This window comes from Cetorhinus maximus, unplaced genomic scaffold, assembly GCF_964194155.1.
Source record: "Cetorhinus maximus unplaced genomic scaffold, sCetMax3.hap1.1 HAP1_SCAFFOLD_418, whole genome shotgun sequence".
In the NCBI taxonomy this organism is placed as follows: domain Eukaryota; kingdom Metazoa; phylum Chordata; class Chondrichthyes; order Lamniformes; family Cetorhinidae; genus Cetorhinus; species Cetorhinus maximus.
The window spans coordinates 29235-173413 of NW_027596364.1; the positions used below are offsets into that span (position 1 = coordinate 29235).

At 47.0% G+C, this 144179-nt stretch overlaps 1 protein-coding gene and 1 long non-coding RNA gene across 2 annotated transcripts in view; both read left to right on the forward strand.

The window, feature by feature from the left end:
* Positions 1-30345: 30345 nt before the first annotated feature.
* On the forward strand, positions 30346-111338 carry LOC144673649 (cell adhesion molecule CEACAM7-like). The gene is made up of 4 exons (XM_078535380.1): positions 30346-30610; positions 36424-36729; positions 50690-50953; positions 111226-111338. Exons 1-4 carry the CDS (start codon positions 30550-30552, stop codon positions 111336-111338), a joined length of 744 nt encoding a protein of 247 aa, XP_078391506.1. The 5' UTR covers positions 30346-30549.
* A 23400-nt stretch (positions 111339-134738) lies between these two features.
* The window catches only part of LOC144673648 (uncharacterized), a 21380-nt gene continuing 11939 nt past the window's right edge, over positions 134739-144179 (forward strand). Inside the window, exon 1 of the long non-coding RNA XR_013574400.1 lies at positions 134739-134840. This is a non-coding gene — a long non-coding RNA (uncharacterized LOC144673648). The remainder of the gene's footprint in view (positions 134841-144179) is intronic.

Consider the following 144179-nt stretch of genomic DNA (forward strand, 5'->3'; position numbering starts at 1 on the left):
CTCCTGACTCCCCAAAGCCTGTCCACCATCGACAAGGCACAAGCCAGGAGTGAGATGGAGTACTCCCCACTTGCCTGGATGAGTGAAACTCCAACACTCAGCCCTCCCGGTTGAGTCCAAAGCACTGCAGAGATCCACGTTTGGCGCTGGCTTGATAGCAGAAGTTGCCAGAAAGATGACATATTCAGATATCTGTCCACCTTTGGGCTGCACTCCAGATTTTTTTGTCAGGGTTTACTCCCTTAGCTAAAATGAAAGGAAAATACTGCAGATGCTGAGAATCTGAAATAAAAACAGAAAACGCTGGACAACCTCAGCAGATCTGGCAGCACCTGTGGAGACCAAAACAGAGTTTATATTTCGAGCTCTGAAGAAGAGTCATAGGGACTCGAAACGTTAACTCTTTCCCTCTCCACAGACGCTGCCAGGCTTGCTGAGTTTTTCCAGAATTTTCTGTTTGTATTTACTCCCTTAGCATCCACAAGCAGTGGAGCTATTCGCCTGTAGCTGGGAGTGAGTTCCTGCATTGCCAGAGGGTGTGTCCAAATGCTGTTGGCTCTGCATCATTGGACTGTCATCAGTGGAAATTAATGTCTCTCCTTGATTCTTCAAAACCCATACTTCAAATTGTTGAAGAACCAAGACAAGACTTAATGTTTCCATCTCAATTGTGGAGTATTTCTATTGATATGTATTAAGTTTTCTTGGGAAGTAACTGACTGGATGCTCTATACCAGTAACACTGTCTTGTAGCAACACTGTTCCTACACTTTCGTCACTGCCATCAATAGCTATTTATAATGGTTTATCGACATTTGGAGCAGCCAAAATGGGTTCATTTATTAACATGTACTTTAACCGCTCAAAGGTGGTCTGACAAGACTCTGTCCAGTTAAATTTTATACTTTTCTTCAACAAGTTTGTTAATGGAGTGAGTACCGTGCTGAAATTTGGGACATGCTTCTGGAAGAATCCACACATTCCAAGGAAGCGTAGTACTTCAAGTTTTGATGTAGGAGCAGGGAAGTCCATTATTAGTTGAACTTTAGTTTCTCTGGGCAACATTCACCCTTGTCCCAAATAAGTGACTTGGCTTTGGCAAACTCACTTTTCACCAAATTTTTCACTGATCCAGCTTTTTGTAGTCTATCATACAGTGCACTTAGATATTCCACATATTCTTCCCAAGAGTTACTGTAGACCAATAGATCACCAATGTATGCAACACAGCTGAGTAATCCAAAAGTTACGTAGTTTGTCAATCTTTGAAAGGGGGCTGGTGCATTCTTCATTCAAATGGCACAACCTTACATTGGTACAAGTCCGAGAGCAGAGATTTCTTTAGTCTGATTTGTTATTGGAACTGGTGAATAACCTTTTTGGCAAATTGGATAGCTAACAAAGTCTGAATTTCCAACTCTATCAATGCAATCCTCAGGTTGGAGAATTGGAGAAGATTCCAGTTTTATTACAGTATTAAATTTCCTGTAATCAATGCAGAATCTTCAGATCCATCATGTTTTGGCACCAGTATGACTGGAGAAGGCCAGCTGGTTTGTCTTGGTATCATTGTCCATAATAAATTGAATCTGCTCCCTGGTTTCAGCCTGCTTCCCTCGATTGAGTCAGAAAGAATGTTGTTTGATAATGCACCTGTGAAACACTTTGACATCTTTTTCTCTGTCTTGTTCTCTTTCTTTCTCTTTCTGTTCACCCCACCTCTCACCAATCTGAATGTCTCACTGAGGACTCAGGAAGATGAACCTACCCCCTGGGGTGATAGTGAAGTCTGGGGGATTGCTGGCGTCAATCTCTTTGAGACCATAGATGCTGTTGTTAAGCATATCTTAGGGGTATTATGATACCCATGGTGGGCAGTGTAGAGGGAGCTTTACTCTGTATCAAACCCATGCCGTACCTGCCCTGTGACTGTTTGATGGGAACAGTGTAGAGGGAGCTTTACACTGTATCTAACCCCGTGCTGTACCTGTCCTGGGTGTGTTTGATGGGAACAGTGTAGAGGGAGCTTTACTCTGTATCTAACCCCGTGCTGTACCTGTCCTGGGTGTGTTTGATGGGGACAGTGTAGAGGGAGCTTTACTCTGTATCTAACCCCGTGCTGTACCTGTCCAGGGAGTGTTTGACGGGGACAGTGTAGAGAGAGCTTTACTCTGTATCTAACCCCGTGCTGTACCTGTCCAGGGAGTGTTTGATGGGGACAGTGTAGAGGGGGCTTTACGCTGAATCTAACCCCGTGCAGTACCTGTCCTGGGAGTGTTTGATGGGGACAGTGTAGAGGGGGCTTTACTCTGAATCTAACCCCATGCTGTACCTGCCCTGGGAATATTTGATGGAGGTAGTGTAGAAGGCGATTTGCCCTGTATCTGACACTGTGCTTTACCTGTCCTGGGAGTGTTTGATGTGGACAGTGTAAAGGGAGCTTTACTCTGTATCTAACCCCGTGCTGTACCTGTCCTGGGAGTGTTTCATGTGGACAGTGTAGAGTGAGCTTTACTCTGTATCTAACCCCGTGCTGTACCAGGCCTTGGTGTGTTGGATGGGAACAGTGTGGAGAGAGCTTTAATCTGTATCTAGCCCCGTGCTAAACCTGTCCTGGGAGTGTTTGATGGGGACAGTGTAGAGGGAGCTTTACTCTGTATCTAACCCCGTGTTAAACCTGTCCTGGGAGTGTTTGATGGGGACAGAGTAGAGAGAGCTTTACTCTGTGTCTAACCCCGTGCTGCACCTGCCCTGGGAGTGTTTGATGGGGACAGTGTAGAGGGAGCTTTATTCTGTATCTAACCCTGTGCTGTACTTGTCCTGGGAGTGTTTGATGGGGACAGTGTAGAGGGAGCATTACTCTGTATCTAACCCCGTGCTGTACCTGTCCTGGGAGTGTTTGGTGGGGACAGTGTAGAGGGAGCTTTACTCTGTATCTAACCCCGTGCTGTACCCGTCCTGGGAGTGTTTGATGGGACAGTGTAGAGGGAGCTTTACTCTGTATCTAACCCCGTTCTGTACCTGTCCTGGGAATGTTTGGTGGGACAGTGTAGAGGGAGCTTTACTCTGTATCTAACCCCGTGCTGTACCTGTCCTGGGAGTGTTTGATGGGGACAGTGTAGAGGGAGCTTTACTCTGTATCTAACCCCGTGCTGTACCTGTCCTGGGAGTGTTTGGTGGGGACAGTGTAGAGGGAGCTTTACTCTGTATCTAACCCCGTACTGTACCTGCCGTGGGAGTGTTTATGGGGGCAATGCAGAGGGATCTTTATTCTGTATTTGACTCTATGCTGTACCTGTCCTGGAAGTTTTTGATAGGGACAGTGTAGGGGGACCTTTACTCTGTATCTAACTCTGTGCTGTACCTGCCCTTGTACGTTTGATAGGGACAATGTCAAGCAAGCTTTATTCTGTATTTAAGTCCATGCTGTACGTATCCTGGAAGGGTTTGATGGGGACAGTGTAGAGGGAGCTTTACTCTGTATCTAACCCCGTGCTGTACCTGTCCTGGGAGTGTTTGATGGGGACACTATAATGGGAGATTTACACAAGTGCCAGCCAATGATCATCACCAACAAGAGAGAATCCAATTATTTCCCCTTGACATTCAATGGCATTACCATCACTGAATCCCCCACTATCAACATCCTGAGGGTTACCATTGACCAGAAACTGAACTGGACTAGCCATATAAATACTGGCTGCAAGAGCAGGTCAGATGCTAGGAATGCTGCAGCGAGTAACTCACCTCCTGACTCCCCAAAGCCTGTCCACCATCTACAAGGCACAAGTCAGGAGTGTGATGGAATACTCCCCACTTGCCTGGATGAGTGCAGCTCCCACAACACTCAAGAAGCTCAACACCATCCAGGACAAAGCAGCCCCGCTTGATTGGCACCACATCCACAAACATTCACTCCCTCCACCACCGACACACAGTAGCAGCAGTGTGTGTACCATCGACAAGATGCACTGCAGGAATTCACCAAGGCTCCTTAGACAGCACCTTCCAAACCCATAACAACTACCATCTAGAAGGACAAGGGCAGCAGGTAGATGGGAACACCATCACCTGGAAGTTCCCCTCCAAGTCACTCACTATCATATATCACCGTTCCTTCACTGATGCTGGGCCAAAATCCTGGAACTCCCTTCCTAACAGCACTGTGGGTGTACCTACACCACATGGACTGCAGCGGTTCAAGAAGGCAGCTCACCACCACCTTCTCAAGGGGCAATTAGGGATGGGCAATAAATACTGGCCCAGGCAGAAAAGCCTACGTCCCAGGAATGAATAAAAAAAAAGTCAGTATCTAACCCCGTGCTGTACCTGTCCTGGGAGTATTTGATGGGGACAGTGTAGGGGGAGCTTTATTCTGTATCTAACCCGGTGCTGTACCTGTCCTGGGAGTGTTTGATGGGGACAGTGTAGAAGGAGCTTTATTCTGTATCTAACCTGGTGCTGTACCTGTCATGGGAGTGTTTGACGGGGACAGTGTAGGGGGAGCTTTACTCTGTATCTAACCCCGTGCTGTACCTGTCCTGGGAGTGTTTGATGGGGTCAGTGTAGAGGGAGCTTTACTCTGTATCTAACCCCGTGCTGTACCTGTCCTGGGAGTGTTTGATGGGGACAGTGTAGAGGGAGCTTTACTCTGTATCTAACCCTGTGCTGTACCTGTCCTGGGAGTGTTTGATGGGGACAGTGTAGAGGGAGCTTTATTCTGTATCTAACCCGGTGCTGCACCTGTCCTGGGAGTGTTTGATGGGGACAGTGTAGGGGGAGCTTTACTCTGTATCTAACCCCGTGCTGTACCTGTCCTGGGAGTGTTTGATGGGGACAGTGTAGAGGGAGCTTTACTCCGTATCTAACCCCGTGCTGTACCTGTCCTGGGAGTGTTTGATGTGGACAGTGTAAAGGGAGCTTTACTCTGTATCTAACCCCGTGCTGTACCTGTCCTGGGAGTGTTTCATGTGGACAGTGTAGAGTGAGCTTTACTCTGTATCTAACCCCGTGCTGTACCAGGCCTTGGTGTGTTGGATGGGAACAGTGTGGAGAGAGCTTTAATCTGTATCTAGCCCCGTGCTAAACCTGTCCTGGGAGTGTTTGATGGGGACAGTGTAGAGGGAGCTTTACTCTGTATCTAACCCCGTGTTAAACCTGTCCTGGGAGTGTTTGATGGGGACAGAGTAGAGAGAGCTTTACTCTGTGTCTAACCCCGTGCTGCACCTGCCCTGGGAGTGTTTGATGGGGACAGTGTAGAGGGAGCTTTATTCTGTATCTAACCCTGTGCTGTACTTGTCCTGGGAGTGTTTGATGGGGACAGTGTAGAGGGAGCTTTACTCTGTATCTAACCCCGTGCTGTACCTGTCCTGGGAGTGTTTGGTGGGGACAGTGTAGAGGGAGCTTTACTCTGTATCTAACCCCGTGCTGTACCCGTCCTGGGAGTGTTTGATGGGACAGTGTAGAGGGAGCTTTACTCTGTATCTAACCCCGTTCTGTTCCTGTCCTGGGAATGTTTGGTGGGACAGTGTAGAGGGAGCTTTACTCTGTATCTAACCCCGTACTGTACCTGTCCTGGGAATGTTTGGTGGGACAGTGTAGAGGGAGCTTTACTCTGTATCTAACCCCGTGCTGTACCTGTCCTGGGAGTGTTTGATGTGGACAGTGTAAAGGGAGCTTTACTCTGTATCTAACCCCGTGCTGTACCTGTCCTGGGAGTGTTTGATGGGGACAGTGTGGAGGGAGCTTTACTCTGTATCTAACCCTGTGCTGTACCTGTCCTGAGAGTGTTTGATGGATAGTGTAGAGGGGTATTTACCCTATATCTGACACTGTGCTTTATCTGGTCCTGGGAATGTTTGATGTGGACAGTCTAAAGGAAGCTTTGACCTGTATCTTACCCTATGTTGTACCTGTCCTTGGAGTGTTTGATGTGACAGGGTATTAAGAGGTTTACTCTGCATCTAACCCTGTGCTGTACCTGCCTTGGGATGTTTGATGGCGACATGGTTGTGGAGGCTTTATTCTCATAGGGTTATAGAGTTATAGAGTTTTATAGTATGGAAAGAGGGCCTTTGGCCCGTGATGTTGGCTCTGGTGGTCAATCTCCTATTACTCTAATCTCATTTTCCAGCATTTGGCCCATAGCCTTGTATGCTATTGCATTTCAAGTGTTCATCTGAGGGTTCCCGCCTCAACCACCCTTTCCGGCTGTGAATTCCACATACCCCCTCATCATCTGGGTGAAAAAGTTTTTCCACCAATCCCCTCTTAACCTTCTGCCCCTTACCTGAAACCTATGCTCCCTGGTTATTGACCCCTCCTCTAAGGGGAAAGTTTCTTCCTGTCTACCCTATCGATGCTACTCCTAATTTTGTATATATATCAGGTCCCCCCTCAGCCTTCTCTGCTCTAAGGAAAACAACCCTAGCCTCTCCAGTCTCTCTTCATAGCTGAAACACTCCAGCCCAGGCAACATCCTGGTGAATCTCCTCTGCATCCTCTCAGTGCAATCATATCCTTCCTATAATGTGACAACCAGAACTGCACACAGTACTCCAGCTGTGGCCTAACTAACGTTTTCTACAGCTGTGTCATAACCTTCATGCTCTTGTATTCAACGCCTCAACTAATAAAGGCAAGTATCCCATATGCCTTCTTAACCACCCTATCTACCTGTGCTGTTGCCTTCAGGGATCTATTGACATGTACACCAAGGTCCCACTGATCCTCTGTACTTCTTTGGGTCCTACCATTCATAGTGTATCCCCTTGCCGTGTTAGTCCTCCCAAAATGCATCACCTCAAACTTTTCAGTATTAAATCCCATCTGCTCTGACCATCTTACCAGCCCATCTATATTGCCCAGTAAACTAAGGCTTTCCTCCTCGCTATTTAACACACCACCAATTTTCGTGTCATCTGTGAACTTACTGATCATACCTCCTACATTCATGTCTAGATTATTAATGTACATTACAATATCAATCGAGGCATAGATTACAAAAGTAGGGAGGTCATGTTGGAGTTGTATAGAACCTTGGTGAGGCCACAGCTGGAGTACTGTGTGTAGTTCTGGTCGCCACATTATAGGAAGGATGTGATTGCACTGGAGGGGGTGCAGAGGAGATTCACCAGGATGTTGCCTGGGATGAAACATTTAAGTTATGAAGAGAGGTTGGATAGACTTGGGTTGTTTTTGTTGGAGCAGAGACTGAGGGGCGACCTGATTGAGGTGTACAAGATTATGAGGGGCATGGACAGGGTGGATAGGGAGCAGCTGTTCCCCTTAGTTGAAGGGTCAGTCACGAGGGGACACACATTCAAGGTGAGGGGCAGGAGGTTTAGGGGGGATGTGAGGAAAAACTTTTTTACCCAGAGGGTGGTGACGGTCTGGAATGCGCTGCCTGGGAGGGTGGTGGAGGCGGGTTGCCTCACATCCTTTATAAAGTACCTGGATGAGCACTTGGCACATCATAACATTCAAGGCTATGGGCCAAGTGCTGGTAAATGGGATTAGGTAGGTAGGTCAGGTGTTTCTCATGTGTCGGTGCAGACTCGATGGGCTGAAGGGCCTCTTCTCTGTGATTACAAACAGTGGGGGATCCAGCACTGAACCCTGTGGTACACCACTGGACATAGGCTTCTGGCATAAAAACAACCTTCGACAATCACCCTCTGCCTCGTACCACTCAGCCAATTTTGGATCCAATTTGCCAAATTGCACTAGATCCCATGGGCTCTTACCTTCTTGACCATATCTTCCAAGCGAGACCTTGTCAAAAGCCTTACTGAAGTCCATGTAGACGACATCAACTACACTACCCTCATCTACACACCTAGTCACCTCGTTGAAAATTCAATCAAATTAGTTAGACATGATCTCCCCCTGACAAAGCCATGCTGACTATCCCTGATTAATCCCTGCCTCTCCAAGTGGAGATTAATCCTGTCCCTCAGGATTTTTTTCAAAAGTTTCCCTACCACTTATGTTAGATTCACTGGCCTGTAGTTCCCTGGCTTATCCCAACCACCCTTCTTGAATAATGGCATCACATTTGCTGTCCTCCAGTCCTCTGGCACCTCTCCTGTGGCCAGAGAGGATTTGAAAATTAGTGTCAGAGCCCCTGCAATCTCCTCCCTTGCCTCCCACAGCAGTCTGCGACACATCTCATCTGGGACCGGGATTTATCTACTTTTAAGCCGCTAAAACCGCTAATACCTCCTCCCTCTCAATGCTAATTTGTTCCAGTATATCACAGACCCCTTCCCTGATTTCTATACCTACATTGTCCTTCTCTATAGTGACTACAGATGAAAAGTACTCAGTTAAAACCTCACCTACATCCTCCGGCTCCATGCACAGATTGCCCCTTTGGTCCCTAATGGGCCCTACTCTTTGCCTGGCTATCCTCTTGCCCCTAATATACTTTTAAGACACCTTTGGATTTTCCTTTATTTTACCCACCAGTGTTTTCTCATACCCACTCTTTGCTCTCCTAATTTCTTTTTTAAATAACCCCCTGCACTTTCTATACTTCTCTAGGGCTTCCACTCTTTTGAGCCCTTGCTATCTACCATAAGCTTCCCTTTTTCCCTTATCCAATCCTGTACATTCCTTGACACTGAGGGTTCTCTGGACTTGATGGTCCAATCCTTCACCTTTACAGGAACGTGTTGACCCTGAACTCTCACTATTTCCTTTTTGAATGACTCATACTGCTCTGATGTAGATTTTCCTGCAAGTAGATTCCACTTTGGCCACTTTGGTCTTATCATATTAAAATCAGCCTAACCCCAATTCAGAACCTTTATTCCCGGTCCATATTTGTCCTTTTCCATAACTACCTTAAATCTCACTGAGCTATGGTCAATATCACTGAAATGCTCCCCCACTGACACTTCTACCACTTGCCTGGCTTTGTCTCCTAAAATTAGGTCCAGCACCATCCCCTCTCTTGTCGGACTTTCTACATGATGGCTTAAAAAGCTCCCCTGGATACATTTTAAGCCTTTCACACTTTGTCTATCCCAGTTAATATTGGGGAAGTTGAAATCCCCCACTATTATTACCCTATTTTTACATTTCTCTGAGACTTGCCTACATGTCTGCTCCTCTATCACCCCCTGACTGTTTGGGGGCCTATAGTACACTCCCAGCAAAGTGAACGCCCCCTTTTTGTTTTTAAGTTCTACCCATATGCCCTCATTTGAGGAATCTTCTAAGATATCATCCCTCTTTAAGCAGTAATTGACTCCTTGATCAATACTGCGACCCCACCTCCTCTTTTACACCCCCCATCCCCCTGTCACGCCTGAAGATTCTATACCCCGAAATATTGAGCTGCCAGTCCTGCCCCTCTCTCAACCATGTCTCTGTGATAGCAATGACATCATATCCCCATGTGTTAATCAACACCCTCAACTCATCTGCCTTCCTCACAAGGCTCCTTGCATTAAAATGGATGCCATCCAGCCTTGCCATGCTCCTTTGTGCCTTAATTTGATTATATACGCTCTACCTTCCAGATTGACTCAGTTTATCTTCTATGCTTGTCTGTGTATCACTTTCTACTATACCTCCACTCCGTATCCCATCCTGCTGCCAAATTAGTTTCAAACCCCACCAACAGTACTAGCAAACCACCCCCCACCCCCAGAAGGGGGTTGGTCCCATTCCGGTTCAGGTGCAACCCATTGGTCTTGTGCAGGTTCCACCTTCCCCAGAAATGGACCCAGTGATCCAGAAATCTAAAGCCCTCCCTCCTGCACCATCTCTTCAGCCACGCATTCACTCTCTCTATACTCCTATTTCTATACTCACTAGCATGTGGCACCAGGAGTAACCCAGAGATTACAACCTTTGAGGACCTGCTTTTCAATCTGCTACCGAGTTCCCTAAGTTCTTGTTACAGGACCTCATCCCTCTTTCTGCCTATGTCATTGGTACCAATGGGAACCATCATCTCTGCCTGTTCACCCTCCCCCTTCAGAATGCCTGTTAGGAAATAGAGATAGCTTAAGTAAGTTCTATTGGTATTTGTAGGCGTTAGGAATGAGTTTTAGCTTTAAAGTTTAAGTCTGATTTGTATTTCTTACCTGTGTGTTAAGAAAGGTCAGTGGAGTTTTAGCTTCACTTTAAGAGGCTGCTTGCATTTCGAATGAGACGTTTACGACCCCTATAAAGTGAAAGTAGGAAGAACAGTGCTGTTGCCTAGCAACAGGAGGCCAGATAGGCAGGTTCCTCCCACAGACACACACACACACACACACAGAAGGAAAAAACAGCAGTTTGTTTTGGAAACTCAAAACAAGAACAGAATTACCTGGAAAAACTCAGCAGGCCTGGCAGCATCGGTGGAGAAGAAAAGAGTTGACGTTTCGAGTAGACCTGCTGAGTTTTTCCAGGTATTTCTGTTTTTGTTTTGGATTTCCAGCATCCGCAGTTTTTTGTTTTTATCTCATTGTTTTGGAAGCTGTTTGACTTCAGTTGGTTTGAAGGCAGCTGTGAAGCAGAAGCAGCCTGAAAAGGGACAGATAGCACGTCCCAAGTTAAGAAAAACCCCATAAGTCCAGGGGAGTGGAAGAAGAGCTTCTAGTTAAAGGATGGACAGGAACCCGGGAAAAGGGTTAACATTTCGAGTCCTCATGACCCATGAGACTCGAAACGTCAACTCTTTTCTTCTCCGCCGATGCTGCCAGACCTGCTGAGTTTTTCCAGGTAATTCTGTTTTTGTTTTGGATTTCCAGCATTCGCAGTAGTTTTTAGTTTTTACCCGGGAACAGGTCCTGTTCAGTGAAGTTAAAAGTGAGGGGCAGAGAGAAATGTTGCAAGTTTCAGATTTAAAGTGAGAACAGCTTGCAAGAAGCAAGAAGATTCAAAGAGACAACTGAAGGTCTGTAATTCTTTGCCATGAGCATGTGAGGCAGTGGTGTATTGTTAAGGCTGTCAGTGAGAGAGAGTGCATGGGAGACAGCTTGAATGCATGTGGTGACCCAGGGAAGAGGAACATCAGAAAGAGAATTTGAAACCCTGGAGGTGAAGCCTTGTGGAAGGTGTCTGAGTGAAAACGTCAGTTTGGGAGAGGATTCCAAGGTGAGATCCTGGAGAATGGAGATTGGAAACCCTCGTGTGAAGGACGGAATTCATTGAGACTGGTTGGCTCTCAGTGTGACAAGCGTCTGGGGAGAGTTGGGAAGAGAGCCATAGCATCTGGCATCTTGTCACTTGGTTTCAAAGTGTGAGGTGCCTAACCACAAGGTTCCTATTGGTTTTTATGGACTGTGTACTTACTGTGAACATTGAAGTATAAGATAGCTTTTGTATACATCTATAAAGATATAGCTGTGGGTGAAGGAGCATTGTAATATAATTCATCTTTTCTTGTTGAGTAAATGTTTTATTATTTTGTTTAAAGTTCATCATCTGATGTGGAGGTACAGAGGGATCTGGGTGGCCTTGTACACCAGTCAGTGAAAGTAAACAGGCAGGTGCAGCAAGCAGTTAGGAAGGCAAATGGTATGTTGGCCTTCATTGCGAGAGAATTTGAGCTCAGAAGTAGGGATATCTTACTGCAGTTATACAGGGCCTTGGTGAGACCACACCTGGAGTATTGTCTGCAGTTTTGGTCTCCCTACCTAAGAAAGGATATACTTGTCATAGAGGGAGTGCAGCGAAGGTTCACTAGGCTGATACCGGGGATGGAAGGACTGTTGTATGAGGAGAGATTGGTTTGACTAGACCTGTATTCACTGGAGTTTGGAAGAATGAGAGGGGATCTGATTGAAATGTATAAAATTCTAACAGGGCTAGACAGACTGGTGCAGGGAGGATGTTTCCCCTGGTTGGGGAGTCTAGAACCAGGGGCCACAGTCTCAGGATACGGGGCAGGCCATTTAGGACTGAGATGAGGAAAAGTTTCTTCATTCACAGGGTGGTGAACCTGTGGAATTCTCTACCACAGAAGCTGTGGAGGCCAAGTCACTGAGTATATTCAAGAAAGAAATTGATAATTTTTTGGATATTAGGGGCATCAAGGGATGTGGAGAGAAAGCGGGAATATGGCATTGAGAGAGAGGATCAGCCATAATCATATAGAATGGAGGAGCAGGCTCAAAGGGCCGAATGGCCTACTCCTGCTCCTAGTTTCTATGTTTCTATGGCTCCTATGCCTCTGTTCAGTAGCTACTCTCCACGTAACTAGCTTAATTGAGAGGGACATCATGGCAGGAGAGCTCAGACCCGTGATATGCTCCTCCTGCAGGATGTGGGAAATGAGGGATGCTTCCAGCATCCCTGTTGACCATGTGTGCAGAAGGTGTGTCCAAATGCAGCTTCTGGCTAACCGGATTTCGGAGCTGGAGTTGCGGGTGGACTCATTGTGGAGCATCCGTGATGCTGAGCAAGTCGTGGATAGCACGTTTAGCGACGCGGGCACACCGCAGGTGAAGATTACACAGGCAGAAAGGGAATGGGTGACCATCAGGAACAGTAAAAGACTCAGGAAGGTAGTGCAGGAGTCCCCTGTGGTCATCCCCCTCTCTAACAGATATACCACTTTGGATACTGTTGGGGGGGGAATGGCCTCTCAGGGGAAAGCAGCAACAGCCAAGTTCACGGCACCGTGGGTGGCTCTGCTGCTCAGAGGGACAGGAGGAAAACAAGTGGCAGGGCTATAGTGATAGGGGATTCAATAGTTAGGGGCACAGACAGACGCTTCTGTGGCTGCAAATGTGAATCAAGGATGGGATGTAGCCTCCCTGGTGCCAGGATCCAGGATGTCACGGAGCGGCTGCAGGACATTCTGGGGAGGGAAGGTAAACAGCCAGTGGCCGTGGGACACATTGGTACGAATGACATAGGGAAACTAAGGGATGAGGACCTGCAAGCTCAGTACAGGATGTTAGGAGATAAATTAAAATGCAGGACCTCAAACGTAGTAATCTCAGGATTACTCCCAGTTCCACGTGCTAGCGAGAGCAGGAATAAGAGGATAGATGTAGATCCAGGAGGAACACTGTGAGATATTGGACGGGATAGTCATAAAGAGAGAGGAAGTACTCGAAGGGTTGAAATCCTTGAAAGTTGATAAGTCACCAGGGCCAGATGGATTGTTTCTGAGTCTGCTGAAGGAAGTCAGGGAGGAGATAGCAGATGCTCTGAGGATGATTTTCCAATCTTCACTAGATACAGGGGAGGTACCGGAGGACTGGAGAAATGCAAACGTAGTTCCATTGTTTAAAAAGGGATCAAAGAAAATGCCAAACAATTATAGGCCAGTTAGTCTTACATCGGTGGTGAGCAAATTAGTAGAATCAATCCTGAGAGATAGGATTAACTGTCATGTGGAAAGGCATGGACTAGTCAGGGATGGTCAGCATGGATTTGTTAAAGGAAGGTCTTGCCTCACAAATTTGATTGAATTCTTTGAGGAAGTGACAAGAAGGGTTGATGAAGGTAGTGCAGTGGATGTTGTGTACATGGATTTTAGCAAGGCATTTGACAAGGTCCCACATGGCAGATTGGTCAGGAAAGTAAAAGCCCATGGGATTCAGGGTAATGTGGCAAACTGGATAAAAGGTTGGCTTTGTAACAGGAAACAAAGGGTAATGGTCGATGGATGCCCTTGCCAATGGAAAGCTGTCTCAAGTGGTGTTCCACAGGGCTCGGTGTTGGGACCCTTGCTGTTTGTGTTATATATTAACGATTTGGATGTGAACGTGGGGGGCACGATTGGGAAATTTGCAGATGGCACAAAGATTGGCCGAGTAGTGGATAGTATAGAGGATAGCCATAATCTCCAAAACGATATAGATGGGTTGGTGGAGTGGGCGGTAAAGTGGCAGATGGATTTTAACATAGAGAATTGTGAGGTCATACAATTAGGGAGGTCGAACAGTTACAGGGATTACACAATAAATGGCAATATACTAAGAGGGGTAGATGAAGTGAGAGATCTTGGTGTACAAGTACACAGGTCCCTGAAGGCAGCAGTTCAAGTAGACAAGGTTGTAAAGAAGGCATATGGAATGCTCTCCTTCATTGGCAGAGGTATAGAATATAAAAGTAAGAATATAATGTTGGAATTGTATAAAACACTGGTGAGGCCACAACTGGAGTATTGTGTGCAGTTCTGGTCACCACATTACAGGAAGGACGTAATAGCTCTGGAGAGAGTGCAGAGGAGGGTTACAAGAATGTTGCCAGGGTTAGAAAAGTGTAGCTACGAGGAGAGATTGGATAGGTTGGGGTTATTTTCCTTAGAACAAAGAAGGCTGAGAGGTGACTTGATTGAGGTGTACAAAATTATGAGGGGAATAGATAGAGTGGACAGGATCAAATTGTTTCCCTTGGTGGAGAATTCTAGAACCAGGGGACATAGATTCAAGATAAGTGGCAGAAGGAGTAGGGGGGACATGAGGAAGAACTTTTTTATGCAGAGGGTAGTGGGTGTCTGGAATTCGCTGCCCAAGTTGGTGGTAGAGGCACAAACTCTAAACTCTTTTAAAAAGTACCTGGATCTGTACCGTAAGTGCTGTAAGCTGCAGGGCTATGGGCCGGGTGCAGGAAGGTGGGATTAGAAAGGGCACCTGGGTGTCCTCGGGCTGGCATGGACAAGATGGGCCGAATGGCTGCCTCCTGTACTGTAACTTTTCTATGGTTCTATGGTATCTAAACAAACAAAAATAAAAGTTAGGATCTATCAAGCTGGGTTCCGCTCTGGGATCAGGCTTGTCCAGGAGTAACCTCAACTTGGACCATAACAATGCTCTGCAGCTGTTCAGTGACATCCTTCATCCTGGTCCCAGGGAGGCAACATGCTATCGTGGAGTCACGTCTGCAGCTGCAGAAATGTCTGTCTGTCCCCCTCACGATTGAATCTCCTACCACTATTGCTCTTCCTCTCTTTGTCCTCCCGCCTTGTGCAGGTGGGCTCTGGCTGCACACCCCAGAGGTACCACCTCTCATTGTTTTCCAACATAGAAAAACTATATAAGACACTCGTTAGACCTCAGCAAACACCCCCAGGACAGGTACAGCACGGGGTTAGATATAGAGTAAATCTCAGAGAAATTTCTCCTCATCTCTGTCTTAAATGGTGACCTCTTACTCAGATATTATGCCCTCTAGTCCTAGATTCTCCCACAACCACTCAGCATCCATCCTGTCAAGACCCCTAAGAATTTTATATGTTTCAAAAAGGCTGCCTCTCATTCTTCTAAACTCCAATGTGTACAGGCCCAACCTACTCAACCTCCCTTCATAAGAAAATCCCTCCATACCCGGGATCAACCTAGTGAACCTTCTCTGGACTGCCTCCAATGCCAGTATATCTTTCCTTAGATAAAGGGACCAAAACTGTTCACAGTATTCTAGGTGTGGTCTAACTAGTACCTTGTATAGTTTTACCAAGACTTTCCTATTTTTATACTCCATTCCCTTTGAAATAAAGGCCCGTTCCATTTGCCTTCCCTATTACCTGTTGAATTTGTATGTTAGCTTTTTATGATTCATACACGGGACCCCCAAATCCCTCAGTGCTGCAGCTTTCTGCAGTCTTTCTCCATTAAAATGATATTCTTCTGTTCTTCTTGCCAAAGTACATAACCTCACATTTCCCCACATTATATTCCATCTGCCAAGTTTTTGCCCACTCACTTAACCTGTCTATATCCCTCTGTAGACTCTTTGTGTCATCCTCACCGCTTGCCTTCCCACCTATTTTTTGTGCCATCCACAAACTTGGCGATAGTACATTCACTTCCCTCATCCAAATCGTTAATATATATTGTAAACAATTGTGGTCCCAGCACTGATTCCTGTGGCACTCCACTAGTTACAGGTAGCCACCCTGAAAATGACCCCCTTATCCCAACTCTCTGTCTTCTATTAGTTAGCCAATCCTCTATCCATGCTAATATACTACCCCCAACACCATGGGCTTATTAAGTAGCCTTATGTGTGGTACCTCATTGAATGCCTTTTGGAAATCCAAATACATTACATCTACTGGTTCCCCTTTATCTATCCTGCTTGTTACTTCCTCAAAGATTTCTAATAAACTTGTCAGGCATGATTTCCCCTTCATGAAGCCATGCTGACTCTGCTTGATTATATTATGCATTTCTAAATGCTCTGCTCTTAAATCCTTCATAATAGACTCTAACATTTTCCCAATGACAGATGTTAAGCTAACTGGCCTATAGTTACCTGTTTTTTTGTCTAACCTCCTTTTTTGAATAAGGGTGTTACTTTGGCAGTTTTGCAATCCTCTGGGACTTTCCCAGAATCTAAGGATTCTTGGAAGATTACTACCAGTGCATCCACTATCTCTGTAGTTACTTCCTTTAATATCCTAGGATGCAACCCAGGGGACTTATCGGCCTGTAGCCCCGTTAGTTTCCCAAGTACTTTTTCTTTAGTGATAGTTATTTATTTCCTCCCCACCTTTTGCCGCTTGATTATTTAGTATTTTTGGAAAGTTATTAGTGTCTTCTACCGTGAAGACTGATGCAAAGTATTTATTTAACTCCTCTGCCATTTCCTGGTTCCCAATTATTATTTCCCCAGCCTCATTCTGTAAGGGGCCTATGTTCACTTTGACCTCTCTCTTCCTTTTTATATATTTAAAGGAGCTCTTACTGTCCTTTTTTATATTACTTGTTAGTTTACCCTCAAAGTTTATTTTCTCCCTCTTTATTGCTCTTCTGATCATCTTTTATTAGGTTTTAAAACTTTCCCAAGCCTCTGGCTTACCCCTAATCTTTGCCACACTGTATGTTTTTGTTTTGATACTGTCCTTACCTTCCTGAGTGAACCATGGTTGGTTTATCCCCTTCCTAGAATCCAGCCAGCAAAGCTCACATCCCATGAATTAATAAAAAAAATCTATCTGTTTGTCCCTTGTTTGTCTGTGTGTGTGTGTGCTGGGGGAATTCTTTAGGAAGAGATGGATAGTTATACTTCCCGATTATAATTGTGTGTTAACTGGTACAGGCAACTTGTTTAGAGAAGTTGTGTTTCAAAATGAATGAATCATTCAGAGTTTTTTGAAAGAAGCCTGGTCAGAGTCTCTTTTCTTCTTGGTACTAGAGAAATAGGTAAACAATTGGCCATCCCAGTGAGAAACTTAAACATTTAAATTAATTATATGGCCTGCGGAGTAGTGGGGCTGAATAATTCGCACACTCCTTCCATCCTGTTAGTGACATTATATTTAGATGTATTTAAATGATTCCTCCAGCTAGCTACAAGGCCAATCTCAGAATCACCACTCAATGCCCAGATTCCTTCAATAAACAGCAAGATTATTAGATTATTATAAAACCAGACTTGTCAAATCTGCCTTGTCAGATGGGCATTAGTCGGCGAGCACTGCAATGTCAGAGGGTCAGTACTGAGGGAGTGCTGTACTGTCAGAGGGTCAGTACTGAGGAAGTGCCGCACTGTCAGAGGGTCAGTACTGAGGGAGTGGTGCACTGTCAGAGGGTCAATACTGAGGGAGTGCTGCACTGTCAGAGGGTCAGTACTGAGGGAGTGCTGCACTGTCAGAGGTTCAGTACTGAGGGAGTGCTGTACTGTTAGAGGGTCAGTACTGAGGGATTGCTGCACTGTCAGAGGTTCAGTAATGAGGGTGTGCTGCACTGTCAGAGGTTCAGTACTGAGGAAATGCTGTACTGTCAGAGGTTCAGTACTGAGGGAGTGCCGCACTGTTGGAGGGTCAGTACTGAGGGAGTGCCGCACTGTCAGAGGGTCAGTACTGAGGGAGCGCTGCACTGTCAGAGGGACAGTACTGAGGGAGTGCTGCATTGTCAGAGGGTCAGTACTGAGGGAGTGCCGCACTGTCAGAGGGTCAGTACTGAGGGAGTGCCGCACTGTCAGAGAGTCAGTACTGAGGGAGTGCCGCAATGTCAGAGGGTCAGTACTGAGGGAGTGCCGCACTGTCAGAGGGTCAGTACTGAAGGAGTGCAGCACTGTCGGAGGGTCTGTACTGAGGGAGTGCAGCACTGTCGGAGCGTCAGTACTGAAGGAGTGCTGCACTGTCAGAGGGTCAGTACTGAGGGAGTGCTGCACTGTCAGAAGGTCAGTACTGAGGGAGTGCTGCACTTTCTGAGGGTCAGTACTGAGGGAGTGCCGCACTGTCAGAGGGTCAGTATTGAGGGAGCACTGCACTGTCAGAGGGTCAGTACCGAGGGAGTGCCGCACTATCAGAGGGTGAGTACTGAGGGAGCACTGCACTGTCAGAGGGTCAGTACCGAGGGAGTGCTGCACTGTCAAGAGGGTCAGTACTGAGGGAGTGCTGCACTGCCCGAGGGTCAGTGCTGAGGGAGTGCTGTACTGTCAGAGGGTCAGTACTGAGGGAGTGCTGCACTGTCAGAGGGTCAGTACTGAGGGAGTGCTGCACTGTCAAGAGGGTCAGTACTGAGGGAGTGCTGCACTGTCAAGAGGGTCAGTACTGAGGGAGTGCTGCACTGCCCGAGGGTCAGTGCTGAGGGAGTGCTGTACTGTCAGAGAGTCAGTACTGAGGGAGTGCTGCACTGTCAGAGGGTCAGTACTGAGGGAGTGCTGCACTGTCGGAGGGTCAGTACTGAGGGAGTGCTGCACTGTCAGAGGGTCAGTACTGAGGGAGTGCTGCACTGTCAAAGGGTCAGTACTGAGTGAGTGCTGCACTGTCAGAGGGTCAGTACTGAGGGAGTGCTGCACTGTCAGAGGGTCAGTATTGAGGGAGCACTGCACTGTCAGAGGGTCAGTACCGAGGGAGTGCTGCACTATCAGAGAGTCAGTACTGAGGGAGTGCTGCACTGTCAGAGGGTCAGTACTGAGGGAGCGCTGCATTGTTGGAGGGTCAGTACTGAGGGAGTGCCGCACAGTCAGAGGGTCAGTACTGAGGGAGTGCTGCACTGTCGGTGGGTCAGTACTGAGGGAGTGCTGCAACTGTCGGAGGGTCAGTACTGAGGAAGTGCTGCACTGTCAGAGGTCAGTACTGAGGGAGTGCTGCACTGTCAGAGGGTTAGTACTGAGGGAGTGCTGCACTGTCAGAGGGTCAGTACTGATGGAGCGCTGCACTGTCAGAGGGTCAGTACTGAGGGAGTGCGGCACTGTCAGAGGGTCAGTACTGATGGAGCGCTGCACTGTCAGATGGTCAGTACTGAGGGATTGCCGCACTGTCAGAAGGTCAGTACTGAGGGAGCGCTGCACTGTCAGAGGGTCAGTACTGAGGGAGTGCCGCACTGTCAGAGGGTCAGTACTGAGGGAGTGCTGCACTGTCAGAGGGTCAGTACTGAGGGAGTGCGGCACTGTCAGAGGGTCAGTACTGAGGGAGTGCCGCACTGTCAGAGGATCAGTACTGAGAGAGTGCTGCACAATTGGAGGATTTACTTGTATATTCGCTCATGAGTGTGGGTGTCACTGGCTAGGTCAGCATTTATTGCCCATCCCCAATTGCTCTTGAGAAGATGTTGGGGAGCCCTTTCGTAAACAACTGCAGTCCATGTGGTGTAGGTACACCCACAGTGATGTTAGGAATGGAGTTCCAGGATTTTGACCCAGTGACAGTGAAGGAACGGTGATACATTTCCAAGTCAGAATGGTGCGTGACTTGGAGGGGAACTTCCAGGTGGTGGTGTTCCCATCTATCTGCTGCCCTTGTCCTTCTAGATGGTAGCGGTGTGGATTTGGAAGGTGCTGTCGAAAGAGCCTTGGTGAATTCCTGCAGTGCATCTTGTAGATGGTACACACACTGCTGCTACTGTGCGTCGGTGGTGGAGGGAGTGAATGTTTGTGGATGTGGTGCCAATCAAGCGGGGCTGCTTTGTCCTGGACGATGTCGAGCTTTTTGAGTGTTGTGGGAGCTGCACTCATCCAGGCAAGTGGGGAGTATTCCATCACACTCCTGACTTGTGCCTTGTAGATGGTGGACAGGCTTTGGGGAGTCAGGAGATGAGTTACTCACTGCAGGATTCCCAGCCTCTGACCAGCTCTTGTAGCCACAGTATTTATATGGCTGGTCCAGTTCAGTTTCTGGTCAATGGTTGCAATTCTTTTTGAGTAATCACTCTGCATGGCAATCACCTTGTTAAAGATAATTGCTAGTTAAACAGGTGATGGGCATTGATTATCATATCTAAACAGAATAAAAAGATACAGCTGGAGTGCTTTGTGTGGAAGTTACTTGGATGTTAGTAGCTGTCTTGAATGTAAGCCAGCTTCGACTAAAGGAGCTGAGCTATTCCTCCACTATAATCACTTATTGTGAGAAACCTGGTAGCAGGGGATGAGCTTTCACCTCTGGTGATTGATTTGTGTGTATGGTGTGTTTTGGTCAATCCTTGGGGAAAGGATTGCCACTGCTGCTGGTAATTGAAGTTATGGAGTGGTGGAAGGATGGTGCAAAATCTCAAGCTTTGACTGGCCACCAGTTACTTTGAGTCTGAACCTTATCAGCAGTGGAAGGTTGGAATTGTGATGTGGGCCAGGGTTACTTTCATAACCTGGAGGAAGCAGGTATGGCATTGGTGTTATTACCAGCCCAAAGTAAGATGAGTAAGTATTTTAAGAGTGGAAAGTGGATGATTTGGATTGTGAAGAGGGATTGGACCTTTCACAATTTTTGGATGAGTTATTATTGTAAGTGTATGAAGCTTAAACAATCTTTGATAGGTTTTGGAAATCAGATGATCAGCCCATGGAAGAATATCTCATGGATTTTGATAAATTGAACAGGAGACTACAGAGATTTGAACTTCTGGAATCTGTATTGGTGTTTAAATTACTGGGCTATTCTTGCATTTCCCATGTTGATAGTCTTTTAGCACTAATGGGTTTAATTCTGGGGGAAAGAATATCTCCAATCAAATGCTGCCTTAAAAGGAAATTCTGGGAAAACAGTTGTTCTCAGCCACATTGCAGCAAATGTGAATAACTTTGCTGTGCAGCAGCAGGTAGAGGATTCAATGGTGGCTGGATTTTGACGTTGACCAAATGTTAGACAAAGATTCCAATACAAAGACTGGGTTAATGATGGGAGGTCTGAAAATGGTCGTAACTCTCACTAATTTGAGAGTGAAAAGCGCATCCTGGATGATGACTGTAGGTATTTAAATCCAAACAATGCAAGGGGTGGGGGGGGATGGTTAATCAATGTTTTTGGTGTGATTCCTGGTATCATTGTGATAAACTGCCCACAGTGAAGAAAGAGACCAAACGCAGACTGGGTGACCGATTTGTGGAACACCTTCGGTCTGTCCGCAAGCATGACCCAGACCTCCCTGTCGCTTGCCATTTCAACACTCCACCCTGCTCTCATACCCACATGTCTGTCCTTGGCCTGCTGCATTGTTCCAGTGAAGCCCAATGCAAACTGGAGGAACAGCACAATATACACACGCTTCCATTTTCTGTGATCAAAGCAGCTATGATGATAGGAAAGTTTTTGAGGAGGACACGAGACTGCAAAGGATATGGGTAGGTTAAGTGAGTGGGCAAAAATTTGGCAGATGGATTATAATGTGGGGAAAATGTGAATTTGGGCACTCTTGCAGAAAGAATGATAAGCAGCATATTATTTAAATAGGGAGAGATTGCAAGAAGCTGAGGTACAGAGGAATCTGGGTGTCCTGGTCCATGAATCTCAGTCTGTTGGTGCAGCAAGTGATTAGGAAAGCAAACAGAATGTTTATTGCAAGGGGAATGGAATATAAAAGTAGGGAAGTTTTGCTACAGTTGTATCTGGTGTTTGAGACCATATCTGGAATACTATGCACAATTTTGGTCTCCTGTTTTATTAAAAGGATATTATTGCATTGAAAGCGGTCCAGGGAAGGTTCACTTGGTCCCTTGAATGAGGAGGTTATCCTGTGAGGAAAGGTTAGACAGGCTGGGCATGTAACCATTGGAGTTTGGAAGAATGAAAGCTGATCTTAATGAAACATCACATCATTGAATTGTTATGGTGCAGCAGGCCATTCGGCCCAGCGTGACTGCACCAGCTCTCTGAGCATTATGACTTGGTGCTCATTCTCCTGCCTTTTCCTTGTACCTGTGGACATTTATTTCCATACAAACCATCTAATTCCCTTTTGAAAGCCTCCGTTGAACCTGCCTGCACCACACTTCAGGCAGTGCGTTCCAAACTCTAGCTAATTGCTGTGTGAAAGCTTTTTTTCACACATCGCATTTGCTTATTTGGCAAATCACTTTAAACCTGTGCCCTCTTGTTCCCGATCCTTTTACGAGCAGGAACAGTTTCTCCTATCTACTCTATCCAGCTCCCTCATAATTTTGAACACTCATAACTTAGTTTCTTATCCCTGGAACCATTCTTGCAAACCTCTTCTGCACTGTCTCTCCAATGCATTCACATCCTTTCTGTAGTGTGGCACCCAGAACTGTACACAATACTCCAGCTGAGATCTAACTAGTGTCTTTATATAAGCTCAGCATAACCTCCCTACTCTATGCCCCCATTAATAAAGCCCAGGACACTATATGCTTTATTAACTGCTCTCTCCACCTGTCCTGCCACCTTCAATGATCTATGTTCACATACACCCAATTTCTGCTCCTGCGCCCCCTTCAAAATTTCACCCCTTATTTTATATTGTCTCCATGTTCTTCCTACCAAAATGCATCACCTCACACTTCTCTGCATTGAACTTCATCTGCCACCTATCTGCCCACTCCACCAACTTGTCTATTTCCTCTTGAAGTTCCACACCATCCTCCTTGCAGTTCACAACACTCCCAACTTCGTATCATCCACAGAGTTTGAAATTGTCCCCTGAACACCAAGATCTAGATCATTAATATATATCAGGAAAAGCAAGGGTCCCAATACCGACCCCTGGGGAACTCCACTACAAACCTTCCTCCAGCCTGAAATATACCCATTATCCATCACTGTTTCCTATCCCTCAGCCAATGTTGTATCCACGTTGATAATGTCCCTTTTATTCCATGAGCAATAATTTTGCTCACAAGTTGGTTGTGTGGCACTGTATCGAATGCCTTTTGAAAGTCTCTGTACACCACATCAACAATATTACTTATTGACATTTTCTGTTAACTCTTCAAAAAAAACTCCAGCAAATTAGTTAAACATGATGTCCCTGTTAGAAATCCATGCTGGCTCTTCCTTATCAACCCATATTTTTCCATGCGACTGCTAATTCTATCCTGAATAATTTGTTTCTAGAATCTTGCCCACTGCTGAAGTTAAACTAGAAAATGCTGGAAAAACTCCGGTCTAACAGCACCTGTGGAAAGAGACAGTTAACGCTTTGAGTCCATATGACTCTTCTTCAGAAAGAGAAGTAAAAATGTGGTGAAATTGATACTGTTTAAGGGGGGGTGGAGCAGGTGAAGCTGGATAGAAGGCCAGCAATAGGTGGAGGCAAAAGAGAGATTGACAAAGATGTCATGGACAAAGGGGTGTTAATAGTAGTGATACTGGCTAAAGGAGGTGCTGATGGCATTAAGGTCAAAGTAGAATGTGATAATAGCAGGACAAGGGTAAGCACTCTGGAAAGAACAACATGAACTAGTGACAGATGGTCCTAGTGGGTGGGGGTGTGGAGGGGTTGGTGGTCGGGAAAAAAGATTGAAAATAGGATAGAAGGTGGGGATAAAACCATGAATAAAATTAAGTGGATGAAAAAATTAAATGGAAATTGAAAAAATGGGTGAGGATAGAGGAGAGACTTCCTGGTCTGAAGTTGTTGAACTCAAATGTTAAGTCCAGAAGGCTGTAAAGTGCCTAGTCGGAAGATGAGGTGCTGTTCCTCCAATTTGCGTTGAGCTTCACTGGAACATTGCAGCAGGCCAAGGACGGACATGTGGGTATGAGAGCAGGGTGGTGTGTTGAAATGGCAAGCGACAGGGAGGTCTGGGTCGTGCCTGGGGACAGACCGAGGGTGTTCAGCAAAGCGGTCACCCAGTCTGCGTTTCCTCCTCTCCAATGTAGAGGAGACTGCATTCGCTGGTCCCAATGCAGTAGAGCAAATTGAAGGTGGTGCAACTGAAATGCTGCTTCACCTGAGAAGTGTTTAGCCCTTGGATGGTGAGGAGAGAGGAAGTAAAGGGGCAGGTGTTGCACCTTCTGTGTTTGCATGGGAAGGTGCCGTGGGAAGGGGAATGAGGTATTGGGGGGGTGATGGAGGAGTGGACCAGGGTGTCCCGGGGGGAACAGTCCCTATGGAATGCCAACTGGGTGGGTGGGGTGCAGGTGAAGGGAAGAACACAAGGGTGTAGTGTTTACAATTTTCCAGTCCTCTGGCACCTCTCCTGAGTCAAGGGAAGACAGATTATGGCCAGTGCCCCAGTAATTTCCACTTTTTTTTTCCCTTCAATATCCTTGGATGCATCTCATCCAGTCCAGGTGCCTTGTCAACTTTAAGTACCGACAGTCTATTCAACACTTCCTTCTTATCAATTTTGAACCCTTCTAGTAACAGTTTCCTCGTCTGTCACCATGGCCTGGGTAGCATCTACTTCCTTGGTAAAGATAGATGCAAAGTTTTTAACACCTCAGCTGTGTCCCCAGCCTCCATGTGCAAATCCCTTTTTATTTGGACCTTAATTGGCCCTAATCCTGCTTTTCCCACCTTTTCACTATTTGTGTGCTGATAGACTTTGGAATTCCCTTTCTGTTGGCTCCTGGGTGGTGGGGGGGGTGGGAATTTGATGAGGTGGATGCTGAAGGGCTGTTTCCCCTTATGGAGAGACTGGAACTAGGGGACACAGTTTAAAATTAAGAGGTCTCCCATTTTAAGAGAGATGAGAATTCTTTTTTTCCCTTGAGGCCTGAGTCTGTGGAACTCTTTTTCCCCAGAGAGCTGCGGAGGTTGGGTCACTATGTTTGTAAGGCTGAGTTAGATAGGGTCCTGAATGACAAAGGGAGTATTTGAGGAAGGAAAGTGGAGTTGAGGCCACAATCGGATTGGCTATGGTTTTGAATGGCAGCGCAGATTCCTGTATGGCCTAATCCTCCTCATTCGGATGTATGTTTCATATCTCTAAAGGCAAGTAGTAACAATGAAATTCCCTTGAGATATTCAAGCCAGTGAGCTCTAATCAGTGTTTAAGGTTTAATGGCATCTTTCCAAAGCTCTTAAGACTGGGTAGTATGAAGATGATTTAATCTGCATTACTCCTCAACTACATTGCCTCCTGGAATACTTGTCTTGGAATTTGAACCCTGATCAGAGTGAACCTCCTGGTTAAGCAATTCCTGACTGAATTAACCATTTGAGGTAATTTTTCTTAAGGGCATTGCCTCTGGGAATCGAGTAGTCAAGTCCATGATGCTTAAAAGACATTGATACCCATTTTGGTTTTGGGTAGGTACACAATCTTCTAGAACCCAACCAAATGGTTATTTGATAATGGGTATTAGGATCAATGGAGCTGGTTCAGCCTAGGGCTAGGGCTTCCCAACTAGTTGACAGGTGTGACATGTCTTGCAGAATTCAACCACATCTTCATACAATTCTGGCCAATAAATGTGCTTCATTATTTTTAACTTGAGTCTGTTTTATTCCCAAATGCCATTGGAATCTCATGAGCAATTCTTAAAATTTCCCTGCAATAACCAGGGACAACAGTTTGATGGACTATGTCCTCTCCTCACCCACTGGCCTCCTGAGGAGGTCTCCACTTCCTCATCAATGTATCACCCTTTTTTTAGGTAATAACATTCATGGAACCTCTTTGATTCTTCCTCAGAATATGCCGATCCCCACAAACCAGCTTCTGTCTGCTGGTCCTTCCCCGGAATATGCCGATCCCTGTAAACCAGCTTCTGTCTGCTGGTCCTTCCCCGGAATACGCCGATCCCTGTAAACCAGCTTCTGACTGCTGGTCCTTCCCCGGAATACGCCGATCCCCACAAACCAGCTTCTGTCTGCTGGTCCTTCCCCGGAATACGCCGATCCCTGTAAACCAGCTTCTGTCTGCTGGTCCTTCCCCGGAATACGCCGATCCCTGTAAACCAGCTTCTGTCTGCTGGGCTTCCATCAATCAAGGAAGTTAAGCTAAATAATTCAGCCTCACTATTTTCAGGTTCTCTAATCTCATTCAAATTATCAAAAAAGTTCTAGTCAGCAAAGATCTGATTTTATCCTCCCAGTCAATTGATTCCGCTTATGAACTTGGGCTCAAGTTGCCACACCAATCCAGGATGCTCCTCCTGCAAAAATCACTTTGCCTCAACCCAACTGGCTCTCTTGAATTTTTTGGAATTGCTAATGTTCTTAAACCTTCCAAATCTTTACACGGTATAAAATCTACCCCTTCAATAGGTAAACTGGGAACAATTCCCACAGTAACATCTGTTTACTAAGTCACTTTGTTCCTTTTGTATAAAGTTAATTTACAGCTTCATAACTCCCATTAATACTTTTTCTTTCTTTGAACCAGCTGGAAGACAGATTGGATCATCAGCCACTGTAAATGACTGAACGGCCCCAGTATCTCCAATATTAATTGGTTTACTTGCTTTGTTGGAGTGAGGGAAAATTCCTTAGACACAAAACCTCTCTATTTCCAGTAACCTGACTCACTGGATCAGTATCCCGGGAAGAATTCCCTTAACTATCCTGAGGCATATCCACCGCTCTAGCAGGTTCTAAGGGAACACTTTACAAATTATCCTATTGCTGCTTGTTTTATTGCCTGTTTCCTTTGCTGGTACAGTATTTCCCAAAGACTCCTTAGACACCCGTATTATTGCCACTAATTTAAATTTCAGCATCCAATCATTTACTTTTACAAACTGGTTTTTTATCCTCTTGACTTGTGTGGAGCAATTATTATATTTTCATATTTCGTACTGAATGTTAAAAGTTTTGCCTATCTACTTGAGTAGAGTCTGGTTCTTTAATAAACCCAATTTTGTTTATTGAAGTAACCTGGGCATTTTAGTGGTGAAGCACATTTGGCTGTACAGCTAGCTGGAAACATCATTGAAATATATGTTATAACCTGGGCATCATTTAAATATATGTTGTAACCTGGGCATTTTAGTGGTGAAGCACACTTTGGCTGTACAGCTAGCTGGAAACATCATTGAAATATATGTTGTGACCCATGGAGTAGTGGAACTAGAGACGGACAGTGCACGACAACCATCTTGGGGTATTTAACCTAAGATGAAAACACATATAATTGGGAAAGGATGAGAGAGTAAAATGCAACAACCATGTTTCTTCTGCATTAGAGTAAAGTTTACATTAGCATTCCTTTAATTCTCCTTTATATGTTTCTCTCTTCTTTTAATATATAAATTCTATTGTTCCATATGTCTTTGCAGTTTCAACTCCCTCATAATATTGGCAGCATGAAAAGTTTTTATATTGTCAGCAACTTTTGTGAGGAGGGAAATAAACATTCATTAGCCTTGCTGATCTGGCTAATTGTAAACTAAGATCCCTTTGAAACCCACATCTCTTCACGTATCTAAAAATACAAATTCCCTTCACACCTATGCCAGCATCCATGATTACTCATTAGCATGTCGAGCACCGAGCTATTTATGATTTCAAACTTGCAGTCTACCTGACTACAAATGTAATTAAATCACTCAGGCCCAACTATACTTACCCCCATAAGCCTACTTCACAATAAACCAGAAAAACATTAGGAAAGTGATTATACTTTCATTAGAAGTTAAGAGCATGCAATTAATGCCTTTGCTTGTATTTGCAGCATAGATTGTTGAACATTGCAGCTATTTGAAGTGAGCTGGTTCCCTTTAAAATCCTGGAGTTGAATTTAATCCAGGTAATTGCACTTTGCTGGACAGTTTCCTTTCTCTTAATTGATCTGTCTCCCAGAAATTGGGGTTCTCCAAGGTTTTCTCTGATGCATGGGCACTACCTCTTGGGTTGGATTTTTATACTGTACAGAGAGGCCCTTTCTTAACTTGAGAGATTCCTTACTGCTCCCTTCAGTTTTTTCAGATGACTTCTGTGCCTGGCTTGGCAAAACCAGTTCTTAAAAACCACCTATCAGTGCCCAAATAGGAATTCAATTAACATGTCTTGCAGTCAGAGAACAAGTAATCACATTTGATCTGTCATCTTTGAAATTTTTGACCCACTTCAAGGTCGTAGGAACCAACAGGAGATGAGTTTATTTAGTTCTCCATGTTGGGGGGTGAGTGCATGCCTGGTTGTTTGCGTGTCTGTTGGGTGCATCTGGCACTGGTTAGCAGTTCCTGTTGTCTACTGTTGATTAAAATTCAGCACTTTGCATTTTTAACCTCTTCCTTAATGGGTTTTGATGATTGTAGGTTCCTCTGAAATGCCTCCTTCCCTTCCTTTTTGCTTTTGCACCTTGGGAGGTGGCCTTGCATTTTAAAACAGTTTGCTGTCCGTTTTGTGAAGTACCAAATTTCTAGTCAGTTTTTTAAAAAAAATTCAAAAAGAGGCTTTTTTGACACTTTTTCAGTTGCCTTTCACTGAGTGGGAACAAATTCTCCCTGACCCCTTGTGATTTTGAATATTTCAATCAAATCTCCTCTCAGCTGCTTTTTCTCATGGAAAACAGTCCTAACTTCTCCAATCTATGTTCTGAATTTGCTCATTCTTGGAACCATTCTTGTCAATCTTTTCTGCACTCTCTCCAATGCCGTCACATCCTTCCTACATTGTGATGACCAGAACTGGATGCAGTACTCCAGCTGAGGCTGAACCAGTGTCTTATACAAATACAACTTGTTCTTGTAGACTATGCCCCTATTAATAAAGCCTAAGATACTGCCTGCTTCATTAACTGCTCTCTCAGCCTGTCCTGCTGCCTTTAATGACTTATGCACATATTTTGTGATGTGGCTGATATGTGCCAGGCAGACCAAATCCAAAGGGAAACTGGGCCACGATATCGCAACAGTTTTGGAATTTGTATTTATTATGAGGAGATTTGTGCACTAAATTTAAAGTAGAGTCCACTAATTTTAGAGATTTTAAAAATGAAATTAAAACATTATAAGAATTCAAATACAGACACAAGATTACAGTTATTCGATTACAACGAATCCCAACATTCCTAATTAACCTGACTCCAACTACACACTCCTTTAAGGCAACAGTCCAAAATAGGTTTGAAATTCAAATAAGCAATCCAGCAAGGTTATCACAAGCACCCACTGACAGTGGAATTCCAAAGGCTCAAAACAACTTTAGTTACTGGACACTGCAGAGTTCTGCAAAATTCTGCTCGAGGCTTCCTCCATGTCTGTTCCACATGATGTACCTTTCAAGATTTTACATGCCACACCCCTACATAGCCTTCCATATTTCTCTCTCTCTTTTAATGTGTAAAATCCTATTGTACATGTCTTCAGAAATGTAATTTTCCCATAATATAAAAATCTTTCATGTTGTCAATATAGCTTCTTTCCTTTTGAGGAAAAATAATCCTAATAACCTTGCCCTATTTACCTTGTCAGTTGTAAACATCCTTTTGAAAATCGAACAACTCCCCATTTATTGCACCCTTTTTTAAAATTCATTCATGGGATGTGGATTTCACTGGCTGGGCCAGCATTTATTGCTCTGTAGAATCCTCATCATCGCTTGTCCATCTTCATTTCAAAAGTCTGCTTTACACCTAAATCTTTGTAATTTCAACCTTGCAGTGTATCTGACTCTAATTCAATTAAATCGGTCACACAGACACCAACCATGAGCCTCTGCCCCTGATCCCCCTTTAGAATTGGACCTTTATTTTATAATGTCTCCATGTTCTTCCTACCAAAATGAACCAGTTCACAATTCTCCAAAATGAAATCCATCTGCCAAACTCTGCCAATTCCACCAATTTGTCTTTGCCCTTTTTGAAATTCTACAACGTCCTCCTCCACAGTTCAAGAAGCTTCCAAGTTTCAAATCATCCGCAAACTTTGAAATTGTATCCTGTACACCAAGTTCTCGGTCATTAATAAATATCAGGAAAAGCAAGGGTCCCAACACTGACCTCTGACCTCTGGAGAATTCCACTACAAAGCTTCTCCCTGCATGAAAAACATCCATTAACCATTGCTCTCTGCTTGCTAGCATTCAGCCAATTCTGTGTCCAGGCTGCCACTATCCCTCTCTCTCATGGGAAGGCTGTGGAGGCCAGGTCATTGAGTGTATTTAAGACTGAGATAGATAGGTTCTTGATTGGTAAGGGGATCAAAGGTTACGGGGAGAAGGCGGGAGAATGGGGTTGAGAAACTTATCAGTCATGATTGAATGGTGGAGCAGACTCGATGGGCCGAATGGCCTAATTTCTGCTCCTATGTCTTATGTGACCATCTCTCTCTGGGCTCTGTGAATGATCCACATTGTTTCTCTCTCTGTAGGTCCTGATGCTAATTGCAGTATCTCCCTGTCTGGATATCGGCAAGTTGAGTGTCAGCTCCAGCAGAATTCTGCCAATGGAATAAGATGATTGGGTCTTGAGCTGTCGTCTCTGACAATATATCATCCCTCCAACCAGTGCCTGTTTCTCAAGATTACTGTTGATGTGTTTTTTGATCTTAGTTGAATATACTGGATAATCTGGAGTGAAATGAAGATTCATTTTTTCTTTGCGTTTCTCACAACACAGAATCACCTGAGTGAGTCACCAGGTAAAACTGATTCATCTGTGTGTATTTAAAGCTAGTATTGGAGGAGGCTCTCTACTAAAAAGCATCAGGAAATAAAAGCCAAGCTGTAAGGCTTGGTGAAAAGTATTCAGTGGATTATACAAGGGATGAATGCAGGTGACTGTAGACAGTGTTGTATTCAGCTGCAATGGTCATGAGACACAGTCCTATATGGGGATATTAGGATAGGTGGCCAGGAGGGTTTAAATGGTCTCTTAGAGAGAAGTTTAGGGAGTGAATTCCAGAGCTTGGGGGCTGAGGCAGCTGAAGGAATAGCCTCTGATTGTGGAGTGGTTAAAATCAGGAATGGATAAGAGAATAGATTGGAGGATCACAGTTCTCCTGGAGGTGTACAGGTGGAGGAGCTTAGAGATAGGCAGAGGTAAGGGAATGAAGGGATTTGAACACTGGATTGGATGTTGAATTTAAGGCGTTGGTGGATCTGCGATCCAGTGTAGGTCAGCAACTCGGCGAGACTTGGTGTGGGCCAGGATATGAACAGCAGCGTTGTGTATGAGGTCAAGCTTGGAAGATGGAAGGCCAACTGGAGTGTTCTTCCATCCTGGTGGGCACAGTGTACTACAACAAGGGTTTTTCTATTTATTTGATTGGGGGATGTGGGCTTCGCTGGCTGGGCTAGCATTTATTGCCCATCCTTAATTCCCCTTGAAAGTGGTGGTGAGCTGCCTTCTTTAACTGCATCAGTCTACATGGTGTAGGTGCACCCACAGTGCTGTTTGGGAGAGTTCCCGGATTTTGACCCAGTGACAGTGAAGGAATGGCAATATGTTTCCAAGGCCTGAATTTAATGCTTGGTGTGCACATCAAGTTGGCAGGAGTGGAAGCAGATGTGAATTCGTTCCTGGTCACGTAGCAAACGTAACTTGGCTGGATGAGGTTCTCAATGGTTGGTCGGGGGCAGTGGATGTGGAGTGCTGGGTCCAATGGTGACCCGGCAGGTGCTTTGAAACCAGGAGGCAGCTCCCTGAAGGCTGCCAGGGGAGAATCTTTGCATCCGGTCTGGTGATTGGAACAATGGCCTCACCAGAGGCTGGAAACATCAGGCGGGAAGGCAAGTTGTGTGGGCATTCAGCCCCCGTTTCTCAGATGAGTTACCTCACGGTCCTTGTGGAGGAGGTTGGTGTTAGGCGGGACACTCTAATACCAGGGATGGCTGGAGGAGCCACAGCACCTGACCAAAAAAGCAATGGAGGAGGTGGCAGCAGAGGTCAGCAGTCGTGACGTTGTGTGGCGCACATGGGTGCAGTGCCGCAAAAGGTTAAACAGTCTGCTTCGCTCAGCAAGTGTGAGTACCATGTTGGCATGGATCAGTGTGGTGAAGTGTCAAGGGCTGGCCATACCCTGCCCCCTGCCCTGTTAGAGTGCCAACTGTCACTAACAGGTCAAGGGGGTGAGTCCTGGCCACTTGGTCTGAGTGCCTCACGGGTTGAGGACCATGACTCTGATGTGCCCTGCAAGGTGCCCTGGGATGGGGTTTGCCAGGCTGCAGTGGGGCTGCAGGTAGAGAGTGGACAAATTGATACTCCTTTGCCCTTTCGGGAGAAGAGAAGCCATAACGCCAGCCAATGAACTAAAACAGGCAGAGCCCCCCCAAACCACCTCATTCTGAGGAGGCACGAGATGGACACCTTGGAGCTGGAGAGTCGCCACCCACCTCAGCCAGCCAGTCCTAGAGAGGCAGGGGTCTCTGACGAAGGGAAGAGTGCAGTGCACAGAGGTGAGAGTGGCAGATTGTGCAAACATTCTTGGGTAGTCACTTCATTGATGGGAGCCTCAAACCTGAGTCCCCATTGACCATTGAAAGATAATGGCATCATGCTGCTGACCTCCATCGTCTCACCAGGGCACCTGGCATACAGTGTGATGACTTTAAACTAATGACATGACATTGTTCTCCCCTAGAATAGCCAGCTCGCCCACGAACACAGGACTCCTTCACCAGAGGCTTCAACTGCACCTGCATCACACCTGCTCTCTGAACCAGGCACCAGTGCACATACCAGCACCTGAGTGGGCTAGAATGTCAGTGCATAGCCGTGAGGGCACTTCCTACCTGCTTGAGGTGCAGGCAGAGTGTGCCCAGGGTGCCGGCAGTCAGAGGACTGCTGGGGATCTGGCCGATGCTAAGTCGAAGGCAGATGAGCCCCTGGAGTCGTCCATTAGGCGACAGATGCTGGATGCCCAGGACGATCTGACAGAGGAGGGTATGCACCATGGCGTTTCTTGGTGTAGTCCCTGCAGAGCATGAGCACTGTGTTGACCCTCGTGGCCGAGCGCACTGGCTCCTCCATTGAGCGAGTGGCAACTCTGATGGAGAGGGAGCTCCAGGGACCGAATCGGGGGCTCCTGGGGTTGTGCTCAAACCCGCAAGCCCTCATGCAGGCAATGACCTCAGGTGGTCAGTGCCAGTGTGGGAGATGCACGGGGCACCCAGTATCCCAGCAAGCAGGGGCATCCAGAGGCACCTCACAGCACACGTGCTGCTTGTTATCTCCGTAGGCTCCTCAGCACTCAATGACAGTAGCTCCTCTGCCCTTCCACCAGTATCCGTGGCTTCTGATAAGGCTGCAATGACCATTAACACCATATATTATCTTCATTCGATTAGTGCCATCATGATATAAATTTTGCTTTTAACTTAAGGGCCTGAGTATGTTTCACTTGTTTTGTAGGTGCAGGGCATGCCAGTATCTCATGCTGGATGTGAGTGGCTCCAAACTTTATTGCACAGGCACTGAGTGGACTTTGGGTTCCAAGGAAGGGTCATTTTAAACATCCAGGATGGAAGCGGCAGCCCTAACATGAGGTGAAGCAGATCTTTGGTAGCCTAGCTGAAGGAGTGTTGGATCAAGGTGTTCCTACCTCTTGAAGAATCCAAAGGACTGCCTAAAAGTCCTTACTAGGCTCCTCTTACTCACCGCCGGATTCATCTTCTGTGGAGCTACCTCAAGGTCCTCTTCCTCCAGTGGGTTCTATCTTGCCAGTGCCAGATTGTGGAGAGCACGGCATGTAACCACCATTAGTGACACCCACTCTGGAGGGTATTGTACTGCTCCCCCTGAACGGTTCAGGCATCAGAAGTGCAGAGGACTGGTGGTGGTGATGGAGAGAAACCTTGTGGAGGCATGACTCCTAATATAACACTGCTCTGACTTTGTTCACGAGTGGCGGAGAGGCATCATGAGCAACCTTTTCAAGGGATAGCCCTTGTCACCCAGCAGCCATCCATCCAATTGGGCTGGAGCAGTGAACAGCCTTGGCACCTGCGAGTGCCTGAGGATGTAAGTGTCATCGGAGCTGCCTGGGTACCTTGCACAGACTCGCAGGACCAGCATCTTGTGGTCACACACTATCTGCACGTTCATGTAGTGGAAGCCCTTCCTGTTGACAAAGGCACCTGCTGATCCGTTGGCCCCTTGATGGCCACACATGCAGTCGATTGTACCCTGGAAGCAGGGGGAACCCAGCAATCACTGCAAAGCTTCTAGCTCACTCAGCCTGGCTGGCCTCGTCTGTACAGAAATGAATGAATGTCAATACCTGTCTGAAGAGCGTCTGTCACCAGCTTGATGCAACTGTGGACGGCTGATTGGGACATGCCACACAGATCCCCCACTGAGCCCTGGAAAGAGGCAGAAGCAGAGAAGTTGAGAGCCCCTGTGAATCTCAGAACCACTAGCATAGGGTGTCCACCCACAGTCAGAGCTGATCTCTGGCCCAATCATATGACAAACAGAGGTCACTGTCTCCTGGAGTGGCGGAGCCTTCTTCGGCATTGCAGCTACCTCAATATGTCCGAGGTGCATTGCTGCCTGTAAACCCTGGCAGCAGGATAGAGGCTTCTTCTGCCTTGGACACTTTGGTGGTCCTGCAGCCCTTGTCCCACAGGTCCCTCCCCTGGAAGCTGTGTTTGGACACCTGGCCTCTTTCCCTTCTCTTGAGGAGGGAGGGGAAAGATGTGCTGTTAGCGGAGAGCCCAATCTCTGTTATCAGGGTAACAGAAGGCTGATACCCGGAAGTGTCCACATGGTCAAAATCCTCCAGGGGCCTTGGGGATCGAGTCCTGAAATGAAGCCTAGAAATGCTCAGAATGAAGCTCAGAAAAGAGATGAAGCTTTCCAGTTCAAATAAGCAACCAGCAGCAAACTATCTCCTAAACTGCTCACATGATAATGCTGACCCTTTTTTATCCCACCATCGCATGAGTTTTCGCTGTGGGCTGCATGTTTTGCCCATGCAACGAGTGCAAAATCACGCAGACAACAAAATCCAAATCAATTGCTTTTTTAATGGCCTTTAATTGTTGGTAGGCGCAGCTCCGACACCCACACACCCACTGACCTGAAGATCACTCGTGTGCAGGATGACGTCTGGATGCTCACCCGATTTTCATCTCTCACTATTTCACGTCTGTTCTGGGTCATGTGTGCACCTGTCCACGAGATGTGAAGTTCTTGCCCAAATCAGGATGGTGAGTGACTTGGAGGGAACTTGCGGGTCATGGCGTTTCCTTGCATCTGCTGCCCTCGTCCTTCTAGATGGTAGTGGTCGTGGGTTTGGAAGGTGCTGTCTAAGGAGCCTTGGTGAATTCCTGCAGTGCATCTTGTCGATGGTACACACACTGCTGCTACTGTGTGTCGGTGGTGGAGGGAGTGAATGTTTGTGGATGGGGTGCCAATCAAGTGGGGCTGCTTTGTCCTGGACGGTGTTAAGCTTGTGTGTTGTTGGAGCTACACTCATCCAGGCAAGTGGGGAGTATTCCATCACACTCCTGACTTGTGTCTTGTCGATGGTGGATAGGCTTTGGGGAGTCAGGAGGTGAGTTACTTGTCACAGGATTCCTAGCCTCTGACCTGCTCTTGTAGCCACAGTATTTGTATGGCTAGTCCAGTTCAGTTTCTGGTCAATGGTAACCCCCAGGATGTTGATAGTGGGGGATTCAGTGATGGTAAAGACATTGTACGGGCAATGGTTGGATTCTCTTGTGTGGCAAGAATGACCATCTCCAACAAGTGTCAGCCAATAAGATAAAAGCAAAAAACTGCGGATGCTGGAAATCCAAAACAAAATCAAAAATACCTGGAAAAACTCAGCAGGTCTGGCAGCATCTGTGGAGAGGAGCACAGTTAACGTTTCGAGTCCGAATGAACCTTCAACAGAACTGTTGAACTGGCACAATTTTGAGCTGAATGGCCTCCAACTGTGCCATAGTGACTCCTGACTCAAACCCCAACAGCCAGTGTTTCCATCACTGCGTGTTTCCAGTTTCCACTAGCAGGGCAGACCCACCAGAAATGGCTGCCCAAGGGCATAGCCTGAGGGAGTGACCCTGGCAATCCTGACCATTGCCTCTAGACCCAATGATATTTGATGGAATCGGGTCAAACAAGGGCTTCATTCATCCACTTTTTATTTATTTTGTAGGTGTCATCAGGGACAGGAATCGGTATTCCAAGCTCCTGTATTCTCTAATTGCTCATATAATTTAATTGTTGTCATATCTTCAAATGGAATTCTTTTATATTAAATCCCATTCTGGAATCTTTTACCAACAATGATCATGTGTTGCTAATCCATGTATGGTTCTGTCAGAACAAGTGTTTATCTAGTGTAGATAGTGATGGGGACTCAGTAAGGATCCGGTGCCATCCCAGTAACAGCTCCTGAGACGTGTCCAGTCTGTACTGCTGATTAACAATGACCCTGGGCCCAGTAATCTCATCCACTGTTGTTTCTGCAATGATTCCATATAATGTACTTTCCTTCTGTTTCAGAGCCGATCAAGATGATGGTTATTGTAGGAAATAATGTTAGATTCAGTGGACCAAACGATCCTTCGCAATATCCAACGGTATCTTGGGTTTTCTCTAACCATCACAATGCAAATATAGTAAACTATTTAATAGCTGGAGGTGCTCCCCGAGGTGAAGCCACCCCTGCATACCAAGACCGAATTCTCTCTTATGCAGCTGCTCAGACCTTTGTGCTACTTGAAGTTAAGGAAGCTGATACTGGGATCTACAATTTAATTGTGACTGATAGCAATATCACCTTAAAACATGTGGAACTCTCAGTTTTCAGTAAGTACAGTAAATCTGCCTATTTGATTATTTGTTGAGTAAGATCTGCCCCTTTACCTCTCCTGTCCTGAAGTAGTTTGCTATACAGGGATATAATACCAACAGAGAGGTATCATAGAAACATAGAAACTAGGAGCAGGAGTAGGCCATTTGGCCCTTCGAGCCTGCTCCGCCATTCATTATGATCATGGCTGATCATCCAACTCAATAGCCTGCTCCCACTTTCTCCCCATATCCTTTGATCCCTTTCACCCCAAGAGCTATATCTAACTCCTTCTTGAAAACAAACATACAAAGTTTTGCCCTCAACTACTTTGTGGCAGCGAATTCCACAGGCTCACCATTCTCTGAAGAAATTTCTCCTCATCTTAGTCCTAAACGGTCTACCCCGTATCCTCAGACTGTGACCCCTGGTTCTGGACTCCCCCACCATCGGGAACATCCTTCCTGCATCTACCCTATCTAGTCCTGTTAGAATTTTATAGGTTTCTATGAGATCCCCCCCCCCTCCTCATTCTTCTGAACTCCAGTGAATATAATCTGAACCAACTTAATCTCTCCTATGTCTGTCCCACCATCCCAGGAATCAGTCTGGTAAACCTTCGCTGCACTCCCTTTATAGCAAGTACATCCTTCCTCAGATAAGAAGACCAAAACTGTGCACAATATTCCAGGTGTGGTCTCATCAAGGCCCTGTACAATTGCAGCAAGACATCCCTGTTCCTGTACTCAAATCCTCTGGCTATGAAGGCCAACATAGCATTTGCCTTCTTTACCGCCTGCTGCACCTGCATGCTTACCTTCAGCGACTGGTGTACAAGGACACCCAGGGTTGCACATTCCCCTCTCTCAATTTATAGCCATTCAGATAATAACCTGCCTTTCTGTTTTTGCTACCAAAGTAGATAACCTCACATTTATCCACATTATACTGCATCTGCCATGCATTTCCCCACTCACTCAGTTTGTCCAAATCACACGGAAGCATCTCTGCATCCTCCTCACAGCTCACCCACCCAGCTTTGTGTCATCTGCAAATTTGGAGATATTACATTTAGTTCCCTCATCTAAATCATTAATATACATTGTGAATAACTGGGGTCCCAGCACCAATCACTGCGGTACCCCACTAGTCACTGCCTGCCATTCGGAAAAAGACCCGTTTATTCCTACTCTGTTTCCTGTCTGCCAACCAGTTTTCTATCCATCTCAATACACTACCCCCAGTCCCATGCGCTTTAATTTTACACGCCAATCTCTTATGTCGGACTTTGTCGAAAGCCTTCTGAAAGTCCAAATAAACCACATCCACTGGTTCCCCCTCATCAACTCTACTAGTTACAACATCGAAAAATTCCAGTAGATTTGTCAAGCATGATTTCCCTTTCATAAATCCATGTTGACTCTATCCGATTCTGCCACTGTTTTCTAAGTGCTCAGCTATTAAACCTTTTATAATGGACTCTAGAATTTTCCCCACTACTGACGTCAGGCTGACTGGTCTATAATTCCCTGTTTTCTTTCTACCTACCCTACCCACACCCCCCCAAACACACACACACACACACCCGCCCCCCCCCCTCTTTTTTTTAAAAATAGTTTGGTTACGTTTCCTACAGATTGGAGGGTAGTTAATGTTCCAGAGTCTATAGAATCTCGGAAGATGACCACCAATGCATCCACTATTTCTAGGGCCACTTCTGTAAGTACTCTGGGATGTACATTATCAGGTCCTGGGGATTTATCGGCCTTCAATCCCATCAATTTCCCCAACACCATTTCCCTACTAATACTGATTTCTTTCAGTTCCTCCCTCTCACTAAACCCTGTGTTCCCCAACATTTCTGGTATGTTATTAGTGTCCTCCTTTGTGAAGATTTAGTTTGAATGTATTTAGTTAGTCAGCCATTTCTTTGTTCCCCATTATAAATTCCCCTGTTTCTGACTGTAAGGGACCTACGTTTCTCTTCACCAATCTTTTTCTCTTCACATACCTATAGAAACTTTTACAGTCAGTTTTTATGTTCCCTGCAAGCTCACTCTCGTACTCTATTTTCCCCTTCTTAATCAATCCCTTGGTCCTCCTTTGCTGAATTCCAAACTGCTCCCAACCTTCAGGTCTGTTGTTTTTTCTGGCCAATTTGTATGCCTCTTCCTTGCATCTAATACTATCCCTAATTTCCCTTGTAAGCCATGGTTTGGCCACCTTTCCTGTTTTACTTTTGTGCCAGACAGGAATAAACAATTGTTGCAGTTCATCATGCGCTCTTTGAATGTTTGCCATTGCCTATCCACTGTCATCCCTTTAAGTAACGTTTCCCAATCCATCATAGCCAACTCGCACCTCATACCATCGTAGTTTCCTTTAGTAAGATTCAGGACCCTAGTCTCAGAATCAACGACGTCACTCTCCATCCTGATGAAGAATTCTATCATATTATGGTCGCTCATCCCCAAGGGGCCTCGCACAACTAGATTGCCAATTATTCCTTTCTCATTACACAATACCCAGCCTAGGATTGCCTGTTCTCTGTTGGTTCCTCAACGTATTGGTCCTGAAAAACATCCTGTATACACTCCAGGAATTCCTCCTCTAGGGTATTGTTACTAATTTGATTTGCCCAATCTATATGCAGATTAAAGTCACCCATAATTACGGATGTTCCTTTATTGCATGTGTCTCTAATTTCCTGTTTAATGCCATTCCCAGCATCACCACTACAGTTTGGGGGTCTATATACAATCCCCACTAATGTTTTTTACCCCTTAGTGTTTCTCAGCTCTACCCATACAGATTCCACATCATCGGAGCTAGTATCTTCCCTCACTATTGTTAATTTCCTCTTTAACCAGCAATGCAACTCCACCGCCTTTTCCTTCACCTGTCTCCACAAATACCCCCTCCACTGTCTCTAAATTGTCAGATTTCATATCCAGCATCCAGTTCTGGATGAGCAGAAATTTCCTCCAATTAAATATTGGGAAGACTAAAGCCTCATCAGTCCTCCTCATAAACTCTGCTCCTTCACCACCCGCTCCATCCCTCTCCCCCGGCAACTCTGAGGCTGAACCAGCCGGATCACAAAGTGTCATACCTGACCCTGAGATGAGCTTTCAATCACACATCTGCACCATCACCATCGCCTACTTCCTAGGTGAGATCACCTGACTCTGTCCTTGTCTCAGCTCATCTGCTGCTGGAACCCTCATTTATGCCTTTGTTACCTCCAGGCACAACTATACTGATACACTCCTTGTCGGCGTCCCACATCCTATCTCTCCATAAACTTGAGATCATTCGAAGCTCTGCTGTCCATATCCTAACTCGTGCCATTTCTCATTTACCCATCACCACCCTCTCCTTTGATTCTAAAATGCTTATCCTTATTTTCAAATCCCTCCATGACTCTGCCCCCCTCCCTATCTCTCTCATCTCCTCCAGCCCTTCATCCCTCCAAGATAACTACACTCCTCTAATTCTGGCCTCTTGAGCATTGCTGATTTTAATCACTTCACCATTGGTGGCCGTGCCTTCAGCTGCCTGGGCTGTAAGCTCTGGAATTTCCTCCATACACCTCTTCACATCTCCGTCCCTTTCCTCCTTTTAAGACATTCCTTGTAACCTTGCTCTTTAAGCAAACTGTCGGTCATCTAATCTAATTTCCATTAATGTAGGTCACTGTCATATTTTGTTTTATGTCTGTGTCAAATGTCTTAGGATGTTTCATTACGTTTAAAGATGCTATATAAGTACAGTTGTTATTGTATACTGAGTATTGGCAGGCAGTTCATCATAGGGACCATCATTTCCCAGCAAAGACACATGATAGCCATCAGTTGTAGCAATCGTTAGTTTTTTATCTCTAAACATAGGGTATTGAGGAAAATTGCAGATTTTCATGTCCCCTGTACTGCAGGATTTTTTCGTGGGTTTATTAAATGATTAAAACATAGAATTACAATTGACCAATTCACCATCAATTCCTTTAAGTTCAAGCAAGACTTTCTCTCTATAAGGTAAGAGAGGACTATCAGATGGTAAGTTAAAGGGAAAATCCTTATTGACAGTGTTATGATCCTGGCCCAGCCCGCCAAGGTTTTGGTGTGATTTAGTGAGGGATCAATGGTTTGTTTAAAGTAGACAAAGTTTGAGATTCAAGACTTTTGCTACAGAAAAATCAATAAGATTCTACAGTTTTTGAACAAACAAAAATAAACTCTACAAGGTCAGAAAGGTATAGATTAAACAAACAATTTTCAGTCTTATACTCTACCATTGAGGTACATGTGAATTAACGGGCAAACAGTGGTCAAACACACCACACTACAATAAAAGACACATGTGACAAAGACACCAATGCCCTTCAGGGAAGGAAATCTGCTGTCCTTACCTGGTCTGGCCGACATGTAATTGACTCAGAAATGGCCCTAGCAAGCCACTCCGTTGTAACAAACTGCTACAAAGTTACAAAAAAAGGAATGAAACTGGACAGTTCACCGAGCATTGCCCTAGGCACCGAGAACGACAATGGCAAACTGAGCCTATCGACCCTGCAAAGTCCTCCTTAAAAACAGCGGGGTGCTAGTGCCAAAATTGGGAGAGCTGCCTAATAGACTAGTCAAGCAACAGCCTGACATAGTCATCCTCGTGGAATCATACCTTACAGACAATGTTCCAGACACCACCATCCCTGGGTTTGTCCTGTTCCATGGGCAGGACAGACCAAGCAGAGGTGATAGCACAGTAGTACACAGTCAGGTGGGAGTTGCCCTGGGAGACCTCCGCATCAATTCTGGACCTCATGAAGTCTCATAGCATCAGGTCAAACATGGACAAGGAAACCTCCTGCTGATTAGCACATACCACCCCCACTCAACTGATGAATCAGTGCTTCTCCATGTTGAACATCACTTGGGAGGAAGCACTGAGAGTGGCAAGGATGCAGAATGTACTCTGGGTGGGGGACTTCAATGTCTAGCACCAAGAGTGCTTCAGTGGCACCACTACTGACCGAGCTGACCAAGTCCTAAAGGACATAGCTGCTAGACTGGGGCTGCGGCAGGTGATTAGGGAACCAACAAGAGACCTCATCCTCATCCTTTGCCTGCTGCAAATGCATCTGTCCACGACAGTAGCAGTCGGAGTGACCACCTTGTGGAGATGAAGTCCCACCTTCACATTGAGGATCCCCTCCATCATGTTGTGTTTGGCACTACCACCGTGCTAAATGGGATAGATTTCAAACAGATCTAGCAACTCCAGACTGGGCATCCATGAGGTGCTGTAGGCCATCAGTAGCAGCAGAATTGTACTCGAACACAATCTGTAACCTCATGGCCCGGCATATCCCCCACTCTACCATTACCATCAAGCCAGGGGATCAACCCTGGTTCAATGAAGAGTGCAGGAGGGCATGCCAGGAGCAGCACCAGGCATACCTAAAAATGAGGTACAAACCTGGTGAAGCTATAACCCAGGACTACTTGCGTGCCAAATAGCATAAGCAGCAAGTGATAGACAGACAGAGCTAAGCGATCCCACAACCAATGGATCAGATCTAAGCTCTGCAGTCCTGCCACAACCAGTCATGAATGGTGGAGGATGATTAAACATCTCACTGGAGAAAGAGGCTCCACAAATATCCCCCTCCTCAATGATGGAGGAGCCCAGCACGTTAGTGCAAAAGATACGGCTGAGGCATTTGTTACAATCTTCAGCCAGAAGTGCCAAGTGGATGATCCATCTCGGCCTCCTCTGGAGGTCCCCAGCATCACAGATGCCAGTCTTCAGCCAATTCGATTCACTCCACATGATATCAAGAAACGGCTAAAGGCACTGGATACTGCAAAGGTTATGGGCCCTGGCAATAGCACTGAAAACATGTGCTCCAGAACTGGCCGTGCCCCTAGCCAAACTAGCCAAGTGACATCTGCAACACTGGCATCTATCCGAATATGTGGAAAATTGCCCAGGTATGTCCTGTATACGAGAAGCAGGGCAAATCCAACCCGGCCAATTATCACCCCATCAATCTACTCTCCATCATCAGTAAAGTAATGGAAGGGATTATCAACAGTGCTATCAAGCGGCACTTGCTTAGCAATAACCTGCTCACTGAGGCCCAGTTTGGGTTCTGCCAGGGCCACTCAGCTCCTGACTCCATTACAGCGTTCACAGAATCGCAGAGTGCAGAAGAGGCCCTTCAGCCCATCGAGTCTGCACCGACACATGAGAAACACCTGACCTACCTACCTACATACCTAATCTCATTTACCAGCACTTGGCACGTCATAACATTCAGGGTATGGGCCAAGTGCTCATCCAGGTACTTTTTTTAAAGGATGTGAGGCAACCCGCCTCCACCACTCTCCCAGGCAACACGTTCCAGACCGTCACCACCCTCTGGGTAAAAATGTTGTTCCTCACATCCTTCCCCCCCCCACCCTAAACCTCCTGCCCCTCACCTTGAAATTATGTCCCCTTGTGACTGACCCTTCAACTAAGGGAAACAGCTGCTCCCTATCCACCCTGTCCATGCCCTTCAATCTTGTACACCTCAATCAGGTCGCCCCTCAGTCTTCTCTGCTCCAATGAAAATAACCCAAGTCTATCCAACCTCTCTTCATAACTTAAATGTTTCATCCCAGGCAACATCCTGGTGAATCTCCTCTGCACCCCCTCCAGTGCAATCACATCCTTCCTATAATGTGGCGACCAGAACTGCACACAGTACTCCAGCTGTGGCCTCACCAAGGTTCTATACAACTCCCACATAACCTCCCTACTTTTCTAATCTATGCCTCGATTGATAAAGGCAAGTGTCCTATATGCCTTTTTCACCACCCCACTAACATGCCCCTCCACCTTCAGAGATCTATGGACACACACGCCAAGGCCCCTTTATTCCTCAGAACTTCCTAGTGTCATGCTGTTCATTGAATACTTTCTTGTCAAATTACTCCTTCCAAAGTGTATCACCTCACACTTTTCAGGGTTAAATTCCATCTGCCACTTATCTGCCCATTTGACCATCCCGTCTATATCTTCCTGTAGCCCAAGACACTCAAGCTCACTGTTAACCACCCGGCCAATCTTTGTGTCATCCGCAAACTTACTAATCCTACCCCCCACATAGCCATCTATGTTGTTTATATGAATGACAAATAATAGGGGACTGAGCACAGATCCCTGTGGTACGCCACTGGACACTGGCTTCCAGTCACAAAAGCATCCTTCTGTCATAACCCTCTGCCTCCGACAACTAAGCCAATTTTGAATCCACCTTATCAAATTACCCTGTGTCCCATGTGCATTTGCCTTCTTTATAAGTCTCCCATGTGGGAACTTGTCAAAGGCTTTGCTGAAACCCATATAAACTACATCAACAGCACTACCCTCATCTACAGACCTGGTCACCTCCTCAAAAAATTCAATCAAATTTGTTAGGTATGACCTCCCTCTGACAAAGCCATGCTGACTATCCCTGATCAAACCTTGCCTCTCCAAGTGGAGATAGAAACTCTCCTTCAGAATTTTCTCCAATAGTTTCCCTACCACTGACGTGAGACTCACTGGCCTGTGGTTCCCTGGCTTATCTCTACAACCCTTCTTAAATAGCGGAACCACATTAGCTGTTCTCCAGTCCTCTGGCATCTCCCCTGTGGCCAGAGAGGAATTAAAAATTTGGGTCTGAGCACCTGCAATCTCCTCCCTTGCCTCCCTCAGCAGTCTGGGACACAAATCATCCAGACCTGGAGATTTGTCCACTTTTAAGCCTGCCAATACCTCCAATATCTTGTCACTCCCTATATCCATTTGCTTAAGAACCTCACAGTCTCTCTACCCATTTTGATACCTTCATCCTCATTCTCTTGGTTGAAGACAGATGTGAAGTATTCATTCAACACTCTAGCGAAGTCCTCTGGCTCCATAGATTGCCCCCTTGGTCCCTTATAGGCCTTACTCTTTCCCTGGTTGTGGTCACTACCACTATAATGCTACCCCACCACCACCACCACCTCAGCAACCTGCCCGGCTGGATTCCCCAGAATTAGGTCCAGCACTGCGCTGTCCCTTGTTGGACTCATACATATTGACCTTAAAAAGTTCTCGTGTACACATTTCAAGAAATCCACTCCATCCAAGCCCTTAACACTATGTCTATCCCAATTAATGTTGGGAAAGTTGAAATCACCTAATATAATTACCCTATTGTTATTGTTTTTACACACCTCCACAAATTGTGCACATATTTGCTCCTCAGTTTCCCACTGACTATATGGGGGCCTATAATAAACACCTAACAATGTGGCTGCCCCTTTTTTATTCCTAAGCTCTATCCACAAAGCTTCATTCGATGCCCCCTCCAACATATCATCTCTCCTTACTGCAGTAACTGACTCCTTAACTAATAATGCAACACCTCCTCCTCTTTTACCCCCTCCCCTGTCTCACCTGAAGATTCTATATCCCAGAATGTTGAGCTGCCAATCCTGCCCCTCCCTCAACCACATCTCTGTGATGGCTACTATACCACAATTCCACGTGTTAATCCTCACCCTTAACTCATCTGTTTTACCTGTACTACTCCTGGCATTAAAGTAGAGGCCATCCAACCTTGCCTTACTCCCTTAAAACTTAATGCAGCTGTACTCCCTCTGACTTGATTGTTTTACTGTATTATGATGTGTCCCTATTCTGCTAACATTCTGTGTCCCCGCCCCCTGCCGAATTAGTTTAAACTCCTCCCAACAGCACTAGCAAACCCGCCCGCAAGCATGTTAGTCCCGCTCTGGTTCAGATGTAGACTGTCCCACTTGTACAGGTACCACCTTCCCCAGAAACAGTCCCAGTGATCCAGGAATCTAAAACCCTCCCTCCTGCACCAACGTATTCATCTGCGCTATTCTCCTATTTCTGAGCTCGCTGGCACGTGGCACTGGGAGTAATCCAGAGATTACAACCCGAGAGGTTTTGCTTTTCAGTCTACTGCCTAACTCCCTGAATTCTTGATGCAAGACCTCATCCCTCTTTCTACCTATGTCATTGATACCAACATGTACCATGACCTCTGCCTTATCACCCTCCCCCTTCACCTTAGAACACATGGGATTGGGGATAATCTACTGGCATGAATTAAGAATTGGTTAATGGACATAAAACAGAGTAGGAATTAATGGGTCATTCTCAGATTGGCAGACTGTGACTAGTCAAGGGTTAGTGCTTGCATCCCAGGTATTCACAATTTATAGCAATGATTTAGATGTGGGGACCAATGTAATTTTTCCAGGTTTGCTAATTGCACAAAATTAGGTGGGAATGAGAATTGTGAGGAGAAGACAAAGAGGCTTCAGGAGGATTTAGATACTCTAATTGAATGGGCAATGTTCTGAGATGGTCCTTCTATCTTTGACTCTAGTTGTGATACTTGGTTAGTAGACAGACTGTAGGCTGTAGAGTAGGCATGCTGCTCCTAGGCATGGTATTCCAACCTCTGTCTTGAGAGAGAGTGTAACACATGACTGACTGATGTCAATGTCACATTCGTCATCTACATCATAGCATATCCCATTTGTTAACCCTTTATACTACAGGCAAGAACATGGAAAATGGAATATAATGTGGGAAAGTGTGAAGCTATCCACTTTGGTAGGAAAAGCAGAAATGCGAGTATTTCTTAAATGGTGAGAGGTTGGGAAGTGTTGATGTCCAAAGGGACCTGGGTGTCCTTGTTCATAAGTCACTGAAGCTAACATGCAGGTACAGGAATTAGGAAGGTAAATGGTATGTTAGCCTTTATTGCAAGAGGATTTGAGTAGAGGAGTAAAGAAGTCTTGCTGCAATTGTATAGATTCTTGGTAAGACTTCACCTGGAGTAATGTGTAGAGTTTTGCTCTCCTTAACAAAGTAAGGATATACTAACTGCCATTGAGGGAGTGCAATGAAGGTTCACCAGACTGATCCCTGGATTGGGGAGACATTGGGGAGGCTGGGCTGATATTCTCTAGACTTTAGAAGAATAAAGGTGATCTCATTGAAACACAAATTCTTACTTTCTCAACAGGGTAGATGCAGAAATGATGTTTCCCCAGGTTGTAGGGGTGTGTGGGGGTGAGGTGCTGGAACCAGGGGACACCATCTCAGAATAAGAGGTAGGCATTTAGGACTGAAATGAGGAGGAATTTCTTCATTTAGAGGGTGGTGAACTCTTGGAATTCTCTACCCCATAGTGCTATGGAATATGGGGATAGTGTGGGAAATGGCTTTGAGGTAGAAGATCAGCTATCATCTAATGGTGGAGCAGGCTTGAGGGGCCTACTCACACTCCTAACTCCTTTGTTCCGATGTTTCTATGTTTACATGGATTGTGAAATGGCTGCAGGAAGCCATTAAACTTAAAATGGCTTCCTTGATAACTCACAATCCACTTATTCTAATACAAAATACGACAGATACTGGTAATCTGAAATAAAAGCAGAAAATGCCGGAAATACTCTGCAGCATCTGTGGAGAGAGAAACAGAGTTCACCTTTCAAATCTATGACCTTTTATCAGAATCATTGGAATGTTTCTTTCCAGAGTGATTGTTGAGAGATGAGGCATTGCTGAAGATGGAAGCAGTCTGCCCAGCCCTGTGCACAGTGTCAGCATTAATCACCCACAGGTTCAAACCAGCCCAGGGACCCAGCAGCACCCAGCCATTTCGGAGTGAGATTGCTGGTTTGTGTCCCCTGAGCCATCTTTATTGAGACTCACTGACTGTGCTTGAGTCCATACACCTCATTATCCTCCAATGTTCAGCTTCAGTCCCAGGTTGTGGATGTGGGAGGGATTGTAGAATAACTGGTTAATAGTTATGGTAATGAGATAATGATGTGTATCATGGTGTAACAGTGACATCAGCAGCCATGTGCAAGAGACTAAGAGAAGATGGAACAGTCTGTACAAGAGAGAGATGTACTTACCTGGAAGTTTAGGACGTATTATAGTGTAAATAAAGGAATTTGGAAGTAACCTACCAGAGTTAGACCCAAGTCACTCATATGTAGTGAGAAAACTTCCCAATCCAGAACTGGTCACAAGTTACCCAAAGAGGCATCCAAATAGCATTTAAAGAGGAAACCAAATCACAAACCATGGCAGCAGCAATGGTGACACCAATCTAACAACAGTTTGGTGCCATTGACGGAACACCCATGGGGAGAAGACTTCTTCAAAGGAAGAATCAGAGGACTTACCTTAGTGAGAGGCACACTGAGAATTGAGAGCGGTGTCAGTACCAGTTGAGCAGTCACTGCTCCTTCTGCAGCCTCGAGTTTGCAAACCTTGAAGGTCCACAAAGAGGCCAGCGTTGGGAGTTGTGGAAAAAGACACTCCTGAGGTATGGAGCAGAATCAGGCTTGCATGCAAAAGAGCAGAAACACCAGGTTAGTACGTTCCTGTAGGCAGTGGGCTTTGCTGGTGATGATGTCCTCCTGAGACAGGAGGTAGAAGAGATATATGCAGATTTGGAAACCAACTTGAAAGCATTTGATGAATACTTCAGCTCAAAATCAAACCTGGTAATTGAGTGAGCACAATTCAATGAGAGATCCCAGAGGCCAGTGGAATCCATTGAATTGTTCCTTACAGACCTGGATAAACTAGCCAGTTATTGAAAGATAAACTTATTTGTGTTCACATTGTTGTCAGCGTCTACGATGAAAAGCTGTCAGATCTTTTGCAGTCAAAAGATGACCTAACACTCGAACAAATGGTTCAATACGTTAGACAGGCCAAATTTAGGGAGCAAAATCAGGTCTTAATCTGTGGAAATACCAAAGCTTCGGATGAACTTGTTAGTGGTTTGGGCCCGAAGGTGGCAGCCCCGCCCAATCAAAAGCCCCTCAAAAGAGAAAGCGGCAAACCCTGCAGCAGCCATTTGAAAGTGCCCCACACTGTGGGCAGAATCTTCTGGCTGGCGTGTGGGTGGCGGAGCCCGGACACCAGCACTTCAAACGTCACCACGCGGCATCGTGATATGTCAGTCGGCTGGTGCGCTATGCAGCGGGACGCACGCCCGCCATTCATTAAAGGCATCGTTAAGGCCCTTAACTTGTCAATCATCGAGGATCTCGTGGGGCCCGTGCGAACTTCGGCTCGGACCACAGGCCCAACGGGCAGGCGGGTAGGAGATTGTTTTTACAAACCTCATCCACTGGCGGTTTTAAAACGTTTACTAAAGTTTTTGTTCATTTGATTAACATGTCCCATCCTGTGTGATATTTTCACATGAGGGGGACATGTTAATGAATGTTTAATTGTTCTGTTTGTAATATTTGCCAGCCTTTCGGTGCACTCCGAGGCAGCGCTTTCGCGCGCATGCTCTCTGACAGTGGGGGAATCCCCCCCCCCCCCGCCTGCACAGGGAGCGCATAGCGCTTCCCGTCGGGTGGCAGGGCCCGTTTCGGCGACAGCGATTGACTGCCCGCCCGCCCGCCCATCAAGGGCACAATCCTGCCCGATGTCGCTAAAAAGCAGCAAAGAAGGCAGGACTGCCCAGCAGGGGGCGCAGTGTTTCCATTGCAGAAAGGACATTTCAAGCAGTTCTGTAAATCCAAGTGTGCAATTCAAGGAGGAAGGCGGGAGAATGGGCAGAATTGTATGTTCTCCCCTGGGAAAGGGGTGGGTGGGTGTTGGGAGACAGGGTTTGTCAGCGGGGTGAGCGTTACATTTGTCAGATGGACTTCCTGTTGGATTCCCGACCTCTCCGCGATTATGCCCTGGGATGGGCGAGGCCCTCTACCCTCTGCCCTTGCCCCAATTGAGGCTTTAAGTGGCCAATTCTTGACGATTTAAGGGCTGCTTTCTGCCCAGTCTCAATTTTCAGGCTAGCAGGGGAAGTTCAGCAGCAAGGCAATTGCCTCCCCCTCCCCGCCTTCCTGGCCACTTGACTGACACCCCAAACCCCCTAAGTCCATCTCCCCAGTCCTCACCTACCACCCCACCCTGAGACCACCAAAACGTACTTGTCCCTCGAATCCTGGGACTTGGGCTGTGGGGACTGCACGCAGTCCCAGTCCTGTTCAGATTAGCCTGCAGCTCCCTGAGGCGGGACTTCCTGAGGTGACAGTCCTGTCTGAAGCCAGTGAATGCTCTATGGGGTGTGAAATGGCACCGGGGGGGACTGTTCAGATGGTGGGAAGGGAAACCCCTTTCTGAAGACTTCAGCAATGTTAGTAACAGGTCCGAAAGCATGGATTAGAGATCAAAAGTCTGAAGGCACAGTTATTAAACAAGCAAACCAACCCTTCCCTATCTCATTCCAACTCCACCTGGTACATTCAGGAGAAACTGAAAAGTGATAAAACCACTGGAGGCTGCAAGAACTAATGAGTTTGAATATCACAAGCCCTGGGAATATGAAATGAAGACTACATCAGTTAGCTGCAGAATGGTGACCCAGTCAGCAAACGATGAGGGACAAGAACAAGGTCAGGGAAAGCATTGCATAGACTGAACGTGGGAAGCTCAGACCTGCAGGGAAGATGCTGCTAATAGAAAAAGTTTAAGAAAAGGGTTTGAGATTGCTATTAAGAAAGTTGAGATTATACCTGAGGAGATGTAAAATAACGGGTTAATAGTTATGGTAATGAAGTAGTAATGTATGTGATGGTGTAATAGTGACATCAGCAGTCATGTGCAGGAAACTGAAGAGAAGATGGAACTGTCTGCACAAGAGAGAGATGTACTTGCCTAGAATGGACTGCTGTATAAATAAAGGTGTTTTTGAAGAAAGCTACTGGGATTAGACCCAAGTCACTCCTAAGTAGTAGGGGACTTCCCCAATCCAGAACAGGCCACATGTGAACTGAAGAGAAATCAAACTAGTATTTAAAGTGGAAACCAAACCACCAACAAGCCATGTGAGTTACCCATTCTCCTCATAATATTAAAATCAGCTGTTCCATCTCTCCCTAGATGATCTTCTCAGGCCCCACATATCCAGTAATTCCAACAGGGAAAACAGTGTTATCGCGTTGACCTGCACCGTGTCAACTAAAGTCCAGTCTATCACGTGGTTTGCAGCAGGAATCAAATTTCTGGATAAGCGCTTTAGCTTGATCGATAATAACAGAACTTTGATCATTAATATGGCACAACAGTCAGATTCCGGCACCTACACCTGCTTGGTGGAAAATCCCTTTGCAAGAGCCAGCAGCTTCTTCCAATTGACGATCAAAAGTGAGTGTGTCCAGGTTTCTTATTAGTGTGGAAGGTAGAGGTTTCTTGCAATGCACAGCAATGTGTTTTTAAATCAGGATTGGGGAAGTGTGAATGCTTTCTGCAAAGTTCAGTCTAACTGAGCATAAAGCCTGTCTGGTGACCAGTAGGAGACTAGAGCCAGAATTTGATGCTGATCGGTGGGTGAAACCTCATCCAAGGGAAATGACAGGACTCCCACCTCCGGATGAGGCTTCCGTTATTAAATAAAAGAAAAATCTATAGATAGCATTTTTTATCATGTGTATGTTCAGGTGACTGATTGTGATGCTTGGATATTTTTTGCTTGATTTTAAAAGACTTTATTTCATGCTTTCCAGGCCTTCAGCTCTCTGCCTTTGTAGCTTTCTCTCAGCGCTCGCCCACGCCCGTGCTTAGGTCAGCACCCACCCTCCTCCCAGCCCCACGCCAGCAGCGCACAGCATTTCAGCCCACGCTTCATGCTGGCTGGCTGTCAATCGGAGTGAAATCACGGCCGGAGGCGAACTCCAGTCTGCAGTCCATTCTCCGGCCAATTCCAGACCCGCCAATTGTACCCACCATCCTAAAAATCCTGCCTTTGCTGTTGATATTCCTGTGAGGGGGTGTGGGTGAGTTCTGGTAATGTGGGTTCACTTCACTTCATCCATTGAACCATATCGAGGAAGTGGGAGACAGAATTCCCAGCACAGGGACTTTTCCCTGTACTTCCATAGAGTGTGGGAGTTTGGGAAATGCAATGCCAAGTCATTCCCCTGGTCTCCTACTCCACTCACACATACAATACACATTAACGTTCAGTCACTCTGACCTTTCCTGAAGGTCAATGTTAGAATAACTGCTGTGTTCTGCTCTGACAGCACATGAGACAATGAGGGAATGAACGGACACAGGTCGTAAGCAGCCAATTGACCACCAGAAAACCCCTGTCACCTAGAGGTGAAAACTGCTGTGACACTGTGTCCAGAATCTGACCGGATCTAATGTGTTCAGCCAGTGGGCAGTATTGTGCTCATCTGACAGGCACTAATGTGTTCATCTGACAGACACTAATGTGTTCACCTGACAGACACTAATGTGTTCATCTGACAGACACTAAGTGTGTTCATCTGACAGACACTAATGTGTTCATCTGACACACACTAATGTGTTCATCTGACAGACACTAATGTGTTCATTTGACAGACACTAATGTGTTCATCTGACAGACACTAAATGTGTTCATCTGACAGACACTAAATGTGTTCATCTGACAGACACTAAATGTGTTCATCTGACAGACACTAAATGTGTTCATCTGACAGACACTAAATGTGTTCATCTGACAGACACTAAATGTGTTCATCTGACAGACACTAAATGTGTTCATCTGACAGACACTAATGTGTTCACCTGACGGAGACTAATGTGTTCACCTGACGGAGACTAATGTGTTCATCTGACGGAGACTAATGTGTTCATCTGACGGAGACTAATGTCTTCACCTGACGGAGACTGATGTCTTCACCTGACGGGCACCAATGTCTTCACCTGACGGAGACCAATGTGTTCACCTGACGGGCACCAATGTGTTCACCTGACGGGCACCAATGTGTTCATAGAATAGGCACTAATGTGTTCATAGAATAGACACTAATGTGTTCACCTGACGGGCACTAATGTGTTCACCTGACGGGCACTAATGTGTTCACCTGACGGGCACTAATGTGTTCATAGAATAGACACTAATGTGTTCGTAGAATAGACACTAATGTGTTCACCTGACGGGCACTAATGGGGTCATCTGACGGGCACTAATGGGGTCACCTGACGGGCACTAATGGGGTCACCTGACGGAGACTAATGGGGTCACCTGACGGAGACCAATGTCTTCACCTGACGGAGACCAATGTCTTCACCTGACGAAGACCAATGTCTTCACCTGACGGAGACCAATGTCTTCACCTGACGGAGACCAATGTGTTCACCTGACGGGCACCAATGTGTTCACCTGACGGGATCTAATGTGGTCACCTGATGGGCACTAATGTGTTCACCTGACGGGCACTAATGTGTTCACCTGGCGGGCACTAATGTGTTCACCGAATAGACACTAATGTGTTCATCTGACGGGCACTAATGTGTTCATCTGACGGGCACTAAAGTGTTCATAGAATAGACACTAATGTGTTTATAGAATAGACACTAATGTGTTCATAGAATAGACACTAATGTGTTCATAGAATAGACACTAATGTGTTCATAGATTAGACACTAATGTGTTCATAGATTAGACACTAATGTGTTCATAGATTAGACACTAATGTGTTCATAGAATAGACACTAATGTGTTCATAGAATAGACACTAATGTGTTCATAGAATAGACATTAATGTGTTCATAGAATAGACACTAATGTGTTCATAGAATAGACATTAATGTGTTCATAGAATAGACACTAATGTGTTTATCTGACGGGCACTAATGTGTTCATAGAATAGACACTAATGTGTTCAGCAGACGGGCACTAATGTGTTCAGCAGACGGGCACTAATGTGTTCAGCAGACGGGCACTAATGTGTTCAGCAGACGGGCACTAATGTGTTCAGCAGACGGGCACCAATGTGTTCATAGAATAGACACTAATGTGTTCACCTGACGGGCACTAAAGTGTTCAACTGACGGGCACCAATGTGTTCACCTGACGGGCACCAATGTGTTCACCTGACGGGCACCAATGTGTTCACCTGACGGCACCAATGTGTTCACCTGACGGGCACCAATCTGTTCACCTGACGGGCACCAATGTGTTCACCTGACGGGCACCAATGTGTTCATAGAATAGACACTAATGTGTTCAGCAGACGGGCACTAATGTGTTCAGCAGACGGGCACTAATGTGTTCAGCAGACGGGCACTAATGGGGTCATCTGACGGGCACTAATGGGGTCATCTGACGGGCACTAATGGGGTCATCTGACGAGCACTAATGGGGTCATCTGACGGGCACTAATGGGGTCATCTGACGGGCACTAATGTGTTCACCTGACAGACACTAATGTGTTCATCTGACAGACACTAAATGTGTTCATCTGACAGACACTAATGTGTTCATCTGACAGACACTAAATGCGTTCATCTGACAGACACTAAATGCGTTCATCTGACAGACACTAAATGCGTTCATCTGACAGACACTAAATGCGTTCATCTGACAGACACTAAATGCGTTCATCTGACAGACACTAAATGCGTTCATCTGACAGACACTAAATGCGTTCATCTGACAGACACTAAATGCGTTCATCTGACAGACACTAAATGCGTTCATCTGACAGACACTAAATGCGTTCATCTGACAGACACTAAATGTGTTCATCTGACAGACACTAAATGTGTTCATCTGACAGACACTAATGTGTTCACCTGACGGAGACTAATGTGTTCACCTGACGGAGACTAATGTGTTCACCTGACGGAGACTAATGTGTTCACCTGACGGAGACTAAGGTCTTCACCTGACGGGCACCAATGTGTTCACCTGACGGGCACCAATGTGTTCACCTGACGGGCACCAATGTGTTCATAGAATAGGCACTAATGTGTTCACCTGACGGGCACCAATGTGTTCACCTGACGGGCACCAATGTGTTCACCTGACGGGCACCAATGTGTTCTCCTGACGGGCACTAATGTGTTCGTAGAATAGACACTAATGTGTTCGTAGAATAGAAACTAATTTGTTCACCTGACGGGCACCAATGTGTTCACCTGACGGGCACCAATGTGTTCACCTGACGGGCACCAATGTGTTCTCCTGACGGGCACTAATGTGTTCGTAGAATAGACACTAATGTGTTCGTAGAATAGAAACTAATTTGTTCACCTGACGGGCACTAATGTGTTCACCTGACGGGCATTAATGCGTTCACCTGACGGGCACTAATGGGGTCACCTGACGGGCACTAATGGGGTCACCTGACGGGCACTAATGGGGTCACCTGACGGGCACTAATGGGGTCACCTGACGGGCACTAATGGGGTCACCTGGCGGAGACTAATGGGGTCACCTGTCGGAAACTAATGGGGTCACCTGACGGAGACCAATGTGTTCACCTGACGGGCACCAATGTGTTCACCTGACGGGCACCAATGTGTTCACAGAATAGACACTAATGTGGTCACCTGACGGGCTCTAATGTGGTCACCTGACGGGCACTAATGTGTTCACCTGACGGGCACTAATGTGTTCACCTGGCGGGCACTAATGTGTTCATAGAATAGACTCTAATGTGTTCATAGAATAGACACTAATGTGTTCATAGAATAGACACTAATGTGTTCATAGAATAGACACTAATGTGTTCATAGATTAGACACTAATGTGTTCATAGAATAGACACTAATGTGTTCGTAGAATAGACACTAATGTGTTCATAGAATAGACACTAATGTGTTCATAGAATAGACACTAATGTGTTCATAGATTAGACACTAATGTGTTCATAGAATAGACACTAATGTGTTCATAGAATAGACACTAATGTGTTCATAGATTAGACACTAATGTGTTCATAGAATAGACACTAATGTGTTCATAGAATAGACACTAATGTGTTCATAGAATAGACACAATTGTGTTCATAGATTAGACACTAATGTGCTCATAGAATAGACACTAATGTGTTCACCGAATAGACACCAATGTGTTCACCTGACGGGCACCAATGTGTTCACCTGACGGGCACCAATGTGTTCACCTGACGGGCACCAATGTGTTCACCTGACGGGCACCAATCTGTTCATAGAATAGACACTAATGTGTTCAGGAGACGGGCACTAATGTGTTCAGCAGACGGGCACTAAATGTGTTCAGCAGACGGGCACTAAATGTGTTCATCTGACAGACACTAAATGTGTTCATCTGACAGACACTAAATGTGTTCATCTGACAGACACTAAATGTGTTCATCTGACAGACACTAAATGTGTTCATCTGACAGACACTAGTGTGTTCACCTGACGGAAACTAATGTGTTCACCTGACGGAGACTAATGTGTTCACCTGACGGAGACTAATGTGTTCACCTGACGGAGACTAATGTCTTCACCTGACGGAGACTAATGTCTTCACCTGACGGAGACTAAGGTCTTCACCTGACGGGCACCAATGTGTTCACCTGACGGGCACCAATGTGTTCACCTGACGGGCACCAATGTGTTCACCTGACGGGCACCAATGTGTTCATAGAATAGGCACTAATGTGTTCACCTGAAGGGCACCAATGTGTTCACCTGACGGGCACCAATGTGTTCACCTGACGGGCACCAATGTGTTCACCTGACGGGCACTAATGTGTTCACCTGACGGGCACTAATGTGTTCGTAGAATAGACACTAATGTGTTCGTAGAATAGACACTAATGTGTTCACCTGACGGGCACTAATGTGTTCACCTGACGGGCATTAATGCGTTCACCTGACGGGCACTAATGGGGTCACCTGACGGGCACTAATGGGGTCACCTGACGGGCACTAATGGGGTCACCTGACGAGCACTAATGGGGTCACCTGACGGGCACTAATGGGGTCACCTGACGGAGACTAATGGGGTCATCTGACGGAGACTAATGGGGTCACCTGTCGGAGACCAATGGGGTCACCTGACGGAGACCAATGTGTTCACCTGACGGTGACCAATGTGTTCACCTGACGGGCACCAATGTGTTCACCTGACGGGCACCAATGTGTTCACCTGACGGGCACCAATGTGTTCACCTGACGGGCACCAATGTGTTCACAGAATAGACACTAATGTGGTCACCTGACGGGCTCTAATGTGGTCACCTGACGGGCACTAATGTGTTCACCTGACGGGCACTAATGTGTTCACCTGGCGGGCACTAATGTGTTCATAGAATAGACACTAATGTGTTCATAGAATAGACACTAATGTGTTCATAGAATAGACACTAATGTGTTCATAGAATAGACACTAATGTGTTCATAGAATAGACACTAATGTGTTCATAGAATAGACACTAATGTGTTCATAGATTAGACACTAACGTGTTCATAGAATAGACACTAACGTGTTCATAGAATAGACACTAACGTGTTCATAGAATAGACATTAACGTGTTCATAGAATAGACACTAGTGTGTTCATAGAATTGACACTAATGTGTTCATAGATTAGACACTAATGTGCTCATAGAATAGACACTAATGTGTTCACCGAATAGACACCAATGTGTTCACCTGAGGGGCACCAATGTGTTCACCTGACGGGCACCAATGTGTTCACCTGAGGGGCACCAATGTGTTCACCTGAGGGGCACCAATGTGTTCACCTGATGGGCACCAATGTGTTCACCTGACGGGCACCAATCTGTTCATAGAATAGACACTAATGTGTTCAGGAGACGGGCACTAATGTGTTCAGCAGACGGGCACTAATGTGTTCAGCAGACGGGCACTAATGTGTTCAGCAGACGGGCACTAATGTGTTCAGCAGACGGGCACTAATGTGTTCATAGAATAGACACTAAAGTGTTCACCTGACGGGCACTAAAGTGTTCACATGACGGGCACCAATGTGTTCATAGAATAGACACTAATGTGTTCAGCAGACGGGCACTAATGTGTTCAGCAGACGGGCACTAATGTGTTCAGCAGACGGGCACTAATGTGTTCAGCAGACGGGCACTAATGTGTTCAGCAGACGGGCACTAATGTGTTCATAATATAGACACTAATGTGTTCACCTGACGGGCACTAAAGTGTTCAACTGACGGGCACCAATGTGTTCACCTGAAGGGCACCAATGTGTTCACCTGACGGGCACCAATGTGTTCACCTGACGGGCACCAATGTGTTCATAGAATAGACACTAATGTGTTCAGCAGACGGGCACTAATGTGTTCAGCAGACGGGCACTAATGTGTTCAGCAGACGGGCACTAATGTGTTCATAGAATAGACACTAATGTGTTCACCTGATGGGCACTAAAGTGTTCACCTGACGGGCACTAATGGGGTGACCTGACGGGCACTAATGGGGTGACCTGACGGGCACTAATGGGGTCATCTGACGGGCACTAATGGGGTCATCTGACGGGCACTAATGGGATCATCTGACGGGCACTAATCGGGTCATCTGACAGGCACTAATGGGGTCATCTGACGGGCACTAATGGGGTCATCTGACGGGCATTAATGGGGTCATCTGACGGGCACTAATGGGGTCATCTGACGGGCACTAATGTGTTCACCTGACAGACACTAATGTGTTCATCTGACAGACACTAAGTGTGTTCATCTGACAGACACTAAGTGTGTTCATCTGACAGACACTAATGTGTTCATCTGAGAGACACTAATGTGTTCATCTGACAGACACTAATGTGTTCATCTGACAGACACTAATGTGTTCATCTGACAGACACTAATGTGTTCATCTGAGAGACACTAATGTGTTCATCTGACAGACACTAATGTGTTCATCTGACAGACACTAATGTGTTCATCTGACAGACACTAAATATGTTCATCTGACAGACACTAATGTGTTCATCTGACAGACACTAAATGTGTTCATCTGACGGACACTAAATGCGTTCATCTGACAGACACTAAATGCGTTCATCTGACAGACACTAAATGTGTTCATCTGACAGACACTAAATGTGTTCATCTGACAGACACTAAATGTGTTCATCTGACAGTCACTAAATGTGTTCATCTGACAGACACTAAATGTGTTCATCTGACAGACACTAAATGTGTTCACCTGACGGAGACTAATGTGTTCACCTGACGGAGACTAATGTCTTCACCTGACGGAGACTAATGTCTTCACCTGACGGAGACTAATGTCTTCACCTGACGGAGACTAAGGTCTTCACCTGACGGGCACCAATGTTTTCACCTGACGGGCACCAATGTTTTCACCTGACGGGCACCAATGTGTTCACCTGACGGGCACCAATGTATTCACCTGACGGGCACCAATGTATTCACCTGACGGGCACCAATGTGTTCACCTGACGGGCACCAATGTGTTCACCTGACGGGCACCAATGTGTTCATAGAATAGGCACTAATGTGTTCACCTGACGGGCACCAATGTGTTCACCTGACGGGCACCAATGTGTTCACCTGACGGGCACTAATCTGTTCGTAGAATAGACACTAATGTGTTCGTAGAATAGACACTAATGTGTTCGTAGAATAGACACTAATGGGGTCACCTGACGGGCACTAATGTGTTCACCTGACGGGCACTAATGGGGTCACCTGACGGGCACTAATGGGGTCACCTGACGGGCACTAATGGGGTCACCTGACGGAGACCAATGGGTTCACCTGACGGAGACCAATGGGTTCACCTGACGGAGACCAATGGGTTCACCTGACGGGCACCAATGTGTTCACCTGACGGGCACCAATGTGTTCACCTGACGGGCACCAATGTGTTCATAGAATAGGCACTAATGTGTTCATAGAATAGACACTAACGTGTTCACCTGACGGGCACTAATGTGTTCGTAGAATAGACACTAATGTGTTCGTAGAATAGACACTAATGTGTTCGTAGAATAGGCACTAATGTGTTCCTAGAATAGACACTAATGTGTTCACCTGACGGGCACTAATGGGGTCACCTGACGGGCACTAATGGGGTCACCTGACGGGCACTAATGGGGTCACCTGACGCGCACTAATGGGGTCACCTGACGGGCACTAATGGGGTCACCTGACGGGCACTAATGGGGTCACCTGACGGAGACTAATGGGGTCACCTGACGGAGTCCAATGTCTTCACCTGACGGAGACCAATGTCTTCACCTGACGGGCACCAATGTGTTCACGTGACGGGCACCAATGTGTCCACCTGACGGGCACCAATGTGTTCACCTGACGGGCACCAATGTGTTCACCTGACGGGCACCTATGTGTTCACCTGACGGGCACCAATGTGGTCACCTGACGGGCACCAATGTGGTCACCTGACGGGCTCTAATGTGTTCACCTGACGGGCACTAATGTGTTCACCTGGCGGGCACTAATGTGTTCACCTGGCGGGCACTAATGTGTTCACCTGGCGGGCACTAATGTGTTCATAGAATAGACACTAATGTGTTCATAGATTAGACACTAATGTGTTCATAGATTAGACACTAATGTGTTCGTAGAATAGTCACTAATGTGTTCACCTGACGGGCATTAATGCGTTCACCTGACGGGCACTAATGGGGTCACCTGACGGGCACTAATGGGGTCACCTGACGGGCACTAATGGGGTCACCTGACGGGCACTAATGGGGTCACCTGTCGGAGACTAATGGGGTCACCTGACGGAGACCAATGTCTTCACCTGACGGTGACCAATGTGTTCACCTGACGGGCACCAATGTGTTCACCTGACGGGCACCAATGTGTTCACCTGACGGGCACCAATGTGTTCACCTGACGGGCACCAATGTGTTCACCTGACGGGCACCAATGTGTTCACAGAATAGAGACTAATGTGGTCACCTGACGGGCTCTAATGTGGTCACCTGACGGGCACTAATGTGTTCACCTGGCGGACACTAATGTGTTCATAGAATAGACACTAATGTGTTCATAGAATAGACACTAATGTGTTCATAGAATAGACACTAATGTGTTCATAGATATGACACTAATGTGTTCATAGAATAGACACTAATGTGTTCATAGAATAGACACTAATGTGTTCATAGAATAGACACTAATGTGTTCATAGATTAGACACTAATGTGTTCATAGATTAGACACTAATGTGTTCATAGAATAGACACTAATGTGTTCATAGAATAGACACTAATGTGTTCATAGAATAGACACAAATGTGTTCATAGATTAGACACTAATGTGTTCATAGAATAGACACTAATGTGTTCATAGAATAGACACTAATGTGCTCATAGATTAGACACTAATGTGTTCATAGAATAGACATTAATGTGTTCATAGAATAGACACTAATGTGTTCATAGAATAGACATTAATGTGTTCATAGAATAGACACTAATGTGTTCATAGAATACACACTAATGTGTTCATAGATTAGACACTAATGTGCTCATAGAATAGACACTAATGTGTTCACCGAATAGACACCAATGTGTTCACCTGACGGGCACCAATGTGTTCACCTGACGGGCACCAATGTGTTCACCTGACGGGCACCAATGTGTTCACCTGACGGGCACAAATCTGTTCATAGAATAGACACTAATGTGTTCAGGAGACGGGCACTAATATGTTCAGCAGACGGGCACTAATGTGTTCAGCAGACGGGCACTAATGTGTTCATAGAATAGACACTAAAGTGTTCACCTGACGGGCACTAAAGTGTTCACCTGACGGGCACCAATGTGTTCATAGAATAGACACTAATGTGTTCAGCAGACGGGCACTAATGTGTTCAGCAGACGGGCACTAATGTGTTCAGCAGACGGGCACTAATGTGTTCATAGTATAGACACTAATGTGTTCACCTGATGGGCACTAAAGTGTTCAACTGACGGGCACCAATGTGTTCACCTGACGGGCACCAATGTGTTCACCTGAAGGGCACCAATGTGTTCACCTGACGGGCACCAACGTGTTCACCTGACGGGCACCAATGTGTTCACCTGACGGGCACCAATGTTTTCATAGAATAGACACTAATGTGTTCAGCAGACAGGCACTAATGTGTTCAGCAGACGGGCACTGATGTGTTCAGCAGACGGGCACTAATGTGTTCAGCAGACGGGCACTAATGTGTTCAGCAGACGGGCACTAATGTGTTCAGCAGACGGGCACTAATGTGTTCATAGAATAGACACTAAAGTGTTCACCTGACGGGCACTAAAGTGTTCACCTAACGGGCACCAATGTGTTCATAGAATAGACACTAATGTGTTCAGCAGACGGGCACTAATGTGTTCAGCAGACGGGCACTAATGTGTTCAGCAGACGGGCACTAATGTGTTCATAGTATAGACACTAATGTGTTCACCTGACGGGCACTAAAGTGTTCAACTGACGGGCACCAATGTGTTCACCTGACGGGCACCAATGTGTTCACCTGAAGGGCACCAACGTGTTCACCTGACGGGCACCAACGTGTTCACCTGACGGGCACCAACGTGTTCACCTGACGGGCACCAATGTGTTCACCTGACGGGCACCAATGTGTTCATAGAATAGACACTAATGTGTTCAGCAGACGGGCACTAATGTGTTCAGCAGACGGGCACTAATGTGTTCAGCAGACGGGCACTAATGTGTTCATAGAATAGACACTAATGTGTTCACCTGACGGGCACTAAAGTGTTCATCTGACGGGCACTAATGGGGTCAGCTGACGGGCACTAATGGGGTCAGCTGACGGGCACTAATGGGGTCATCTGACGGGCACTAATGGGGTCATCTGACGGAGACTAATGTGTTCACCTGACGGAGACTAATGTGTTCACCTGACGGAGACTAATGTCTTCACCTGACGGAGACTAATGTCTTCACCTGACGGAGACTAAGGTCTTCACCTGACGGGCACCAATGTGTTCACCTGACGGGCACCAATGTGTTCACCTGACGGGCACCAATGTGTTCACCTGACGGGCACCAATGTGTTCATTGAATAGGCACTAATGTGTTCACCTGACGGGCACCAATGTGTTCACCTGACGGGCACCAATGTGTTCACCTGATGGGCACCAATGTGTTCATAGAATAGACACTAATGTGTTCAGCAGACGGGCACTAATGTGTTCAGCAGACGGGCACTAATGTGTTCAGCAGATGGGCACTAACGTGTTCAGCAGACTGGTACTAATGTGTTCAGCAGACTGCCACTAATGTGTTCAGCAGACGGGCACTAATGTGTTCAGCAGACGGGCACTAATGTGTTCATAGTATAGACACTAATGTGTTCACCTGACGGGCTCTAAAGTGTTCAACTGACGGGCACCAATGTGTTCACCTGACGGGCACCAATGTGTTCACCTGAAGGGCACCAATGTGTTCACCTGACGGGCACCAATGTGTTCACCTGACGGGCACCAATGTGTTCATAGAATAGACACTAATGTGTTCAGCAGACGGGCACTAATGTGTTCAGCAGACGGGCACTAATGTGTTCATAGAATAGACACTAATGTGTTCACCTAACGGGCACTAAAGTGTTCACCTGACGGGCACTAATGGGGTCATCTGACGGGCACTAATGGGGTCATCTGACGGGCACTAATGGGGTCATCTGACGGGCACTAATGGGGTCATCTGACGGGCACTAATGGGGTCATCTGACGGGCACTAATGTGTTCACCTGACAGACACTAATGTGTTCACCTGACAGACACTAGTGTGTTCATCTGACAGACACTAATGTGTTCATCTGACAGACACTAATGTGTTCATCTGACAGACACTAAATGTGTTCATCTGACAGACACTAATGTGTTCATCTGACAGACACTAAATGCGTTCATCTGACAGACACTAAATGCGTTCATCTGACAGACACTAAATGCGTTCATCTGACAGACACTAAATGCGTTCATCTGACAGACACTAAATGTGTTCATCTGACAGACACTAAATGTGTTCATCTGACTGACACTAATGTGTTCACCTGACGGAGACTAATGTGTTCACCTGACGGAGACTAATGTGTTCACCTGACGGACACTAATGTGTTCACCTGACGGAGACTAAACTGTTCATCTGACGGAGACTAATGTCTTCACCTGACGGAGACTAATGTCTTCACCTGACGGAGACTAATGTGTTCACCTGACGGAGACTAATGTCTTCACCTGACGGGCACCAATGTGTTCACCTGACGGGCACCAATGTGTTCACCTGACGGGCACCAATGTGTTCATAGAATAGGCACTAATGTGTTCACCTGACGGGCACCAATGTGTTCACCTGACGGGCACCAATGTGTTCACCTGATGGGCACCAATGTGTTCACCTGACAGGCACCAATGTGTTCACCTGACGGGCACCAATGTGTTCACCTGACGGGCACCAATGTGTTCACCTGACGGGCACTAATGTGTTCGTAGAATAGACACTAATGTGTTCGTAGAATAGACACTAATGTGTTCGTAGAATAGACACTAATGTGTTCACCTGACGGGCACTAATGGGGTCACCTGACGGGCACTAATGGGGTCACCTGACGGGCACTAATGGGGTCACCTGACGGGCATCAATGTGTTCACCTGACGGGCACCAATGTGTTCACAGAATAGACACTAATGTGGTCACCTGACGGGCTCTAATGTGGTCACCTGACGGGCACTAATGTGTTCACCTGACGGGCACTAATGTGTTCACCTGACGGGCACTAATGTGTTCACCTGGCGGGCACTAATGTGTTCACCTGGCGGGCACTAATGTGTTCATAGAATAGACACTAATGTGTTCATAGATTAGACACTAATGTGTTCATAGATTAGACACTAATGTGTTCATAGAATAGACACTAATGTGTTCATAGAATAGACACTAATGTGTTCATAGAATAGACACTAATGTGTTCATATATTAGACACTAAGGTGTTCATAGATTAGACACTAATGTGTTCATAGAATAGACATTAATGTGTTCATAGCATAGACTCTAATGTGTTCATAGATTAGACACAAATGTGTTCATAGATTAGATACAAATGTGTTCATAGAATAGACACTAATGTGTTCATCTGACGGGCACTAATGTGTTCATAGAATAGACACTAATGTGTTCATAGAATAGACACTAATGTGTTCATAGAATAGACACTAATGTGTTCATAGAATAGACACCAATGTGTTCACCTGACGGGCACCAATGTGTTCACCTGACGGGCACCAATGTGTTTACCTGACGGGCACCAATGTGTTCACAGAATAGACACTAATGTGGTCTCCTGACGGGCTCTAATGTGGTCACCTGACGGGCTCTAATGTGGTCACCTGACGGGCACTAATGTGTTCACCTGACGAGCACTTATGTGTTCACCTGGCGGGCACTAATGTGTTCATAGTTTAGACACTAATGTGTTCATCTGACGGGAACTAATGTGTTCATAGAATAGACACTAATGCGTTCATAGAATAGACACTAATGTGTTCATAGAATAGACACTAATGTGTTCATAGAATAGACACTAATGTGTTCATAGATTAGACACTAATGTGTTCACCGAATAGACACCAATGTGTTCACCTGACGGGCACCAATGTGTTCACCTGACGGGCACCAATGTGTTCACCTGACGGGCACCAATGTGTTCACCTGACGGGCACCAATGTGTTCATAGAATAGACACTAATGTGTTCAGCAGATGGGCACTAATGTGTTCAGCAGACGGGCACTAATGTGTTCAGCAGAGGGGCACTAATGTGTTCGGCAGACGGGCACTAATGTGTTCATAGAATAGACACTAAAGTGTTCACCTGACGGGCACTAAACTGTTCACCTGACGAGCACCAATGTGTTCACCTGACGGGCACCAATGTGTTCATAGAATAGACACTAATGTGTTCAGCAGACGGGCACTAATGTGTTCAGCAGACGGGCACTAATGTGTTCAGCAGACGGGCACTAATGTGTTCAGCAGACGAGCACTAATGTGTTCATAGAATGGACACTAATGTGTTCACCTGACGGGCACTAATGTGTTCAGCAGACGGGCACTAATGTGTTCAGCAGACGGGCACTAATGTGTTCACCTGACGGAGACTAATGTGTTCACCTGACGGAGACTAATGTGTTCATCTGACGGAGACTAATGTCTTCACCTGACGGAGACTAATGTCTTCACCTGACGGAGACCAATGTCTTCACCTGACGGAGACCAATGTCTTCACCTGACGGAGACCAATGTCTTCACCTGACGGAGACCAATGTCTTCACCTGACAGAGACCAATGTGTTCACCTGACGGGCACCAATGTGTTCACCTGACGGGCACCAATGTGTTCACCTGACGGGCATCAATGTGTTCATAGAATAGGCACTAATGTGTTCATAGAATAGACACTAATGTGTTCACCTGACGGGCACTAATGTGTTCACCTGACGGGCACTAATGTGTTCATAGAATAGACACTAATGTGTTCGTAGAATAGACACTAATGTGTTCACCTGACGGGCACTAATGGGGTCACCTGACGGGCACTAATGGGGTCACCTGACGGGCTCTAATGTGGTCACCTGACGGGCACTAATGTGTTCACCTGACGAGCACTTATGTGTTCACCTGGCCGGCACTAATGTGTTCATAGAATAGACACTAATGTGTTCATCTGACGGGAACTAATGTGTTCATAGAATAGACACTAATGCGTTCATAGAATAGACACTAATGTGTTCATAGAATAGACACTAATGTGTTCATAGAATAGACACTAATGTGTTCATAGATTAGACACTAATGTGTTCACCGAATAGACACCAATGTGTTCACCTTACGGGCACCAATGTGTTCACCTGACGGGCACCAATGTGTTCACCTGACGGGCACCAATGTGTTCACCTGACGGGCACCAATGTGTTCATAGAATAGACACTAATGTGTTCAGCAGATGGGCACTAATGTGTTCAGCAGACGGGCACTAATGTGTTCAGCAGAGGGGCACTAACGTGTTCGGCAGACGGGCACTAATGTGTTCATAGAATAGACACTATTGTGTTCACCTAACGGGCACTAAAGTGTTCACCTGACGGGCACTAATGGGGTCATCTGACGGGCACTAATGGGGTCATCTGACGGGCACTAATGGGGTCATCTGACGGGCACTAATGGGGTCATCTGACGGGCACTAATGGGGTCATCTGACGGGCACTAATGTGTTCACCTGACAGACACTAATGTGTTCACCTGACAGACACTAAAGTGTTCACCTGACTGACACTAATGTGTTCATCTGACAGACACTAAATGTGTTCATCTGACAGACACTAATGTGTTCATCTGACAGACACTAAATGCGTTCATCTGACAGACACTAAATGCGTTCATCTGACAGACACTAAATGCGTTCATCTGACAGACACTAAATGCGTTCATCTGACAGACACTAAATGCGTTCATCTGACAGACACTAAATGTGTTCATCTGACAGACACTAAATGTGTTCATCTGACAGACAGTAAATGTGTTCATCTGACTGACACTAATGTGTTCACCTGACGGAGACTAATGTGTTCACCTGACGGACACTAATGTGTTCACCTGACGGAGACTAAACTGTTCACCTGACGGAGACTAATGTCTTCACCTGACGGAGACTAATGTCTTCACCTGACGGAGACTAATGTCTTCACCTGACGGAGACTAATGTCTTCACCTGACGGAGACTAATGTCTTCACCTGACGGAGACTAATGTCTTCACCTGACGGAGACTAAGGTCTTCACCTGACGGGCACCAATGTGTTCACCTGACGGGCACCAATGTGTTCACCTGACGGACACCAATGTGTTCATAGAATAGGCACTAATGTGTTCACCTGACGGGCACCAATGTGTTCACCTGACGGGCACCAATGTGTTCACCTGATGGGCACCAATGTGTTCACCTGACGGGCACCAATGTGTTCACCTGACGGGCACCAATGTGTTCACCTGACGGGCACCAATGTGTTCACCTGACGGGCACTAATGTGTTCGTAGAATAGACACTAATGTGTTCGTAGAATAGACACTAATGTGTTCGTAGAATAGACACTAATGTGTTCACCTGACGGGCACTAATGGGGTCACCTGACGGGCACTAATGGGGTCACCTGACGGGCACCAATGTGTTCACCTGACGGGCACCAATGTGTTCACAGAATAGACACTAATGTGGTCACCTGACGGGCTCTAATGTGGTCACCTGACGGGCACTAATGTGTTCACCTGACGGGCACTAATGTGTTCACCTGGCGGGCACTAATGTGTTCACCTGGCGGGCACTAATGTGTTCATAGAATAGACACTAATGTGTTCATAGATTAGACACTAATGTGTTCATAGATTAGACACTAATGTGTTCATAGAATAGACACTAATGTGTTCATAGAATAGACACTAATGTGTTCATAGAATAGTCACTAATGTGTTCATAGAATAGACACTAATGTGTTCATATATTAGACACTAAGGTGTTCATAGATTAGACACTAATGTGTTCATAGAATAGACATTAATGTGTTCATAGCATAGACTCTAATGTGTTCATAGATTAGACACAAATGTGTTCATAGATTAGATACAAATGTGTTCATAGAATAGACACTAATCTGTTCATCTGACGGGCACTAATGTGTTCATAGAATAGACACTAATGTGTTCATAGAATAGACACTAATGTGTTCATAGAATAGACACTAATGTGTTCATAGAATAGACACCAATGTGTTCACCTGACGGGCACCAATGTGTTCACCTGACGGGCACCAATGTGTTTACCTGACGGGCACCAATGTGTTCACAGAATAGACACTAATGTGGTCTCCTGACGGGCTCTAATGTGGTCACCTGACGGGCTCTAATGTGGTCACCTGACGGGCACTAATGTGTTCACCTGACGAGCACTTATGTGTTCACCTGGCGGGCACTAATGTGTTCATAGTTTAGACACTAATGTGTTCATCTGACGGGAACTAATGTGTTCATAGAATAGACACTAATGCGTTCATAGAATAGACACTAATGTGTTCATAGAATAGACACTAATGTGTTCATAGAATAGACACTAATGTGTTCATAGATTAGACACTAATGTGTTCACCGAATAGACACCAATGTGTTCACCTGACGGGCACCAATGTGTTCACCTGACGGGCACCAATGTGTTCACCTGACGGGCACCAATGTGTTCACCTGACGGGCACCAATGTGTTCATAGAATAGACACTAATGTGTTCAGCAGAGGGGCACTAATGTGTTCAGCAGACGGGCACTAATGTGTTCAGCAGAGGGGCACTAATGTGTTCGGCAGACGGGCACTAATGTGTTCATAGAATAGACACTAAAGTGTTCACCTGACGGGCACTAAACTGTTCACCTGACGAGCACCAATGTGTTCACCTGACGGGCACCAATGTGTTCACAGAATAGACACTAATGTGTTCAGCAGACGGGCACTAATGTGTTCAGCAGACGGGCACTAATGTGTTCAGCAGACGGGCACTAATGTGTTCAGCAGACGAGCACTAAAGTGTTCATAGAATGGACACTAATGTGTTCACCTGACGGGCACTAATGTGTTCAGCAGACGGGCACTAATGTGTTCAGCAGACGGGCACTAATGTGTTCAGCAGACGGGCACTAATGTGTTCAGCAGACGGGCACTAATGTGTTCAGCAGACGAGCACTAATGTGTTCATAGAATAGACACTAAAGTGTTCACCTGACGGGCACTAAAGTGTTCACCTGACGGGCACTAATGGGGTCATTTGACGGGCACTAATGGGGTCATCTGACGGGCACTAATGGGGTCATCTGACGGGCACCAATGGGGTCATCTGACGGGCAGTAATGGGGTCATCTGACGGGCACTAATGGGGTCATCTGACGGGCACTAATGGGGTCATCTGACGGGCACTAATGTGTTCACCTGACAGACACTAATGTGTTCACCTGACAGACAGTAAGTGTGTTCATCTGACAGACACTAATGTGTTCATCTGACAGACACTAATTTTTTCATCTGACAGAAACTAATGTGTTCATCTGACAGACACTAAATGTGTTCATCTGACAGACACTAAATGTGTTCATCTGACAGACACTAAATGTGTTCATCTGACAGACACTAAATGTGTTCATCTGACAGACACTAATGTGTTCACCTGACGGAGACTAATGTGTTCACCTGACGGAGACTAATGTGTTCACCTGACGGAGACTAATGTCTTCACCTGACGGAGACCAATGTCTTCACCTGACGGAGACCAATGTCTTCACCTGACGGAGACCAATGTCTTCACCTGACGGAGACCAATGTCTTCACCTGACGGAGACCAATGTGTTCACCTGACGGGCACCAATGTGTTCACCTGACGGGCACCAATGTGTTCACCTGACGGGCATCAATGTGTTCATAGAATAGGCACTAATGTGTTCATAGAATAGACACTAATGTGTTCACCTGACGGGCACTAATGTGTTCACCTGACGGGCACTAATGTGTTCATAGAATAGACACTAATGTGTTCGTAGAATAGACACTAATTTGTTCACCTGACGGGCACTAATGGGGTCACCTGACGGGCACCAATGTGTTCACCTGACGGGCATCAATGTGTTCATAGAATAGGCACTAATGTGTTCATAGAATAGACACTAATGTGTTCACCTGACGGGCACTAATGTGTTCACCTGACGGGCACTAATGTGTTCATAGAATAGACACTAATGTGTTCGTAGAATAGACACTAATTTGTTCACCTGACGGGCACTAATGGGGTCACCTGACGGGCACTAATGGGGTCACCTGACGGGCACTAATGGGGTCACCTGACGGGCACTAATGGGGTCACCTGACGGGCACTAATGGGGTCACCTGACGGAGACGAATGGGGTCACCTGACGGAGACCAATGTCTTCACCTGACGGAGACCAATGTCTTCACCTGACGGAGACCAATGTGTTCACCTGACGGGCACCAATGTGTTCACCTGAAGGGCACCAATGTGTTCACCTGACGGGCACCAATGTGTTCACCTGACGGGCACCAATGTGTTCACCTGACGGAGACGAATGGGGTCACCTGACGGAGACCAATGTCTTCACCTGACGGAGACCAATGTCTTCACCTGACGGAGACCAATGTGTTCACCTGACGGGCACTAAAGTGTTCACCTGACGGGCACTAATGGGGTCATCTGACGGGCACTAATTGGGTCATCTGACGGGCACTAATGGGGTCATCTGACGGGCACTAATGTGTTCACCAGACGGGCACTAATGTGTTCAGCAGACGGGCACTAATGCGTTCAGCAGACGGGCACTAATGCGTTCACCAGACGGGCACTAATGCGTTCACCAGACGGGCACTAATGCGTTCACCTGACGGGCACCCATGCGTTCACCTGACGGGCACCCATGCGTTCACCTGACGGGCACCCATGCGTTCACCTGACGGGCACCCATGCGTTCACCTGACGGGCACCCTTGCGTTCACCTGACGGGCACCCATGCGTTCACCTGACGGGCACCCATGCGTTCACCTGACGGGCACCCATGCGTTCTCCTGACGGGCACCCATGCGTTCTCCTGACGGGCACCCATGCGTTCTCCTGACGGGCACCCATGCGTTCTCCTGACGGGCACCCATGCGTTCTCCTGACGGGCACCCATGCGTTCTCCTGACGGGCACCCATGCGTTCTCCTGACGGGCACCCATGCGTTCTCCTGACGGACACCCATGCGTTCTCCTGACGGGCACCCATGCGTTCTCCTGAAGGGCACCCATGTGTTCTCCTGAAGGGCACCCATGTGTTCTCCTGAAGGGCACCCATGTGTTCTCCTGAACGGGCACCCATGTGTTCTCCTGACGGGCACCCATGTTTTCTCCTGACAGGCACCCATGTGTTCACCTGACGGGCACCCATGTGTTCATAGAATAGACACTAATGTGTTCACCAGACAGGCACTAATGTGTTCATCTGGCTGAGACTAATGTGTTCATCTGAGTGAGACTAATGTGTTCATCTGACGGGCACTAATGTGTTCATAGAATAGACACTAATGTGTTCACCAGACAGGCACTAATGTGTTCATCTGGCTGAGACTAATGTGTTCATCTGAGTGAGACTAATGTGTTCATCTGACGGGCACTAATGTGTTCATCTGACGGGCACTAATGTGTTCATCTGACGGGCACTAATGTGTTCACCAGACGGGCACTAATGCGTTCACCTGACGGGCACTAATGCGTTCACCAGACGGGCACTAATGCGTTCACCTGACGGGCACTAATGCGTTCACCTGACGGACACTAATGGGGTCACCTGACGGACACTAATGGGGTCACCTGACGGAAACTAATGGGGTCACCTGACGGGCACTAATGGGGTCACCTGACGGGCACTAATGTGTTCACCTGACGGGCACTAATGTGTTCATAGAATTGACACTAATGTGTTTACCATACGTGCACCAATGTGTTCCCCAGACGGGCACTAATGTGTTCACCAGACGGGCACCAATGTGTTCAACAGACGGGCACCAATGTGTTCAACAGACGGGCACTACTGTGTTCACCTGACGGGCACTACTGTGTTCACCTGACGGGCACCACTGTGTTCGTCTGACGGGCACCACTGTGTTCGCCTGACGGGCACCACTGTGTTCGCCTGACTGGCACCAATGTGTTCACCTGACGGGCACCAAAGTGTTCACCTGACAGGCACCAATGTGTTCATAGAATAGACACTAATGTGTTCAGCAGATGGGCACTAATGTTTTCAGCAGACGGGCACTAATGTGTTCAGCAGACGGGCACTAATGTGTTCAGCAGACGGGCACTAATGTGTTCATAGAATAGACACTAAAGTGTTCACCTGACGGGCAATAAAGTGTTCACCTGACGGGCACCAATGTGTTCACCTGACGGGCACCAATGTGTTCATAGAATAGACACTAATGTGTTCAGCAGACGGGCACTAATGTGTTCAGCAGACGGGCACTAATGTGTTCAGCAGACGGGCACTAATGTGTTCAGCAGACGAGCACTAATGTGTTCAGCAGACGAGCACTAATGTGTTCATAGAATAGACACTAATGTGTTCACCTGACGGGCACTAAAGTGTTCACCTGACGGGCACTAATGGGGTCATTTGACGGGCACTAATGGGGTCATCTGACGGGCACTAATGGGGTCATCTGACGGGCACTAATGGGGTCATCTGACGGGCACCAATGGGCTCATCTGACGGGCAGTAATGGGGTCATCTGACGGGCACTAATGGGGTCACCTGACGTGCACTAATGGGGTCACCTGACGGGCACTAATGGGGTCACCTGACGGAGACTAATGGGGTCACCTGACGGAGACCAATGTCTTCACCTGACGGAGACCAATGTCTTCACCTGACGGAGACCAATGTGTTCACCTGACGGGCACCAATGTGTTCACCTGACGGGCACCAATGTGTTCACCTGACGGGCACCAATGTGTTCACCTGACGGGCACCAATGTGTTCACCTGGCAGGCACCAATGTGTTCACAGAATAGACATTAATGTGGTCATCTGACGGGCACTAATGTGTTCACCTGACGGGCACTAATGTGTTCACCTGGCGGGCACTAGTGTGTTCATTGAATAGACACTAATGTGTTCATCTGACGGGCACTAATGTGTTCATCTGACGGGCACTAATGTGTTCGTAGAATAGACACTAATGTGTTCGTAGAATAGACACCAATGTGTTCGTAGAATAGACACCAATGTGTTCGTAGAATAGACACCAATGTGTTCGTAGGATAGACACTAATGTGTTCGTAGGATAGACACTAATGTGTTCATAGATTAGACACTAATGTGTTCATAGATTAGACACTAATGTGTTCATAGATTAGACACTAATGTGTTCATAGAATAGACACTAATGTGTTCATAGAATAGACATTAATGTGTTCCTAGAATAGACACTAATGTGTTCATAGAATAGACATTAATGTGTTCATAGAATAGACACTAATGTGTTCATCTGACGGGCACTAACGTGTTCATAGAATAGACACTAATGTGTTCACCGAATAGACACCAATGTGTTCACCTGACGGGCACCAATGTGTTCACCTGACGGGCACCAATGTGTTCACCCGACGGGCACCAATGTGTTCTCCCGACGGGCACCAATGTGTTCACCTGACGGGCACCAATGTGTTCATAGAATTGACACTAATGTGTTCAGCAGACGGGCACTAATGTGTTCAGCAGACGGGCACTAATGTGTTCAGCAGACGGGCACTAATGTGTTCAGCAGACGGGCACTAATGTGTTCACCTGACGGGCACTAATGTGTTCATAGAATAGACACTAATGTGTTCAGCAGACGGGCACTAATGGGATCACCTGACGGGCACTAATGTGTTCATCTGACGGGCACTAATGTGTTCATCTGACGGGCACTAATGTGTTCATAGAATAGACACTAATGTGTTCATCTATCAGGCACTAATGTGTTCACCTGACGTGCACTAATGTGTTCATAGAATAGACACTAATGTGTTCACCTGACGGGCACCAATGTGTTCACCTGACGGGCACCAATGTGTTCACCTGACGGGCACTAATGTGTTCACCTGACGGTCACTAATGTGTTCACCTGACTGTCACCAATGTGTTCACCTGAAGGGCACCGTGTTCACCTGACGGGCACCAATGTGTTCACCTGACGGGCACCAATGTGTTCATAGAATAGACACTAATGTGTTCAGCAGACGGGCACTAATGTGTTCAGCAGACGGGCACTAAAGTGTTCACCTGACGGACACTAATGGGGTCATCTGACGGGCACTAATGGGGTCATCTGACGGGCACTAATGGGGTCATCTGACGGGCACTAATGTGTTCACCAGACGGGCACTAATGCGTTCACAAGACGGGCACTAATGCGTTCACCAGACGGGCACTAATGCGTTCACCTGACGGGCACCCATGCGTTCACCTGACGGGCACCCATGCGTTCACCTGACGGGCACCCATGCGTTCACCTGACGGGCACCCATGCGTTCACCTGACGGGCACCCATGCGTTCACCTGACGGGCACCCATGCGTTCACCTGGCGGGCACCCATGCGTTCACCTGACGGGCACCCATGCGTTCACCTGACGGGCACCCATGCGTTCTCCTGACGGGCACCCATGCGTTCTCCTGACGGGCACCCATGCGTTCTCCTGACGGGCACCCATGCGTTCTCCTGACGGGCACCCATGCGTTCTCCTGACGGGCACCCATGCGTTCTCCTGACGGGCACCCATGTGTTCTCCTGACGGGCACCCATGTGTTCTCCTGACGGACACCCATGTGTTCTCCTGACGGACACCCATGTGTTCTCCTGACGGGCACCCATGTGTTCTCCTGAAGGGCACCCATGTGTTCTCCTGAACGGGCACCCATGTGTTCTCCTGACGGGCACCCATGTTTTCTCCTGACAGACACCCATGTGTTCACCTGACGGGCACCCATGTGTTCATAGAATAGACACTAATGTGTTCACCAGACAGGCACTAATGTGTTCATCTGGCTGAGACTAATGTGTTCATCTGAGTGAGACTAATGTGTTCATCTGACGGGCACTAATGTGTTCATCTGACGGGCACTAATGTGTTCATCTGACGGGCACTAATGTGTTCACCAGACGGGCACTAATGCGTTCACCAGACGGGCACTAATGCGTTCACCTGACGGGCACTAATGCGTTCACCTGACGGACACTAATGGGGTCACCTGACGGACACTAATGGGGTCACCTGACGGAAACTAATGGGGTCACCTGACGGGCACTAATGGGGTCACCTGACGGGCACTAATGTGTTCTCCTGACGGGCACTAATGTGTTCACCTGACGGGCACTAATGTGTTCATAGAATAGACACTAATGTGTTTACCATACGTGCACCAATGTGTTCCCCAGACGGGTACTAATGTGTTCACTAGACGGGCACCAATGTGTTCAACAGACGGGCACCAATGTGTTCAACAGACGGGCACTACTGTGTTCACCTGACGGGCACTACTGTGTTCACCTGACGGGCACCACTGTGTTCGTCTGACGGGCACCACTGTGTTCGTCTGACGGGCACCAATGTGTTCACCTGACGGGCACCAATGTGTTCACCTGACGGGCACCAATGTGTTCACCTGACGGGCACCAATGTGTTCACCTGACGGGCACCAATGTGTTCATAGAATAGACACTAATGTGTTCAGCAGATGGGCACTAATGTGTTCAGCAGACGGGCACTAATGTGTTCAGCAGACGGGCACTAATGTGTTCAGCAGACGGGCACTAATGTGTTCATAGAATAGACACTAAAGTGTTCACCTGACGGGCAATAAAGTGTTCACCTGACGGGCACCAATGTGTTCACCTGACGGGCACCAATGTGTTCACCTGACGGGCACCAATGTGTTCATAGAATAGACACTAATGTGTTCAGCAGACGGGCACTAATGTGTTCAGCAGACGGGCACTAATGTGTTCAGCAGACGGGCACTAATGTGTTCGGCAGACGGGCACTAATGTGTTCAGCAGACGAGCACTAATGTGTTCAGCAGACGAGCACTAATGTGTTCATAGAATAGACACTAATGTGTTCACCTGACGGGCACTAAAGTGTTCACCTGACGGGCACTAATGGGGTCATCTGACGGGCACTAATGGGGTCATCTGACGGGCACTAAGGGGGTCATCTGACGGGCACCAATGGGCTCATCTGACGGGCAGTAATGGGGTCATCTGACGGGCACTAATGGGGTCACCTGACGGGCACTAATGGGGTCACCTGACGGGCACTAATGGGGTCACCTGACGGAGACCAATGTCTTCACCTGACGGAGACCAATGTCTTCACCTGACGGAGACCAATGTGTTCACCTGACGGGCACCAATGTGTTCACCTGACGGGCACCAATGTGTTCACCTGACGGGCACCAATGTGTTCACCTGGCAGGCACCAATGTGTTCACAGAATAGACATTAATGTGGTCATCTGACGGGCACTAATGTGTTCACCTGACGGGCACTAATGTGTTCACCTGGCGGGCACTAGTGTGTTCATAGAATAGACACTAATGTGTTCATCTGACGGGCACTAATGTGTTCATAGAATAGACACTAATGTGTTCGTAGAATAGACACTAATGTGTTCGTAGAATAGACACCAATGTGTTCGTAGAATAGACACCAATGTGTTCGTAGAATAGACACTAATGTGTTCGTAGGATAGACACTAATGTGTTCGTAGGATAGACACTAATGTGTTCATAGATTAGACACTAATGTGTTCATAGAATAGACACTAATGTGTTCATAGAATAGACATTAATGTGTTCCTAGAATAGACACTAATGTGTTCATAGAATAGACATTAATGTGTTCATAGAATAGACACTAATGTGTTCATCTGACGGGCACTAACGTGTTCATAGAATAGACACTAATGTGTTCACCGAATAGACACCAATGTGTTCACCCGACGGGCACCAATGTGTTCACCCGACGGGCACCAATGTGTTCACCTGACGGGCACCAATGTGTTCTCCCGACGGGCACCAATGTGTTCACCTGACGGGCACCAATGTGTTCATAGAATTGACACTAATGTGTTCAGCAGACGGGCACTAATGTGTTCAGCAGACGGGCACTAATGTGTTCATAGAATAGACACTAAAGTGTTCACCTGACGGGCACTAAAGTGTTCACCTGACAGGCACCAATGTGTTCACCTGACGGGCAACAATGTGTTCATAGAATAGACACTAATGTGTTCAGCAGACGGGCACTAATGTGTTCAGCAGACGGGCACTAATGTGTTCAGCAGACGGGCACTAATGTGTTCACCTGACGGGCACTAATGTGTTCATAGAATAGACACTAATGTGTTCACCAGACGGGCACTAATGGGATCACCTGACGGGCACTAATGTGTTCATCTGACGGGCACTAATGTGTTCATAGAATAGACACTAATGTGTTCATCTATCAGGCACTAATGTGTTCACCTGACGGGCACTAATGTGTTCATAGAATAGACACTAATGTGTTCACCTGACGGGCACTAATGTGTTCACCTGGCCGGCACTAATGTGTTCATAGAATAGACACTAATGTGTTCATCTGACGGGAACTAATGTGTTCATAGAATAAACACTAATGCGTTCATAGAATAGACACTAATGTGTTCATAGAATAGACACTAATGTGTTCATAGAATAGACACTAATGTGTTCATAGATTAGACACTAATGTGTTCACCGAATAGACACCAATGTGTTCACCTGACGGGCACCAATGTGTTCACCTGACGGGCACCAATGTGTTCACCTGACGGGCACCAATGTGTTCATAGAATAGACACTAATGTGTTCAGCAGACGGGCACTAATGTGTTCGGCAGAGGGGCACTAATGTGTTCGGCAGACGGGCACTAATGTGTTCATAGAATAGACACTAAAGTGTTCACCTGACGGGCACCAATGTGTTCACCTGACGGGCACCAATGCGTTCATAGAATAGACACTAATGTGTTCAGCAGACGGGCACTAATGTGTTCAGCAGACGGGCACTAATGTGTTCAGCAGACGGGCACTAATGTGTTCAGCAGACGAGCACTAATGTGTTCATAGAATAGACACTAATGTGTTCACCTGACGGGCACTAAAGTGTTCACCTGACGGGCACTAATGGGGTCATTTGACGGGCACTAATGGGGTCATCTGACGGGCACTAATGGGGTCATCTGACTGGCACTAAGGGGGTCATCTGACGGGCACCAATGGGCTCATCTGACGGGCAGTAATGGGGTCATCTGACGGGCAGTAATGGGGTCATCTGACGGGCACAAATGGGGTCACCTGACGGGCACTAATGGGGTCACCTGACGGGCACTAATGGGGTCACCTGACGGAGACCAATGTCTTCACCTGACGGAGACCAATGTCTTCACCTGACGGAGACCAATGTGTTCACCTGACGGGCACCAATGTGTTCACCTGACGGGCACCAATGTGTTCACCTGACGGGCACCAATGTGTTCACCTGGCAGGCACCAATGTGTTCACAGAATAGACATTAATGTGGTCATCTGACGGGCACTAATGTGTTCACCTGACGGGCACTAATGTGTTCACCTGGCGGGCACTAGTGTGTTCATAGAATAGACACTAATGTGTTCATCTGACGGGAACTAATGTGTTCATAGAATAAACACTAATGCGTTCATAGAATAGACACTAATGTGTTCATAGAATAGACACTAATGTGTTCATAGAATAGACACTAATGTGTTCATAGATTAGACACTAATGTGTTCACCGAATAGACACCAATGTGTTCACCTGACGGGCACCAATGTGTTCACCTGACGGGCACCAATGTGTTCACCTGACGAGCACCAATGTGTTCACCTGACGGGCACCAATGTGTTCATAGAATAGACACTAATGTGTTCAGCAGATGGGCACTAATGTGTTCAGCAGACGGGCACTAATGTGTTCAGCAGAGGGGCACTAATGTGTTCGGCAGACGGGCACTAATGTGTTCATAGAATAGACACTAAAGTGTTCACCTGACGGGCACCAATGTGTTCACCTGACGGGCACCAATGCGTTCATAGAATAGACACTATTGTGTTCAGCAGACGGGCACTATTGTGTTCAGCAGACGGGCACTAATGTGTTCAGCAGACGGGCACTAATGTGTTCAGCAGACGAGCACTAACGTGTTCATAGAATAGACACTAATGTGTTCACCTGACGGGCATTAAAGTGTTCACCTGACGGGCACTAATGGGGTCATTTGACGGGCACTAATGGGGTCATCTGACGGGCACTAATGGGGTCATCTGACGGGCACTAAGGGGGTCATCTGACGGGCACCAATGGGCTCATCTGACGGGCAGTAATGGGGTCATCTGACGGTCAGTAATGGGGTCACCTGACGGGCACTAATGGGGTCACCTGACGGGCACTAATGGGGTCACCTGACGGAGACTAATGGGGTCACCTGACGGAGACCAATGTCTTCACCTGACGGAGACCAATGTCTTCACCTGACGGAGACCAATGTGTTCACCTGACGGGCACCAATGTGTTCACCTGACGGGCACCAATGTGTTCACCTGACGGGCACCAATGTGTTCACCTGGCAGGCACCAATGTGTTCACAGAATAGACATTAATGTGGTCATCTGACGGGCACTAATGTGTTCACCTGACGGGCACTAATGTGTTCACCTGGCGGGCACTAGTGTGTTCATAGAATAGACACTAATGTGTTCATCTGACGGGCACTAATGTGTTCATAGAATAGACACTAATGTGTTCGTAGAATAGACACCAATGTGTTCGTAGAATAGACACTAACGTGTTCGTAGAATAGACACTAATGTGTTCGTAGGATAGACAATAATGTGTTCATAGATTAGACACTAATGTGTTCATAGATTAGACACTAATGTGTTCATAGAATAGACACTAATGTGTTCATAGAATAGACATTAATGTGTTCCTTGCATAGACACTAATGTGTTCATAGAATAGACACTAATGTGTTCATAGAATAGACATTAATGTGTTCCTTGAATAGACACTAATGTGTTCATAGAATAGACAATAATGTGTTCATAGATTAGACACTAATGTGTTCATAGATTAGACACTAATGTGTTCATAGAATAGACACTAATGTGTTCATAGAATAGACATTAATGTGTTCCTTGAATAGACACTAATGTGTTCATAGAATAGACATTAATGTGTTCATAGAATAGACACTAATGTGTTCATCTGACGGGCACTAACGTGTTCATAGAATAGACACTAATGTGTTCACCGAATAGACACCAATGTGTTCACCTGACGGGCACCAATGTGTTCACCCGACGGGCACCAATGTGTTCACCCGACGGGCACCAATGTGTTCTCCCGACGGGCACCAATGTGTTCATAGAATTGACACTAATGTGTTCAGCAGACGGGCACTAATGTGTTCAGCAGACGGGCACTAATGTGTTCATAGAATAGACACTAAAGTGTTCACCTGACGGGCACTAAAGTGTTCACCTGACAGGCACCAATGTGTTCACCGACGGGCAACAATGTGTTCATAGAATAGACACTAATGTGTTCAGCAGACGGGCACTAATGTGTTCAGCAGACGGGCACTAATGTGTTCAGCAGACGGGCACTAATGTGTTCACCTGACGGGCACTAATGTGTTCATAGAATAGACACTAATGTGTTCACCAGACGGGCACTAATGGGATCACCTGACGGGCACTAATGTGTTCATCTGACGGGCACTAATGTGTTCATAGAATAGACACTAATGTGTTCATCTATCAGGCACTAATGTGTTCACCTGACGGGCACTAATGTGTTCATAGAATAGACACTAATGTCTTCGCCTGACGGGCACTAATGTGTTCACCTGGCCGGCACTAATGTGTTCATAGTATAGACACTAATGTGTTCATCTGACGGGAACTAATGTGTTCATAGAATAGACACTAATGCGTTCATAGAATAGACACTAATGCGTTCATAGAATAGACACTAATGTGTTCATAGAATAGACACTAATGTGTTCATAGATTAGACACTAATGTGTTCACCGAATAGACACCAATGTGTTCACCTGACGGGCACCAATGTGTTCACCTGACGGGCACCAATGTGTTCACCTGACGGGCACCAATGTGTTCACCTGACGGGCACCAATGTGTTCATAGAATAGACACTAATGTGTTCAGCAGATGGGCACTAATGTGTTCAGCAGACGGGCACTAATGTGTTCAGCAGAGGGGCACTAATGTGTTCGGCAGACGGGCACTAATGTGTTCATAGAATAGACACTAAAGTGTTCACCTGACGGGCACCAATGTGTTCACCTGACGGGCACCAATGTGTTCATAGAATAGACACTAATGTGTTCAGCAGACGGGCACTAATGTGTTCAGCAGACGGGCACTAATGTGTTCAGCAGACGGGCACTAATGTGTTCAGCAGACGGGCACTAATGTGTTCAGCAGACGAGCACTAATGTGTTCATAGAATAGACACTAATGTGTTCACCTGACGGGCACTAATGGGGTCATTTGATGGGCACTAATGGGGTAATCTGACGGGCACTAATGGGGTCATCTGACGGGCACCAATGGGGTCATCTGACGGGCAGTAATGGGGTCATCTGACGGGCAGTAATGGGGTCATCTGACGGGCACTAATGGGGTCATCTGACGGGCACTAATGGGGTCATCTGACGGGCACTAATGTGTTCACCTGACAGACACTAATGTGTTCACCTGACAGACACTAAGTGTGTTCATCTGACAGACACTAATGTGTTCATCTGACAGACACTAATTTTTTCATCTGACAGACACTAAATGTGTTCATCTGACAGACACTAATTTTTTCATCTGACAGACACTAAATGTGTTCATCTGACAGACACTAAATGTGTTCATCTGACAGACACTAAATGTGTTCATCTGACAGACACTAAATGTGTTCATCTGACAGACACTAAATGTGTTCATCTGACAGACACTAATGTGTTCACCTGACGGAGACTAATGTGTTCACCTGACGGAGACTAATGTGTTCACCTGACGGAGACTAATGTGTTCATCTGCCGGAGACTAATGTCTTCACCTGACGGAGACTAATGTCTTCACCTGACGGAGACTAATGTCTTCACCTGACGGAGACCAATGTCTTCACCTGACGGAGACCAATGTCTTCACCTGACGGAGACCAATGTCTTCACCTGACGGAGACCAATGTGTTCACCTGACGGGCACCAATGTGTTCACCTGACGGGCACCAATGTGTTCACCTGACGGGCACCAATGTGTTCACCTGACGGGCATCAATGTGTTCATTGAATAGACACTAATGTGTTCGTAGAATAGACACTAATGTGTTCACCTGACGGGCACTAATGTGTTCACCTGACGGACACTAATGTGTTCATAGAATAGACACTAATGTGTTCGTAGAATAGACACTAATGTGTTCACCTGACGGGCACTAATGGGGTCACCTGACGGGCACTAATGGGGTCACCTGACGGGCACTAAGGGGGTCACCTGACGGGCACTAATGGGGTCACCTGACGGGCACTAATGGGGTCACCTGACGGAGACGAATGGGGTCACCTGACGGAGACCAATGTCTTCACCTGACGGAGACCAATGTCTTCTCCTGACGGAGACCAATGTGTTCACCTGACGGGCACCAATGTGTTCACCTGACGGGCACCAATGTGTTCACCTGACGGGCACCAATGAGTTCACAGAATAGACATTAATGTGGTCATCTGACGGGCACTAATGTGTTCACCTGGCGGGCACTAATGTGTTCACCTGACGGGCACTAATGTGTTCACCTGGCGGGCACTAATGTGTTCATAGAATAGACACTAATGTGTTCATCTGCCGGGCACTAATGTGTTCATAGAATAGACACTAATGTGTTCGTAGAATAGACACTAATGTGTTCGTAGAATAGACACTAATGTGTTCATAGAATAGACACCAATGTGTTCGTAGAATAGACACTAATGTGTTCGTAGAATAGACACTAATGTGTTCGTAGAATAGACACTAATGTGTTCGTAGAATACACACTAATGTGTTCATAGAATAGACACTAATGTGTTCATAGAATAGACATTAATGTGTTCATTGAATAGACACTAATGTGTTCATAGAATAGACATTAATGTGTTCCTAGAATAGACACTAATGTGTTCATAGAATAGACATTAATGTGTTCATAGAATAGACACTAATGTGTTCAGCAGACGGGCACTAATGTGTTCAGCAGACGAGCACTAATGTGTTCATAGAATAGACACTAATGTGTTCACCTGACGGGCACTAAAGTGTTCACCTGACGGGCACTAATAGGGTCATTTGACGGGCACTAATGGGGTCATCTGACGGGCACTAATGGGGTCATCTGACGGGCACTAATGTGTTCATCTGACCGACACTAATGTGTTCACCTGACGGGCACCAATGTGTTCACCTGACGGGCACCAATGTGTTCACCTGACGGGCACCAATGTGTTCATAGAATAGGCACTAATGTGTTCATAGAATAGACACTAATGTGTTCACCTGACGGGCACTAATGTGTTCACCTGAGGGGCACTAATGTGTTCACCTGACGGGCACTAATGTGTTCATAGAATAGACACTAATGTGTTCGTCGAATAGACACTAATGTGTTCACCTGACGGGCACTAATGTGTTCACCTGACGGGCATTAATGGGGTCACCTGACGGGCACTAATGGGGTCACCTGACGGGCACTAATGGGGTCACCTGACGGGCACTAATGGGGTCACCTGACGGGCACTAATGTGTTCACCTGACGGAGACCAATGGGGTCACCTGACGGAGACCAATGTCTTCACCTGACGGAGACCAATGTCTTCACCTGACGGAGACCAATGTGTTCACCTGACGGGCACCTATGTGTTCACCTGACGGGCACCAATGTGTTCACCTGACGGGCACCAATGTGTTCACCTGGCAGGCACCAATGTGTTCACAGAATATACATTAATGTGGTCATCTGACGGGCACTAATGTGTTCACCTGACGGGCACTAATGTGTTCACCTGGCGGGCACTAATGTGTTCACCTGGCGGGCACTAATGTGTTCATAGAATAGACACTAATGTGTTCATCTGACGGGCACTAATGTGTTCATAGAATAGACACTAATGTGTTCGTAGAATAGACACTAATGTGTTCGTAGAATAGACACTAATGTGTTCGTAGAATAGACACTAATGTGTTCGTAGAATAGACACTAATGTGTTCGTAGGATAGACACTAATGTGTTCGTAGGATAGACACTAATGTGTTCATAGATTAGACACTAATGTGTTCATAGATTAGACACTAATGTGTTCATAGATTAGACACTAATGTGTTCATAGAATAGACACTAATGTGTTCATAGAATAGACATTAGTGTGTTCCTAGAATAGACACTAATGTGTTCATAGAATAGACATTAATGTGTTCATAGAATAGACACTAATGTGTTCATCTGACGGGCACTAACGTGTTCATAGAATAGACACTAATGTGTTCACCGAATAGACACCAATGTGTTCACCTGACGGGCACCAAAGTGTTCACCCGACGGGCACCAATGTGTTCACCCGACGGGCACCAATGTGTTCTCCCGACGGGCACCAATGTGTTCACCTGACGGGCACCAATGTGTTCATAGAATTGACACTAATGTGTTCAGCAGACGGGCACTAATGTGTTCAGCAGACGGGCACTAATGTGTTCAGCAGACGGGCACTAATGTGTTCATAGAATAGACACTAAAGTGTTCACCTGACGGGCACTAAAGTGTTCACCTGACAGGCACCAATGTGTTCACCTGACGGGCAACAATGTGTTCATAGAATAGACACTAATGTGTTCAGCAGACGGGCACTAATGTGTTCAGCAGACGGGCACTAATGTGTTCAGCAGACGGGCACTAATGTGTTCACCTGACGGGCACTAATGTGTTCATAGAATAGACACTAATGTGTTCACCAGACGGGCACTAATGGGATCACCTGACGGGCACTAATGTGTTCATCTGACGGGCACTAATGTGTTCATAGAATAGACACTAATGTGTTCATCTATCAGGCACTAATGTGTTCACCTGACGGGCACTAATGTGTTCATAGAATAGACACTAATGTGTTCACCTGACGGGCACTAATGTGTTCACCTGGCCGGCACTAATGTGTTCATAGAATAGACACTAATGTGTTCATCTGACGGGAACTAATGTGTTCATAGAATAGACACTAATGCGTTCATAGAATAGACACTAATGCGTTCATAGAATAGACACTAATGTGTTCATAGAATAGACACTAATGTGTTCATAGATTAGACACTAATGTGTTCACCGAATAGACACCAATGTGTTCACCTGACGGGCACCAATGTGTTCACCTGACGGGCACCAATGTGTTCACCTGACGGGCACCAATGTGTTCATAGAATAGACACTAATGTGTTCAGCAGATGGGCACTAATGTGTTCAGCAGACGGGCACTAATGTGTTCAGCAGAGGGGCACTAATGTGTTCGGCAGACGGGCACTAATGTGTTCATAGAATAGACACTAAAGTGTTCACCTGACGGGCACCAATGTGTTCACCTGACGGGCACCAATGTGTTCATAGAATAGACACTAATGTGTTCAGCAGACGGGCACTAATGTGTTCAGCAGACGGGCACTAATGTGTTCAGCAGACGGGCACTAATGTGTTCAGCAGACGAGCACTAATGTGTTCATAGAATAGACACTAATGTGTTCACCTGACGGGCACTAAAGTGTTCACCTGACGGGCACTAATGGGGTCATTTGACGGGCACTAATAGGGTAATCTGACGGGCACTAATGGGGTCATCTGACGGGCACCAATGGGGTCATCTGACGGGCAGTAATGGGGTCATCTGACGGGCAGTAATGGGGTCATCTGACGGGCACTAATGGGGTCATCTGACGGGCACTAATGGGGTCATCTGACGGGCACTAATGTGTTCACCTGACAGACACTAATGTGTTCACCTGACAGACACTAAGTGTGTTCATCTGACAGAAACTAATGTGTTCATCTGACAGACACTAATTTTTTCATCTGACAGACACTAATGTGTTCATCTGACAGACACTAAATGTGTTCATCTGACAGACACTAAATGTGTTCATCTGACAGACACTAAATGTGTTCATCTGACAGACACTAAATGTGTTCATCTGACAGACACTAAATGTGTTCATCTGACAGACACTAAATGTGTTCATCTGACAGACACTAATGTGTTCACCTGACGGAGACTAATGTGTTCACCTGACGGAGACTAATGTGTTCATCTGCCGGAGACTAATGTCTTCACCTGACGGAGACTAATGTCTTCACCTGACGGAGACCAATGTCTTCACCTGACGGAGACCAGTGTCTTCACCTGACGGAGACCAATGTCTTCACCTGACGGAGACCAATGTCTTCACCTGATGGAGACCAATGTGTTCACCTGACGGGCACCAATGTGTTCACCTGACGGGCACCAATGTGTTCACCTGACGGGCACCAATGTGTTCACCTGACGGGCACTAATGGGGTCACCTGACGGAGACGAATGGGGTCACCTGACGGAGACCAATGTCTTCACCTGACGGAGACCAATGTCTTCTCCTGACGGAGACCAATGTGTTCACCTGACGGGCACCAATGTGTTCACCTGACGGGCACCAATGTGTTCACCTGACGGGCACCAATGTGTTCACCTGACGGGCACCAATGTGTTCACCTGACGGGCACCAATGAGTTCACAGAATAGACATTAATGTGGTCATCTGACGGGCACTAATGTGTTCACCTGGCGGGCACTAATGTGTTCACCTGACGGGCACTAATGTGTTCACCTGGCGGGCACTAATGTGTTCATAGAATAGACACTAATGTGTTCATCTGCCGGGCACTAATGTGTTCATAGAATAGACACTAATGTGTTCGTAGAATAGACACTAATGTGTTCGTAGAATAGACACTAATGTGTTCATAGAATAGACACCAATGTGTTCGTAGAATAGACACTAATGTGTTCGTAGAATAGACACTAATGTGTTCGTAGAATAGACACTAATGTGTTCGTAGAATACACACTAATGTGTTCATAGAATAGACACTAATGTGTTCATAGAATAGACATTAATGTGTTCATTGAATAGACACTAATGTGTTCATAGAATAGACATTAATGTGTTCCTAGAATAGACACTAATGTGTTCATAGAATAGACATTAATGTGTTCATAGAATAGACACTAATGTGTTCAGCAGACGGGCACTAATGTGTTCAGCAGACGAGCACTAATGTGTTCATAGAATAGACACTAATGTGTTCACCTGACGGGCACTAAAGTGTTCACCTGACGGGCACTAATAGGGTCATTTGACGGGCACTAATGGGGTCATCAGACGGGCACTAATGGTGTCATCTGACGGGCACTAATGTGTTCATCTGACCGACACTAATGTGTTCACCTGACGGGCACCAATGTGTTCACCTGACGGGCACCAATGTGTTCACCTGACGGGCACCAATGTGTTTATAGAATAGGCACTAATGTGTTCATAGAATAGACACTAATGTGTTCACCTGACGGGCACTAATGTGTTCACCTGAGGGGCACTAATGTGTTCACCTGACGGGCACTAATGTGTTCATAGAATAGACACTAATGTGTTCGTCGAATAGACACTAATGTGTTCACCTGACGGGCACTAATGTGTTCACCTGACGGGCATTAATGGGGTCACCTGACGGGCACTAATGGGGTCACCTGACGGGCACTAATGGGGTCACCTGACGGGCACTAATGGGGTCACCTGACGGGCACTAATGTGTTCACCTGACGGAGACCAATGGGGTCACCTGACGGAGACCAATGTCTTCACCTGACGGAGACCAATGTCTTCACCTGACGGAGACCAATGTGTTCACCTGACGGGCACCTATGTGTTCACCTGACGGGCACCAATGTGTTCACCTGACGGGCACCAATGTGTTCACCTGGCAGGCACCAATGTGTTCACAGAATATACATTAATGTGGTCATCTGACGGGCACTAATGTGTTCACCTGACGGGCACTAATGTGTTCACCTGGCGGGCACTAATGTGTTCACCTGGCGGGCACTAATGTGTTCATAGAATAGACACTAATGTGTTCATCTGACGGGCACTAATGTGTTCATAGAATAGACACTAATGTGTTCGTAGAATAGACACTAATGTGTTCGTAGAATAGACACTAATGTGTTCGTAGAATAGACACTAATGTGTTCGTAGAATAGACACTAATGTGTTCGTAGGATAGACACTAATGTGTTCGTAGGATAGACACTAATGTGTTCATAGATTAGACACTAATGTGTTCATAGATTAGACACTAATGTGTTCATAGATTAGACACTAATGTGTTCATAGAATAGACACTAATGTGTTCATAGAATAGACATTAGTGTGTTCCTAGAATAGACACTAATGTGTTCATAGAATAGACATTAATGTGTTCATAGAATAGACACTAATGTGTTCATCTGACGGGCACTAACGTGTTCATAGAATAGACACTAATGTGTTCACCGAATAGACACCAATGTGTTCACCTGACGGGCACCAATGTGTTCACCCGACGGGCACCAATGTGTTCACCCGACGGGCACCAATGTGTTCTCCCGACGGGCACCAATGTGTTCACCTAACGGGCACCAATGTGTTCATAGAATTGACACTAATGTGTTCAGCAGACGGGCACTAATGTGTTCAGCAGACGGGCACTAATGTGTTCAGCAGACGGGCACTAATGTGTTCATAGAATAGACACTAAAGTGTTCACCTAACGGGCACTAAAGTGTTCACCTGACAGGCACCAATGTGTTCACCTGACGGGCAACAATGTGTTCATAGAATAGACACTAATGTGTTCAGCAGACGGGCACTAATGTGTTCAGCAGACGGGCACTAATGTGTTCACCTGACGGGCACTAATGTGTTCATAGAATAGACACTAATGTGTTCACCAGACGGGCACTAATGGGATCACCTGACGGGCACTAATGTGTTCATCTGACGGGCACTAATGTGTTCATAGAATAGACACTAATGTGTTCATCTATCAGGCACTAATGTGTTCACCTGACGGGCACTAATGTGTTCATAGAATAGACACTAATGTGTTCACCTGACGGGCACCAATGTGTTCACCTGACGGGCACCAATGTGTTCACCTGACGGGCACCAATGTGTTCACCTGACGGGCACTAATGTGTTCACCTGACGATCACCAATGTGTTCACCTGAAGGGCACCGTGTTCACCTGACGGGCACCAATGTGTTCACCTGACGGGCACCAATTTGTTCATAGAATAGACACTAATGTGTTCAGCAGACGGGCACTAATGTGTTCAGCAGACGGGCACTAATGTGTTCAGCAGACGGGCACTAAAGTGTTCACCTGACTGGCACTAATGGGGTCATCTGACGGGCACTAATGTGTTCACCAGACGGGCACTAATGTGTTCACCAGACGGGCACTAATGCGTTCACAAGACGGGCACTAATGTGTTCACCTGACGATCACCAATGTGTTCACCTGAAGGGCACCGTGTTCACCTGACGGGCACCAATGTGTTCACCTGACGGGCACCAATGTGTTCATAGAATAGACACTAATGTGTTCAGCAGACGGGCACTAATGTGTTCAGCAGACGGGCACTAATGTGTTCAGCAGACGGGCACAAAGTGTTCACCTGACGGGCACTAATGGGGTCATCTGACGGGTACTAATGTGTTCATCTGACGGGCACTAATGTGTTCACCAGACGGGCACTAATGTGTTCACCAGACGGGCACTAATGCGTTCACAAGACGGGCACTAATGCGTTCACCAGACGGGCACTAATGCGTTCACCAGACGGGCACCCATGCGTTCACCTGACGGGCACCCATGCGTTCACCTGACGGGCACCCATGCGTTCACCTGACGGGCACCCATGTGTTCTCCTGACGGGCACCCATGTGTTCTCCTGACGGGCACCCATGTGTTCTCCTGACGGGCACCCATGTGTCCTCCTGACGGGCACCCATGTGTTCTCCTGACGAGCACCCATGTGTTCTCCTGACGGGCACCCATGTGTTCTCCTGACGGGCATCCATGTGTTCTCCTGACGGGCACCCATGTGTTCTCCTGAAGGGCACCCATGTGTTCTCCTGAACGGGCACCCATGTGTTCTCCTGACGGGCACCCATGTGTTCTCCTGACGGGCACCCATGTGATCTCCTGACGGGCACCCATGTGTTCACCTGACGGGCACCCATGTGTTCATAGAATAGACACTAATGTGTTCACCAGACAGGCACTAATGTGTTCATCTGGCTGAGACTAATGTGTTCATCTGAGTGAGACTAATGTGTTCATCTGACGGGCACTAATGTGTTTATCTGACGGGTACTAATGTGTTCATCTGACGGGCACTAATGTGTTCACCAGACGGGCACTAATGCGTTCACCTGACGGGCACTAATGCGTTCACCAGACGGGCACTAATGCGTTCACCTGACGGGCACTAATGCGTTCACCTGACGGACACTAATGGGGTCACCTGATGGACACTAATGGGGTCACCTGACGGAAACTAATGGGGTCACCTGACGGGCACTAATGTGTTCACCTGACGGGCACTAATGTGTTCACCTGACGGGCACTAATGTGTTCATAGAATAGACACTAATGTGTTTACCATACGTGCACAAATGTGTTCCCCAGACGGGCACTAATGTGTTCACCAGACGGGCACCAATGTGTTCAACAGACGGGCACCAATGTGTTCAACAGACGGGCACTACTGTGTTCACCTGACGGGCACTACTGTGTTCACCTGACGGGCACCACTGTGTTCGTCTGACGGGCACCACTGTGTTCGTCTGACGGGCACCACTGTGTTCGCCTGACTGGCACCAATGTGTTCACCTGACGGGCACCAATGTGTTCACCTGACGGGCACCAATGTGTTCACCTGACGGGCACCAATGTGTTCATAGAATAGACACTAATGTGTTCAGCAGATGGGCACTAATGTGTTCAGCAGATGGGCACTAATGTGTTCAGCAGACGGGCACTAATGTGTTCAGCAGACGGGCACTAATGTGTTCATAGAATAGACACTAAAGTGTTCACCTGACGGGCAATAAAGTGTTCACCTGACGGGCACCAATGTGTTCACCTGACGGGCACCAATGTGTTCATAGAATAGACACTAATGTGTTCAGCAGACGGGCACTAATGTGTTCAGCAGACGGGCACAAATGTGTTCAGCAGACGGGCACTAATGTGTTCAGCAGACGAGCACTAATGTGTTCATAGAATAGACTCTAATGTGTTCACCTGACGGGCACTAATGTGTTCACCTGACGGGCACTAATGGGGTCATTTGACGGGCACTAATGGGGTCATCTGACGGGCACTAATGGGGTCATCTGACGGGCACTAAGGGGGTCATCTGACGGGCACCAATGGGCTCATCTGACGGGCAGTACTGGGGTCATCTGACGGGCACTAATGGGGTCACCTGACGGAGACCAATGTCTTCACCTGACGGAGACCAATGTCTTCACCTGACGGAGACCAATGTGTTCACCTGACGGGCACCAATGTGTTCACCTGACGGGCACCAATGTGTTCACCTGACGGGCACCAATGTGTTCACCTGGCAGGCACCAATGTGTTCACAGAATAGACATTAATGTGGTCATCTGACGGGCACTAATGTGTTCACCTGACGGGCACTAATGTGTTCACCCGGCGGGCACTAATGTGTTCATAGAATAGACACTAATGTGTTCATCTGACGGGCACTAATGTGTTCATAGAATAGACACTAATGTGTTCGTAGAATAGACACTAATGTGTTCGTAGAATAGACACCAATGTGTTCGTAGAATAGACACCAATGTGTTCGTAGAATAGACACTAATGTGTTCGTAGGATAGACACTAATGTGTTCGTAGGATAGACACTAATGTGTTCATAGATTAGACACTAATGTGTTCATAGATTAGACACTAATGTGTTCATAGATTAGACACTAATGTGTTCATAGAATAGACACTAATGTGTTCATAGAATAGACATTAATATGTTCCTAGAATAGACACTAATGTGTTCATAGAATAGACATTAATGTGTTCATAGAATAGACACTAATGTGTTCACCTGACGGGCACCAATGTGTTCACCCGACGGGCACCAATGTGTTCACCCGACGGGCACCAATGTGTTCTCCCGACGGGCACCAATGTGTTCACCTGACGGGCACCAATGTGTTCATAGAATTGACACTAATGTGTTCAGCAGACGGGCACTAATGTGTTCAGCAGACGGGCACTAATGTGTTCAGCAGACGGGCACTAATGTGTTCATAGAATAGACACTAAAGTGTTCACCTGACGGGCACTAAAGTGTTCACCTGACAGGCACCAATGTGTTCACCTGACGGGCAACAATGTGTTCATAGAATAGACACTAATGTGTTCAGCAGACGGGCACTAATGTGTTCAGCAGACGGGCACTAATGTGTTCACCTGACGGGCACTAATGTGTTCATAGAATAGACACTAATGTGTTCACCAGACGGGCACTAATGGGATCACCTGACGGGCACTAATGTGTTCATCTGACGGGCACTAATGTGTTCATAGAATAGACACTAATGTGTTCATCTATCAGGCACTAATGTGTTCACCTGACGGGCACTAATGTGTTCATAGAATAGACACTAATGTGTTCACCTGACGGGCACCAATGTGTTCACCTGACGGGCACCAATGTGTTCACCTGACGGGCACCAATGTGTTCACCTGACGGGCACTAATGTGTTCACCTGACGGGCACTAATGTGTTCACCTGACGGTCACCAATGTGTTCACCTGAAGGGCACCGTGTTCACCTGACGGGCACCAATGTGTTCACCTGACGGGCATCAATGTGTTCATAGAATAGACACTAATGTGTTCAGCAGACGGGCACTAATGTGTTCAGCAGACGGGCACTAATGCGTTCACCAGACGGGCACTAATGCGTTCACCAGACGGGCACTAATGCGTTCACCAGACGGGCACCCATGCGTTCACCTGACGGGCACCCATGCGTTCACCTGACGGGCACCCATGCGTTCACCTGACGGGCATCCATGCGTTCACCTGACGGGCACCCATGCGTTCACCTGACGGGCACCCATGCGTTCTCCTGACGGGCACCCATGCGTTCTCCTGACGGGCACCCATGCGTTCTCCTGACGGGCACCCATGCGTTCTCCTGACGGGCACCCATGTGTTCTCCTGACGGGCACCCATGTGTTCTCCTGACGGACACCCATGTGTTCTCCTGACGGGCACCCATGTGTTCTCCTGAAGGGCACCCATGTGTTCTCCTGAACGGGCACCCATGTGTTCTCCTGACGTGCACCCATGTTTTCTCCTGACAGGCACCCATGTGTTCACCTGACGGGCACCCATGTGTTCATAGAATAGACACTAATGTGTTCACCAGACAGGCACCAATGTGTTCATCTGGCTGAGACTAATGTGTTCATCTGAGTGAGACTAATGTGTTCATCTGACGGGCACTAATGTGTTCATCTGACGGGCACTAATGTGTTCATCTGACGGGCACTAATGCGTTCACCAGACGGGCACTAATGCGTTCACCTGACGGGCACTAATGCGTTCACCAGACGGGCACTAATGCGTTCACCTGACGGGCACTAATGTGTTCACCTGACGGGCACTAATGTGTTCACCTGACGGGCACTAATGTGTTCACCTGACGGGCACTAATGTGTTCATAGAATAGACACTAATGTGTTTACCATACGTGCACCAATGTGTTCCCCAGACGGGCACCAATGTGTTCACCAGACGGGCACCAATGTGTTCAACAGACGGGCACCAATGTGTTCAACAGACGGGCACTACTGTGTTCACCTGACGGGCACTACTGTGTTCACCTGACGGGCACCACTGTGTTTGTCTGACGGGCACCACTGTGTTCGTCTGACGGGCACCACTGTGTTCGCCTGACTGGCACCAATGTGTTCACCTGACGGGCACCAATGTGTTCACCTGACGTGCACCAATGTGTTCACCTGACGGGCACCAATGTGTTCACCTGACGGGCACCAATGTGTTCATAGAATTGACACTAATGTGTTCAGCAGATGGGCACTAATGTGTTCAGCAGACGGGCACTAATGTGTTCACCTGACGGGCACCAATGTGTTCATAGAATAGACACTAATGTGTTCAGCAGACGGGCACTAATGTGTTCAGCAGACGGGCACTAATGCGTTCACCAGACGGGCACTAATGCGTTCACCAGACGGGCACTAATGCGTTCACCAGACGGGCACCCATGCGTTCACCTGACGGGCACCCATGCGTTCACCTGACGGGCACCCATGCGTTCACCTGACGGGCATCCATGCGTTCACCTGACGGGCACCCATGCGTTCACCTGACGGGCACCCATGCGTTCACCTGACGGGCACCCATGCGTTCTCCTGACGGGCACCCATGCGTTCTCCTGACGGGCACCCATGCGTTCTCCTGACGGGCACCCATGCGTTCTCCTGACGGGCACCCATGTGTTCTCCTGACGGACACCCATGTGTTCTCCTGACGGGCACCCATGTGTTCTCCTGAAGGGCACCCATGTGTTCTCCTGAAGGGCACCCATGTGTTCTCCTGAACGGGCACCCATGTGTTCTCCTGACGTGCACCCATGTTTTCTCCTGACAGGCACCCATGTGTTCACCTGACGGGCACCCATGTGTTCATAGAATAGACACTAATGTGTTCACCAGACAGGCACCAATGTGTTCATCTGGCTGAGACTAATGTGTTCATCTGAGTGAGACTAATGTGTTCATCTGACGGGCACTAATGTGTTCATCTGACGGGCACTAATGTGTTCATCTGACGGGCACTAATGCGTTCACCAGACGGGCACTAATGCGTTCACCTGACGGGCACTAATGCGTTCACCAGACGGGCACTAATGCGTTCACCTGACGGGCACTAATGTGTTCACCTGACGGGCACTAATGTGTTCACCTGACGGGCACTAATGTGTTCACCTGACGGGCACTAATGTGTTCATAGAATAGACACTAATGTGTTTACCATACGTGCACCAATGTGTTCCCCAGACGGGCACCAATGTGTTCACCAGACGGGCACCAATGTGTTCAACAGACGGGCACCAATGTGTTCAACAGACGGGCACTACTGTGTTCACCTGACGGGCACTACTGTGTTCACCTGACGGGCACCACTGTGTTTGTCTGACGGGCACCACTGTGTTCGTCTGACGGGCACCACTGTGTTCGCCTGACTGGCACCAATGTGTTCACCTGACGGGCACCAATGTGTTCACCTGACGTGCACCAATGTGTTCACCTGACGGGCACCAATGTGTTCACCTGACGGGCACCAATGTGTTCATAGAATTGACACTAATGTGTTCAGCAGATGGGCACTAATGTGTTCAGCAGACGGGCACTAATGTGTTCAGCAGACGGGCACTAATGTGTTCATAGAATAGACACTAAAGTGTTCACCTGACGGGCAATAAAGTGTTCACCTGACGGGCACCAATGTGTTCACCTGACGGGCACCAATGTGTTCATAGAATAGACACTAATGTGTTCAGCAGACGGGCACTAATGTGTTCAGCAGACGGGCACTAATGTGTTCAGCAGACGAGCACTAATGTGTTCATAGAATAGACACTAATGTGTTCACCTGACGGGCACTAAAGTGTTCACCTGACGGGCACTAATGGGGTCATTTGACGGGCACTAATGGGGTCATCTGACGGGCACTAATGGGGTCATCTGACGGGCACTAAGGGGGTCATCTGACGGGCACCAATGGGCTCATCTGACGGGCACCAATGGGGTCATCTGACGGGCACTAATGGGGTCATCTGACGGGCACTAATGGGGTCAGCTGACGGGCACTAATGTGTTCACCTGACAGACACTAATGTGTTCATCTGACTGACACTAAGTGTGTTCATCTGACAGACACTAATGTGTTCATTTGACAGACACTAATTTTTTCATCTGACAGACACTAATGTGTTCATTTGACAGACACTAAATGTGTTCATCTGTCAGACACTAAATGTGTTCATCTGACAGACACTAAATGTGTTCATCTGACAGACACTAAATGTGTTCATCTGACAGACACTAAATGTGTTCATCTGACGGACACTAATGTGTTCACCTGACGGAAACTAATGTGTTCACCTGACGGAGACTAATGTGTTCATCTGACGGAGACTAATGTCTTCACCTGACGGAGACCAATGTCTTCACCTGACGGAGACCAATGTCTTCACCTGACGGAGACCAATGTCTTCACCTGACGGAGACCAATGTCTTCACCTGACGGAGACCAATGTCTTCACCTGACGGGCACCAATGTCTTCACCTGACGGGCACCAATGTGTTCATAGAATAGACACTAATGTGTTCAGCAGATGGGCACTAATGTGTTCAGCAGACGGGCACTAAAGTGTTCACCTGACGGGCACTAATGGGGTCATCTGACGGGCACTAATGGGGTCATCTGACGGGCACTAATGCGTTCACCAGACGGGCACTAATGCGTTCACCAGACGGACACTAATGCGTTCACCAGACGGGCACTAATGCGTTCACCAGACGGGCACAAATGCATTCACCTGACGGGCACCCATGCGTTCACCTGACGGGCACCCATGCGTTCACCTGACGGGCACCCATGCGTTCACCTGACGGGCACCCATGCGTTCACCTGACGGGCACCCATGCGTTCACCTGACGGGCACCCATGCGTTCTCCTGACGGGCACCCATGCGTTCTCCTGACGGGCACCCATGCGTTCTCCTGACGGGCATCCATGCGTTCTCCTGACGGACACCCATGCGTTCTCCTGACGGGCACCCATGTGTTCTCCTGAAGGGCACCCATGTGTTCTCCTGAACGGGCACCCATGTGTTCTCCTGACGGGCACCCATGTGTTCTCCTGACGGGCACCCATGTGTTCTCCTGACGGGCACCCATGTGTTCTCCTGACGGGCACCCATGTTTTCTCCTGACAGGCACCCATGTGTTCACCTGACGGGCACCCATGTGTTCATAGAATAGACACTAATGTGTTCACCAGACAGGCACTAATGTGTTCATCTGGCTGAGACTAATGTGTTCATCTGAGTGAGACTAATGTGTTCATCTGACGGGCACTAATGTGTTCATCTGACGCGCACTAATGTGTTCATCTGACGGGCACTAATGTGTTCAACAGACGGGCACCAATGTGTTCAACAGACGGGCACTACTGTGTTCACCTGACGGGCACTACTGTGTTCACCTGACGGGCACCACTGTGTTCCTCTGACGGGCACCACTGTGTTCGTCTGACGGGCACCACTGTGTTCGCCTGACTGGCACCAATGTGTTCACCTGACGGGCACCGATGTGTTCACCTGACGGGCACCAATGTGTTCACCTGACGGGCACCAATGTGTTCACCTGACGGGCACCAATGTGCTCATAGAATAGACACTAATGTGTTCAGCAGATGGGCACTAATGTGTTCAGCAGACGGGCAATAAAGTGTTCACCTGACGGGCAATAAAGTGTTCACCTGACGGGCACCAATGTGTTCACCTGACGGGCACCAATGTGTTCATAGAATAGACACTAATGTGTTCAGCAGACGGGCACTAATGGGGTCATCTGACGGGCACTAATGGGGTCATCTGACGGGCACTAAGGGGGTCATCTGACGGGCACCAATGGGCTCATCTGACGGGCAGTAATGGGGTCATCTGACGCGCACTAATGGGGTCACCTGACGGAGACCAATGTCTTCACCTGACGGAGACCAATGTCTTCACCTGACGGAGACCAATGTGTTCACCTGACGGGCACCAATGTGTTCACCTGACGGGCACCAATGTGTTCACCTGACGGGCACCAATGTGTTCACCTGGCAGGCACCAATGTGTTCACAGAATAGACATTAATGTGGTCATCTGACGGGCACTAATGTGTTCACCTGACGGGCACTAATGTGTTCACCTGGCGGGCACTAGTGTGTTCATAGAATAGACATTAATGTGTTCATCTGACGGGCACTAATGTGTTCATAGAATAGACATTAATGTGGTCATCTGACGGGCACTAATGTGTTCACCTGACGGGCACTAATGTGTTCACCTGGCGGGCACTAGTGTGTTCATAGAATAGACACTAATGTGTTCATCTGACGGGCACTAATGTGTTCATAGAATAGACACTAATGTGTTCGTAGAATAGACACCAATGTGTTCGTAGAATAGACACCAATGTGTTCGTAGGATAGACACTAATGTGTTCGTAGGATAGACACTAATGTGTTCGTAGGATAGACACTAATGTGTTCATAGATTAGACACTAATGTGTTCATAGATTAGACACTAATGTGTTCATAGATTAGACACTAATGTGTTCATAGAATAGACACTAATGTGTTCATAGAATAGACATTAATGTGTTCCTAGAATAGACACTAATGTGTTCATAGAATAGACATTAATGTGTTCATAGAATAGACACTAATGTGTTCATCTGACGGGCACTAACGTGTTCATAGAATAGACACTAATGTGTTCACCGAATAGACACCAATGTGTTCACCTGACGGGCACCAATGTGTTCACCCGACGGGCACCAATGTGTTCTCCCGACGGGCACCAATGTGTTCTCCCGACGGGCACCAATGTGTTCACCTGACGGGCACCAATGTGTTCATAGAATTGACACTAATGTGTTCAGCAGACGGGCACTAATGTGTTCAGCAGACGGGCACTAATGTGTTCAGCAGACGGGCACTAATGTGTTCATAGAATAGACACTAAAGTGTTCACCTGACGGGCACTAAAGTGTTCACCTGACAGGCACCAATGTGTTCACCTGACGGGCAACAATGTGTTCATAGAATAGACACTAATGTGTTCAGCAGACGGGCACTAATGTGTTCAGCAGACGGGCACTAATGTGTTCAGCAGACGGGCACTAATGTGTTCACCTGACGGGCACTAATGTGTTCATAGAATAGGCACTAATGTGTTCACCAGACGGGCACTAATGGGATCACCTGACGGGCACTAATGTGTTCATCTGACGGGCACTAATGTGTTCATAGAATAGACACTAATGTGTTCATCTATCAGGCACTAATGTGTTCACCTGACGGGCACTAATGTGTTCATAGAATAGACACTAATGTGTTCACCTGACGGGCACCAATGTGTTCACCTGACGGGCACCAATGTGTTCTTCTGACGGGCACAAATATGTTCACCTGACGGGCACCAATGTGTTCACCTAACGGGCACCAATGTGTTCACCTGACGGGCACTAATGTGTTCACCTGACGGGCACTAATGTGTTCACCTGACGGTCACCAATGTGTTCACCTGAAGGGCACCGTGTTCACCTGACGGGCACCAATGTGTTCACCTGACGGGCACCAATGTGTTCATAGAATAGACACTAATGTGTTCAGCAGACGGGCACTAATGTGTTCAGCAGACGGGCACTAAACTGTTCACCTGACGGGCACTAATGGGGTCATCTGACGGGCACTAATGGGGTCATCTGACGGGCACTAATGGGGTCATCTGACGGGCACTAATGTGTTCACCAGACGGGCACTAATGCGTTCACCAGACGGGCACTAATGCGTTCACAAGACGGGCACTAATGCGTTCACCAGACGGGCACTAATGCGTTCACCAGACGGGCACTAATGTGTTCACCAGACGGGCACCCATGCGTTCACCTGACGGGCACCCATGCGTTCACCTGACGGGCACCCATGCGTTCACCTGACGGGCACCCATGCGTTCACCTGACGGGCACCCATGCGTTCACCTGACGGGCACCCATGCGTTCACCTGACGGGCACCCATGCGTTCACCTGACGGGCACCCATGTGTTCTCCTGACGGGCACCCATGTGTTCTCCTGACGGGCACCCATGTGTTCTCCTGACGGGCACCCATGTGTTCTCCTGACGGGCACCCATGTGTTCTCCTGACGGGCACCCATGTTTTCTCCTGACGGACACCCATGTGTTCTCCTGAAGGGCACCCATGTGTTCTCCTGAACGGGCACCCATGTGTTCTCCTGACGGGCACCCATGTTTTCTCCTGACAGGCACCCATGTGTTCACCTGACGGGCACCCATGTGTTCATAGAATAGACACTAATGTGTTCACCAGACAGGCACTAATGTGTTCATCTGGCTGAGACTAATGTGTTCATCTGAGTGAGACTAATGTGTTCATCTGATGGGCACTAATGTGTTCATCTGACGCGCACTAATGTGTTCATCTGACGGGCACTAATGCGTTCATCTGACGGGCACTAATGCGTTCACCAGACGAGCACTAATGCGTTCACCTGACGGGCACTAAATCGTTCACCAGACGGGCACTAATGCGTTCACCTGACGGGCACTAATGCGTTCACCTGACGGACACTAATGCGTTCACCTGACGGACACTAATGGGGTCACCTGACGGAAACTAATGGGGTCACCTGACGGGCACTAATGGGGTCACCTGACGGGCACTAATGTGTTCACCTGACGGGCACTAATGTGTTCACCTGACGGGCACTAATGTGTTCATAGAATAGACACTAATGTGTTTACCAGACAGGCACTAATGTGTTCATCTGGCTGAGACTAATGTGTTCATCTGAGTGAGACTAATGTGTTCATCTGATGGGCACTAATGTGTTCATCTGACGCGCACTAATGTGTTCATCTGACGGGCACTAATGCGTTCATCTGACGGGCACTAATGCGTTCACCAGACGGGCACTAATGCGTTCACCTGACGGGCACTAAATCGTTCACCAGACGGGCACTAATGCGTTCACCTGACGGGCACTAATGCGTTCACCTGACGGACACTAATGCGTTCACCTGACGGACACTAATGGGGTCACCTGACGGAAACTAATGGGGTCACCTGACGGGCACTAATGGGGTCACCTGACGGGCACTAATGGGGTCACCTGACGGGCACTAATGTGTTCACCTGACGGGCACTAATGTGTTCACCTGACGGGCACTAATGTGTTCATAGAATAGACACTAATGTGTTTACCATACATGCACCAATGTGTTCCCCAGACGGGCACCAATGTGTTCACCAGACGGGCACCAATGTGTTCAACAGACGGGCACCAATGTGTTCAACAGACGGGCACTACTGTGTTCACCTGACGGGCACTACTGTGTTCACCTGACGGGCACCACTGTGTTCGTCTGACGGGCACCACTGTGTTCGTCTGACGGGCACCACTGTGTTCACCTGACGGGCACCAATGTGTTCATAGAATAGACACTAATGTGTTCAGCAGATGGGCACTAATGTGTTCAGCAGACGGGCACTAATGTGTTCAGCAGACGGGCACTAATGTGTTCAGCAGACAGGCACTAATGTGTTCATAGAATAGACACTAAAGTGTTCACCTGACGGGCAATAAAGTGTTCACCTGACGGGCACCAATGTGTTCACCTGACGGGCACCAATGTGTTCATAGAATAGACACTAATGTGTTCAGCAGACGGGCACTAATGTGTTCAGCAGACGGGCACTAATGTGTTCAGCAGACGGGCACTAATGTGTTCAGCAGACGGGCACTAATGTGTTCAGCAGACGAGCACTAATGTGTTCATAGAATAGACACTAATGTGTTCACCTGACGGGCACTAAAGTGTTCACCTGACGGGCACTAATGGGGTCATTTGACGGGCACTAATGGGGTCATCTGACGGGCACTAATGGGGTCATCTGACGGGCACTAAGGGGGTCATCTGACGGGCACCAATGGGCTCATCTGACGGGCAGTAATGGGGTCATCTGACGGGCACTAATGGGGTCATCTGACGGGCACTAATGTGTTCACCTGACAGACACTAATGTGTTCATCTGACTGACACTAAGTGTGTTCATCTGACAGACACTAATGTGTTCATCTGACAGACACTAATTTTTTCATCTGACAGACACTAATGTGTTCATTTGACAGACACTAAATGTGTTCATCTGTCAGACACTAAATGTGTTCATCTGACAGACACTAAATGTGTTCATCTGACAGACACTAAATGTGTTCATCTGACAGACACTAAATGTGTTCATCTGACGGACACTAATGTGTTCACCTGACGGAGACTAATGTGTTCACCTGACGGAGACTAATGTGTTAATCTGACGGAGACTAATGTCTTCACCTGACGGAGACTAATGTCTTCACCTGACGGAGACTAATGTCTTCACCTGACGGAGACCAATGTCTTCACCTGACGGAGACCAATGTCTTCACCTGACGGAGACCAATGTCTTCACCTGACGGACACCAATGTGTTCACCTGACGGGCACCAATGTGTTCACCTGACGGGCACCAATGTGTTCATAGAATAGGCACTAATGTGTTCATAGAATAGACACTAATGTGTTCACCTGACGGGCACTAATGTGTTCACCTGACGGGCACTAATGTGTTCATAGAATAGACACTAATGTGTTCGTAGAATAGACACTAATGTGTTCACCTGACGGGCACTAATGGGGTCACCTGACGGGCACTAATGGGGTCACCTGACGGGCACTAATGGGGTCACCTGACGGGCACTAATGGGGTCACCTGACGGGCACCAATGTGTTCACCTGACGGGCACCAATGTGTTCACAGAATAGACATTAATGTGGTCATCTAACGGGCACTAATGTGTTCACCTGACGGGCACTAATGTGTTCACCTGGCGGGCACTAATGTGTTCACCTGGCGGGCACTAATGTGTTCATAGAATAGACACTAATGTGTTCGTAGAATAGACACTAATGTGTTCGTATGATAGACACTAATGTGTTCATAGATTAGACACTAATGTGTTCATAGATTAGACACTAATGTGTTCATAGATTAGTCACTAATGTGTTCCTAGACTAGACACTAATGTGTTCAGCAGACGGGCACTAATGTGTTCAGCAGACGAGCACTAATGTGTTCATAGAATAGACACTAATGTGTTCACCTGACGGGCACTAAAGTGTTCACCTGACGGGCACTAATGGGGTCATTTGACGGGCACTAATGGGGTCATCTGACGGGCACTAATGGGGTCATCTGACGGGCACCAATGGGGTCATCTGACGGGCAGTAATGGGGTCATCTGACGGGCACTAATGGGGTCATCTGACGGGCACTAATGGGGTCATCTGACGGGCACTAATGTGTTCACCTGACAGACACTAATGTGTTCACCTGACGGGCACCAATGTGTTCACCTGACGGGCACCAATGTGTTCACCTGACGGGCACCAATGTGTTCATAGAATAGGCACTAATGTGTTCATAGAATAGACACTAATGTGTTCACCTGACGGGCACTAATGTGTTCACCTGACGGGCACTAATGTGTTCACCTGACGGGCACTAATGTGTTCGTAGAATAGACACTAATGTGTTCGTAGAATTGACACTAATGTGTTCACCTGACGGGCACTAATGTGTTCACCTGACGGGCACTAATGGGGTCACCTGACGGGCACTAATGGGGTCACCTGACGGGCACTAATGCGTTCACCAGACTGGCACTAATGCGTTCACCAGACGGGCACTAATGCGTTCACCTGACGGGCACTAATGCGTTCACCTGACGGACACTAATGGGGTCACCTGACGGACACTAATGGGGTCACCTGACGGAAACTAATGGGGTCACCTGACGGGCACTAATGGGGTCACCTGACGGGCACTAATGTGTTCACCTGACGGGCACTAATGTGTTCACCTGACGGGCACTAATGTGTTCATAGAATAGACACTAATGTGTTTACCATACGTGCACCAATGTGTTCCCCAGACGGGCAACAATGTGTTCACCAGACGGGCACCAATGTGTTCACCAGACGGGCACCACTGTGTTCACCTGACGGGCACCACTGTGTTCACCTGACGGGCACCACTGTGTTCACCTGATGGGCACCACTGTGTTCACCTGACGGGCCCCACTGTGTTCACCTGACGGGCCCCACTGTGTTCACCTGACGGGCACTAACGTGTTGACCTGACGGGCACCAACGTGTTAACCTGACGGGCACCAACGTGTTCGCCTGACGGGCTCCAACGTGTTCGCCTGACAGGCACCAACGTGTTCACCTGACGGGCACCAACGTGTTCACCTGACGGACACTAATGTGTTCATAGAATAGACACTAATGTGTTCACCAGACGGGCACCAATGTGTTCAACAGACGGGCACTACTGTGTTCACCTGACGGGCACTACTGTGTTCACCTGATGGGCACCACTGTGTTCGCCTGACGGGCACCACTGCGTTCGCCTGACGGGCACCACTGCATTCGCCTGACGGGCACCACTGCGTTCGCCTGACGGGCACCACTGCGTTCGCCTGACAGGCACCAATGTGTTCGTAGAATAGACACTAATGTGTTCACCTGACGGGCACTAATGTGTTCATAGAATAGACACTAATGTGTTCACCAGACGGCCACTAATGGGATCACCTGACGGGCATTAATGGGATCACCTGACGGGCACTAATGTGTTCATCTGACGGGCACTAATGTGTTCATCTGACGGGCACTAATGTGTTCATCTGACGGGCACTAATGTGTTCATAGAATAGACACTAATGTGTTCACCAGACGGTCACTAATGTGTTCACCAGACGGGCACTAATGTGTTCACCTGACGGGCACTAATGTGTTCACCTGACGGGCACTAATGTGTTCACCTGACGGGCACTAATGTGTTCATAGAATAGACACTAATGTGTTCACCAGACGGGCACTAATGGGATCACCTGACGGGCATTAATGGGATCACCTGACGGGCACTAATGTGTTCATCTGACGGGCACTAATGTGTTCATCTGACGGGCACTAATGTGTTCATCTGACGGGCACTAATGTGTTCATCTGACGGGCACTAATGTGTTCATCTGACGGGCACTAATGTGTTCATAGAATAGACACTAATGTGTTCACCAGACGGGCACTGATGTGTTCACCTGACGGGCACTAATGTGTTCACCTGACGGGCACTAATGTGTTCACCTGACGGGCACTAATGTGTTCATCTGACGGGCACTAATGTGTTCACCTGACGGGCACCCGTGTGTTCACCTGACGGGCGCCCGTGTGTTCACCTGACGGGCGCCCGTGTGTTCACCTGACGGGCGCCCGTGTGTTCACCTGACGGGCGCCCGTGTGTTCACCTGACGGTCGCCCGTGTGTTCACCTGACGGGCGCCCGTGTGTTCACCTGACGGGCGCCCGTGTGTTCTCCTGAACGGCACCCGTGTGTTCTCCTGACGGGCACCCGTGTGTTCTCCTGACGGGCACCCGTGTGTTCTCCTGACGGGCACCCGTGTGTTCTCCTGACGGGCACCCGTGTGTTCTCCTGACGGGCACCCGTGTGTTCTCCTGAAGGGCACCCATGTGTTCATAGAATAGACACTAATGTGTTCACCAGACAGGCACTAATGTGTTCATCTGACTGAGACTAATGTGTTCATCTGATGGGCACTAATGTGTTCATCTGACGGGCACTAATGTGTTCATCTGACGGGCACTAATGTGTTCACCACACGGGCACTAATGTGTTCACCTGACGGGCACTAATGTGTTCACCTGACGGGCACTAATGTGTTCATAGAATAGGCACTAAAGTGTTCACCTGACAGGCACTAAAGTGTTCACCTGACAGGCACTTAAATGTTCACCTGACAGGCACTAAAGTGTTCACCTGACAGGCACTAAAGTGTTCACCTGACAGGCACTAAAGTGTTCACCTGACAGGCACTAATGGGGTGATCTGACAGGCACTAATGGGGTGATCTGACAGGCACTAATGGGGTGATCTGACAGGCACTAATGGGGTGATCTGACAGGCACTAATGGGGTGATCTGACAGGCACTAATGGGGTGATCTGACAGGCACTAATGGGGTGATCTGACAGGCACTAATGGGGTGATCTGACAGGCACTAATGGGGTGATCTGACAGGCACTAATGGGGTGATCTGACAGGCACTAATGGGGTGATCTGACAGGCAATAACGGGGTGATCTGACAGGCACTAACGTGTTCATCTGACAGGCACTAACGTGTTCATCTGACAGGCACTAACGTGTTCATCTGACAGGCACTAACGTGTTCACCTGACAGGCACTAACGTGTTCACCTGACAGGCACTACAGTGTTCACCTGACAGGCACTAAAGTGTTCACCTGACAGGCACTAAAGTGTTCACCTGACAGGCACTAAAGTGATCACCTGACAGGCACTAAAGTGATCACCTGACAGACACTAAAGTGTTCACCTGACAGACACTAAAGTGTTCACCTGACAGACACTAAATTGTTCACCTGACAGACACTAAAGTGTTCACCTGACAGACACTAAAGTGTTCACCTGACAGACACTAATGTGTTCACCTGACAGACACTAATGTGTTCACCTGACAGACACTAATGTGTTCACCTGACAGACACTAATGTGTTCACCTGACAGGCACTAATGTGTTCACCTGACAGGCACTAATGTGTTCATAGAATAGACACTGATGTGTTCACCAGACAGTGACCAATGTGTTCATCTGACGGGCACTAATGTGTTCATAGAATAGACACTAATGTGTTCACCTGACAGACACTAATGTGTTCACCTGACAGACACTAATGTGTTCATAGAATAGACACTAATGTGTTCATCTGACAGAGACTAATGTGTTCATCTGACGGGCACTAATGTGTTCATAGAATAGACACAGATGTGTTCACCAGACAGAGACTAATGTGTTCATCTGACAGACACTAATGGGGTCATCTGACAGACACTAATGTGTTCATCTGACAGACACTAATGTGTTCATAGAATAGACACTAATGTGTTCACCAGACAGGCACTAATGTGTTCATCTGACAGAGACTAATGTGTTCAACTGACGGGCACTAATGTGTTCATAGAATAGACACTAATGTATTCACCAGACAGGCACTAATGTGTTCGCCTGATGGGCACTAAAGTGTTCGCCTGACGGGCACTAAAGTGTTCGCCTGACGGGCACTAAAGTTTTCGCCTGACGGGCACTAAAGTGTTCGCCTGACGGGCACTAAAGTGTTCGCCGGACGGGCACTAAAGTGTTCGCCTGACGGGCACTAAAGTGTTCGCCTGACGGGCACTAAAGTGTTCGCCTGACGGGCACTAAAGTGTTCACCTGACGGGCACTAAAGTGTTCACCTGACGGGCACTAATGGGGTCATCTGACAGGCACTAACGGGGTCATCTGACAGGCACTAACGGGTTCATCTGACAGGCACTAACGGGGTCATCTGACAGGCACTAATGTGTTCAACTGACGGGCACTAATGTGTTCATAGAATAGACACTAATGTATTCACCAGACAGGCACTAATGTGTTCGCCTGACAGGCACTAAAGTGTTCGCCTGACGGGCACTAAAGTGTTCGCCTGACGGGCACTAAAGTGTTCGCCTGACGGGCACTAAAGTGTTCGCCTGACGGGCACTAAAGTGTTCACCTGACGGGCACTAAAGTGTTCACCTGACGGGCACTAACGGGGTCATCTGACAGGCACTAACGGGGTCACCTGACAGGCACTAACGGGGTCATCTGACAGGCACTAACGGGGTCATCTGACAGGCACTAACGGGGTCATCTGACAGGCACTAACGGGGTCATCTGACAGGCACTAACGTGTTCATCTGACAGACACTAACGTGTTCACCTGACAGGCACTAAAGTGTTCACCTGACAGGCACTAAAGTGTTCACCTGACAGGCACTAAAGTGTTCGCCTGACAGACATTAAAGTGTTCGCCTGACAGACACTAAAGTGTTCGCCTGACAGACACTAAAGTGTTCGACTGACAGACACTAAAGTGTTCGCCTGACAGACACTAAAGTGTTCGCCTGACAGACACTAAAGTGTTCGCCTGACAGACACTAAAGTGTTCGCCTGACAGACACTAAAGTGTTCGCCTGACAGACACTAATGTGTTTGCCTGACAGACACTAATGTGTTCGCCTGACAGACACTAATGTGTTCATAGAATAGACACTAATGTGTTCATCTGACGGGCACTAATGTGTTCATAGAATAGACACTGATGTGTTCACCAGACAGAGACTAATGTGTTCATCTGACGGGCACTAATGTGTTCATAGAATAGACACTAATGTGTTCACCTGACAGACACTAACGTGTTCACCTGACACACTAACGTGTTCATAGAATAGACACTAATGTGTTCACCAGACAGGCACTAATGTGTTCATCTGACAGAGACTAATGTGTTCAACTGACGGGCACTAATGTGTTCATAGAATAGACACTAATGTGTTCACCAGACAGGCACTAATGTGTTCGCCTGACAGGCACTAAAGTTTTCGCCTGACGGGCACTAAAGTGTTCGCCTGACGGGCGCTAAAGTGTTCGCCTGACGGGCGCTAAAGTGTTCGCCTGATGGGCGCTAAAGTGTTCGCCTGACGGGCGCTAAAGTGTTCGCCTGACGGGCACTAAAGTGTTCGCCTGACGGGCACTAAAGTGTTCGCCTGACGGGCACTAAAGTGTTCGCCTGACGGGCACTAATGTGTTCATACAATAGACACTAATGTGTTCATCTGACGGGCACTAATGTGTTCATAGAATAGACACTGATGTGTTCACCAGACAGAGACTAATGTGTTCACCTGACGGGCACTAATGTGTTCATAGAATAGACACTAATGTGTTCACCTGACAGACACTAATGTGTTCATAGAATAGACACTAATGTGTTCATCTGACAGAGACTAATGTGTTCATCTGACGGGCACTAATGTGTTCATAGAATAGACACAGATGTGTTCACCGGACAGAGACTAATGTGTTCATCTGACAGACACTAATGGGGTCATCTGACAGACACTAATGTGTTCATCTGACAGACACTAATGTGTTCATAGAATAGACACTAATGTGTTCACCAGACAGGCACTAATGTGTTCATCTGACAGAGACTAATGTGTTCAACTGACGGGCACTAATGTGTTCATAGAATAGACACTAATGTGTTCACCAGACAGGCACTAATGTGTTCACCTGACAGACACTAATGTGTTCACCTGACAGGCACTAAAGTGTTCACCTGACAGGCACTAAAGTGTTCACCTGACAGGCACTAAAGGGGTCACCTGACAGGCACTAACGGGGTCACCTGACAGGCACTAACGTGTTCACCTGACAGACACTAATGTGTTCATAGAGTAAACACTAATGTGTTCATCTGACAGAGACTAATGTGTTCATCTGACAGAGACTAATGTGTTCACCTGACAGAGACTAATGTGTTCACCTGACGGGCACTAACGTTTTATTCTGATTTTCAGTAACATGTTCATCTGACATTAAATTCTAGACCCATCGCTGTGCTGTGCACCGTCCCAGGCCTGACTTTAAATTCTAGACCCATCACTGTGCTGTGCACTGTCCCAGGACTGACTTTAAATTCTAGACCCATCACTGTGCTGTGCACTGTCCCAGGACTGACTTTAAATTCTAGACCCATCACTGTGCTGTGCACTGTCCCAGGACTGACTTTAAATTCTTGCCCCATCACTGTGCTGTGCACTGTCCCAGGACTGACTTTAAATTCTGTTCCCATCTCTGTGCTGTGCACTGTCCCAAGACTGACTTTAAATTCTGGCCCCATCACTGTGCTGTGCACTGTCCCAGGACTGACTTTAAATTCTGGTCCCATCGCTGTGCTGTGCACTGTCCGAGGACTGACTTTAAATTCTAGACCCATCGCTGTGCTGTGCACTGTCCCAGGACTGACTTTAAATTCTTGCCCCATCACTGTGCTGTGCACTGTCCCAGGACTGACTTTAAATTCTGTTCCCATCTCTGTGCTGTGCACTGTCCCAAGACTGACTTTAAATTCTAGACCCATCGCTGTGCTGTGCACTGTCCCAAGACTGACTTTAAATTCTGGCCCCATCACTGTGCTGTGCACTGTCCCAGGACTGACTTTAAATTCTAGACCCATCGCTGTGCTGTGCACTGTCCCAGGACTGACTTTAAATTCTAGACCCATCGCTGTGCTGTGCACTGTCCCAGGACTGACTTTAAATTCTAGACCCATCGCTGTGCTGTGCACTGTCCCAGGACTGACTTTAAATTCTAGACCCATCGCTGTGCTGTGCACTGTCCCAGGACTGACTTTAAATTCTAGACCCATCGCTGTGCTGTGCACTGTCCCAGTACTGACTTTAAATTTTGGCCCCATCACTGTGCTGTGCACTGTCCCAGGACTGACTTTAAATTCTAGACCCATCGCTGTGCTGTGCACTGTCCCAGGACTGACTTTAAATTCTAGACCCATCGCTGTGCTGTGCACTGTCCCAGGACTGACTTTAAATTCTAGACCCATCGCTGTGCTGTGCACTGTCCCAGGACTGACTTTAAATTTTGGCCCCATCACTGTGCTGTGCACTGTCCCAGGACTGACTTTAAATTCTGGCCCCATCACTGTGCTGTGCACTGTCCCAGGACTGACTTTAAATTCTAGACCCATCACTGTGCTGTGCACTGTCCCAGGACTGACTTTAAATTCTAGACCCAGCGCTGTGCTGTGCATTACCCCAGGACTGACTTTAAATTCTGGCCCCATCACTGTGCTGTGCACTGTCCCAGGACTGATTTTAAATTCTATACCGGATCCAGTGCTCTGCACTGCCCCAGAAATGTGCTTAAATTCTGCCCTGACACTGTGCTCTGCATTGCCTCAGGACTGCCTTTTGCTACTGCCCACCCTCCCCCAGATGGAACACCCGGCAACAACCTAGGCACCCGAATTGACAACGCCAATCCCAGCCCTATTGACACTGCAATGTCCTCCTGACTAACATCTGGGCACTGGTGCCAAAATTGGGAGAACTGCCTCAGAGGCTAGTCAAGCAACAGCCTGAAATAAGCATACTGACAGATCATGTCCCAGACTCTACCATCACCATCCCTGGGCATGTGGAGCCTCCTCCTCCAGTGTGTTGTTTAATTGTCCACCACCATTCACCACTGGATGTGAGCTTAAATCTGATCTGTTGGTTATAGGATCGCTTAGCTTCATCACCTGCTGCTTGTGCTGTTTGGCATCCAAGTAGTCCTGTGGTATAGCTTCACCAGGTTGACACCTCATTTTTCGGTATGTCTGGTGCTGCTCCTGGCATGCCCTCCTGCACTCTTCATTGAACCAGGGTTGATCCCCTGGCTTGATGGTAATGGTAGAGTGGGGGATATGCCGGGCCATGAGGTTACAGATTGTGTTCGAGTACAATTCTGCTGCTGCTGATGGCCCACAGCACCTCATGGATGCCCAGTCTGGAGTTGCTAGATCTGTTTGAAATCTATCCCATTTAGCACGGTGATAGTGCCACACAACACGATGGAGGGTATCCTCAATGTGAAGGCGGGACTTCATCTCCACAAGGACTGTGCGGTGGTCACTCCTACCGATACTGTCATGGTCAGATGTATCTGCGACAGGCAGGTTGGTGAGGATGGGGTCAAGTATGTTTCTTCTCGTTGGTTCCCTCACCACCTGCCACAGACCCAGTCTAGCAGCTATGTCCTTTAGGACTCGGCCAGCTCGGTCAGTAGTGGTGCTACCGAGCCGCTCTTGGTGATGGATATTGAAGTTCCCATCCAGATTATATTCTGCCTCCTTGCCACCCTCAGTGCTTCCTGCAAGTGGTGCTCATCAGCTGAGGGAGTGTGGTAAGTGGTAATCAGCAGGAGGTTTCCTTGCCCTTGTTTGACCTGGCGCCATGTGGGGTCAGGAGTAGATGTTGAGGACTGTCAGGGCAGCCCCCTCCCAGCTGTATACCTGTGCCAGCTGTATACCGCTGTGTCAGCTGTATACCTGTGCCAGCTGTATACCACTGTGCCAGCTCTATACCTGTACCAGCTGTGCCGCCACCTCTGCTGGGCCTGTGCTGCAGAATTGTACTCAGCCACTATGGGCAGAAATTGATGAGTTGGCGAGTGAGGGCGGGGCCCGCTAACCGACGTGTAAAATGATGCGGGATGACATCGGGCGGAACTCCCGGCATCACTGCGTCCCAGTTACATTTTCAGGAAGGCGGGAGCGCAGCAGAATCAGCTGCAGGGCCCACCGACCTGTCAATGGCCAATGGGGGCCACTGACAGGGTCAAGTATACAATTAAAGGACCTGCCCGTCCAATGTTAATGTTGGTGGGTCAGCCAGGAGCCCTGGCGGGGAGTAGAGAAAATATCAAACCTCATCCACCGGCGGGATGAGACTTCATGTAGGTTTTTAAAAATGTTAATATCGGTTCTGTAAAAATTGTGCACATGTCCCAACTCATGTCACAGGGTCACATGAGGGGACATGGAAGGAAAATTTTCTTTTTCTATTTTTATCTTTTTTCCATTTCCAGCTGATCTCCCTGAGGCTGTGCTCGGAGATGAGTGTGCTCTGTCGTGTACATGCGTGACAGAGTGCACACTCGACTCAGGGATTCTCCCCCCCAGCCCTGCCCGCACAGGGCACACATAGCGCTTCCCTGTGGATGTCACCCTGGGCGGGTCTTAATCGGCCCACCCACATAAAATGGCGGCACACCCCCAATCGGGGGTGCCGATCGAAAGCGCGCCTGTACGCCCCCACCCATCACCTTCCCCCGCCAACGGGGGGAAAATTCAGCCTTGTGTGTAACCTCCTGGCGCAGCATATCCCCCACTCTACCATTACCATCAAGCCAGGGGGTCAACCCTGGTTCAATGAAGAGTGCAGGAGGGCATGTCAGGAGCAACACCAGGCATACCTAAAAATGAGGTGTCAACCTGGTGAAGCTATACCACAGGACTACTTGTGTGCCAAACAGCATAAGCAGCAAGTGATAGACAAGGCTAAGCGATCCCACAACCAACGGATCAGATCTAAGCTCTGCAGTCCTATCACATCCAGTCGTGAATGGTGGTGGACAATTAAACAACACACTGGAGGAGGAAGCTCCACAAATATCCCCATCCTCAGTGATGGGGGAGCCCAGCACATCAGTGCAAAAGATAAGGCTGAAGCATTTGCTACAATCTTTAACCAGAAGTGCCGAGTGGATGAACCACCTCGGCCTCCTCCAATGGTCCCCAGCATCACAGATGCCAGGCTTCAGCCAATTCGATTCACTCCACGTGATAGCAAGAAACAGCTGAAGGCACTGTGTACTACAAAGGCTATGGGCCCTGACAATATTCCGGCAATAGTACTGAAGACTTGTGCTCCAGAACTTGCTGTGCCCCTAGCCAAGCTGTTCCAGTACAGCTACAACACTGGCATCTACCCAGCTATGTGGAAAATTGCCCAGGTATGTCCTGTACACAAAAAGCAGGACAAATCCAACCCAGCCAATTACCGCCCCATCAGTCTACTCTCGATCATCAGTAAAGTAATGGAAGGGGTCATCAACAGTGCTATCAAGCAGCACTTACTTAGCAATAACCTGCTCACTGACACTAGTGTGAGTTTAGCCAGGGCCACTCAGCTCCTGACCTCATTACAGCCTTGGTACAAACATGGACGAAAGAGCTGAATTCCCAAGGTGAGGTGAGAGTGACTGCCCTTGACATCAAGGCCGCATTTGACAGAGTGTGGCATCAAGGAGACCTAGCAAAACTGGAGTCAATGGGAATCGGGGGGAAAATATGGAGTCATATCTAGCACAAAGGAAGATGGTTGTGATTGTTGGAGGTCAGTCATCTCAGCTCCAGGACATCACTGCAGGAGTTCCTCAGGGTAGTGTCCTCGGCCTAACCATCTTCAGCTGCTTCATCAATGACCTTTCTTCCATCATAAGGTCAGAAGTGGGGATGTTCACTGATGATTGCACAATGTTCAGCACCATTTGCAACTCCTCAGATACTGAAGCAGTCCATGTCCAAATGCATCAAGACCTGGACAATATCCAGGCTTGGGCTCACAAGTGGCAAGTAACATTCACGCCACACAAGTGTCAGGCAATGACCAACTCCAACAAGAAAGAATCAACCCATACCCCCTTGATGTTCAATGGCATTCCCATCAATGAATCCCCCAGTATCAACATCCTGGGGGTTACCATTGTCCAGAAACTGAACTGGACCAGCCATATAAATACTGTGGCTACAAGAGCAGGTCAGAGGCTGGGAATCCTGCAGCAAGTCACTCACCACCTGACTCCCCAAAGCCTGTCCACCATCTACAAGGCACAAGTCAGGAGTGTGATGGAATATTCTCCACTTGCCTGATGAGTGCAGCTCCCACAACACTCAAGAAGCTTGACACCATCCAGGCACCTCATCCACAAACATTCACTCCCTCCATCACCGACACACAGTGGCTGCAGTGTGTACCATCTACAAGATGCACTGCAGGAATTCACCAAGGCTCCTTCGACAGCACCTTCCAAACCCACAACCACTACCATCTAGAAGGATAAAAACAAAAAGCTAAAAGCTACTGCGGATGCTGGAAATCCAAAACAAAACAAAAACAGAATTACCTGGAAAAACTCAGCAAGTCTGGCAGCATCGGCGGAGAAGAAATCAGTCAACGTTTCGAGCCTCCATGGCCCTTCGGCAGAACTGCAGCATAGTTTCAACAAGGGAGAAATATAAATTGGTTTAAGGTGGGTGGGGGGCGGGGGGGGGGAAGAGACACATTGAGGGTGTGGTGTGAGCAGATAATCAAAAGATGTCAGAGACAAAAGGGTCAAAGAGGTGTTGAAGGTGGTGGTCTTTGTCTGAGAAAAGTGCTAATTAAGAATGGAAGACAGGATATTCAAAGTACAGCTCTAGTGGGGGTGGGGTGGAAAGACTAAAGGTTTTAGTTTTAGATTTAAAAATAATGGAAATAGGTGGGGAAAGAAGAATCTATATAAATTATTGAAAAAAAGGGGGGTGGGGGGGGGAAAAGAAACGGGGTGGGGATGGGGGTAGGGGGAGTTTAAGATCTAAAGTTGTTGAATTCAATATTCAGCCCAGAGGGCTGTAAAGTGCCTAGTCGGAAGATGACTCGCAGACGTTTCCTCCTACCTCTCCCTGGACCATGACCCCACCACAGAACATCAAGCCATTGTTTCCAGGACTGTCACTGACCTCATCTCCTCTGGAGATCTTCCTCCCACAGCTTCCAACTTGATAGTCGCCCAACCTCGGACGGCCCGCTTCTACCTCCGACCCAAAATCCACAAACAGAACTGTCCTGGCAGACCGATCGTGTCAGCCTGTTCCTGCCCCACAGAACTCATTTCTCGTTATCTTGACTCCCTTCTCTCTCCCCTTGTCCAGTCCCTTCCCACCTACATCCGTGATTCCTCTGACACCTTACGTCACATCAACAATTTCCAGTTCCCTGGCCCCAACCGCTTCCTCTTCACCATGGACGTCCAATCCCTCTACACCTCCATCCCCCACCAGGATGGTCTGAGGGCCCTTAGCTTCTTCCTTGAACAATCCCCATCCACCACTACTCTCCTCCGTCTGGCTGAACTTGTTCTCATACTGAACAATTTCTCCTTTAACTCCTCTCACTTCCTCCAAATAAAAGGTGTGGCTATGGGTACCCGCATGGGCCCCAGCTATGCCTGTCTCTTTATGGGGTATGTGGAACATTCCTTGTTCCAGTCCTACTCCGGCCCCCTCCCACAACTCTTTCTCCAGTACATCGATGATTACTTCGGTGCTGCTTCATGCTCTCGTCGGGACCTGGAAAAATTTATTAATTTTGCTTCCAATCTCCACCCCTCCATCATCTTCACATGGTCCATCTCTGACACTTCTCTTCCCTTCCTTGACCTCTCTGTCTCAATTTCTGATGATAGACTGTCCACCAATATCCATTACAAGCCTACCGACTCCCACAGCTACCTCGACTACAGCTCCTCACACCCCGCTTCCTGTAAAGACTCCATCCCATTCTCTCAGTTCCTTCGCCTCCGTCGCATCTGTTCTGATGACGCTACCTTCAAAAACAGCTCCTCTAACATGTCCTCCTTCTTCCTTAACCGAGGTTTTCCATCCACGGTCGTTGACAGGGCCCTCAACCGTGTCCGGCCCATATCCCGCGCATCCGCCCTCACGCCCCTCCTCCCTCCTAGAAACATGATAGGGTCCCCCTTGTCCTCACTTATCACCCCACCAGCCTCCGCATTCAAAGGATCATCCTCCGCCATTTCCGCCAACTCCAGCATGATGCCACCACCAAACACATCTTCCCTTCACCCCCCTTGACGGCATTCCGTAGGTATCGTTCCCTCCGGGACACCCTGGTCCACTCCTCCATCACCCCCTACTCCTCAACCCCCACTTATGGCACCTCCCCATGCCCACGCAGAAGATGCAACACCTGCCCCTTCACTTCCTCTCTCCTCACCGTCCAAGGGCCCAAACACTCCTTTCAAGTGAAGCAGCATTTCACTTGCATTTCCCCTAACTTAGTCTACTGCATTCGTTGCTCCCAATGCGGTCTCCTCTACATTGGAGAGACCAAACACAAACTGGGCGACCGTTTTGCGGAACACCTGCGGTCTGTCCGCAAGAAAGACCCAAACCTCCCTGTCGCTTGCCATTTTAACACTCCACCCTGTTCTCTTGCCAACATGTCTGTCCTTGGCTTGCTGCATTGTTCCAGTGAAGCCCAACGCAAACTGGAGGAACAGCACCTCATCTTCCGACTAGGCACTTTACAGCCCTCTGGGCTGAATATTGAATTCAACAACTTTAGATCTTAAACTCCCCCTCCCCCCATCCCCACCCCGTTTCTTTTCCCCCCCCCACCCCCCTTTTTTTCAATAATTTATATAGATTCTTCTTTCCCCACCTATTTACATTATTTTTAAATCTAAAACTAAAACCTTTAGTCTTTCCACCCCACCCCCACTAGAGCTGTACTTTGAATATCCTGTATTCCATTCTTAATTAGCACTTTTCTCAGACAAAGACCACCACCTTCAACACCTCTTTGACCCTTTTGTCTCTGACATTTTTTGATTATCTGCTCACACCACACCCTCAATGTGTCTCTTCCCCGCCCCCCACCCACCTTAAACCAATTTATATTTCTCCCTTGTTGAAACTATGCTGCAGTTCTGCCGAAGGGCCATGGAGGCTCGAAACGTTGACTGATTTCTTCTCCGCCGATGCTGCCAGACTTGCTGAGTTTTTCCAGGTAATTCTGTTTACCATCTAGAAGGACAAGGGCAGCAGATAGATGGGAACACCACCACCTGGAAGTTCCCCTCCAAGCCACTCACCATCCTGACTTGGAAATATATCGCCGTTCCTTCACTGTCGCTGGGTCAAAATCCTGGAACTCCCTCCCTAACAGCACTGTGGGTGTACCTACACCACATGGACTGCAGCGGTTCAAGAAGGCAGCTCACCACCACCTTCTCAAGGGCAATTAAGGAGAGCATATAATGCTGGCCCAGCCAGCGAAGCCCACATCCCGTGAACGAATTAAAAAATCCTGTGCTCACCTGCCTTCAACCCCCTCCCTTGCCTCTCCACCCCAGTCAAGTGTGTACCACCAACCCTTCCCTTCCTGCTGATCTTGCCTGAGCAGCCTTGGCACTGAGTCAAAGCAGCCATGAGAGCTGTGCAGTGAAAGGCAGGCGAATGCTGCGTCTATCAACTTCAAGGTGGTGAGTGAAAGGCAGATGGCCAAGTGCACGCAACAAGTCCAGTTGTGAATCTGATCGGTCTAATTATCTGCTGCTTGGGCAGTTAGGATTTCTACTTTCTACTAATCTGCAGTTTATAGTTAATAGTACAAGAGTAAGGTTGAAGTAAGATACAGTAAGTAAGAGTACCTAAAGTTTAGGTAAATAAGGTGATTTAAATGTTGAAGGTTAAGGCCTGGCAGGATAACTCAGCCAAGCGGAATGCCCGTCCTGTGACACATGGGGAGTGACCCAGACCAGCCCATGTGCAGGAAGTGTACAAACTGGAGCTCCGTGTTTCAGAGCTTCAGCAGCAGCTGGAGTCACTGAGGTACATCCGTGAAGCAGAGAATTATGTGGATAGCACGTTCAGAGAGGTGGTCACACTGCAAGTGACGGGCAAGCAGGCAGATAGAGAATGGGTGCCCGCCAGGCAGCCCAAGAGAAACAGGCAGGTCGTGCAGGAGTCCCCAGAGGTCCCGCTCACTAACCGCTTTTCCATTCTCCATATTGGTGAGGGCGATGGGTCCTTGGAGGAGGGCAGCAAAAGCCAAGCCCCTGGCACCATGGGTGGCCCAGCTGTACAGGAGGAGAGGAAGAAGAGCAAAAGGGCAGTGCTGATAGGGGATTCTTTAGTTAGGGGAGCAGACAGGCATTTCTGCAGCCGTCTAGGTGACTCCAGGATGGTTTGTTGCCTCCCTGGTGCTGGGATCAAGGATGTCACAGAACGGCTGCAGGACATTCTTGTGGGGGACAGCGAACAGCCAGAGGCCGTGGTCCACATTGGTACTAATGACATAGCTAAAAAGGGGGATCTGGTCCTGCGATCAGAATTTAGGGAGCTAGGTAGAAAATTAGCAAGCAGCACATCTAAAGTAGTAATCTCCGGATTACTCCCAGTGCCACGTGCAAGTGAATACAGAAATAGGAAAATAAGACAGATGAATGCGTGGGTGGAAAGATGATGCAGGGAGGGAGGGCTTTAGGTTCCTGGGACCCTGGGACTGGCTCGGGGGGAGATGGCACCTGTACAAGCCGGACGGGTTGCACCTGAACAGAGCTGGGACTGAGTTCCTTGCGGGGTGTTTTGCTAATGCTGTTGGGAGGGTTTAAACTAACTCGGCAGGGGTGTGGGAACCAGCAGAGAATATTAGAGAGGAATACCAGGGTGTGCAGAATGCTGGGAGAGGCAGATAGCACTAAAATGGAGAATAGTAAGTTAATAGATGGAGTTGGAGTAAGGGAGGAAGTAATGAAGTCTAAATCAGGGGTTGAATGCATGGAGTAGAGTTAATAAAACTGGGGAGTTACAGGCACAGGTTGCCTTGTGGGATTATGATGTTGTGGCGATAACGGAAACCTGGTTTAAGGAAGGGCAGACCTGGGTGTTAAATATTCCTGGTTACAAGGTGTTCAAAAAAGATAGGAAAGGGAAAACAGGAGGAGGGGTGGCATTTTTGATTAAAGAGAGTATTGCAGTACTGGAGAAAGAGGATGTGTCAGAGGATTCAAGGACAGAATCATAAGAACATAAGAAATAGGAGCAGGGGTAGGCCATTCGGCCCCTCAAGCCTGCCCCGTCATTCAATAAGACCATGGCTGATCTGCCCCAGGCCTCAACTCCTCTTTCATGCCAGCTCCTTGTAGCCCTCAACTCCCCGTTATTTCAAAATCTATCTACTTCCTCTTTAAACACTTTCAGTGATCTAGCCTCCACAACTCTCTGGGGTAGAGAATTCCAGACATTCACTACCCTCTGAGAGAAGAAATTCCTTTGCATCTCAGTTTTAAATGAGTGTCCCCTTATTCTGCAACTATGTCCCCTAGTTTGAGATTCCCCCACTAGTGGAAACATCTTCTCAACATCTACCCTGTCAACCCCCTCAGAACCTTGTATGTTTCAATAAGATCACCCCTCATTCTAATCTCTAATGAATAAAGGCCTAACCTGTTTAGCTGTTCTTGATCAGTCAACCCCTTTATCCCAGGAATCAGCCTAGTGAATCTTTTTTGAACTACCTCCAATGCCAGTATATCCTTTCTTAAATACGGGGATCAAACCTGTACACAGTGCTCTAGGTGCGGCATCACCAACACCCTGTACAGTTATAACAAGACTTCCCTATTTCTGAACTCCAACCCCCAGCAACACAGGCCAAAATGCCATTTACCTTCTTAATTATTTGCTGCACCTGCATGCTAACTTTTTGTGTTTCATTCACAAGAACACCCAGACCCCTCTGTGCTGCACTTTTTTGGAGTCTCTCTCCATTTAAATAATAGTCTGCCTTTTGATTCTTCCTATCACAACATCACACTTTCCTACATTAAACTCCATCTGCCAAGTTTTTACCCACTCACTCAACCTGTCTACATCCCCTTGCAGATTCCTTATGTCATCAACACAACATACCCTCCCACCTATTTTTGTATCATCAGCAAATTTGGATACATTACACTCTGGCCCCCCACCTCCAAGTCATTAATATAGATAGTAAATAATTGAGGCCCTAGGACTGATCCTTGTGTCACTCCACTAGTTACGTCTTTCCGACCTGAAAAAGACCTATTAATCCCGACTCTGTCTTCTGTGTGCTAACCAATCCTCAATCCATGCTAATACATTACCCCCAATACCGTGAGCTCCTATCTTGAGCAATAACCTTTTATGTGGCACCTTATCGAATGCCTTCTGGAAATCCAAATACACTACATCTACCGGTTCCCCTTTATCAACTCTGCTTGTTCTATCCTCAAAGAACTCTAGCAAATTTGTTAAACATGATTTCCCTTTCACAAAACCATGTTGACTTGGTTTGATTGTGTTCAGCTTTTCTAAATGTCCTGCTATTTCTTCCTTAATAATGGACTCTAGCATTTTCCCAGTGACAGATGTTAGGCTGACTGGCCTATAGTTTCCTGCTCTTTGTCTCCATCTCTCCTTGAACAGGGGCTTCACATTAGCAGTTTTCCAATCTGCTGGGACCCTCCCGGAATCCAGTGATTTCTGGAATATTTCGACCAATGTCTCCACTATCTCTGCAGCCACTTCCTTTAAAACCCTTGGATGCAGGTTATCAGGTCCTGGTGACTTATCTTCCTTTAGTCCCATTAGTTTGTCAAACACTTTGTCCCTCGTGGTAGACACTCTTATGAGATCTCTCCTCCCATGAGCTCCTTGCTTATCTGATATCTTTGGGATGTTTATAATGTCCTCCACTGTGAAGACCATTGCAAAATATCAGTTTAAATTATTTGCCATTTCCCTGTTCCCTGTTATCAATTCTCCAGTCACATCCTCCAAGGGTCCCACACTCACTTTAGCTACTCTGTTTTTATATACCCGCAGAAGCTCTTGCTGTTTTGTTTTTATATTTCTTGCCAATTCAATTGCATAATCAATTTTCTCCCTCTTCATTAGCTTTTTAATTACCTGCTGTTAGTTCCTAAATAATTCCCAATCCTCTGGCCTACCACTAGTTTTTGCCGCTTTGTATGCTTTAGTTTTTGATTGGATACTCTCCTTGACCTCCTTTGTTAACCACGGGTGGTATATCCTTCTCATCGAGTCCTTGTTTTTGGCCGGGATAAATTTTTGCTGAGCGTTATGAAATATCTACTTAAATATCTGCCACTGCTCATCCACTGACCTTCCCCTAAGCCTATTTTCCCAGCCCACTTCAGACAACTCTTTCTTCATACCGTTGTAATTGCCCTAATTTAAATTGAGGACACTGGTTTGAGACCCGAGTTGCTCGCCCTCAAACTGAATTTGAAATTCTACCACCTGGTGATCGCTACTCCCTAGAGGATCCTTAACTATGAGATCTCTTATTAATCCCACCTCATTACACATTACTAGATCTAAAATAGCCTGTTCCCAGGTAGGTTCTGCAATGTATTGCTCTAAGAGATAATCCCTGATGCACTCTTCAAATCCGCCTTCCATGTTACCCCTGCCAATCTGATTTGTCCAGTCAATATGCAGATTAAAATCACCCATGACAATTGTAGCGCCCTTCTTACACACCTCCATTATTTCCCGATTTATACTTTGTCCTACAGTGAGGAAACTCTTCGGGGGCCTATAGACAGCTCCCACCCGTGACTTCTTCTCCTTGCTATTCCTTATTTCCACCCAAACTGATTCCATATCACGATCTATTGCACCTATATCACGATTTCACCACCGCACTGGTAACTTCGTTTATTAACAAAGCTACCTCACCTCCTTTTCCATTTTGTCTATTTTCCCCTTGAATATTGAGTTCCCAGCCTTGGTCACCCTGCAGCCCTGTCTCTGTAATAGCTATCAAATCATATTCATTTATTTCTATTTGTGCCATCAACTCATCTATCTTGTTACAAATGCTGCCTGCATTCAGATAAAGAGCCTTAAGCTTTGAATTTTTACCATTATTACTCATTCTGATTCTAATTTCTGCTGCACTCTTCTGCTTATATTTTCTGCCCCTTCCTGTCACACTTTGATTATCGTTCACCTCTTCACTACCCTGCACCTCTTCACCGCCCTGCACCTCTTCACCGCCCTGCACCTCTTCACCGCCCTGCACCTCTTCACCGCCCTGCACCTCTTCACCGCCCTGCACCTCTTCACCGCCCTGCACCTCTTCACCGCCCTGCACCTCTTCACCGCCCTGCACCTCTTCACCGCCCTGCACCTCTTCACCGCCCTGCACCTCTTCACCGCCCTGCACCTCTTCACCGCCCTGCACCTCTTCACCACCCTGCACCTCTGCTCTCTCCTTTCTTTTTGATTTTCTAAACTTCCTTTCAATTGAAACCTCCTCCCCCCCATTAATTAGTTTAAAGTTCTTTCTACAACCCTAGTTATACGATTCACCAGGGCACTGGTCCCAGCATGGTTCAAATAAAGCTCATCCCAATGGCTCTCTCCTTCCCCAGCACTGGTGTCAGTGCCCCATGAATCGGAACCCATTTCTCCCACATCAATCTTTGAGCCACCCATTTACCTCTCTAATCTTACTTACCCTATGCCAATTTGCACATGGCTCAGGTAGTAATCCGGAGATTATTACCTTTGAGGTTCTGCTTTTTAATTTAGACCCGAGCTGCTCGTAGTCCCTCAGCAGAACCTTTTTCCTAGTCTTACCTATGTTGTTGGTACCTACATGGATCAGGACAACTGGATCCTTTCCCTCCCACTCCAAGTTCCTCTCCAGCCCTGAAGAGACGTCCTTAACCTTAGCACCAGGTAGGCAACACAGCCTCCGGGACTCTCTGTCTTTGTTGCAGAGGACAGTATATTCCCCTAACTATGCGATCCGTTATTATTACTACATTTCTCTTTTCTCCCCCCACTTGAATGGCGCTCTGTGCCATAGTGCTGTGGTCAGTTCGCTCATCCCCCCTGCAGTCTGTGCCCTCGCCCACACTGGGATCCAGAACCTCATGCCTATTGGACAAGGGCATTGGCTGAGGCTCCTCCAAAACTAAATACTGGATACTCATACTCTGCCTCACTTGCAGTGACACCCTCCTGTCCCTGACCACCATCAAAATTTGATGCAATTAATCTAAAGGGTGTGACTGTCTCCTGAACCACAGCCCAGGTAACTCTCCCCCTCCCTGATGTGTCGCAGTGTCCAGTGCTTGGACTGCAGCTCATCTACTCTGAGCTGAAGTTCCTCGAACAGCCAAAACTTGCTGCAGATGTGGGCACCGTGGATGACACCGGCATCCACCAGCTCCCACATACTAAAGCAGCAACATCGCCTGCTGCGCCATCTCTATTCTATTTCATTAATTCATTTGGGTGTTAAATATTTTAAAAGTTAATTTCTTAACTGTACTCTTCAGCTGTAATGATGTCTCCTGATTTAAACCACTTGGCCAATCAAAAGAGACAGGGAAGAGATACCCACCGATCACCTACCTGTTTTCCTGTGACATTACACTTCAGCTCTGACAGGTAGAAACTGGTTGAAGGGGCTCTCTGCTGTCGATTTTTATCTCCTGCCACTGCTGCCCTTCTCACACAGGTCCACTCTCTGTGCCCGAGTTCCCTTTTCTCCACTCTCTGTGCCCCAGCTCCCGGCTCTCCACTCCCTGTGCCCGAGCTCCCTGCTCTCCACTCCCTGTGCCTGAGCTCCCTGCTCTCCACTCTCTGTGCCCGGGCTCCCTGTTCTCCACTCTCTGTGCCCGAGCTCCCTGTTCTCCACTCTCTGTGCCCGAGCTCCCTGCTCTCCACTCCCTGTGCCCGAGCTCCCTGCTCTCCACTCTCTATGCCCGAGCTTCCTGCTCTCCACTCTCTGTGCCCGAGCTTCCTGCTCTCCACTCCCTGTGCCCGAGCTCCCTGCTCTCCACTCCCTGTGCCCGAGCTCCCTGCTCTCCACTCTCTGTGCCCGAGCTCCCTGCTCTCCACTCTCTGTGCCCGAGCTCCCGGCTCTCCGCTCTCTGTGCCCGAGCTCCCTGCTCTCCACTCCCTGTGCCTGAGCTCCCTGCTCTCCGCTCTCTGTGCCCGAGCTCCCTGTTCTCCACTCTCTGTGCCCGAGCTCCCTGTTCTCCACTCTCTGTGCCCGAGCTCCCGGCTCTCCACTCTCTGTGCCCGAGCTCCCTGCTCTCCACTCTCTGTGCCCGAGCTCCCGGCTCTCCGCTTTCTGTGCCCGAGCTCCCTGCTCTCCACTCTCTGTGCCCGAGCTCCCTGCTCTCCACTCTCTATGCCCGAGCTCCCTGCTCTCCACTCTCTGTGCCCGAGCTCCCGGCTCTCCACTCTCTGTGCCCGAGCTCCCTGCTCTCCACTCTCTGTGCCCGAGCTCCCTGCTCTCCTCTCACTGTTTTAAACTGTGAAAACCCCGACTCTTCTCTCGCTCTTTTAAACTGTGAAAACCCCGACTCTTCTCTCGCTCCTTTAAAATGTGAAAATCCCGGCTCTCCTCTCACTGTTTTAAACTGTGAAAATCCCGGCTCTCCTCTCACTGTTTTAAACTGTGAAAATCCCGGCTCTCCTCTCACTGTTTTAAACTGTGAAAACCCCGACTCTTCTCTCGCTCTTTTAAACTGTGAAAACTCCGGCTCGCCTCTCGCTGTTTTAAACTGTGAAAATCCCGGCTCTCCTCTCGCTGTTTTAAACTGTGAAAATCCCGGCTCTCCTCTCACTGTTTTAAACTGTGAAAATCCCGGCTCTCCTCTCACTGTTTTAAACTGTGAAAATCCCGGCTCTGCTCTCACTGTTTTAAACTGTGAAAATCCCGGCTCTGCTCTCGCTGTTTTAAACTGTGAAAATCCCGGCTCTCCTCTCGCTGTTTTAAACTGTGAAAATCCCGGCTCTGCTCTCGCTGTTTTAAACTGTGAAAATCCCGGCTCTCCTCTCGCTGTTTTAAACTGTGAAAACCCCGGCTCTGCTCTCGCTGTTTTAAACTGTGAAAATCCCGGCTCTCCTCTCGCTGTTTTAAACTGTGAAAATCCCGACTCTGCTCTCGCTGTTTTAAACTGTGACATTCCTGGCTCTCCTCTCACTGTCTTTAACTTTGTTTTGTTGATTTGGCTAAAATTAAGGAATAAGAAGGGTGCAATTACATTACTCGGTGTCATATATAGACCACCAGCTAGTTGGAAGGATATAGAGGAACTAATCTGCAAGGAACATCGACGATGGAAGGGCAGTGGATGTTATATACATGGATTTCAGTAAGGCCTTTGACAAGGTCCCTCATGGCAGACTGGTACAGAAGGTAAAGTCGCATGGGATCAGAGGTGAGCTGGCAAGATGGATACAGAATTGGCTTGGTCATAGAAGACAGTGGGTAGCAGTGGAAGAGTGCTTTTCTGAATGAAGAGCTGTGACTAGTGGTGTTCCGCAGGGATCAGTGCTGGGACCTTTGCTGTTTGTGGTATACATAAATGATTTGGAGGAACACGTAACTGGGCTAATTAGTAAGTTTGCAGACGACACTAAGGTTGGAGGAATTGCAGATAGTGAAGAGGATTGTCAAAGGATACAAAGGGATATAGATCAGTTGGAGACTTGGGCGGAGAAATGGCAGATGAAGTTTAATCCAGACAAATGCGAGGTAATGCATTTTGGAACGTCTAATACAGGCAGGAATTATACAGTAAATGGCAGAACCCTTAAGCGCATCGACGGGCAGAGGGATCTGGCTGTACAGGTCCACAGGTCACTGAAAGTGGCAACGCAGGTGGATAAGGTAGTCAGGAAGGCAAATGGCATGCTTGCCTTCATTGGCAGGGGTATTGAGTATAAAAGCTGGGAAGTCATGCTGCAGCTGTATAGAACCTTGGTTAGGCCACACTTGGAATATTGCGTGCAATTCTGGTCACCACATTACCAGAAGGATATGGAGGTGTTGGAGAGGGTGCAGAGGAGGTTTACCAGGATGCTGCCTGGTCTGGAGGTTATTAGCTATGAGGAGAGGTTGGAGAAACTCAGATTGTTCTCACTAGAGTGACAGAGATTGAGGGGCGACTTGATAGAAGTTTACAAAATTATGAGTGGCATGGACAGAGTAGATAGTCAGAAGCTTTTTCCCAGTGTGGAAGAGTCAATTACTAGGGTACTTTGATTTAAGGTGAGAGGAGAAAACTATAGAGGAGATGTGCGGGGCAAGTTTTTTACGCAGAGGGTAGTGAGTGTCTGGAATTCGCTGCCAGAGGAGGTGGTGGAAGCAGGTACGATAGTGGTGCTTAAGAGGCAGCTTGACAAATCCATGAATAGGATGGGAATAGAGGAATACGGACCCCGGAAGTGCAAAACGTTTTAGTTGACGGGCAATATGATCGGCGCAGGCTTGGAGGGCCGAAGGGCCTGTTCCTGTGCTGTACTTTTCTTTGTTCTTTGTACTTTGAAATTCCAGAGAGGTGTAAAAGATCATAGAGTAGTTATAATGGGGACCTTTAATTACCCGTAAATAGAGTGCGATGGTGGTAGTGTCAGGGGTAGTGAGGGACAAGTGTTCCTAGGTTGTGTTCAGGAGAATTTCCTACAGCAGTGTGTGTCCAGTCCAACAAGAAAGGAGGCGCTGCTAGACCTGATGAAGTGGGCCGTGGATCAAGTGACAGTGGAGGAACTTCAATGGGGTAAGAACAGAGCTGGGCCAGATAGACTGGAACCAAAGGTTGGCAGGAAAAACAGTAACTGAGCAATGGGCTACCTTCAAAGAGGAGATGGTTTGGGCACAGTCACAGCCATGTTCCCTCAAAAGGGAAGGGTAGGATAAACAAATCCAGAACTCCCTGGATGACAAAGGAGATAGAAATTAATTTAAAGAAGAAAAAGTGTGTTTCTGACAGGTGTCAGGTAACAAATACAACTGAGAACCAAGCTGAATATAGAAGGTTCAGAAGGGATGTGAAAAAGCAAATACAAGAAGCAAGGAGGGATTATGATAAAAGAGACTGGTAGCTAACAGAAAAGGAAATCCCAAAGTATTCTATAAGCACATCAATAGTAAAAGGGTGGTAAAAGGAGGAGTAGGGCCGATTAGGGAGCAAAAAGGGGATTTACACATAGAGGCAAGAGGCACGGCTGTGGTTTGAAATGAACACTTTGCATCTGTCTTTACCTATGAGGCAGATGCTGCCCAGGCCACGGTGACAGAGGAGGAAACTGGTCAGTGGAAGGGTTTAAAATTGATAAGGGGAGGAGGTACTGGGTAAGCTGTCGGTACTTAAAGTTGATAAGGCACCAGGACAGGATGAGATGCATCCAAGGATATTGAAGGAAGAGAGTGGAAATTGCAAAGGCACCGGCCATAACCTTTCAATGTTCCCTGGATTCGGGGGAGGTGCTGGAGGACTGGAGAATTGCAAACATTACACCCTTGTTCAAAAAAGGTTGTAAAGATCTGCCTTGCGATTAGAGACCAGTGAGTTTAACTTCGGTGGTGGGGAAACTTCTAGAAACAATTATTCGGGATAGAATTAATAGTCACATGGAAAAGTATGGGTTGATAAGGAAGAGCCAACATGGATTTCTAAAGGGAAAGTCATGTATAACTAATTTGCTGGAGTTCTTTGAAGAGGCAACAGAGATGGGTGATGAGGGCAAGGCCATTGATTTGGTGTATATGGACTTTCAAAAGGTGTTCAATATAGTTCCACATGACAGACTTGTGAGGAAAGTTATAGGTCATGGAATAAAAGGCACAGTAGCTATGTGGATATAAAATTGGCTGAGGGATAGGAAACAGAATAATAGTTATTGGGTATTTTTCGGGCTGGAGGAATGTTTGTAGTGGAGTTCCCCAGGGATTTTTGGAACATTGGGACAACCTCTGGGGGAGATGGTACCTGCACAGGCTGGATAGGTTGCACCAACATAGAGCTGGGACTGAGTTCCTTACGGGGTTTTTTGGTAGTGCATTTGGGAGCGTTTACATTAACTCGGCTGGGGTGCAGGAGCCAGGAAATAATATCAGAGAGGATTACCAAGGTGCACAGAATACTGGGAGAGATCAATAGTACTAGAATAGGGAAAAGTAAGTTAATAGGTGGGCTAAGAGTAAGAGAAAAAGTAATTAAGTCTAAATCAGGGTCCATGTGCATGTATGTGAATGCAGGGAGTGTAGTAAATAAGATTGGTGAGTTCCAGGCCCAGATTGCTATGTGGAAATATGATGTTGTCATTATAACAGAGGCTTGGCTCAAAGAAGGGCAGGACTGGGTATTAAATACCCCTGGATACAAGCTGTTCAGGTAAGGAGGGAAAGGAGGAGGGGTGGTGGTATTGGTTAAGGAGAGCATTGCAGTGTTGGAGAACGAGGATGTCCCAGAGGGTTCAAGGACAGAATCAATTTGTCCAGAGCTCAGGAACAACAAAGGTGCAATTACATTGCTTGGCGTAGTCCACCTCTAGGCCACCAACTAGTGGGAAGGGTGGGGAGGAACAAATCTGCAACGAACTTGCAGACAGATGCAAAAATTAGGGGCAAAAAAGAGGGGCAAGAGTTTCCAGAGCATGTTCAGCAAAATGTTCTACAGCAGTATGTTTCGAATCCAATGAGAAAGGAGGCATTGCAATACTTAGCTCTTGGGAATGAGGTGGGTCAAGTGGTTCAAATGTCACTGGGAGAACATTTAGGGCACAGTGATTATTGTATCATAAGATTTAGGCTGGCTATCGAAAAGGACCAAGAACAATCCAGAGTAAGAATAATGAACTGGGGAGACAGGAAATTTTAACCGGGTAAGAACAGATTTCTACCAAATAAATTGGAGTCAAAGGTTGGCAGTCAAAATGGTAGCTGAACATGGGCTGCCTTAAAGAGGAGATAGCTCGGGCACAGTCTAAGTATATTCCCTTGGAAGGGAAAGGTAGGGCAAACAAATCGAGAGCTCCTTGGATGACAAAAGAGATAGAAATTGAGATAAAGTCTGCTTATGACAGATGTCAGGTAGAAAATATAATTGAGAACCAAGCTGAACATAAAATGTTCAGAGGGGAGGCGAGAAAACAAATAAGAGAAGCAAACGGGGAGTATGAAAGAGACTGGCAGCCAACATAAAGGGAATCACAAAGCTTTCTATCGGTAAAAGTTTGGTAGAAGGAGGAGTAGGACTGATTAGGGACCAAGATGGGGATTTACACATGGAGGTACAGGATGTAACTGAGGTATTAAATGAATCCTTTCCATCTGTCTTTACCAAGGAACAAGATATTACTCAGGTCATGGTGAATGAGGATATTATTTAGACCCTGGGAGGGTTTGAAATTAATAAGGAGGAAATATTGAATAGGCTGTCAGTGCTGAATGTTGATTAGGCACCAGGACCAGCTTAAATGCATCCAAGGACACTAGGGAAGTGAGAGTGGATATTCCGGAGATACTGGCCATTATCTTTCAGCCTTCCCTAGACTCAGGGGAGGTGCCAGAGGACTGGAGTGTTGCAAACATGTTCAAAAAAAGGTTGTAAGGATAAGCCCCGCAATTACAGACCAGTCAGTTTAAGTTCAGTGGTGGGGAAATTTCTAGAAACAATAATTCAGGACAAAATTAATAGTCACGTGAACAAATGTGGGTTGATTAAGGCAAGCCAGCATGGATTTCTTAAGGAGAAAATCATGTTTAACTAACTTGCTGTTATTTGAAAAGGTAACACTGATGAGGGCAATGCTGTTGATGTGGCGTACATGGACTTCCAAAAGGCATTTGTACAGTGCCGCACAATAGACTTGTGAACTAAGTTACAGCTCATGGAATAAAGGGGAAAGTAGCAACAAGGATATGAAATTGGCAGGAAGCAGAGAGTAGTACTTAATGGATGTTTCTTGGGCTGGAGGAAGGTTTGTAGTGGAGTTCCCCAGGGGTCAGTGTTGGGACCCTTGCTTTTCCTGATATATATTAATGACCTAGACCTTGGTGTACGGGGCACAATTGCAAAATTTGAGGATGATACAAAACTTGGAAGCCTTGTGAACTGTGAGGAGGACAGTGTAGAACTTCAAAGGACACAGACAAGTAGATGGAATGGATGGACAATTTCAGTACAGAGAAATGTGAAGTGATTCATTTTGGTTGGAAGATCATGGAGAGACAATATAAAATAAAAGGTAAAATTCTAAAGGGGGTGCAAGGGCAGAGGAACCTGGGTACACATGTGCATAAGTCATTGAATAGCAGGGAAGGTTAAAAGGTTGGTTAATAAAGTATACAGTATCATTAACAGTGCTCCCCCTCCACCTTTACCTGGCTTCCTATTCATCTTGGATATCATATACCCCTCAATATTCAGGGCTCAATCCTTCTCATCCTGCAGCCACGTCTCCGTAAAGGCTATCAAATCATATTTATTTACTTCAATGTGTGCTATCAATTCATTTACTTTGTTATGAATACTATGCACATTCAGATACAGGACATTTAGTTTTGTCTTTTGGTTATCTTTGTAACATCTAGTCTTGACTATTGGTGTATTCATAGGTTTTATCCCTTCCTGCTACTCTACGACCCTCATTTCCCATATTACTATTATGGCCTCCTGCCTTGAATCTACTCCTTGATTTTCCACATCTACCCAAGCTTGATCCCTCACCCGCTTGTTTATTTTAAAGCCCTTTCTATTGCCTGGTTATACAATTCGCAAGAACACCGGTCCCAGCATGGTTCAGGTGTAGACCGTCCCAATGGTACAGCCCCCAGTTTCCCCAGTACTGGTGTCCGTGCCCCACAAACTGGAACCCAATTTTCCCATATCAGTCTTTGAGCCACGCATTCATCTCTGATCGTATTTGCCTTAGTTAGGACCATTTCCCTTGGCGAAGAGAAAGCTGAGAGGAGATTTGATATAGGTGTTCAAAACCATGAGGGATCTGAACAGAGTAGACAGGGAGAAATTGTTCCCACTTGTGAAAGGATCAAGAACAAGAGGGCACAGGTTTAAATAATTGGAAAAAGAAGCAAAACTGATATGAGATAAAGCTTTTTTATGCAGAGAGTTGTTGGGATCTGGAATACACTGCCTGAGAATATGGTGGAGGCAGGTTAAATAGAAGCATTCAAAAATAATACATTGCTTTCTGAAAAGGAAGAATGTGTAGGCTTATGGGGAGAATGGCATGAAATGGATTGCTCCTTCGGTGAGCCGGTACAGACATGATGGGTCAAATGGGCTCCTGTCATTGCAACAAACCTGTGATTCTTTGAATCATGAAATAAGAAACTTTCACAACATCATGAAGGATAGTGACATATTTCCCCAAGTCAGCATGGTGTGTGACTTTGAGGGACACTTCCAGGTCATGACATTCCCATAAAACTGCTGCCCTTGTTTTTCCACAAGGCAGAGGCCATGAGTTTGGCAGATGCTATCGAAGGAGCCTTGGTGAGTTCCTGCAGTGCATCTTGTAGGTGGTACACACACTGCTGCTACTGTATGTCAGTGGTGGAGGATGTGGTGCCTATCAAGCGGGCTGCTTTGTCCTGAATGGGGTCAAGCTTCTCCAGTGTTTGTGGTAACACACTCATCCAGGCAAGTGGGGAGTATTCCATCACACTCCTGACCGGTGCCTTGTCGATGGTGGACAGGCTTTGGGGAGTCAGGAGGTGAGTTACTTGCTGCAGGATTCCTAACCTCTGACCTGCTCTTGTAGCCACTGTATTTATATGGCTAGTCCAGTTCAGTTTCTGGTCAATGGTAACCTCCAGGATGTTGATAATGGGGGATTCAGTGATGGTAATGCCATTGAACATCAAGGGGCGATGGTTGGATTCTCTCTTGTTGGAGATGGTCATTGCCTGACACTTGTGTGGTGTGAATGTTACTTGCCACTTGTCAGCCTAAGCCTGGATATTGTCCGGGTCTTGCTGCATTTGGACATGGGCTGCTTCAGTATCTGAGGAGTGGCGAATGGTGCTGAACATTGTGCAATCGTCAGCGAACATCCTCACTTCTGACCTTTGAAGCAGCTGAAGATGGTTGTGACTGAATGTTTATAAAGTGTGCATGTGACAGGCAGTAAAATGTCCTCCTGACAGGAACTAATGCCAATTGCCCTTGCCAAATCTAATGTCCTTACCTGACCTGTTGTCTCATCCACACACTGTAGCACAGCTAGCAGTTAGTGTGGGGCAGTGAGTGCAGCAGTTGATGGTTCAGCTCTCTCAGCCAGGACTCAGGACACAAATAAAAATAGAAATTGCTGGAAAAATTCTGCAGGTCTGACAGCATCTGTGGAGAAAGAAACAGAGTTAATGTATTTAATCTGTATGACTTCTTCAGAGCTAAAGAGAAGTAGAGAATGATGGAATTGATACTGTTTAAGGGGGGTTGGAGCAGGTAAAGCTGGATAGAAGGCCAGCGATTGGTGGGGGCTAAAGAGAGATTGACAAAGATGTCATGGACTGAAGACCAAGGGAGTGTTAGTGTGGTGGTGAGGACTAAAGACGGTGCTGATAGTTGCAGAAAGGTAAGAAAGTAGAATGTGTGACTCGCAGAGCCTGGGTCTGCACTCTGTGAAAGAACAACATGGACACAAGTGACAGATAGCCCTTTTGGGGTTGGTATGGGAGGAGGGGACAGGGGGAAAAGGATAGAAAAAGGTTAGGGTGGAGGGAGTTCTGCTATTCACCCCCCCTTAAACAGTATCAATTCCATCATTTTCTACTTCTCTTTAGCTCTGAAGAAACATATGGACTTAAAAGGTTAACTCTGTTTCTCTGCTGTCAGACCTGCTGAGTTTTTCCAGTATTCTCTGTTTTTATTTCAGATTTCCAGTATCCGCAGTATTTTGCTTTTATCTCAGGACAGAAGCACTGTTTCTCTGCGTAACTCACTAGCATATTAACCACTGCATTGTTCATTGAACTATTGTGAGAGCCATAAGGAAAATGTCACTTCCAATTATCTACCCTTCCCTTTTCCCCTTACTGAAAGCATTGATTCCTGGCTGCACTTTACATCCACTTTCCAGTATCCTCTCCACTTATTCTTCAGTATTCACCTTTGGCAGTGAGGATGATCGAATGATTTGAACATGGGTGGAGGGTATTGCATCCAAGTAAAGCAGAACTAAGCACTGAATGTGTTGTCTCCCAAATCTTTGCCCACCTTTCCTACAAATCCCCTCTCGTCTGGTTTCTGCAGCTGCCAAGGCACCAAACTAGCTCATCAAAGTCCCATCTTTAAAAGAATACTCGATTTTATATTATTCCTACCAAAGTGCATAATTACACCCTTCCGCATAGAGTCATAGAGTTATACAGCACAGAAACAGGCCCTTCAGCCCATCGTGTCTGTGCTGGCCATCAAGCACCTATCTATCCTAATCCCATTGTCCAGCACTTGGCCTGTAGCCCTGTATGCTGTGGCAATTTTTAGCCCATGTTTTACTTCATCTACCAGCTCCTCATTCAACCATGAAATGAATCTGCATTGCTTCGCAGTCTGTCTACATGCTTTTCAGAGCTTTCCCACCATTCTTTGTATCATCAGCAAACCTGGATATATTACACTCAGTCCCCTCGTCTTTGTCATTGATTGTAAATAACTGAGGCCTAAACTTTGATCCTTGTGCATCAAGTCCCATTTGCTCATTCCCCCTATACTCGCTGAGCTACATTGGTTACCAGTCCACAAGTACCTTGATTCTTAAACTTTCATTTTCTTTTCAAACTCTTCATGCCCTCACCCTTTCCTAATGCTTAATCTTCTAAAACCTTTAAAGATATCTCCCCTCCTAGAATTATGGTGCTTTGTACATCTCTGATTTTAATTGTTCCACCATTGGCGGCCGTGCCTTCAGCTCCCTGGGCCCCGAGCTCTGGAATTCCCTCCCTAAACCCTCTCCGTCTCTCTACCTCATTTTCCTCCTTTAAGACACTCCTTAAAACCAATTTATTATTCACCCGCCACCACATCTCCTTTCATGTCTCAGTGTCACATTTTGTGTGGAAAATCCTGGGAAGTGCCTTGGGACATTTTACTATGTTACTGTATTAATGCAAGTTGGCTTTGAATAAATTCAGTATCTTCAGTGAAGGCAGTTACTGTATTTCTGTAAACTGGGGCTATTCAATACAATTGAAGTGTTTAAAGAATAATAATAATGATGAATTAACTGGCTGATTTTATTTTATTTCTTAGTTCCTATTCAAAATGGTGTTGATCGTCCTGGTGTAACCATTGGCATTGTCTTTGGGATAGTGTGTGCATTTCCATTAACACTGGTCGTTGGCTATGTCTTAGTAAGGTTAGTAAATATTCATTTCATAATGAGCCACTTGCGACAATGAATCTTATGAAATAACTAGAGGGCTACAGGACTGATTCTGTACTCCGAGCCAGTTGTGTGGCCATATCACAACACAACCCACTATTTCACACACTCCTCGCTGACATTGTAGAACTAATCTTTAGTCTTTGCTCCACAAGCTTTTGTCCAGTGATGATCCATTGCAGGGCCAACACTAGGAAAAGTTAAATAAACACTAAACTCCAAAAAGACTTCCTGACCAAGCTTGCTAGGCAAGTACCTTATGGTGAAAACAATTAAACTTCTTCATAGCCGTGAGTTCCAAACAAAGTGGTAGTGGTACAATGAGTCCATGAGTGAGAATCCCATTCGCTTTCAAACACTGCTCATGTACCATCAGTCTTTCCTCACCGATGTTTTCCAGACTAAGAAACGTTCAGCAGGAACCATATATATATATATATATTATATAGCTCCACGAAAATACCAGAAAACCTCGAGTGCCAATGTCCACACCTGCCTGAAACTTTGTCCAGGTGACAGAAGCAAGGTTGTGCTTGCACTCATTCACACACACACACACAAACACACACACAAACACACACACATCACTACCCCAAGACTTAACACACATGCACACACAAGCGAACACGCTCACACACACAGTGCTGCCCCAAGGCTCTTCAGACACACACACACACACACACACACACACAATGCTGCCCTTCATCTCCCCATAAACATTGAACTGTGCCACACTCCGAATGCACCCAGGTATGCTCACACACACACATAATATCTTAGCACTGCCCCAGGTCTTCCTTATGCCATTACGACACAAAATGAGGCCATTTGGCCTATCAAGTTCTTGCTGCTCCCTGTAGAACAATCCAGTCAGTCCCACTCCCCTACTCAAGACCTATAGCCCTGCAAGTTTATTTCCTTCAAGTGCCCATCCAATTTCTTTTTGAAATCATTGACTGTCTAAACTTCCATCACCCTCGTAGGCAGCGAGTTCCAGTCGATTACCTCTTACTGGGAAGAAACCGTTCTTCTGAACACTCCCCCCTGCATCTCTTGCCCAAACCCTTCACTTTGTGCCCCCTAGTCCTGTGCAAACAGTTAATGGGAAAACATTTTCTTTGTCTACCTTATCTAAGCCTGTCATAACCTCCATTACATCTCTCCAAAACCGTTGCTCCAAGGAGAACAACCTACATTTTCCCAACCTAACCCTATAACTAAAATCCTGCATCCCCTGAAATATTCTGGTTAATCTTCTGCCACACCTCCAAATTTGGTCTCATCAGTAAATTTTACTCTGTATTTCTAATATCCAAATTATTTATATATATCAAAAAAGCAGTGGACCTAGCACTAACCCTTGCGTCTACCATCCTCCAGCCTGAAAAACAACCATTTACCACCTTTCTTGAACTAGAGTGCCACATTTGCCACTTTCCAATCCCAAATCAGGGAAGGTTAGAAGAATATGTCAAGTCCCCCGCCACCATTACCTCCACCCCACTTCCCTGGATGCAAGTCATCTGGACCAGGTGACCTATACACTGTAGGTGTAGCCAGTCCTTCTAGTGCATCCTGCCTCTCAACTTTCACCCCATCCATTACCTCTATCATCTCTACATCTATCAATATTTTGTCGCCATTCTCTTCATTAATAAACATCGATACAAAGTACACATTCAATATTCTAGCCTTGCTCTCTGCCTCCAAGTATATATTGATTCAATTCCTCCTCCTGAGACTGTGTCCCACGGGATTCACAAAGCTGAAGTCCCGATTTAATTACTGGCATTATTTCATCTCTTTAGCAAACTGTGAGCTTCACTAAGCTGCCACTGCCCCTGGCTTGCTCTGAACTCAAGCCTCCTGGCTTTACATAGTTGTAAATGGCTCCCAAGGCCTCTTCTGTGCCATAAGCCTTTCCAGCAAGGAGCTAGCGGCTTTCTTCCACCTTCTCATCTCCCCAGGACTTCTCCCGAGCCCTCACTCCCTGCAGCCTGCCAGTATATCACTCTGGCTGCCTGGAGTGCCTCCTTCTGCCCCCAGTCATGGATTTACTTTTTCCTGTCACCACGGGTCCCGTACCAGACAGATACCCTGCTGATCCCTGCCATGGCCCTGAAGCAGCCGGAATGCTGGGCTAAGCATGTCACCCTGCTGCTGGCTGCACATGTGTCAGAACTCTTGGGCCTATTGGGAAATGGAGTCCTCAGCATCCTTCTGGGACAAGGGAAGTTCACATTTCTGAATATTGCTTTATTATTTACATGCTGGTCAAACATTTTTGGTTCCCTTTTCTATTAACTACTATTCTATTCTCGCTTTGCCAGTCTTATTTCCCATTTCATTTTCCTTCTCAACTTCTTGTATTTGACCTCGTTCATGCTGAGAATTCAACTGACATGCATCCTGCACCTTCCCTTTGTGTTTCATCATATTCTCTATCCACTTTGTCATCCTAGGAGCCCTGGCTTTGGTTCCCCTACCTTTCACCCCTGTCAGAATGCACTTAGCCTGAACCTGAAACATCTCCTCCTTAACGTTCAGTTACAGTGTTTTTTTTGTGTCAGTTTTTGTTTCCATTTTACCCTGGTTAGATCCCTTCTCATCACATTGACATTATCCCTTTTCCAATTTAAAAGTTCTATTTTAGATTGTTCTTCTGCATTACTAATCTAAATCTTATGATACTCTTACCCAAGTGTTCCTCTCAGACTTGATCCACTTGGCCCACTTTGTTTCCCAGCACCAGATCCAGCAAATGCCTCCTCTCTAGTCGGACTCTGAACATACTGATCAAGGAAGTCCTCCTGGACATAGTTCCGAAATTCCTGTCCCTCCTATCGCTATTCTCCTCAAAGTTAACAATTCCTTCAAATTTTGTGTCAATTTTCAAATGTGCCCTGTTCACTGAAGTGTATGACATTAATATATGTCAAGAAAAGCAGTAATCTCTGTGGAAGTCCAATGTACAACTTCCTCCAGTTCAAGGATCAACCATTTCCCACTACTTGCAATTTCCTGTCACTCAATCAAATTCAAATCATTGCTGCCACTGCCCCTTTTTATTCCATGGGCTTTGACTTTGCTGGCAAACCTGACATGTGGCACTTTATCAAATGCCTAAGTCCATATAATCACATTCAAATGCATTACTCTCATCAACTCTCTATGTTACCTCAACAAAAACTCACTTAAGTTAGTTAACCATGATTTGCCCTCAACAACTCCATGTTGGTTTTGTTATGACCAGTCCCCAGCGAGGTCCCCCAATTTGTTAACTTCTCAAACGAGAACCCAGGTTAGTTATGCTCCCAGGTGAGGAGGGATGAACTGGCTCCCCTTCTTTATTCAACCCACAACAAGGTTAATTTAAAAAGGACCCCTTCCCTCGTGGATACCTTTTCCCAGTCCAAATGTATTTATGTTTCAGAAGAAGCCAATTTAACCAGGGTGTTTGGAGTTTAAGAAAGAGTAAGTTTATTAGTTACTAAAAACCTGAAAAAATATAATAAAAACACAACACAAATACACACTGATCAGAAATGAGAAATTGAGTCCAAATTCTTTTTATTTGCTCACGGGATGTGGGTGTCGCTGGCTGGGCCAGCATTTATTACCCATTCCCAGTTGTCCTTGAGAATTGAGTAGCTTGCCTGGGCAATTTCAGAAGTCATTTAAGTGTCCTATGCAGGCTAGACCAGGTAAATAGCTTTCCTTCCCTACGCCAGATAGTTTTTTACAACAATCGACAATGGTGTCATGGTCATCATTTTAATTCCAGATAAATGGAAAGTTAAAAATGATAGATGAATCAGTCTTTGGTTTGTGCGGTAGGTGTACATGACGAAACATTGTGACCATTCAATTGGGTGATTCCGGTAGAGCTGATTTGGTTAGTTGGTTTAGAGGCACTTAGTTCTGCAGGTTGGCTAAAGAAGCCGTCCTTTTTCCATTTTGATTGTGGCTTTGCTGACTTGTCTCCAGCAACAGAAGAAAGAGAGAGATTTTGCCTGCAATCTGCAGGGTTGATTAGTTAATCTTCCTGTATTGTCACTCAGCACTCTACCACTCTGGCGCACAAGCGCATACAGATTAGGTCTGCAGCTAGCTTTTTAACCCATTTCCTTGTGTATTCCTGGAAGGGAAAAAAACAAACATGACTTTCGCCCAGAGTCAGTTTTCTTTCAACTCAGGCCATTTCCACATTCTGATACACAATTCAACAGTAAATGTGTTTAGGGTGTCTGCTGAGATGTGGCAATCAGTCTGTATTGTCTCTGCAACCACAGGAGATTAAAGTTCAGTATTTTACATTTCATCTCTTCCTTTCAAGATTCTCTGTCTGAGATAGGCCTTGACACCTTTTTAGGTGCTGCATTCCATGTTCCCTCAGGACTATTCGGTTGAATATGATCCACAAAAGAATTTTCCAGAAAGTGGTACTTTACATTCTCAGCCATCTTTTGCTAAAGTATGTTTTCTTGTGTGTCTTTTTAAAAAAACACATCTTCCTTAAAAAGTTCAATATGCCTGAAAGCAATTCAGGACTGTAAACCACTTTTGTGACAGTTTCCTTAATTAATCCACATTTGTCCAACTCACTGTTGGATTTGTTGAGGATTATCATTTTCAAAGCTTTCTCACCACCAAGGTTAAGCTGGCTGGCCCGGTTCAGCTTAGCTTTACAGCCTTGAAGAACAAGGCTGCAACATTTGCAATTCTCCAGTGCTCTGGCACCACCTCTGCATCTAAAGGCGATATAACAACTTTAACTACAGCCAGCCCTTCTAATATCTCTTCATAAGTTTTGAGAACATCCTGTATGAAACATATATTCTCTTTAACTACGACTTTGGCAGCATCTTCTTCCTTACATAGAAACTAGGAGCAGGAGTAGGCCATTCGGCCCTTCGAGCCTGCTCCACCATTCATTATGATCATGGCTGATCCTCTATCTCAAAGCCATACTCCCGCTCTTCTCTTGACACCTTTAGAGTCTGGAAATCTATCTAATTCCTTCTTGAATATACTCAGTGACTTGGCCTCCACAGCTTCTGTGGTAGAGAATTCCACAGGTTCACCACCCTCTGAGTGAAGAAGTTTCTCCTCATCTCAGTCCTAAATGGCCTGCCCCGTATCCTGAGGCTGTGACCCCTTGTTCTAGACCCCCCCAGCCAGAGGAAACATCATCCCTGCATCCAGTCTGTCCATCCCTGTCAGAATTTTATATGTTTTAATGAGATCCCCCCTCATTCTTCTAAACTCCAGTGAATACCGGCCTAGTCAACCCAATCTCTCCTCATACGACCATCCTGCCATCCCAGGAATCAGTCTGATGAACATTCGCTGCACTCCCTCTATGGCAAGTATATCCTTTCTAGGGTAAGGAGACCAAAACTGCACACAATACTCCAGGTGAGGTCTCACCAAGCCCTGTACCGCTGCAGTAAGACATCCTTGCTCCTGTACTCAAGTCCTCTCGCAATGAAGGCCAACATACCATCTGCCTTCTTAACCGCTTGCTGCACCTGCATGCTTGCTTTCAGTGATTGGTGTACAAGGACACCCAGGTCCTTTTGTACATCAACATTTCTCAATCTATTACCATTTAAATAATACTCTGCCAATCTGTTTTTCCTACCAAAGTGGATAACTTCACACTTATCCATGTTATACTGCATCTGCCATGTATTTGCCCACTCACTCAACCTTCTAATTGCCTTGAAGCCTCTTAACATCCTCCTCACCACTCTCGCTCCCATTTAGTTTTGTGTCATCAGAAAACTTGGAAATATTACATTTGGTTCCCTCACCCAAATCATTGACATATATTGTGAATAGCTGGGGCACAAGAACTGATCCTTGCAGTACCCCACTGGTCATCATCCTGCCACTTAGAAAAAGACCCATTTATTCCTACTCTCTGTTTCCTGTCTGCTTACCAATTCTCAATCTAAGCCAAAATATTACCCCCAATCCCGTATGCTCTAATTTTACACACTAACCTCTTATTTGGGACTTTACCAAAAGCTTTCTGAAATTCCAAATACACCACATCCACTGGTTCTCCCTTATCTATTCTGCTAGTTACGTCCTCAAAAAACTCGAGTAGGTTTGTCAAACGATTTCCCTTTCATAAATCCACATTGACTTTGTCTAATTCCTTTGATATTTTCTAATTGTCTTGTTACCACATCCTTTATAATAGACTCTAGCATTTTTCCTATAACTGAGGTTAGGCTAACCGGTCTGTAATTCTCTGTTTTTTCTCTCCCTCCTTTTATAAGTAATGGGGTTACATTTGCCACCCTCCAATGTACTGGGACTGTTCCAGAATCTACCGAATTTTGGAAGATGACAACCAACACATCCACTATTTCCATGGCCACCTCCTTGAGCACCCTGGGATGTAGATTATCGGGCCCTGGGGGTTTATCAGCTTTCAGTCCCATTAATTTCTCCTATTGTTTTAGTAATACTAATTTCCTTCAATTCCTCCTTCTCACTAGACCCTTGATTCCCTAGTATTTCTGGGAAGTTATTTGTGTCTTCCTCGGTGAAGACAGAACCACAATTGTTGTATAATTGCTTTGCCATTTCCTTGTTCTCTATTATAAATTCCCCTGGTTCAGACTGTGAGGGACCTACATTAGTCTTCACTAATCTTTCTCTTTTTACATACTTATAGAAGCTTTTACAGTCCGCTTTTATCTTCCTTGCAAGTTTACCCTCATACTCTATTTTTCCCTCTTAATCAATCTCTTGGTCCTCCTTTGCTGAATTCTAAACTGCTCCCAATCCTCAGGCTTACTACTTTTTCTAACAACTTTATATGGCTCCTCTTTGGATCTGATACTTTCCTAATTTCTTTTGTTAGCCATGGTTGGGTAGCTTTTCCTGTTGTGTTTTTGTGCCAGAAAGGAATGTATAACTGTTGCAATGCACACATTCATTCCTTAAATATTAGCCATTGTCTATCTACCCCTTCAATGAAGTTCCCCCATCTATCTTAGCCAACTCATGCCTCATACCTTCGTCGTTTCCTTTGTTTAGATTTAGGACCCTAGTTTCAGATTGGACTTCTTCATTTTCCAACCTAAGGAAGAATTCTGTCATGTCATGATCACTGTTCCCTAATGGACTCTGCACAACCAGATTGGAAATTAGCCCCGTCTCATTGCACAAAACCAAATCGATGATAGCCTTTTCCCCAGTCAGTCCCTCGACCAGTCATACTGGTCTAAAAAACCATCTCGTACGCACTCCAGGAATTCATCCGCCACAGTATTATTGCTAATTTGGTTTGTCCAGTCTATATGTACATTAAAGTCACCCATGATTATTGTAGCACCCATGTTACATGCATCTCTAATTTCCTGTTTAATACCGTCCCCTACCTTATCACTACTGTTTGGAGGCCTATAGACAACTCCCACTAATGTTTTCTGCCCTTTGTTGCTTCTTAGCTCTACCCAGACTGATTGTACATCTGGATTTTCTGAGCCAATATCCTCTCTCACCATCACACTGATTTCATCCTTAACTAACAACACCACACCACCTCCTTTTCCTTTTGGTCTCTCCTTCCTAAATATCTAGTATGCTTGGATATTCAGTTCCCAGCCTTGGTCAACTTTTTTTTAATTCATTCATGGGATGTGGCTGGGTCAGCATTTATTACCCATCCCTAATTGCCCCTTGAGAAGGTGGTGGTGAGCTGCCTTCTTGAGCCGCTGCAGTCCATGTGGTGTAGGTACACCCACAGTACTGTTAGGGAGGGAGTTCCAGGATTTTGACCCAGCGACAGTGAAGGAAGGGCGATATATTTCCAAGTCAGGATGGTGAGTGACTTGGAGGGGAACTTCCAGGTGGTGGTTACCCCATCTATCTGCTGCCCTTGTCCTTCTAGATGGTAGTGGTCGTGGGTTTGGAAGGTGCTGCCTAAGGAGCCTTGGTGAATTCCTGCAGTGCATCTTGTAGATGGTACACACATTGCTGCTACTGTGCGTCGGTGGTGGAGGGAGTGAATGTTTGTGGATGTGGCGCCAATCAAGTGGGGCTGCTTTGTCCTGGACAGTGTCAAGCTTCTTGAGTGTTGTGGGAGCTGCGCTCAACCAGGCAAGTGGGGAGTATTCCATCACACTCCTGAATTGTACCTTGTAGATGGTGGACAGGCTTTGGGGAGTCAGGAGGTGAGTTACTCACCACAGGATTCCTAGCCTCTGACCTACCCTTGTAGCCACAGTATTTATATGGCTAGTCCAGTTCAGTTTCTAGTCAATAGTAACCCCCAGGATGTTGATAATGGGGGATTCAGTGATGGTAATGCCATTGAACATCAAGGTGCAATGGTTGGATTCTCTCCTGTTGGAGATGGTCATTGCCTGGCAATTGTGTGGCGTGAATATTACTTGCCACTTGTCAGCCCAAGCCTGGATATTGTCCAGGTCTTGCTGCATTTGGACATGGACTGCTTCAGTATCTGAGGAGTCGTGAATGGTGCTGAACATTGTGCAAACATCAGTGAACATCCCCACTTCTGACCTTATGATGGAAGGAAGGTCATTGATGAAGTAGCTGAAGATGGTTGGGCCGAGGACACTACCCTGAGGAACTCCTGCAGTGATGTCCTGGAGCTGAGATGACTGACCTCCAACAACCACAACCATCTTCCTTTGTGCTAGGTATGACTCCAACCAGTGGAGAGTTTTCCCCCTGATTCCCATTGACTCCAGCTTTGCTCGGGCTCCTTGATGCCACACTCGGTCAAATGCTATCACTTTCTGATGGCAGACATAACTTGGACAGAATCCTCCGCCTTTCACTCAAGTTTGTGCATGGCCTTTAGCATTTCTGCCAGATGGCTCTGCATCTCCAACATGTCTCTTAAGGTTGGATCCAGAGGCTCGGATAGAACCTTGGTGAGGCCACAGCTGGAGTACTGTGGGCAGTTCTGGTCGCCACATTATAGGAAGGATGTGATTGCACTGGAGAGGGTGCAGGGGAGATTCACCAGGATGTTGCCTGGAATGAAACATTTAAGTTATGAAGAGAGGTTGGATAGACTTGGGTTGTTTTCACTGGAGCAGAGAAGACCGAGGGGCGACCTGATCGAGGTGTACAAGATTATGAGGGGCATGGACAGGGTGGATAGGGAGCAGCTGTTCCCCTTAGTTGAAGGGTCAGCCATGAGGGGACATAAGTTCAAGGTGAGGGGCAGGAGGTTGAGGGGGGATGTGAGGAACAACATTTTTACCCAGAGGGTGGTGACGGTCTGGAATGCGCTGCCTGGGAGGGTGGTGGAGGCGG

Coding starts and splice junctions, on each gene's coding strand:
- LOC144673649 (XM_078535380.1), top strand. CDS start 30,550: ATGAAGATTCATTTTTTCTTTGCGTTTCTCACAACACAGAATCACCTG. Junction 30,611..36,423: donor TCACCTGAGTGAGTCACCAG/GTAAAACTGATT, acceptor CTTCTGTTTCAG/AGCCGATCAAGATGATGGTT. Junction 36,730..50,689: donor TGTGGAACTCTCAGTTTTCA/GTAAGTACAGTA, acceptor ATCTCTCCCTAG/ATGATCTTCTCAGGCCCCAC.